Below are 120,901 nucleotides of genomic sequence, written 5' to 3'. Positions count from 1 at the left end.
AGTTGAAACGAAACGTTTTACAGCACAAACGGAGCACAAACGAACGAGACTATTTTAGATGAATTCGAAGCATGTGGGGGGCTGAGTGACGTCATCGACCTAACCTTCAATGATTAATATTTAAAAATCCAAAGCAGCTCAAATTAAAACTTTTTACAGCACAAACGGAGCACAAACGAACGAGACTATTTTGGATGAATTTGGAGCATGCGGGGGCTGATGACGTCATCGCCTATAATTCAAAGTCTGTTATTTTAAAACCTGACGCAGCACAAACGAAAATTTTACCGGCACAATCCAGCACAAACGAACGAGACTATTTTGGGTGAATTTTGATCATGTGGGGGGGCTGAGTGACCTCAGAATGACCTAAAAATATTATTTTAATATCTAAAAAACCGAAGCAGCACAAACGAAACTTTTTACAGCACAAACCAGCACAAACGGAGCACAAACGATTGAGCATATTTTGACGACGTTTTGCGTTGGGTGGGGGGCCAACTTCACGCAGGTTTGTTACCGTTGGTTGGTGTGGTATTAGTCCCGCCCCTCCTCCACTGTGATTGGATGGCTGGGTAAAAATTGACAGTGATGAGCGTTGCGTTTTATCCAAACATTTTTCAACTCTCGCGACCGGAAAAAAAATGCCAGGCATTTAGCACTTCAGTGTAAAGAAAAAAAATAAAACGCTCAGCGCCTCCGTTACACTCATGGGGTCTAAAAAACGTGGCGCTCCCATTGAAAACATACGCCTGGCACGTGGAAAAATGCTTTGGTGGACACACAGCTTAAAGAAAATGCTGTACTTTCAAAGTCAAAGAACCAATTTTTTTATTTACCCTTGAATTGTAAACAGTTAGAGACTGTTCAAACTGCATGCAGCTATGATGCTGTACTGAAAATTACACCAATCAGAGAATCAAAAAACTCTTTAGCTCCACCTACTCCCACATCCACTGTGGATGTGCATAATTTATGCATATTTTACAATAAACCTAAAATATGTTTTTCATACATATAATCAACGTTTGTTAGTAAATGATTGGTTTTAAATTTTAATACCCCCAGAGATTTAAAGGGTGACCAATAGTAATGATTTATAAAAAAAAGAAAAAAGAAAAAAAAAGATGACAAATGGAGAAACGAGGTTTCCGACAATGGAGTAATGATTGATTGGTATTGATGGTCATACTGTGAAAGTGTGAATCACTAATATCAATTAACAAAGTATTGTGCTTCTCTAGTCTTAAGTCATTAAAAAAAATCTTTTATATGTAATAGAGTGATGGTTATCTGTTCTTCACCTCCTATAGGCATGAACCAACGCAATGGCACTGATGTAGATGCAGGAAACGTAATGAATGTGTTTCGAAAGCTTGGATACTCTGTGAAAGTTTATAATGACCAAACAGTAATGCAGATTAAGCAGGTTTTAACAGCAGGTATGGTGTATTCATTTTACACATTCGTTACCTTTAATGAATTCTTATATCCTGTTCTCTATATCCTGTCTGTTTTCTTGTTATTGCGATCAGGGCATTAAGTAATTATTTAAAAAGTGTGTTAATGTTCTAACTGAGAAATTACCAAATTAGTTTGAATCAGCTGCCAATACCCAAATGTAATGTTAATTGATCATAATACTTTTTATACAGTTTGAAATTTTGTAACCAATTGTAACATGACTGTTTGTTGTTCTCTCAGTCGCCCGTGACGACCACAGTCGCTGTGCATCATTTGTATGTGTGATGCTCAGTCATGGAGACGAGGGGGTGTTTTATGGCACTGATGGCTCTCTGGAGCTAAAGTCCTTAACTAGCCTGTTCAGAGGAGACCGCTGCCCATCGCTAGTGGGAAAGCCTAAACTTTTCTTCATACAGGTACCTCCTCAATCTCTGCTGTCATCTTATGTGTGTGTGTGTGTGTTTGTGTGTGTGTTGATGTTCATAATGAGCTGGCTCAAAGTGCTAGTTTTCCCTTGCTGTTTTTCTCTAGGCTTGTAGAGGTACAGAGCTGGATCCCGGTGTGCAGACTGATTCCAGTAGCAGCTCAGATGGTCCAGTGAGGATCCCTGTGGAGGCAGACTTCCTCTATGCGTACTCTACAGTACCAGGTGCAGACACACAAAGCACACAAATGTTTTCTCTGAGTATCAGATTAAATATTCACAAACATAATGAATTTACACTACCGAATCAGCATATTGAAAAGGACTAAAAATAGATGTGTGCGAAAATGTATTTTGTTGCACATTTTTTTTACAAAACATTTTTTAAACAATGACGCCGTCTCTGTGGTGAACCAATGTTGTCTGTTGAAAAAAAAAAAAAAAAATCATGTGATCCATACAAATGTGCCTTCTAGACAGTACTAGACTAGACAGTACTAGAGTTATTGGGATGGGGAATTTTGTCTCATTTTGGAATGGGGCGTGTCCGTCCGATAAATAAATGTTGACAAAAAATATATATATTTATATAATGTAAATAATCTGGAAAAGCGGTTATAAAAATCGAGTGTCTGTAGACCTCTCAGGACTGCAATAAACACAGCTCATTATTCCATTAACTCCCACCCCCTCCCTTCTCGGCTCCTTCCAAAGCCACGCCCCCAAAACACACGAATGCGCAATGCTGACTGCTCTGCTGGAGGAAGTGTTTACATAAAGACAACAACATATGCAACATATGCAAAATGCATATGCAAAATGCACCACAATGACATAGGTAGAGCATATAACAACAATCCAAACGTGAAAAAAATGGAGCAGGTAGATTCCACGGTGAAAATAGGAACAAATTTTAGGCAGAGGGTAAAGCTAGGTATAAAAATAGAGCCCCTAAACTAAAACCAAAAACCTAAAGTTAGATTTGGTGAAATTAAACAAAACAGCTTTCAACTGCAGATATGCCTATTGATTATTTATCGTCTCAACCCTGGCTCACTAACAGTAACGTTATACCAGTCGACACCAAAGTTACACTGTCATAGCTAAGCCAGTGGAACGTCAGTTATGCTATGTAACGTTAGATAGCTATATTAGGTAGCTACGTGTGCTAGTGATGCATGCTTCATGAAAAAATAAATGCCATCAAAATGAAAACAACAAGATTACCTGTCCAGCAGAAATAAAGCCATCTTGGAGTCACTTTTTAGCCCCTTGAGATCCCTCAATTTTTTTTCGCCACCGCTGGAAAGCCACACTGATATTGACTCGTATGATTTCTTGATTTATCCAAAGACTTTTTGTTCATAGCCTTTTCAAATACTGTCTTCCTTTTTTTTTTAAACTTGTTTGACTTCGCTGCATCTATATGCTTGTACTGAGAATTTGGGCTGCTCCTGTATAGAGGTGGTATCCATGGTAGCAAGGGAGAGTGACAGTCGCCCCAGCCAATCATGTCTTTCATCCCAAATGGAATAATGAGCTGTGTTTATTACAGTCCTGAGAGGATTACAGACACTCGATGTTTATAATTTCTTTTCCAGAGTACTTACATTTTAATTATGCATTGATTTATAGACATTTTAAACAAAGTTTTTGGGCAATTCTACCCTGTCTTTAAATAAAATGTTTACTGTTAAATAAAAAAAAATAACACTGAGAAAGTAATAACACATATCACCAATGATTTTTGCCTTTCTAAAAGGAAAATGGCCATCTCAAATAACCCAATCATAGTCAGTAGGCTAATGTTGCACATTCCATTTGAGCTGAAACTGAAGAGTGAATGAACGGTTGGTAAACTGCTGTGTTTTGCTAGCTGGTTATTAAACTCAACCAAAAGCTTCTTATTTGAGATTAATCAGATATAGGCATCATATAAGTAATCGTACAATTTGCATGTGCACAAAAGGACGCCAATGCGTGCATGAACTTGATCGTACTGGTCTGATGTTGTGGACTCGTCTTCAGCACGCTGAAAAACTAAATCACAAAGAATGTACAACATTCTATCACAATCATGTTTTCATTATAATGTCAGGCTATGTATATGATCGATTGGTGCTGCATACTAATTTCGCCAGTCTGGAAGGCGTGCTGTCTAACAAATCAGACCTGGGGGTGGGGAGATCATCATTTTGTTCGTAATAAAGCATTCAGTTTGTTCATAATGAAGCAGCAGTCTGTAGTGTACATGAGTCTTGTTGTCACAGACAGGAGATTCACAGAGTTTGTCTCGTCACGCTTGAATGGTTTAAAAGCATTTGCATGAATAAGGGGTGTGATTATATAATGTAACGCTAGCTAAAAGATGGCGGGAGAAAAACGAATTCTCCATTAATTCCATTAAATATTTTGAACATGTTAAACTGATAACATTAATTCCTAATGTATTTTTTTCTCTGTCAGGTTACTACTCTTGGAGAAACACCATGACCGGTTCGTGGTTCATTCAGTCTCTCTGTGAAATGTTAGCAAAGTATGGCAAAGAACTTGAGCTCATGCAGATCATGACCAGGGTCAACAATAAAGTAGCGTACGACTTTGAGTCGACCTCCAACATGCCTGACTTTGACGCTAGGAAACAAATCCCCTGCATTGTCTCAATGCTCACTAAAGAGATGTACTTCAACCCTTAAAGGTACAAGCGAACTTTAAAGCATATGATATAGATTTAGGGGTTGAGTTTAAAAGTGTAAGACCATTTTTACATACAGTAGGGATAGGGAAACTCTTTTTCAAATCTACTTATTTACCAGAAGCATTAGCTGAACATGCATAGCTTGGGATTTCTCTCCCAGGACTGTTATTGTTGATGTTTTCCCTAACAAGTCTAATTGGAATTTAAAGTTTTGTACGTAAAATTAGGTGCTCAGGTCTTTTACATCTTTTGAGTAAATACCATTTAATTGTTACCTGCCACTGGTTTTCTTATAAAATAAAATAAAATAATGAATTTAAAAAAGGTGGCAGATTTATAGAAATCAGGGATTTTGACAAACTGTAATGTGTAATTGCACTAGTTTGACTAAAAGGGAATCATAGGTGGGCATTAAATCAGTTAAAAGCAATGGATGGTGAGATTCCTCTAATTTGAAGGGAAACCAGTGTGCCTGTTTTATTGTGAAAAGCAAACAACAATCAGAAGTATTTCTGATGCCTCTCACTGAGCCATGTTAACAGATTTTGATAACTTCTAAAATGTAATATGTAGTTTTCCATGGAGACACAATAAATGCATTATTTACAGATATACTTTGTTACATGAAGCTGTGGAAGGTAGAAGTGACATCCAGTCCACTACCACAGAAAAATGTGTACAAGTCTGTGGGGCAACACTCTTTTTGTTGTAATGGTCAGCATCAGTGACCTGAGAAAAACACTGTCATGAAGACTTTTTTTCCGTTGAGGTTATGCATGCATTGTGTATGTGATGAATTTCTAATTATGCATACATGAAAAAAACACGTTTCATGTTTATTGTACAATCATTAATATATGATGTTTCTTTATGTAATTAAACAGCTCTGTGGTGGACTGGGTGATTGGTCAAGATTTAATTGAGATTCTGAGAGTTTGTGTTATCGACATTTCAAAATTATTCAGTATTGAACAGGCATTTTTTTGAAATTGGAAAATCTGAAAAAAAGACTGATGGTTGGAAATTATAGAGACAAATTGCATCTATAATGAGTGTTTGTTGGCTCTTATTATAATCTCAAATATTTAGATAGGTTGTGAAAACATGTTTTTCTGCTCCCAGTGTCTGAAAGCCAGTAAAACCAGTTTCCTGAATTATAAGAAAGGTGTTTGCTTTTAGAAAGTTTGTTCAGGTATATCAATCGTCTTAAGGTCACAGGTAACAGCAAGTGACAACGTAATTGTAAACTAAAGAAAGGTGTTTCTCATCCATTCATTAAATCATATGCCTCATTGTCTTTTCAGTTTCATTCATGAAAATAATTAGCCATTTGCCTTGGACTCTTAGTAGCAGGCAATAGAGTAGACCTTTATCTACACTTCATATTGTAATCATGGAATCTTTTTTCCCCATATTACTATTATTTTTTTTATATATAAAATAACACCAATGAAAGAAATATTGGGAAAATTATTTAACCACAAAAATTATATATTTTTTTTTTTCAAAAGCAGTGTTAATATTTCATGTTCATATATATATATATATATATATATATATATATATATATATATATATATAAAATCGAACTCAATATGAATTGCTCTTCTCACTCTCATGCAAGTTCATTCCCACTATCTGTAAAAGAGAAATGTAGTTATGCTTAGTAATTATATTACTACAAACACCTGCAAATACAAAAAAAAAAATGGGACACTACAAGTTGTGAGTAAAAAAGGAGTCTTTTACAAATCTCATAAACTTATAATTCATTCACACTAGAATATAGATAACATAGCAAATGTTGGAAGTGTGACATTTTGAAATGTCATGCCAAATATTGGCTCATTTTGGATTTTTTCATGAGAGCTACGGCAGTATGGCAGAGGCGATTGCGTGTAGAATTGGTCAACATCCGGGTATCTCTCCACTGGAGCGTGTTAACGCAAATGTGTAAGTTTTTGAGGGGGTTAAACCGTGACATCTACACGTTTTCCAAAGCGGACCAACGTGATTATTTCACGTCTTGTCGTGATACTGGGTTGGGCACTGAAGTTACAGGAGTTTCTTCCCGTTGCTATTAAGCAACGGAAGTAGGTCGAGTATTTAAAAGGTTATGGTTAACGTGGTTTAACGTCAATATAATACGTTGTTTTAGCGTAGGCCTACCTTTTGCTTAAACGAGGAGCTGGGGGACGCTAGAAAAATAGACATTTGGCTGCTTCATTAAAAACGTGACATTTCTAAACATCTAAAGACGTTTTCTTCAGCATGGATCAAGGCAAATGAATCATTTTCACCTTGAAAATAATACGTGTTTTTTGCATTTTAAATAATAGAACATTTCTCAGTGATCGTAAATAAAAAAAACAAATAAATTTTTCTCGGTTTAATGAAAACCAATAGGTCGTTACCCAGACAGCAAACTGACATTGAATCAACGTGAAATGGACGCCTCTCATGACATCGAAACAGCGCTAGACCCTACCGGAGATATTGAGATATTTATGGCATAAATGCTACGTGGGATCTCAATATCTCAGCTCTGGAAGGGTCTAGAGCCTCAATTTTTGCACTCAGGTCTAAGTCTCATGGCCCTCTATCAGAATCCAGAGTTTCAAGAAGATCAGAGAAACTCAAAATTTCGACCCCAAAAAAACCCGACAGTGTTACCCCTTTCGTTTTTTTTTTTTGTGCAAAAAAATAAGTTTCTCCAATCTTCTTGAAACTCTGGATTCTGATAGAGGACCATGGGATTTAGACCTGAGTCCAAAAATGGAGGCTCTAGTAGACCCTTCCAGAGCTGAGATATCGAAACTCAAAAATTCAACCCGAAAAAAAAAAAAAAACGACAGTGGTACCCCTTTCGTGGTTTTTTTTCGGGCGAAAAATTTAATTTCTCCAATCTTCCCAAAACTCTGGATTCTGATAGAGGGCCATGAGACTTAGACCTGAGTGCAAAAATGGAGGCTCTAGCCCCTTCCAGAGCTGAGATATCGAAACTCAAAAATTCGGCCCGAAAAAAAAACGACAGTGGTACCCCTTACGGTTTTTTTTTTTTGGGCGAAAAATTAAGTTTCTCCAATCTTCCCAAAACTCTGGATTCTGATAGAGGGCCATGAGACTTAGACCTGAGTGCAAAAATGGAGGCTCTAGCCCCTTCCAGAGCTGAGATATCGAAACTCAAAAATTCGGCCCGAAAAAAAAAACCACAGGGGTACCCCTTACGTTTTTTTTTTTTGGGCGAAAAATTGAGTTTCTCCAATCTTCCCAAAACTCTGGATTCTGATAGAGGGCCATGAGACTTAGACCTGAGTGCAAAAATGGGGGCTCTAGCCCCTTCCAGAGCTGAGATATCGAAACTCAAAAATTCGGCCCGAAAAAAAAAAACCACAGTGGAACCCCTTACGTTTTTTTTTTTTTGGGCGAAAAATTAAGTTTCTCCAATCTTCCCAAAACTCTGGATTCTGATAGAGGGCCATGAGACTTAGACCTGAGTGCAAAAATGGGGGCTCTAGCCCCTTCCAGAGCTGAGATATCGAAACTCAAAAATTCGTCCCGAAAAAAAAACGACAGTGGTACCCCTTACGTTTTTTTTTTTTGGGCGAAAAATTAAGATTCTCCGATCTTCCCAAAACTCTGGATTCTGATAGAGGCCCATGAGACTTAGACCTGAGAGCAAAAATGGAGGCTCTAGCCTCTTCCAGAGCTGAGATATCGAAACTCAAAAACTCGGCCCGAAAAAAAAACGACAGTGGTACCCCTTACGTTTTTTTTTGGGCAAAAAATTAAGTTTCTCCAATCTTCCCAAAACTCTGGATTCTGATAGAGGGCCATGAGACTTAGACCTGAGTGCAAAAATGGGGGCTCTAGCCCCTTCCAGAGCTGAGATATCGAAACTCAAAAATTCGGCCCGAAAAAAAAAACCACAGGGGTACCCCTTACGTTTTTTTTTTTTGGGCGAAAAATTGAGTTTCTCCAATCTTCCCAAAACTCTGGATTCTGATAGAGGGCCATGAGACTTAGACCTGAGTGCAAAAATGGGGGCTCTAGCCCCTTCCAGAGCTGAGATATCGAAACTCAAAAATTCGGCCCGAAAAAAAAAAACCACAGTGGAACCCCTTACGTTTTTTTTTTTTGGGCAAAAAATTAAGTTTCTCCAATCTTCCCAAAACTCTGGATTCTGATAGAGGGCCATGAGACTTAGACCTGAGTGCAAAAATGGGGGCTCTAGCCCCTTCCAGAGCTGAGATATCGAAACTCAAAAATTCGTCCCGAAAAAAAAACGACAGTGGTACCCCTTACGTTTTTTTTTTTTGGGCGAAAAATTAAGATTCTCCGATCTTCCCAAAACTCTGGATTCTGATAGAGGCCCATGAGACTTAGACCTGAGAGCAAAAATGGAGGCTCTAGCCTCTTCCAGAGCTGAGATATCGAAACTCAAAAATTCGGCCCGAAAAAAAAACGACAGTGGTACCCCTTACGTTTTTTTTTTTTGGGCGAAAAATTAAGTTTCTCCAATCTTCCCAAAACTCTGGATTCTGATAGAGGGCCATGAGACTTAGACCTGAGTGCAAAAATGGAGGCTCTAGCCCCTTCCAGAGCTGAGATATCGAAACTCAAAAATTCGGCCCGAAAAAAAAACGACAGTGGTACCCCTTACGTTTTTTTTTTTGGGCGAAAAAATAAGTTTCTCCAATCTTCCCAAAACTCTGGATTCTGATAGAGGGCCATGAGACTTAGACCTGAGTGCAAAAATGGAGGCTCTAGCCCCTTCCAGAGCTGAGATATCAAAACTCAAAAATTCGGCCCGAAAAAAAAACGACAGTGGTACCCCTTACGTTTTTTTTTTTCGGCGAAAAATTAAGTTTCTCCAATCTTCCCAAAACTCTTGATTCTGATAGAGGGCCATGAGACTTAGACCTGAGTGTCAAAATGGAGGCTCTAGCCCCTTCCAGAGCTGAGATATCGAAACTCAAAAATTCGGCCCGAAAAAAAAACGACAGTGGTACCCCTTACGTTTTTTTTTTTTGGGTGAAAAATTAAGTTTCTCCAATCTTCCCAAAACTCTGGATTCTGATAGAGGGCCATGAGACTTAGACCTGAGTGCAAAAAATGGAGGCTCTAGCCCCTTCCAGAGCTGAGATATCGAAACTCAAAAATTCGGCCCGAAAAAAAAAAAACGAAAGTGGTACCCCTTACGTTTTTTTTTTTTTTTTTTGGGCGAAAAATTACGTTTCTCCAATCTTCCCAAAACTCTGGATTCTGATAGAGGGCCATGAGACTTAGACCTGAGTGCAAAAATGGAGGCTCTAGCCCCTTCCAGAGCTGAGATATCGAAACTCAAAAATTCGGCCCGAAAAAAAAATGACAGTGGTACCCCTTACGTTTTTTTTTTTTGGGCGATAAATTAAGTTTCTCCAATCTTCCCAAAACTCTGGATTCTGATAGAGGGCCATGAGACTTAGACCTGAGTGCAAAAATGGAGGCTCTAGCCCCTTCCAGAGCTGAGATATCGAAACTCAAAAATTCGGCCCGAAAAAAAAAACGACAGTGGTACCCCTTGCGTTTTTTTTTTTTGGGCGAAAAATTAAGTTTCTCCAATCTTCCCAAAACTCTGGATTCTGATAGAGGGCCATGAGACTTAGACCTGAGTGCAAAAATGGAGGCTCTAGCCCCTTCCAGAGCTGAGATATCGAAACTCAAAAATTCGGCCCGAAAAAAAAACGACAGTGGTACCCCTTACGTTTTTTTTTTTGGGCGAAAAATTAACTTTTTCCAATCTTCCCAAAACTCTGGATTCTGATAGAGGGCCATGAGACTTAGACCTGAGTGCAAAAATGGAGGCTCTAGCCCCTTCCAGAGCTGAGATATCGAAACTCAAAAATTCGGCCCGAAAAAAAAAACGACAGTGGTACGTACCCCTTACGTTTTTTTTTTTTTGGGCGAAAAATTAAGTTTCTCCAATCTTCCCAAAACTCTGGATTCTGATAGAGGGCCATGAGACTTAGACCTGAGTGCAAAAATGGAGGCTCTAGCCCCTTCCAGAGCTGAGATATCGAAACTCAAAAATTCGGCCCGAAAAAAAAAAACCACAGGGGTACCCCTTACGTTTTTTTTTTTTTGGCGAAAAATTGAGTTTCTCCAAACTTCCCAAAACTCTGGATTCTGATAGAGGGCCATGAGACTTAGACCTGAGAGCAAAAATGGGGGCTCTAGCCCCTTCCAGAGCTGAGATATCGAAACTCAAAAATTCGGCCCGAAAAAAAAAACCACAGTGGAACCCCTTACGTTTTTTTTTTTTTGGGCGAAAAATTAAGTTTCTCCAATCTTCCCAAAACTCTGGATTCTGATAGAGGGCCATGAGACTTAGACCTGAGTGCAAAAATGGGGGCTCTAGCCCCTTCCAGAGCTGAGATATCGAAACTCAAAAATTCGTCCCGAAAAAAAAACGACAGTGGTACCCCTTACGTTTTTTTTTTTTGGGCGAAAAATTAAGATTCTCCGATCTTCCCAAAACTCTGGATTCTGATAGAGGCCCATGAGACTTAGACCTGAGAGCAAAAATGGAGGCTCTAGCCTCTTCCAGAGCTGAGATATCGAAACTCAAAAATTCGGCCTGAAAAAAAAAACGACAGTGGTACCCCTTACGTTTTTTTTTTGGGGCAAAAAATTAAGTTTCTCCAATCTTCCCAAAACTCTGGATTCTGATAGAGGGCCATGAGACTTAGACCTGAGTGCAAAAATGGAGGCTCTAGCCCCTTCCAGAGCTGAGATATCGAAACTCAAAAATTCGGCCCGAAAAAAAACCGACAGTGGTACCCCTTACGTTTTTTTTTTTGGGCGAAAAATTAAGTTTCTCCAATCTTCCCAAAACTCTGGATTCTAATAGAGGGCCATGAGACTTAGACCTGAGTGCAAAAATGGAGGCTCTAGCCCCTTCCAGAGCTGAGATATCGAAACTCAAAAATTCGGCCCGAAAAAAAAAATGACAGTGGTACCCCTTACGTTTTTTTTTTTTTTTGGGCGAAAAATTAAGTTTCTCCAATCTTCCCAAAACTCTGGATTCTGATAGAGGGCCATGAGACTTAGACCTGAGTGCAAAAATGGAGGCTCTAGCCCCTTCCAGAGCTGAGATATCGAAACTCAAAAATTCGTCCCGAAAAAAAAATGACAGTGGTACCCCTTACGTTTTTTTTTTTTGGGCGATAAATTAAGTTTCTCCAATCTTCCCAAAACTCTGGATTCTGATAGAGGGCCATGAGACTTAGACCTGAGAGCAAAAATGGAGGCTCTAGCCCCTTCCAGAGCTGAGATATCGAAACTCAAAAATTCGGCCCGAAAAAAAAACGACAGTGGTACCCCTTGCGTTTTTTTTTTTTGGGCGAAAAATTAAGTTTCTCCAATCTTCCCAAAACTCTGGATTCTGATAGAGGGCCATGAGACTTAGACCTGAGTGCAAAAATGGAGGCTCTAGCCCCTTCCAGAGCTGAGATATCGAAACTCAAAAATTCGGCCCGAAAAAAAAACGACAGTGGTACCCCTTACGGTTTTTTTTTTGGGCGAAAAATTAACTTTTTCCAATCTTCCCAAAACTCTGGATTCTGATAGAGGGCCATGAGACTTAGACCTGAGTGCAAAAATGGAGGCTCTAGCCCCTTCCAGAGCTGAGATATCGAAACTCAAAAATTCGGCCCGAAAAAAAAACCCACAGTGGAACCCCTTACGTTTTTTTTTTTTTGGGCGAAAAATTAAGTTTCTCCAATCTTCCCAAAACTCTGGATTCTGATAGAGGGCCATGAGACTTAGACCTGAGTGCAAAAATGGGGGCTCTAGCCCCTTCCAGAGCTGAGATATCGAAACTCAAAAATTCGTCCCGAAAAAAAAACGACAGTGGTACCCCTTACGTTTTTTTTTTTTGGGCGAAAAATTGAGTTTCTCCAATCTTCCCAAAACTCTGGATTCTGATAGAGGGCCATGAGACTTAGACCTGAGTGCAAAAATGGAGGCTCTAGCCCCTTCCAGAGCTGAGATATCGAAACTCAAAAATTCGTCCCGAAAAAAAAATGACAGTGGTACCCCTTACGTTTTTTTTTTTTGGGCGATAAATTAAGTTTCTCCAATCTTCCCAAAACTCTGGATTCTGATAGAGGGCCATGAGACTTAGACCTGAGTGCAAAAATGGAGGCTCTAGCCCCTTCCAGAGCTGAGATATCGAAACTCAAAAATTCGGCCCGAAAAAAAAACGACAGTGGTACCCCTTGCGTTTTTTTTTTTTTGGGCGAAAAATTAAGTTTCTCCAATCTTCCCAAAACTCTGGATTCTGATAGAGGGCCATGAGACTTAGACCTGAGTGCAAAAATGGAGGCTCTAGCCCCTTCCAGAGCTGAGATATCGAAACTCAAAAATTCGGCCCGAAAAAAAAACGACAGTGGTACCCCTTACGGTTTTTTTTTTGGGCGAAAAATTAACTTTTTCCAATCTTCCCAAAACTCTGGATTCTGATAGAGGGCCATGAGACTTAGACCTGAGTGCAAAAATGGAGGCTCTAGCCCCTTCCAGAGCTGAGATATCGAAACTCAAAAATTCGGCCCGAAAAAAAAACGACAGTGGTACCCCTTACGTTTTTTTTTTTTGGGCGAAAAATTAAGTTTCTCCAATCTTCCCAAAACTCTGGATTCTGATAGAGGGCCATGAGACTTAGACCTGAGTGCAAAAATGGAGGCTCTAGCCCCTTCCAGAGCTGAGCTATCGAAACTCAAAAATTCGGCCCGAAAAAAAAACGACAGTGGTACCCCTTACGGTTTTTTTTTTGGGCGAAAAATTAACTTTTTCCAATCTTCCCAAAACTCTGGATTCTGATAGAGGGCCAAGAGACTTAGACCTGAGTGCAAAAATGGAGGCTCTAGCCCCTTCCAGAGCTGAGATATCGAAACTCAAAAATTCGGCCCGAAAAAAAAACGACAGTGGTACCCCTTACGTTTTGTTTTTTTTTGGGCGAAAAATTAAGTTTCTCTAATCTTCCCAAAACTCTGGATTCTGATAGAGGGCCATGAGACTTAGACCTGAGTGCAAAAATGGAGGCTCTAGCCCCTTCCAGAGCTGAGATATCGAAACTCAAAAATTCGGCCCGAAAAAAAAAAACCACAGGGGTACCCCTTACGTTTTTTTTTTTTGGGCGAAAAATTGAGTTTCTCCAAACTTCCCAAAACTCTGGATTCTGATAGAGGGCCATGAGACTTAGACCTGAGTGCAAAAATGGGGGCTCTAGCCCCTTCCAGAGCTGAGATATCGAAACTCAAAAATTCGGCCCGAAAAAGAAACGACAGTGGTACCCCTTACGTTTTTTTTTTTTGGGGCGAAAAATTAAGTTTCTCCAATCTTCCCAAAACTCTGGATTCTGATAGAGGGCCATGAGACTTAGACCTGAGTGCAAAAATGGGGGCTCTAGCCCCTTCCAGAGCTGAGATATCGAAACTCAAAAATTCGGCCCGAAAAAAAAAACCACAGTGGAACCCCTTGCGTTTTTTTTTTTTTGGGCGAAAAATTAAGTTTCTCCAATCTTCCCAAAACTCTGGATTCTGATAGAGGCCCATGAGACTTAGACCTGAGAGCAAAAATGGAGGCTCTAGCCCCTTCCAGAGCTGAGATATCGAAACTCAAAAATTCGGCCCGAAAAAAAAACGACAGTGGTACCCCTTACGTTTTTTTTTTTGGGCAAAAAATTAAGTTTCTCCAATCTTCCCAAAACTCTGGATTCTGATAGAGGGCCATGAGACTTAGACCTGAGTGCAAAAATGGAGGCTCTAGCCCCTTCCAGAGCTGAGATATCGAAACTCAAAAATTCGGCCCGAAAAAAAAAACGACAGTGGTACCCCTTACGTTTTTTTTTTTGGGCGAAAAATTAAGTTTCTCCAATCTTCCCAAAACTCTGGATTCTGATAGAGGGCCATGAGACTTAGACCTGAGTGCAAAAATGGAGGCTCTAGCCCCTTCCAGAGCTGAGATATCAAAACTCAAAAATTCGGCCCGAAAAAAAACGACAGTGGTACCCCTTACGTTTTTTTTTTTCGGCGAAAAATTAAGTTTCTCCAATCTTCCCAAAACTCTGGATTCTGATAGAGGGCCATGAGACTTAGACCTGAGTGCAAAAATGGAGGCTCTAGCCCCTTCCAGAGCTGAGATATCAAAACTCAAAAATTCGTCCCGAAAAAAAAAAACGACAGTGGTACCCCTTACGTTTTTTTTTGGGGGCGAAAAATTAAGTTTCTCCAATCTTCCCAAAACTCTGGATTCTGATAGAGGGCCATGAGACTTAGACCTGAGTGCAAAAATGGAGGCTCTAGCCCCTTCCAGAGCTGAGATATCGAAACTCAAAAATTCGGCCCGAAAAAAAAAAAAACACAGTGGTACCCCTTACGTTTTTTTTTTTGGGCGAAAAATTAAGTTTCTCCAATCTTCCCAAAACTCTGGATTCTGATAGAGGGCCATGAGACTTAGACCTGAGTGCAAAAATGGAGGCTCTAGCCCCTTCCAGAGCTGAGATATCGAAACTCAAAAATTCGCCCCGAAAAAAAAACCGACAGTGGTACCCCTTACGTTTTTTTTTTCGGGCGAAAAATTAAGTTTCTCCAATCTTCCCAAAACTCTGGATTCTGATAGAGGGCCATGAGACTTAGACCTGAGTGCAAAAATGGAGGCTCTAGCCACTTCCAGAGCTGAGATATCAAAACTCAAAAATTCGGCCCGAAAAAAAACGACAGTGGTACCCCTTACGTTTTTTTTTTTTTGGGCGAAAAGTTACGTTTCTCCAATCTTCCCAAAACTCTGGATTCTGATAGAGGGCCATGAGACTTAGACCTGAGTGCAAAAATGGAGGCTCAAGCCCCTTCCAGAGCTGAGATATCGAAACTCAAAAATTCGGCCCGAAAAAAAAACGACAGTGGTACCCCTTACGTTTTTTTTTTTTTTTTTTGGCGAAAAGTTAAGTTTCTCCAATCTTCCCAAAACTCTGGATTCTGATAGAGGGCCATGAGACTTAGACCTGAGTGCAAAAATTGAGGCTCTAGCCCCTTCCAGAGCTGAGATATCGAAACTCAAAAATTCGGCCCGAAAAAAAAACGACAGTGGTACCCCTTACGCTTTTTTTTTTTGGGCGAAAAATTAAGTTTCTCCAATCTTCCCAAAACTCTGGATTCTGATAGAGGGCAGAACGTAAGGGGTACCACTGTCGTTTTTTTGTTCGGGCCGAATTTTTGAGTTTCGATATCTCAGCTCTGGAAGTGGCTAGAGCCTCCATTTTTGTACTCAGGTCTAAGTCTCATGGCCCTCTATCAGAATCCAGAGTTTTGGGAAGATTGGAGAAACTTAATTTTTCGCCCAAATAAAAAAAACGTAAGGGGTACCACTGTGGGGTTTTTTTTTCGGGCCGAATTTTTGAGTTTCGATATCTCAGCTCTGGAAGGGGCTAGAGCCTCCATTTTTGCACTCAGGTCTAAGTCTCATGGCCCTCTATCAGAATCCAGAGTTTTGGGAAGATTGGAGAAACTTAATTTTTCGCCAAAAAAAAAAAAAACGTAAGGGGTACCACTGTCGTTTTTTTTTTCGGGCCGAATTTTTGAGTTTCGATATCTCAGCTCTGGAAGGGGCTAGAACCTCCATTTTTGCACTCAGGTCTAAGTCTCATGGCCCTCTATCAGAATCCAGAGTTTTGGGAAGATTGGAGAAACTAAATTTTTCGCCAAAAAAAAAAAACCGTAAGGGGTACCACTGTCGTTTTTTTTTTCGGGCCGAATTTTTGAGTTTCGATATCTCAGCTCTGGAAGTGGCTAGAGCCTCCATTTTTGCACTCAGGTCTAAGTCTCATGACCCTCTATCAGAATCCAGAGTTTTTGGAAGATTGGAGAAACAAAATTTTTCGCCCAAAAAAAAAACGTAAGGGGTACCACTGTCGTTTTTTTTTCGGGCCGAATTTTTGAGTTTCGATATCTCAGCTCTGGAAGGGGCTAGAGCCTCCATTTTTACACTCAGGTCTAAGTCTCATGGCCCTCTATCAGAATCCAGAGTTTTGGGAAGATTGGAGAAACTTAATTTTTCGCCCAAAAAAAAAAACGTAAGGGGTACCACTGTCGTTTTTTTTTCGGGCCGAATTTTTGAGTTTCGATATCTCAGCTCTGGAAGGGGCTAGAGCCTCCATTTTTGCACTCAGGTCTAAGTCTCATGGCCCTCTATCAGAATCCAGAGTTTTGGGAAGATTGGAGAAACTTAATTTTTCGCCCAAAAAAAAAAAAGAACGTAAGGGGTACCACTGTCGTTTTTTTTTTCGGGCCGAATTTTTGAGTTTCGATATCTCAGCTCTGGAAGGGGCTAGAGCCTCCATTTTTGCACTCAGGTCTAAGTCTCATGGCCCTCTATCAGAATCCAGAGTTTTGGGAAGATTGGAGAAACTTAATTTTTCGCCAAAAAAAAAAAACGTAGGGGGTACCACTGTCGTTTTTTTTTTCGGGCCGAATTTTTGAGTTTCGATATCTCAGCTCTGGAAGGGGCTAGAGCCTCCATTTTTGCACTCAGGTCTAAGTCTCATGGCCCTCTATCAGAATCCAGAGTTTTGGGAAGATTGGAGAAACTTAATTTTTCACCCAAAAAAAAAAAGAACGTAAGGGGTACCACTGTCGTTTTTTTTTCGGGCCGAATTTTTGAGTTTCGATATCTCAGCTCTGGAAGGGGCTAGGGCCTCCATTTTTGCACTCAGGTCTAAGTCTCATGGCCCTCTATCAGAATCCAGAGTTTTGGGAAGATTGGAGAAACTTAATTTTTCGCCAAAAAAAAAAAAACGTAAGGGGTACCACTGTCGTTTTTTTTTCGGGCCGAATTTTTGAGTTTCGATATCTCAGCTCTGGAAGGGGCTAGAGCCTCCATTTTTGCACTCAGGTCTAAGTCTCATGGCCCTCTATCAGAATCCAGAGTTTTGGGAAGATTGGAGAAACTTAATTTTTCACCCAAAAAAAAAAAACGTAAGGGGTACCACTGTCGTTTTTTTTTTCGGGCCGAATTTTTGAGTTTCGATATCTCAGCTCTGGAAGGGGCTAGAGCCTCCATTTTTGCACTCAGGTCTAAGTCTCATGGCCCTCTATTAGAATCCAGAGTTTTGGGAAGATTGGAGAAACTTAATTTTTCGCCCAAAAAAAAAAACGTAAGGGGTACCACTGTCGTTTTTTTTTCGGGCCGAATTTTTGAGTTTCGATATCTCAGCTCTGGAAGGGGCTAGAGCCTCCATTTTTGCACTCAGGTCTAAGTCTCATGGCCCTCTATCAGAATCCAGAGTTTTGGGAAGATTGGAGAAACTTAATTTTTCGCCCAAAAAAAAAAAAACGTAAGGGGTACCACTGTCGTTTTTTTTTCAGGGCGAATTTTTGAGTTTTGATATCTCAGCTCTGGAAGGGGCTAGAGCCTCAATTTTTGCACTCAGGTCTAAGTCTCATGGCCCTCTATCAGAATCCAGAGTTTTGGGAAGATTGGAGAAACTTAATTTTTCGCCCAAAAAAAAAAAACCGTAAGGGGTAAAACTCTGGATTCTGATAGAGGGCCATGAGACTTAGACCTGAGTGCAAAAATGGAGGCTCTAGCCCCTTCCAGAGCTGAGATATCGAAACTCAAAAATTCGGCCCGAAAAAAAAAACGACAGTGGTACCCCTTACGTTTTTTTTTTTTTGGGCGAAAAATTAAGTTTCTCCAATCTTCCCAAAACTCTGGATTCTGATAGAGGGCAATGAGACTTAGACCTGAGTGCAAAAATGGAGGCTCTAGCCCCTTCCAGAGCTGAGATATCGAAACTCAAAAATTCGTCCCGAAAAAAAAAACGACAGTGGTACCCCTTACGTTTTTTTTTTTGGGCGAAAAATTACGTTTCTCCAATCTTCCCAAAACTCTGGATTCTGATAGAAGGCCATGAGACTTAGACCTGAGTGCAAAAATGGAGGCTCTAGCCCCTTCCAGAGCTGAGATATCGAAACTCAAAAATTCGGCCCGAAACAAAAACGACAGTGGTACCCCTTACGTTTTTTTTTTTTTGGCGAAAAATTAAGTTTCTCCAATCTTCCCAAAACTCTGGATTCTGATAGAGGGCCATGAGACTTAGACCTGAGTGCAAAAATGGAGGCTCTAGCCCCTTCCAGAGCTTAGATATCACAACTCAAAAATTCGGCCCGAAAAAAAAACGACAGTGGTACCCCTTACGTTTTTTTTTTGGGCGAAAAATTACGTTTCTCCAATCTTCCCAAAACTCTGGATTCTGATAGAGGGCCATGCGACTTAGACCTGAGTGCAAAAATGGAGGCTCTAGCCCCTTCCAGAGCTGAGATATCGAAACTCAAAAATTCGGCCCGAAAAAAAAACGACAGTGGTACCCCTTACGTTTTTTTTTTTTGGGCGAAAAATTAAGTTTCTCCAATCTTCCCAAAACTCTGGATTCTGATAGAGGGCCATGAGACTTAGACCTGAGTGCAAAAATGGAGGCTCTAGCCCCTTCCAGAGCTGAGATATCGAGACTCAAAAATTCGGCCCGAAAAAAAAACGACAGTGGTACCCCTTACGTTTTTTTTTTGGGCGAAAAATTAAGTTTCTCCAATCTTCCCAAAACTCTGGATTCTGATAGAGGGCCATGAGACTTAGACCTGAGTGCAAAAATGGAGGCTCTAGCCCCTTCCAGAGCTGAGATATCGAAACTCAAAAATTCGGCCCGAAAAAAAAAACGACAGTGGTACCCCTTACGTTTTTTTTTTTTGGGCGAAAAATTACGTTTCTCCAATCTTCCCAAAACTCTGGATTCTGATAGAGGGCCATGAGACTTAGACCTGAGTGCAAAAATGGAGGCTCTAGCCCCTTCCAGAGCTGAGATATCGAAACTCAAAAATTCGGCCCGAAAAAAAAAACCACAGTGGTACCCCTTACGTTTTTTTTTTTTTGGGCGAAAAATTAAGTTTCTCCAATCTTCCCAAAACTCTGGATTCTGATAGAGGGCCATGAGACTTAGACCTGAGTGCAAAAATGGAGGCTCTAGCCCCTTCCAGAGCTGAGATATCGAAACTCAAAAATTCGGCCCGAAAAAAAAACGACAGTGGTACCCCTTACGTTTTTTTTTTGGGGCGAAAAATTAAGTTTCTCCAATCTTCCCAAAACTCTGGATTCTGATAGAGGGCCATGAGACTTAGACATGAGTGCAAAAATGGAGGCTCTAGCCCCTTCCAGAGCTGAGGTATCGAAACTCAAAAATTCGTCCCGAAAAAAAAAACGACAGCTTACGTTTTTTTTTTTGGGCGAAAAATTACGTTTCTCCAATCTTCTCAAAACTCTGGATTCTGATAGAAGGCCATGAGACTTAGACCTGAGTGCAAAAATGGAGGCTCTAGCCCCTTCCAGAGCTGAGATATCGAAACTCAAAAATTCGGCCCGAAAAAAAAACGACAGTGGTACCCCTTACGTTTTTTTTTTTTTGGGCGAAAAATTAAGTTTCTCCAATCTTCCCAAAACTCTGGATTCTGATAGAGGGCAGAACGTAAGGGGTACCACTGTCGTTTTTTTTTTCGGGCCGAATTTTTGAGTTTCAATATCTCAGCTCTGGAAGGGGCTAGAGCCTCCATTTTTGCACTCAGGTCTAAGTCTCATGGCCCTCTATCAGAATCCAGAGTTTTGGGAAGATTGGAGAAACATAATTTTTCGCCCAAAAAAAAAACGTAAGGGGTACCACTGTCATTTTTTTTTTCGGGACGAATTTTTGAGTTTCGATATCTCAGCTCTTGAAGGGGCTAGAGCCTCCATTTTTGCACTCAGGTCTAAGTCTCATGGCCCTCTATCAGAATCCAGAGTTTTGGGAAGATTGGAGAAACTTAATTTTTCGCCCAAAAAAAAAAAAACGTAAGGGGTACCACTGTGGTTTTTTTTTTCGGGCCGAATTTTTGAGTTTCGATATCTCAGCTCTGGAAGGGGCTAGAGCCTCCATTTTTGCACTCAGGTCTAAGTCTCATGACCCTCTATCAGAATCCAGAGTTTTGGGAAGATTGGAGAAACAAAATTTTTCGCCCAAAAAAAAAAACGTAAGGGGTACCACTGTCGTTTTTTTTTCGGGCCGAATTTTTGAGTTTCGATATCTCAGCTCTGGAAGGGGCTAGAGCCTCCATTTTTGCACTCAGGTCTAAGTCTCATGGCCCTCTATCAGAATCCAGAGTTTTGGGAAGATTGGAGAAACTTAATTTTTCGCCCAAAAAAAAAAAAACGTAAGGGGTACCACTGTCGTTTTTTTTTTTCGGGCCGAATTTTTGAGTTTCGATATCTCAGCTCTGTAAGGGGCTAGAGCCTCCATTTTTGCACTCAGGTCTAAGTCTCATGGCCCTCTATCAGAATCCAGAGTTTTGGGAAGATTGGAGAAATGTAATTTTTCGCCCAAAAAAAAAAACGTAAGGGGTACCACTGTCGTTTTTTTTTCGGGCCGAATTTTTGAGTTTCGATATCTCAGCTCTGGAAGGGGCTAGAGCCTCCATTTTTGCACTCAGGTCTAAGTCTCATGGCCCTCTATCAGAATCCAGAGTTTTGGGAAGATTGAAAAAACTTAATTTTTCGCCCAAAAAAAAAAACGTAAGGGGTACCACTGTCGTTTTTTTTTCGGGCCGAATTTTTTGAGTTTCGATATCTCAGCTCTGGAAGGGGCTAGAGCCTCCATTTTTGCACTCAGGTCTAAGTCTCATGGCCCTCTATCAGAATCCAGAGTTTTGGGAAGATTGGAGAAACTTAATTTTTCGCCCAAAAAAAAAAAACGTAAGGGGTACCACTGTCGTTTTTTTTTTTCGGGCCGAATTTTTGAGTTTCGATATCTCAGCTCTGGAAGTTGCTAGAGCCTCCATTTTTGCACTCAGGTCTAAGTCTCATGACCCTCTATCAGAATCCAGAGTTTTGGGAAGATTGGAGAAACAAAATTTTTCGCCCAAAAAAAAAAACGTAAGGGGTACCACTGTCGTTTTTTTTTCGGGCCGAATTTTTGAGTTTCGATATCTCAGCTCTGGAAGGGGCTAGAGCCTCCATTTTTGCACTCAGGTCTAAGTCTCATGGCCCTCTATCAGAATCCAGAGTTTTGGGAAGATTTGAGAAACTTAATTTTTCGCCCAAAAAAAAAAAAACGTAAGGGGTACCACTGTCGTTTTTTTTTTCGGGCCGAATTTTTGAGTTTCGATATCTCAGCTCTGGAAGGGGCTAGAGCCTCCATTTTTGCACTCAGGTCTAAGTCTCATGGCCCTCTATCAGAATCCAGAGTTTTGGGAAGATTGGAGAAACGTAATTTTTCACCCAAAAAAAAAAAAACGTAAGGGGTACCACTGTCGTTTTTTTTTTCGGGCCGAATTTTTGAGTTTCGATATCTCAGCTCTGGAAGGGGCTAGAGCCTCCATTTTTGCACTCAGGTCTAAGTCTCATGGCCCTCTATTAGAATCCAGAGTTTTGGGAAGATTGGAGAAACTTAATTTTTCGCCCAAAAAAAAAACGTAAGGGGTACCACTGTCGTTTTTTTTTCAGGGCGAATTTTTGAGTTTTGATATCTCAGCTCTGGAAGGGGCTAGAGCCTCAATTTTTGCACTCAGGTCTAAGTCTCATGGCCCTCTATCAGAATCCAGAGTTTTGGGAAGATTGGAGAAACTTAATTTTTCGCCCAAAAAAAAAAACCGTAAGGGGTAAAACTCTGGATTCTGATAGAGGGCCATGAGACTTAGACCTGAGTGCAAAAATGGAGGCTCTAGCCCCTTCCAGAGCTGAGATATCGAAACTCAAAAATTCGGCCCGAAAAAAAAAACGACAGTGGTACCCCTTACGTTTTTTTTTTTTTGGGCGAAAAATTAAGTTTCTCCAATCTTCCCAAAACTCTGGATTCTGATAGAGGGCCATGAGACTTAGACCTGAGTGCAAAAATGGAGGCTCTAGCCCCTTCCAGAGCTGAGATATCGAAACTCAAAAATTCGTCCCGAAAAAAAAAACGACAGTGGTACCCCTTACGTTTTTTTTTTTGGGCGAAAAATTACGTTTCTCCAATCTTCCCAAAACTCTGGATTCTGATAGAAGGCCATGAGACTTAGACCTGAGTGCAAAAATGGAGGCTCTAGCCCCTTCCAGAGCTGAGATATCGAAACTCAAAAATTCGGCCCGAAACAAAAACGACAGTGGTACCCCTTACGTTTTTTTTTTTTTGGCGAAAAATTAAGTTTCTCCAATCTTCCCAAAACTCTGGATTCTGATAGAGGGCCATGAGACTTAGACCTGAGTGCAAAAATGGAGGCTCTAGCCCCTTCCAGAGCTGAGATATCGAAACTCAAAAATTCGGCCCGAAAAAAAAAACCACAGTGGTACCCCTTACGTTTTTTTTTTTTGGGCGAAAAATTAAGTTTCTCCAATCTTCCCAAAACTCTGGATTCTGATAGAGGGCCATGAGACTTAGACCTGAGTGCAAAAATGGAGGCTCTAGCCCCTTCCAGAGCTGAGATATCGAAACTCAAAAATTCGGCCCGAAAAAAAAACCCACAGTGGTACCCCTTACGTTTTTTTTTTTTTGGGCGAAAAATTAAGTTTCTCCAATCTTCCCAAAACTCTGGATTCTGATAGAGGGCCATGAGACTTAGACCTGAGTGCAAAAATGGAGGCTCTAGCCCCTTCCAGAGCTGAGATATCGAAACTCAAAAATTCGGCCCGAAAAAAAAACGACAGTGGTACCCCTTACGTTTTTTTTTTTGGGCGAAAAATTAAGTTTCTCCAATCTTCCCAAAACTCTGGATTCTGATAGAGGGCCATGAGACTTAGACCTGAGTGCAAAAATGGAGGCTCTAGCCCCTTCCAGAGCTGAGGTATCGAAACTCAAAAATTCGTCCCGAAAAAAAAAACGACAGCTTACGTTTTTTTTTTTGGGCGAAAAATTACGTTTCTCCAATCTTCTCAAAACTCTGGATTCTGATAGAAGGCCATGAGACTTAGACCTGAGTGCAAAAATGGAGGCTCTAGCCCCTTCCAGAGCTGAGATATCGAAACTCAAAAATTCGGCCCGAAAAAAAAACGACAGTGGTACCCCTTACGTTTTTTTTTTTTTGGGCGAAAAATTAAGTTTCTCCAATCTTCCCAAAACTCTGGATTCTGATAGAGGGCAGAACGTAAGGGGTACCACTGACGTTTTTTTTTTTCGGGCCGAATTTTTGAGTTTCAATATCTCAGCTCTGGAAGGGGCTAGAGCCTCCATTTTTGCACTCAGGTCTAAGTCTCATGGCCCTCTATCAGAATCCAGAGTTTTGGGAAGATTGGAGAAACATAATTTTTCGCCCAAAAAAAAAACGTAAGGGGTACCACTGTCATTTTTTTTTTCGGGACGAATTTTTGAGTTTCGATATCTCAGCTCTTGAAGGGGCTAGAGCCTCCATTTTTGCACTCAGGTCTAAGTCTCATGGCCCTCTATCAGAATCCAGAGTTTTGGGAAGATTGGAGAAACTTAATTTTTCGCCCAAAAAAAAAAAAACGTAAGGGGTACCACTGTGGTTTTTTTTTTTCGGGCCGAATTTTTGAGTTTCGATATCTCAGCTCTGGAAGGGGCTAGAGCCTCCATTTTTGCACTCAGGTCTAAGTCTCATGACCCTCTATCAGAATCCAGAGTTTTGGGAAGATTGGAGAAACAAAATTTTTCGCCCAAAAAAAAAAACGTAAGGGGTACCACTGTCGTTTTTTTTTCGGGCCGAATTTTTGAGTTTCGATATCTCAGCTCTGGAAGGGGCTAGAGCCTCCATTTTTGCACTCAGGTCTAAGTCTCATGGCCCTCTATCAGAATCCAGAGTTTTGGGAAGATTGGAGAAACTTAATTTTTCGCCCAAAAAAAAAAAAACGTAAGGGGTACCACTGTGGTTTTTTTTTTTCGGGCCGAATTTTTGAGTTTCGATATCTCAGCTCTGGAAGGGGCTAGAGCCTCCATTTTTGCACTCAGGTCTAAGTCTCATGGCCCTCTATCAGAATCCAGAGTTTTGGGAAGATTGGAGAAACATAATTTTTCGCCCAAAAAAAAAACGTAAGGGGTACCACTGTCATTTTTTTTTTCGGGACGAATTTTTGAGTTTCGATATCTCAGCTCTTGAAGGGGCTAGAGCCTCCATTTTTGCACTCAGGTCTAAGTCTCATGGCCCTCTATCAGAATCCAGAGTTTTGGGAAGATTGGAGAAACTTAATTTTTCGCCCAAAAAAAAAAAAACGTAAGGGGTACCACTGTGGTTTTTTTTTTTCGGGCCGAATTTTTGAGTTTCGATATCTCAGCTCTGGAAGGGGCTAGAGCCTCCATTTTTGCACTCAGGTCTAAGTCTCATGACCCTCTATCAGAATCCAGAGTTTTGGGAAGATTGGAGAAACAAAATTTTTCGCCCAAAAAAAAAAACGTAAGGGGTACCACTGTCGTTTTTTTTTCGGGCCGAATTTTTGAGTTTCGATATCTCAGCTCTGGAAGGGGCTAGAGCCTCCATTTTTGCACTCAGGTCTAAGTCTCATGGCCCTCTATCAGAATCCAGAGTTTTGGGAAGATTGGAGAAACTTAATTTTTCGCCCAAAAAAAAAAAAACGTAAGGGGTACCACTGTGGTTTTTTTTTTTCGGGCCGAATTTTTGAGTTTCGATATCTCAGCTCTGGAAGGGGCTAGAGCCTCCATTTTTGCACTCAGGTCTAAGTCTCATGACCCTCTATCAGAATCCAGAGTTTTGGGAAGATTGGAGAAACAAAATTTTTCGCCCAAAAAAAAAAACGTAAGGGGTACCACTGTCGTTTTTTTTTCGGGCCGAATTTTTGAGTTTCGATATCTCAGCTCTGGAAGGGGCTAGAGCCTCCATTTTTGCACTCAGGTCTAAGTCTCATGGCCCTCTATCAGAATCCAGAGTTTTGGGAAGATTGGAGAAACTTAATTTTTCGCCCAAAAAAAAAAAACGTAAGGGGTACCACTGTCGTTTTTTTTTTTCGGGCCGAATTTTTGAGTTTCGATATCTCAGCTCTGTAAGGGGCTAGAGCCTCCATTTTTGCACTCAGGTCTAAGTCTCATGGCCCTCTATCAGAATCCAGAGTTTTGGGAAGATTGGAGAAACGTAATTTTTCGCCCAAAAAAAAAAACGTAAGGGGTACCACTGTCGTTTTTTTTTCGGGCCGAATTTTTGAGTTTCGATTTCTCAGCTCTGGAAGGGGCTAGAGCCTCCATTTTTGCACTCAGGTCTAAGTCTCATGGCCCTCTATCAGAATCCAGAGTTTTGGGAAGATTGAAGAAACTTAATTTTTCGCCCAAAAAAAAAAACGTAAGGGGTACCACTGTCGTTTTTTTTTCGGGCCGAATTTTTGAGTTTCGATATCTCAGCTCTGGAAGGGGCTAGAGCCTCCATTTTTGCACTCAGGTCTAAGTCTCATGGCCCTCTATCAGAATCCAGAGTTTTGGGAAGATTGGAGAAACTTAATTTTTCGCCCAAAAAAAAAAAACGTAAGGGGTACCACTGTCGTTTTTTTTTCGGGCCGAATTTTTGAGTCTCGATATCTCAGCTCTGGAAGGGGCTAGAGCCTCCATTTTTGCACTCAGGTCTAAGTCTCATGGCCCTCTATCAGAATCCAGAGTTTTGGGAAGATTGGAGAAACTTAATTTTTCGCCCCAAAAAAAAAAAAACGTAAGGGGTACCACTGTCGTTTTTTTTTCAGGGCGAATTTTTGAGTTTTGATATCTCAGCTCTGGAAGGGGCTAGAGCCTCGATTTTTGCACTCAGGTCTAAGTCTCATGGCCCTCTATCAGAATCCAGAGTTTTGGGAAGATTGGAGAAACTTAATTTTTCGCCCAAAAAAAAAAACCGTAAGGGGTAAAACTCTGGATTCTGATAGAGGGCCATGAGACTTAGACCTGAGTGCAAAAATGGAGGCTCTAGCCCCTTCCAGAGCTGAGATATCGAAACTCAAAAATTCGGCCCGAAAAAAAAAACGACAGTGGTACCCCTTACGTTTTTTTTTTTTTGGGCGAAAAATTACGTTTCTCCAATCTTCCCAAAACTCTGGATTCTGATAGAGGGCCATGAGACTTAGACCTGAGTGCAAAAATGGAGGCTCTAGCCCCTTCCAGAGCTGAGATATCGAAACTCAAAAATTCGGCCCGAAACAAAAACGACAGTGGTACCCCTTACGTTTTTTTTTTTGGGCGAAAAATTAAGTTTCTCCAATCTTCCCAAAACTCTGGATTCTGATAGAGGGCCATGAGACTTAGACCTGAGTGCAAAAATGGAGGCTCTAGCCCCTTCCAGAGCTGAGATATCGAGACTCAAAAATTCGGCCCGAAAAAAAAACGACAGTGGTACCCCTTACGTTTTTTTTTTTGGGCGAAAAATTAAGTTTCTCCAATCTTCCCAAAACTCTGGATTCTGATAGAGGGCCATGAGACTTAGACCTGAGTGCAAAAATGGAGGCTCTAGCCCCTTCCAGAGGTGAGATATCAAAACTCAAAAATTCGGCCCGAAAAAAAAAACGACAGTGGTACCCCTTACGTTTTTTTTTTTTGGGCGAAAAATTACGTTTCTCCAATCTTCCCAAAACTCTGGATTCTGATAGAGGGCCATGAGACTTAGACCTGAGTGCAAAAATGGAGGCTCTAGCCCCTTCCAGAGCTGAGATATCGAAACTCAAAAATTCGGCCCGAAAAAAAAACCCACAGTGGTACCCCTTACGTTTTTTTTTTTTTTTGGGCGAAAAATTAAGTTTCTCCAATCTTCCCAAAACTCTGGATTCTGATAGAGGGCCATGAGACTTAGACCTGAGTGCAAAAATGGAGGCTCTAGCCCCTTCCAGAGCTGAGATATCGAAACTCAAAAATTCGGCCCGAAAAAAAAACGACAGTGGTACCCCTTACGTTTTTTTTTTTGGGCAAAAAATTAAGTTTCTCCAATCTTCCCAAAACTCTGGATTCTGATAGAGGGCCATGAGACTTAGACCTGAGTGCAAAAATGGAGGCTCTAGCCCCTTCCAGAGCTGAGGTATCGAAACTCAAAAATTCGTCCCGAAAAAAAAAACGACAGTGGTACCCCTTACGTTTTTTTTTTGGGCGAAAAATTACGTTTCTCCAATCTTCTCAAAACTCTGGATTCTGATAGAAGGCCATGAGACTTAGACCTGAGTGCAAAAATGGAGGCTCTAGCCCCTTCCAGAGCTGAGATATCGAAACTCAAAAATTCGGCCCGAAAAAAAAACGACAGTGGTACCCCTTACGTTTTTTTTTTTGGGCGAAAAATTAAGTTTCTCCAATCTTCCCAAAACTCTGGATTCTGATAGAGGGCCATGAGACTTAGACCTGAGTGCAAAAATGGAGGCTCTAGCCCCTTCCAGAGCTGAGATATCGAAACTCAAAAATTCGGCCCGAAAAAAAAACGACAGTGGTACCCCTTACGTTTTTTTTTTTTGGGCGAAAAATTAAGTTTCTCCAATCTTCCCAAAACTCTGGATTCTGATAGAGGGCCATGAGACTTAGACCTGAGTGCAAAAATGGAGGCTCTAGCCCCTTCCAGAGCTGAGATATCGAAACTCAAAAATTCGGCCCGAAAAAAAAAACGACAGTGGTACCCCTTACGTTTTTTTTTTTTTGGGCGAAAAATTAAGTTTCTCCAATCTTCCCAAAACTCTGGATTCTGATAGAGGGCAGAACGTAAGGGGTACCACTGTCGTTTTTTTTTTCGGGCCGAATTTTTGAGTTTCAATATCTCAGCTCTGGAAGGGGCTAGAGCCTCCATTTTTGCACTCAGGTCTAAGTCTCATGGCCCTCTATCAGAATCCAGAGTTTTGGGAAGATTGGAGAAACATAATTTTTCGCCCAAAAAAAAAACGTAAGGGGTACCACTGTCATTTTTTTTTTCGGGACGAATTTTTGAGTTTCGATATCTCAGCTCTGGAAGGGGCTAGAGCCTCCATTTTTGCACTCAGGTCTAAGTCTCATGGCCCTCTATCAGAATCCAGTGTTTTGGGAAGATTGGAGAAACTTAATTTTTCGCCCAAAAAAAAAAAACGTAAGGGGTACCACTGTGGTTTTTTTTTTTCGGGCCGAATTTTTGAGTTTCGATATCTCAGCTCTGGAAGGGGCTAGAGCCTCCATTTTTGCACTCAGGTCTAAGTCTCATGGCCCTCTATCAGAATCCAGAGTTTTGGGAAGATTGGAGAAACTTAATTTTTCGCCAAAAAAAAAAAAACGTAAGGGGTACCACTGTCGTTTTTTTTTTCGGGCCGAATTTTTGAGTTTCGATATCTCAGCTCTGGAAGTGGCTAGAGCCTCCATTTTTGCACTCAGGTCTAAGTCTCATGACCCTCTATCAGAATCCAGAGTTTTGGGAAGATTGGAGAAACAAAATTTTTCGCCCAAAAAAAAAACGTAAGGGGTACCACTGTCGTTTTTTTTTCGGGCCGAATTTTTGAGTTTCGATATCTCAGCTCTGGAAGGGGCTAGAGCCTCCATTTTTGCACTCAGGTCTAAGTCTCATGGCCCTCTATCAGAATCCAGAGTTTTGGGAAGATTGGAGAAACTTAATTTTTCGCCCAAAAAAAAAAAACGTAAGGGGTACCACTGTCGTTTTTTTTTCGTGCCGAATTTTTGAGTTTCGATATCTCAGCTCTGGAAGGGGCTAGAGCCTCCATTTTTGCACTCAGGTCTAAGTCTCATGGCCCTCTATCAGAATCCAGAGTTTTGGGAAGATTGGAGAAACGTAATTTTTCGCCCAAAAAAACAAAACGTAAGGGGTACCACTGTCGTTTTTTTTTCGGGCCGAATTTTTGAGTTTCGATATCTCAGCTCTGGAAGGGGCTAGAGCCTCCATTTTTGCACTCAGGTCTAAGTTTCATGGCCCTCTATCAGAATCCAGAGTTTTGGGAAGATTGGAGAAACTTAATTTTTCGCCCAAAAAAAAAACGTAAGGGGTACCACTGTCGTTTTTTTTTCGGGCCGAATTTTTGAGTTTCGATATCTCAGCTCTGGAAGGGGCTAGAGCCTCCATTTTTGCACTCAGGTCTAAGTCTCATGGCCCTCTATCAGAATCCAGAGTTTTGGGAAGATTGGAGAAACTTAATTTTTCGCCCAAAAAAAAAAAACGTAAGGGGTACCACTGTCGTTTTTTTTTCGGGCCGAATTTTTGAGTTTCGATATCTCAGCTCTGGAAGGGGCTAGAGCCTCCATTTTTGCACTCAGGTCTAAGTCTCATGGCCCTCTATCAGAATCCAGAGTTTTGGGAAGATTGGAGAAACTTAATTTTTCGCCCAAAAAAAAAAAACGTAAGGGGTACCACTGTCGTTTTTTTTTCGGGCCGAATTTTTGAGTCTCGATATCTCAGCTCTGGAAGGGGCTAGAGCCTCCATTTTTGCACTCAGGTCTAAGTCTCATGGCCCTCTATCAGAATCCAGAGTTTTGGGAAGATTGGAGAAACTTAATTTTTCGCCCAAAAAAAAACAAAACGTAAGGGGTACCACTGTCGTTTTTTTTTCAGGGCGAATTTTTGAGTTTTGATATCTCAGCTCTGGAAGGGGCTAGAGCCTCGATTTTTGCACTCAGGTCTAAGTCTCATGGCCCTCTATCAGACTCCAGAGTTTTGGGAAGATTGGAGAAACTTAATTTTTCGCCCAAAAAAAAAACCGTAAGGGGTAAAACTCTGGATTCTGATAGAGGGCCATGAGACTTAGACCTGAGTGCAAAAATGGAGGCTCTAGCCCCTTCCAGAGCTGAGATATCGAAACTCAAAAATTCGGCCCGAAAAAAAAAACGACAGTGGTACCCCTTACGTTTTTTTTTTTTGGGCGAAAAATTAAGTTTCTCCAATCTTCCCAAAACTCTGGATTCTGATAGAGGGCCATGAGACTTAGACCTGAGTGCAAAAATGGAGGCTCTAGCCCCTTCCAGAGCTGAGATATCGAAACTCAAAAATTCGGCCCGAAAAAAAAAACGACAGTGGTACCCCTTACGTTTTTTTTTTTGGGGCGAAAAATTAAGTTTCTCCGATCTTCCCAAAACTCTGGATTCTGATAGAGGGCCATGAGACTTAGACCTGAGTGCAAAAATGGAGGCTCTAGCCCCTTCCAGAGCTGAGATATCGAAACTCAAAAATTCGGCCCGAAAAAAAAACGACAGTGGTACCCCTTACGTTTTTTTTTGGGGGCGAAAAATTAAGTTTCTCCGATCTTCCCAAAACTCTGGATTCTGATAGAGGGCCATGAGACTTAGACCTGAGTGCAAAAATGGAGGCTCTAGCCCCTTCCAGAGCTGAGATATCGAAACTCAAAAATTTGGCCCGAAAAAAAAAAAACACAGTGGTACCCCTTACTTTTTTTTTTTTTTTTTTTTTGGGCGAAAAATTAAGTTTCTCCAATCTTCCCAAAACTCTGGATTCTGATAGAGGGCCATGAGACTTAGACCTGAGTGCAAAAATGGAGGCTCTAGCCCCTTCCAGAGCTGAGATATCGAAACTCAAAAATTCGGCCCGAAAAAAAAATATGACAGTGGTACCCCTTACGTTTTTTTTTTTTTTGGGCGAAAAATTAAGTTTCTCCAATCTTCCCAAAACTCTGGATTCTGATAGAGGGCCATGAGACTTAGACCTGAGTGCAAAAATTGAGGCTCTAGCCCCTTCCAGAGCTGAGATATCGAGACTCAAAAATTCGGCCCGAAAAAAAAACGACAGTGGTATCCCTTACGTTTTTTTTTTGGGCGAAAAATTAAGTTTCTCCAATCTTCCCAAAACTCTGGATTCTGATAGAGGGCCATGAGACTTAGACCTGAGTGCAAAAATGGAGGCTCTAGCCCCTTCCAGAGCTGAGATATCGAAACTCAAAAATTCGGCCCGAAAAAAAAAACGACAGTGGTACCCCTTACGTTTTTTTTTTTTGGGCGAAAAATTACGTTTCTCCAATCTTCCCAAAACTCTGGATTCTGATAGAGGGCCATGAGACTTAGACCTGAGTGCAAAAATGGAGGCTCTAGCCCCTTCCAGAGCTGAGGTATCGAAACTCAAAAATTCGTCCCGAAAAAAAAAACGACAGTGGTACCCCTTACGTTTTTTTTTTTGGGCGAAAAATTACGTTTCTCCAATCTTCTCAAAACTCTGGATTCTGATAGAAGGCCACGAGACTTAGACCTGAGTGCAAAAATGGAGGCTCTAGCCCCTTCCAGAGCTGAGATATCGAAACTCAAAAATTCGGCCCGAAAAAAAAACGACAGTGGTACCCCTTACGTTTTTTTTTTTGGGCGAAAAATTAAGTTTCTCCAATCTTCCCAAAACTCTGGATTCTGATAGAGGGCCATGAGACTTAGACCTGAGTGCAAAAATGAAGTCTCTAGCCCCTTCCAGAGCTGAGATATCGAAACTCAAAAATTCGGCCCGAAAAAAAAACGACAGTGGTACCCCTTACGTTTTTTTTTTTGGGCGAAAAATTAAGTTTCTCCAATCTTCCCAAAACTCTGGATTCTGATAGAGGGCCATGAGACTTAGACCTGAGTGCAAAAATGGAGGCTCTAGCCCCTTCCAGAGCTGAGATATCGAAACTCAAAAATTCGGCCCGAAAAAAAAACGACAGTGGTACCCCTTACGTTTTTTTTTTTTTTGGGCGAAAAATTAAGTTTCTCCAATCTTCCCAAAACTCTGGATTCTGATAGAGGGCAGAACGTAAGGGGTACCACTGTCGTTTTTTTTTTCGGGCCGAATTTTTGAGTTTCAATATCTCAGCTCTGGAAGGGGCTAGAGCCTCCATTTTTGCACTCAGGTCTAAGTCTCATGGCCCTCTATCAGAATCCAGAGTTTTGGGAAGATTGGAGAAACATAATTTTTCGCCCAAAAAAAAAACGTAAGGGGTACCACTGTCATTTTTTTTTTCGGGACAAATTTTTGAGTTTCGATATCTCAGCTCTGGAAGGGGCTAGAGCCTCCATTTTTGCACTCAGGTCTAAGTCTCATGGCCCTCTATCAGAATCCAGTGTTTTGGGAAGATTGGAGAAACTTAATTTTTCGCCCAAAAAAAAAAAACCGTAAGGGGTACCACTGTGGTTTTTTTTTCGGGCCGAATTTTTGAGTTTCGATATCTCAGCTCTGGAAGGGGCTAGAGCCTCCATTTTTGCACTCAGGTCTAAGTCTCATGGCCCTCTATCAGAATCCAGAGTTTTGGGAAGATTGGAGAAACTTAATTTTGCGCCAAAAAAAAAAAACGTAAGGGGTACCACTGTCGTTTTTTTTTTCGGCCCGAATTTTTGAGTTTCGATATCTCAGCTCTGGAAGTGGCTAGAGCCTCCATTTTTGCACTCAGGTCTAAGTCTCATGACCCTCTATCAGAATCCAGAGTTTTGGGAAGATTGGAGAAACAAAATTTTTCGCCCAAAAAAAAAACGTAAGGGGTACCACTGTCGTTTTTTTTTCGGGCCGAATTTTGTAGTTTCGATATCTCAGCTCTGGAAGGGGCTAGAGCCTCCATTTTTGCACTCAGGTCTAAGTCTCATGGCCCTCTATCAGAATCCAGAGTTTTGGGAAGATTGGAGAAACTTAATTTTTCGCCCAAAAAAAAAAACGTAAGGGGTACCACTGTCGTTTTTTTTTCGGGCCGAATTTTTGAGTTTCGATATCTCAGCTCTGGAAGGGGCTAGAGCCTCCATTTTTGCACTCAGGTCTAAGTCTCATGGCCCTCTATCAGAATCCAGAGTTTTGGGAAGATTGGAGAAACGTAATTTTTCGCCCAAAAAAAAAAAACGTAAGGGGTACCACTGTCGTTTTTTTTTCGGGCCGAATTTTTGAGTTTCGATATCTCAGCTCTGGAAGGGGCTAGAGCCTCCATTTTTGCACTCAGGTCTAAGTCTCATGGCCCTCTATCAGAATCCAGAGTTTTGGGAAGATTGGAGAAACTTAATTTTTCGCCCAAAAAAAAAAACCGTAAGGGGTAAAACTCTGGATTCTGATAGAGGGCCATGAGACTTAGACCTGAGTGCAAAAATGGAGGCTCTAGCCCCTTCCAGAGCTGAGATATCGAAACTCAAAAATTCGGCCCGAAAAAAAAAACGACAGTGGTACCCCTTACGTTTTTTTTTTTTGGGCGAAAAATTAAGTTTCTCCAATCTTCCCAAAACTCTGGATTCTGATAGAGGGCCATGAGACTTAGACCTGAGTGCAAAAATGGAGGCTCTAGCCCCTTCCAGAGCTGAGATATCGAAACTCAAAAATTCGGCCCGAAAAAAAAACGACAGTGGTACCCCTTACGTTTTTTTTTTTGGGGCGAAAAATTAAGTTTCTCCGATCTTCCCAAAACTCTGGATTCTGATAGAGGGCCATGAGACTTAGACCTGAGTGCAAAAATGGAGGCTCTAGCCCCTTCCAGAGCTGAGATATCGAAACTCAAAAATTCGTCCCGAAAAAAAAACGACAGTGGTACCCCTTACGTTTTTTTTTTTTGGGCGAAAAATTAAGTTTCTCCAATCTTCCCAAAACTCTTGATTCTGATAGAGGGCCATGAGACTTAGACCTGAGTGCAAAAATGGAGGCTCTAGCCCCTTCCAGAGCTGAGATATCGAAACTCAAAAATTTGGCCCGAAAAAAAAAAACACAGTGGTACCCCTTACTTTTTTTTTTTTTTGGGCGAAAAATTAAGTTTCTCCAATCTTCCCAAAACTCTGGATTCTGATAGAGGGCCATGAGACTTAGACCTGAGTGCAAAAATGGAGGCTCTAGCCCCTTCCAGAGCTGAGATATCGAAACTCAAAAATTCGTCCCGAAAAAAAAACGACAGTGGTACCCCTTACGTTTTTTTTTTTTGGGCGAAAAATTAAGTTTCTCCAATCTTCCCAAAACTCTGGATTCTGATAGAGGGCCATGAGACTTAGACCTGAGTGCAAAAATGGAGGCTCTAGCCCCTTCCAGAGCTGAGATATCGAAACTCAAAAATTCGGCCCGAAAAAAAAAACGACAGTGGTACCCCTTACGTTTTTTTTTTTTTTGGGCGAAAAATTAAGTTTCTCCAATTTTCCCAAAACTCTGGATTCTGATAGAGGGCCATGAGACTTAGACCTGAGTGCAAAAATGGAGGCTCTAGCCCCTTCCAGAGCTGAGATATCGAAACTCAAAAATTCGGCCCGAAAAAAAAACGACAGTGGTACCCCTTACGTTTTTTTTTTTTTGGGCGAAAAATTAAGTTTCTCCAATCTTCCCAAAACTCTTGATTCTGATAGAGGGCCATGAGACTTAGACCTGAGTGCAAAAATGGAGGCTCTAGCCCCTTCCAGAGCTGAGATATCGAAACTCAAAAATTTGGCCCGAAAAAAAAAAAACACAGTGGTACCCCTTACGTTTTTTTTTTTGGGCGAAAAATTAAGTTTCTCCAATCTTCCCAAAACTCTGGATTCTGATAGAGGGCCATGAGACTTAGACCTGAGTGCAAAAATGGAGGCTCTAGCCCCTTCCAGAGCTGAGATATCGAAACTCAAAAATTTGGCCCGAAAAAAAAAAAACACAGTGGTACCCCTTACTTTTTTTTTTTTTTTGGGGCGAAAAATTAAGTTTCTCCAATCTTCCCAAAACTCTGGATTCTGATAGAGGGCCATGAGACTTAGACCTGAGTGCAAAAATGGAGGCTCTAGCCCCTTCCAGAGCTGAGATATCGAAACTCAAAAATTCGTCCCGAAAAAAAAACGACAGTGGTACCCCTTACGTTTTTTTTTTTTGGGCGAAAAATTAAGTTTCTCCAATCTTCCCAAAACTCTTGATTCTGATAGAGGGCCATGAGACTTAGACCTGAGTGCAAAAATGGAGGCTCTAGCCCCTTCCAGAGCTGAGATATCGAAACTCAAAAATTTGGCCCGAAAAAAAAAAACACAGTGGTACCCCTTACGTTTTTTTTTTTGGGCGAAAAATTAAGTTTCTCCAATCTTCCCAAAACTCTGGATTCTGATAGAGGGCCATGAGACTTAGACCTGAGTGCAAAAATGGAGGCTCTAGCCCCTTCCAGAGCTGAGATATCGAAACTCAAAAATTTGGCCCGAAAAAAAAACGACAGTGGTACCCCTTACGTTTTTTTTTTTGGGGCGAAAAATTAAGTTTCTCCGATCTTCCCAAAACTCTGGATTCTGATAGAGGGCCATGAGACTTAGACCTGAGTGCAAAAATGGAGGCTCTAGCCCCTTCCAGAGCTGAGATATCGAAACTCAAAAATTCGTCCCGAAAAAAAAACGACAGTGGTACCCCTTACGTTTTTTTTTTTGGGGCGAAAAATTAAGTTTCTCCGATCTTCCCAAAACTCTGGATTCTGATAGAGGGCCATGAGACTTAGACCTGAGTGCAAAAATGGAGGCTCTAGCCCCTTCCAGAGCTGAGATATCGAAACTCAAAAATTCGTCCCGAAAAAAAAACGACAGTGGTACCCCTTACGTTTTTTTTTTTTGGGCGAAAAATTAAGTTTCTCCAATCTTCCCAAAACTCTTGATTCTGATAGAGGGCCATGAGACTTAGACCTGAGTGCAAAAATGGAGGCTCTAGCCCCTTCCAGAGCTGAGATATCGAAACTCAAAAATTTGGCCCGAAAAAAAAAAACACAGTGGTACCCCTTACTTTTTTTTTTTTTTTGGGCGAAAAATTAAGTTTCTCCAATCTTCCCAAAACTCTGGATTCTGATAGAGGGCCATGAGACTTAGACCTGAGTGCAAAAATGGAGGCTCTAGCCCCTTCCAGAGCTGAGATATCGAAACTCAAAAATTCGTCCCGAAAAAAAAACGACAGTGGTACCCCTTACGTTTTTTTTTTTTGGGCGAAAAATTAAGTTTCTCCAATCTTCCCAAAACTCTGGATTCTGATAGAGGGCCATGAGACTTAGACCTGAGTGCAAAAATGGAGGCTCTAGCCCCTTCCAGAGCTGAGATATCGAAACTCAAAAATTCGTCCCGAAAAAAAAACGACAGTGGTACCCCTTACGTTTTTTTTTTGGGGCGAAAAATTAAGTTTCTCCGATCTTCCCAAAACTCTGGATTCTGATAGAGGGCCATGAGACTTAGACCTGAGTGCAAAAATGGAGGCTCTAGCCCCTTCCAGAGCTGAGATATCGAAACTCAAAAATTCGTCCCGAAAAAAAAACGACAGTGGTACCCCTTACGTTTTTTTTTTTTGGGCGAAAAATTAAGTTTCTCCAATCTTCCCAAAACTCTTGATTCTGATAGAGGGCCATGAGACTTAGACCTGAGTGCAAAAATGGAGGCTCTAGCCCCTTCCAGAGCTGAGATATCGAAACTCAAAAATTTGGCCCGAAAAAAAAAAAACACAGTGGTACCCCTTACTTTTTTTTTTTTTTGGGCGAAAAATTAAGTTTCTCCAATCTTCCCAAAACTCTGGATTCTGATAGAGGGCCATGAGACTTAGACCTGAGTGCAAAAATGGAGGCTCTAGCCCCTTCCAGAGCTGAGATATCGAAACTCAAAAATTCGTCCCGAAAAAAAAACGACAGTGGTACCCCTTACGTTTTTTTTTTTTGGGCGAAAAATTAAGTTTCTCCAATCTTCCCAAAACTCTGGATTCTGATAGAGGGCCATGAGACTTAGACCTGAGTGCAAAAATGGAGGCTCTAGCCCCTTCCAGAGCTGAGATATCGAAACTCAAAAATTCGGCCCGAAAAAAAAAACGACAGTGGTACCCCTTACGTTTTTTTTTTTTTTGGGCGAAAAATTAAGTTTCTCCAATTTTCCCAAAACTCTGGATTCTGATAGAGGGCCATGAGACTTAGACCTGAGTGCAAAAATGGAGGCTCTAGCCCCTTCCAGAGCTGAGATATCGAAACTCAAAAATTCGGCCCGAAAAAAAAACGACAGTGGTACCCCTTACGTTTTTTTTTTTTTGGGCGAAAAATTAAGTTTCTCCAATCTTCCCAAAACTCTTGATTCTGATAGAGGGCCATGAGACTTAGACCTGAGTGCAAAAATGGAGGCTCTAGCCCCTTCCAGAGCTGAGATATCGAAACTCAAAAATTTGGCCCGAAAAAAAAAAAACACAGTGGTACCCCTTACGTTTTTTTTTTTGGGCGAAAAATTAAGTTTCTCCAATCTTCCCAAAACTCTGGATTCTGATAGAGGGCAATGAGACTTAGACCTGAGTGCAAAAATGGAGGCTCTAGCCCCTTCCAGAGCTGAGATATCGAAACTCAAAAATTTGGCCCGAAAAAAAAAAAACACAGTGGTACCCCTTACTTTTTTTTTTTTTTTGGGCGAAAAATTAAGTTTCTCCAATCTTCCCAAAACTCTGGATTCTGATAGAGGGCCATGAGACTTAGACCTGAGTGCAAAAATGGAGGCTCTAGCCCCTTCCAGAGCTGAGATATCGAAACTCAAAAATTCGTCCCGAAAAAAAAACGACAGTGGTACCCCTTACGTTTTTTTTTTTTGGGCGAAAAATTAAGTTTCTCCAATCTTCCCAAAACTCTTGATTCTGATAGAGGGCCATGAGACTTAGACCTGAGTGCAAAAATGGAGGCTCTAGCCCCTTCCAGAGCTGAGATATCGAAACTCAAAAATTTGGCCCGAAAAAAAAAAAAACACAGTGGTACCCCTTACGTTTTTTTTTTTGGGCGAAAAATTAAGTTTCTCCAATCTTCCCAAAACTCTGGATTCTGATAGAGGGCCATGAGACTTAGACCTGAGTGCAAAAATGGAGGCTCTAGCCCCTTCCAGAGCTGAGATATCGAAACTCAAAAATTTGGCCCGAAAAAAAAAAACACAGTGGTACCCCTTACTTTTTTTTTTTTTTTTGGGCGAAAAATTAAGTTTCTCCAATCTTCCCAAAACTCCGGATTCTGATAGAGGGCCATGAGACTTAGACCTGAGTGCAAAAATGGAGGCTCTAGCCCCTTCCAGAGCTGAGATATCGAAACTCAAAAATTCGTCCCGAAAAAAAAACGACAGTGGTACCCCTTACGTTTTTTTTTTTTGGGCGAAAAATTAAGTTTCTCCAATCTTCCCAAAACTCTGGATTCTGATAGAGGGCCATGAGACTTAGACCTGAGTGCAAAAATGGAGGCTCTAGCCCCTTCCAGAGCTGAGATATCGAAACTCAAAAATTCGGCCCGAAAAAAAAACGACAGTGGTACCCCTTACGTTTTTTTTTTTTGGGCGAAAAATTAAGTTTCTCCAATCTTCCCAAAACTCTTGATTCTGATAGAGGGCCATGAGACTTAGACCTGAGTGCAAAAATGGAGGCTCTAGCCCCTTCCAGAGCTGAGATATCGAAACTCAAAAATTTGGCCCGAAAAAAAAAAAAACACAGTGGTACCCCTTACGTTTTTTTTTTTGGGCGAAAAATTAAGTTTCTCCAATCTTCCCAAAACTCTGGATTCTGATAGAGGGCCATGAGACTTAGACCTGAGTGCAAAAATGGAGGCTCTAGCCCCTTCCAGAGCTGAGATATCGAAACTCAAAAATTCGGCCCAAAAAAAAAACACAGTGGTACCCCTTACGTTTTTTTTTTTTTGGGCGAAAAATTAAGTTTCTCCAATCTTCCCAAAACTCTGGATTCTGATAGAGGGCCATGAGACTTAGACCTGAGTGCAAAAATGGAGGCTCTAGCCCCTTCCAGAGCTGAGATATCGAAACTCAAAAATTTGGCCCGAAAAAAAAACAACACAGTGGTACCCCTTACGTTTTGTTTTTTTTTTGGGCGAAAAATTAAGTTTCTCCAATCTTCCCAAAACTCTGGATTCTGATAGAGGGCCATGAGACTTAGACCTGAGTGCAAAAATGGAGGCTCTAGCCCCTTCCAGAGCTGAGATATCGAAACTCAAAAATTTGGCCCGAAAAAAAAAAAACACAGTGGTACCCCTTACGTTTTTTTTTTTGGGCGAAAAATTAAGTTTCTCCAATCTTCCCAAAACTCTGGATTCTGATAGAGGGCCATGAGACTTAGACCTGAGTGCAAAAATGGAGGCTCTAGCCCCTTCCAGAGCTGAGATATCGAAACTCAAAAATTCGGCCCGAAAAAAAAACGACAGTGGTACCCCTTACGTTTTTTTTTTTTGGGCGAAAAATTAAGTTTCTCCAATTTTCCCAAAACTCTGGATTCTGATAGAGGGCCATGAGACTTAGACCTGAGTGCAAAAATGGAGGCTCTAGCCCCTTCCAGAGCTAAGATATCGAAACTCAAAAATTCGGCCCGAAAAAAAAACAACAGTGGTACCCCTTACGTTTTTTTTTTTTTGGGCGAAAAATTAAGTTTCTCCAATCTTCCCAAAACTCTGGATTCTGATAGAGGGCCATGAGACTTAGACCTGAGTGCAAAAATGGAGGCTCTAGCCCCTTCCAGAGCTGAGATATCGAAACTCAAAAATTCGGCCCGAAAAAAAAAACGACAGTGGTACCCCTTACGTTTTTTTTTTTTGGGCGAAAAATTAAGTTTCTCCAATCTTCCCAAAACTCTGGATTCTGATAGAGGGCCATGAGACTTAGACCTGAGTGCAAAAATGGAGGCTCTAGCCCCTTCCAGAGCTGAGATATCGAAACTCAAAAATTCGGCCCGAAAAAAAAACGACAGTGGTACCCCTTACGTTTTTTTTTTTGGGGCGAAAAATTAAGTTTCTCCGATCTTCCCAAAACTCTGGATTCTGATAGAGGGCCATGAGACTTAGACCTGAGTGCAAAAATGGAGGCTCTAGCCCCTTCCAGAGCTGAGATATCGAAACTCAAAAATTCGGCCCGAAAAAAAAACGACAGTGGTACCCCTTACGTTTTTTTTTTTGGGCGAAAAATTAAGTTTCTCCAATCTTCCCAAAACTCTTGATTCTGATAGAGGGCCATGAGACTTAGACCTGAGTGCAAAAATGGAGGCTCTAGCCCCTTCCAGAGCTGAGATATCGAAACTCAAAAATTTGGCCCGAAAAAAAAAAAACACAGTGGTACCCCTTACGTTTTTTTTTTTTTTTGGGCGAAAAATTAAGTTTCTCCAATCTTCCCAAAACTCTGGATTCTGATAGAGGGCCATGAGACTTAGACCTGAGTGCAAAAATGGAGGCTCTAGCCCCTTCCAGAGCTGAGATATCGAAACTCAAAAATTCGTCCCGAAAAAAAAAACGACAGTGGTACCCCTTACGTTTTTTTTTTTTTTGGGCGAAAAATTAAGTTTCTCCAATCTTCCCAAAACTCTGGATTCTGATAGAGGGCCATGAGACTTAGACCTGAGTGCAAAAATGGAGGCTCTAGCCCCTTCCAGAGCTGAGATATCGAAACTCAAAAATTCGGCCCGAAAAAAAAACGACAGTGGTACCCCTTACGTTTTTTTTTTTTGGGCGAAAAATTAAGTTTCTCCAATTTTCCCAAAACTCTGGATTCTGATAGAGGGCCATGAGACTTAGACCTGAGTGCAAAAATGGAGGCTCTAGCCCCTTCCAGAGCTAAGATATCGAAACTCAAAAATTCGGCCCGAAAAAAAAACAACAGTGGTACCCCTTACGTTTTTTTTTTTTTTTGGGCGAAAAATTAAGTTTCTCCAATCTTCCCAAAACTCTGGATTCTGATAGAGGGCCATGAGACTTAGACCTGAGTGCAAAAATGGAGGCTCTAGCCCCTTCCAGAGCTGAGATATCGAAACTCAGAAATTCGGCCCGAAAAAAAAAAACGACAGTGGTACCCCTTACGTTTTTTTTTTTTGGGCGAAAAATTAAGTTTCTCCAATCTTCCCAAAACTCTGGATTCTGATAGAGGGCCATGAGACTTAGACCTGAGTGCAAAAATGGAGGCTCTAGCCCCTTCCAGAGCTGAGATATCGAAACTCAAAAATTCGGCCCGAAAAAAAAAACGACAGTGGTACCCCTTACGTTTTTTTTTTTTTTGGGCGAAAAATTAAGTTTCTCCAATCTTCCCAAAACTCTGGATTCTGATAGAGGGCCATGAGACTTAGACCTGAGTGCAAAAATGGAGGCTCTAGCCCCTTCCAGAGCTGAGATATCGAAACTCAAAAATTCGGCCCGAAAAAAAAACGACAGTGGTACCCCTTACGTTTATTTTTTTGGGCGAAAAATTAAGTTTCTCCAATCTCCCAAAACTCTGGATTCTGATAGAGGGCCATGAGACTTAGACCTGAGTGCAAAAATGGAGGCTCTAGCCCCTTCCAGAGCTGAGATATCGAAACTCAAAAATTCGGCCCGAAAAAAAAACGACAGTGGTACCCCTTACGTTTATTTTTTTTGGGCGAAAAATTAAGTTTCTCCAATCTCCCAAAACTCTGGATTCTGATAGAGGGCCATGAGACTTAGACCTGAGTGCAAAAATGGAGGCTCTAGCCCCTTCCAGAGCTGAGATATCGAAACTCAAAAATTCGGCCCGAAAAAAAAACAACAGTGGTACCCCTTACGTTTTTTTTTTTTTGGGCGAAAAATTAAGTTTCTCCAATCTTCCCAAAACTCTGGATTCTGATAGAGGGCCATGAGACTTAGACCTGAGTGCAAAAATGGAGGCTCTAGCCCCTTCCAGAGCTGAGATATCGAAACTCAAAAATTCGGCCCGAAAAAAAAAACGACAGTGGTACCCCTTACGTTTTTTTTTTTTGGGCGAAAAATTAAGTTTCTCCAATCTTCCCAAAACTCTGGATTCTGATAGAGGGCCATGAGACTTAGACCTGAGTGCAAAAATGGAGGCTCTAGCCCCTTCCAGAGCTGAGATATCGAAACTCAAAAATTCGGCCCGAAAAAAAAACGACAGTGGTACCCCTTACGTTTTTTTTTTTTGGGGCGAAAAATTAAGTTTCTCCGATCTTCCCAAAACTCTGGATTCTGATAGAGGGCCATGAGACTTAGACCTGAGTGCAAAAATGGAGGCTCTAGCCCCTTCCAGAGCTGAGATATCGAAACTCAAAAATTCGGCCCGAAAAAAAAACGACAGTGGTACCCCTTACGTTTTTTTTTTTTGGGCGAAAAATTAAGTTTCTCCAATCTTCCCAAAACTCTTGATTCTGATAGAGGGCCATGAGACTTAGACCTGAGTGCAAAAATGGAGGCTCTAGCCCCTTCCAGAGCTGAGATATCGAAACTCAAAAATTTGGCCCGAAAAAAAAAAAAAACACAGTGGTACCCCTTACGTTTTTTTTTTTTTTGGGCGAAAAATTAAGTTTCTCCAATCTTCCCAAAACTCTGGATTCTGATAGAGGGCCATGAGACTTAGACCTGAGTGCAAAAATGGAGGCTCTAGCCCCTTCCAGAGCTGAGATATCGAAACTCAAAAATTCGTCCCGAAAAAAAAAACGACAGTGGTACCCCTTACGTTTTTTTTTTTTTTGGGCGAAAAATTAAGTTTCTCCAATCTTCCCAAAACTCTGGATTCTGATAGAGGGCCATGAGACTTAGACCTGAGTGCAAAAATGGAGGCTCTAGCCCCTTCCAGAGCTGAGATATCGAAACTCAAAAATTCGGCCCGAAAAAAAAACGACAGTGGTACCCCTTACGTTTTTTTTTTTGGGCGAAAAATTAAGTTTCTCCAATTTTCCCAAAACTCTGGATTCTGATTGAGGGCCATGAGACTTAGACCTGAGTGCAAAAATGGAGGCTCTAGCCCCTTCCAGAGCTAAGATATCGAAACTCAAAAATTCGGCCCGAAAAAAAAACAACAGTGGTACCCCTTACGTTTTTTTTTTTTTTTTGGGCGAAAAATTAAGTTTCTCCAATCTTCCCAAAACTCTGGATTCTGATAGAGGGCCATGAGACTTAGACCTGAGTGCAAAAATGGAGGCTCTAGCCCCTTCCAGAGCTGAGATATCGAAACTCAGAAATTCGGCCCGAAAAAAAAAAACGACAGTGGTACCCCTTACGTTTTTTTTTTTTGGGCGAAAAATTAAGTTTCTCCAATCTTCCCAAAACTCTGGATTCTGATAGAGGGCCATGAGACTTAGACCTGAGTGCAAAAATGGAGGCTCTAGCCCCTTCCAGAGCTGAGATATCGAAACTCAAAAATTCGGCCCGAAAAAAAAACGACAGTGGTACCCCTTACGTTTTTTTTTTTTTGGGCGAAAAATTAAGTTTCTCCAATCTTCCCAAAACTCTGGATTCTGATAGAGGGCCATGAGACTTAGACCTGAGTGCAAAAATGGAGGCTCTAGCCCCTTCCAGAGCTGAGATATCGAAACTCAAAAATTCGGCCCGAAAAAAAAACGACAGTGGTACCCCTTACGTTTATTTTTTTGGGCGAAAAATTAAGTTTCTCCAATCTCCCAAAACTCTGGATTCTGATAGAGGGCCATGAGACTTAGACCTGAGTGCAAAAATGGAGGCTCTAGCCCCTTCCAGAGCTGAGATATCGAAACTCAAAAATTCGGCCCGAAAAAAAAACGACAGTGGTACCCCTTACGTTTATTTTTTTTGGGCGAAAAATTAAGTTTCTCCAATCTCCCAAAACTCTGGATTCTGATAGAGGGCCATGAGACTTAGACCTGAGTGCAAAAATGGAGGCTCTAGCCCCTTCCAGAGCTGAGATATCGAAACTCAAAAATTCGGCCCGAAAAAAAAAACCACAGTGGTACCCCTTACGTTTTTTTTTTTTGGGCGAAAAATTAAGTTTCTCCAATCTTCCCAAAACTCTGGATTCTGATAGAGGGCCATGAGACTTAGACCTGAGTGCAAAAATGGAGGCTCTAGCCCCTTCCAGAGCTGAGATATCGAAACTCAAAAATTCGGCCCGAAAAAAAAAACGACAGTGGTACCCCTTACGTTTTTTTTTTTTGGGCGAAAAATTAAGTTTCTCCAATCTTCCCAAAACTCTGGATTCTGATAGAGGGCCATGAGACTTAGACCTGAGTGCAAAAATGGAGGCTCTAGCCCCTTCCAGAGCTGAGATATCGAAACTCAAAAATTCGGCCCGAAAAAAAAACGACAGTGGTACCCCTTACGTTTTTTTTTTTTGGGCGAAAAATTAAGTTTCTCCAATCTTCCCAAAACTCTGGATTCTGATAGAGGGCCATGAGACTTAGACCTGAGTGCAAAAATGGAGGCTCTATCCCCTTCCAGAGCTGAGATATCGAAACTCAAAAATTCGGCCCGAAAAAAAAACGACAGTGGTACCCCTTACGTTTATTTTTTTTGGGCGAAAAATTAAGTTTCTCCAATCTCCCAAAACTCTGGATTCTGATAGAGGGCCATGAGACTTAGACCTGAGTGCAAAAATGGAGGCTCTAGCCCCTTCCAGAGCTGAGATATCGAAACTCAAAAATTCGGCCCGAAAAAAAAACGACAGTGGTACCCCTTACGTTTATTTTTTTTGGGCGAAAAATTAAGTTTCTCCAATCTCCCAAAACTCTGGATTCTGATAGAGGGCCATGAGACTTAGACCTGAGTGCAAAAATGGAGGCTCTAGCCCCTTCCAGAGCTGAGATATCGAAACTCAAAAATTCGGCCCGAAAAAAAAAACCACAGTGGTACCCCTTACGTTTTTTTTTTTTTGGGCGAAAAATTAAGTTTCTCCAATCTTCCCAAAACTCTGGATTCTGATAGAGGGCCATGAGACTGAGACCTGAGTGCAAAAATGGAGGCTCTAGCCCCTTCCAGAGCTGAGATATCGAAACTCAAAAATTCGGCCCGAAAAAAAATAACGACAGTGGTACCCCTTACGTTTTTTTTTTTGGGCGAAAAATTAAGTTTCTCCAATCTTCCCAAAACTCTGGATTCTGATAGAGGGCCATGAGACTTAGACCTGAGTGCAAAAATGGAGGCTCTAGCCCCTTCCAGAGCTGAGATATCGAAACTCAAAAATTCGGCCCGAAAAAAAAACGACAGTGGTACCCCTTACGTTTATTTTTTTTGGGCGAAAAATTAAGTTTCTCCAATCTCCCAAAACTCTGGATTCTGATAGAGGGCCATGAGACTTAGACCTGAGTGCAAAAATGGAGGCTCTAGCCCCTTCCAGAGCTGAGATATCGAAACTCAAAAATTCGGCCCGAAAAAAAACGACAGTGGTACCCCTTACGGTTTTTTTTTTTTGGGCGAAAAATTAAGTTTCTCCAATCTTCCCAAAACTCTGGATTCTGATAGAGGGCCATGAGACTTAGACCTGAGTGCAAAAATGGAGGCTCTAGCCCCTTCCAGAGCTGAGATATCGAAACTCAAAAATTTGGCCCGAAAAAAAAAAAAACACAGTGATACCCCTTACGTTTTTTTTTTTTTGGGCGAAAAATTAAGTTTCTCCAATCTTCCCAAAACTCTGGATTCTGATAGAGAGCCATGAGACTTAGACCTGAGTGCAAAAATGGAGGCTCTAGCCCCTTCCAGAGCTGAGATATCGAAACTCAAAAATTCGGCCCGAAAAAAAAACGACAGTGGTACCCCTTACGTTTTTTTTTTTTTTTGCGAAAAATTACGTTTCTCCAATCTTCCCAAAACTCTGGATTCTGATAGAGGGCCATGAGACTTAGACCTGAGTGCAAAAATGGAGGCTCTAGCCCCTTCCAGAGCTGAGATATCGAAAAACTCAAAAATTCGGCCCGAAAAAAAAACGACAGTGGTACCCCTTACGTTTTTTTTTTTTTTGGCTGAAAAATTAAGTTTCTCCAATCTTCCCAAAACTCTGGATTCTGATAGAGGGCCATGAGACTTAGACCTGAGTGCAAAAATGGAGGCTCTAGCCCCGTCCAGAGCTGAGATATCGAAACTCAAAAATTCGTCCAGAAATAAAAAAACGACAGTGGTACCCCTTACGTTTTTTTTTTTTTGGGCGAAAAATTAATTTTCTCCAATCTTCCCAAAACTCTGGATTCTGATAGAGGGCCATGAGACTTAGACCTGAGTGCAAAAATGGAGGCTCTAGCCCCGTCCAGAGCTGAGATATCAAAACTCAAAAATTCGGCCCGAAAAAAAAAACGACAGTGGTACCCCTTACATTTTTTTTTTTTGGGCGAAAAATTAAGTTTCTCCAATCTTCCCAAAACTCTGGATTCTGATAGAGGGCCATGAGACTTAGACCTGAGTGCAAAAATGGAGGCTCTAGCCCCTTCCAGAGCTGAGATATCGAAACTCCAAAATTCGGCCCGAAAAAAAAAACGACAGTGGTACCCCTTACGTTTTTTTTTTTTTCGGCGAAAAATTAAGTTTCTCCAATCTTCCCAAAACTCTGGATTCTGATAGAGGGCCATTAAACTTAGACCTGAGTGCAAAAATGGAGGCTCTAGCCCCTTCCAGAGCTGAGATATCGAAACTCAAAAATACGGCCCAAAAAAAAAACGACAGTGGTACCCCTTACGTTTTTTTTTTTTCGGTGAAAAATTAAGTTTCTCCAATCTTCCCAAAACTCTGGATTCTGATAGAGGGCCATGAGACTTAGACCTGAGTGAAAAAATGGAGGCTCTAGCCCCTTCCAGAGCTGAGATATCGAAACTCAAAAATACGGCCCGAAAAAAAAACGACAGTGGTACCCCTTACGTTTTTTTTTTTTTTGGATGAAAAATTAAGTTTCTCCAATCTTCCCAAAACTCTGGATTCTGATAGAGGGCCATGAGACTTAGACCTGAGTGCAAAAATGGAGACTCTAGCCCCTTCCAGAGCTGAGATATCGAAACTCAAAAATTCGGCCCGAAAAAAAAACGACAGTGGTACCCCTTACGTTTTTTTTTTTTGGGCGAAAAATTAAGTTTCTCCAATCTTCCCAAAACTCTGGATTCTGATAGAGGGCCATGAGACTTAGACCTGAGTGCAAAAATGGAGGCTCTAGACCCTTCCAGAGCTGAGATATCGGAACTCAAATTCGGCCCGAAAAAAAACCCACAGTGGTACCCCTTACGTTTTTTTTTTTTTTTTTTGGGCGAAAAATTAAGTTTTTCCAATCTTCCCAAAACTCTGGATTCTGATAGAGGGCCATGGGACTTAGACCTGAGTGCAAAAATGGAGGCTCTAGCCCTGTCCAGAGCTGAGATATTCGAACTCAAAAATTCGGCCCGAAAAAAAAACGACAGTGGTACCCCTTTTTTTTTTTTTTTTTGGGGCGAAAAATTAAGTTTCTCCAATCTTCCCAAAACTCTGGATTCTGATAGAGGGCCATCCGACTTAAACCTGAGTTCAAAAATGGAGGCTCTAGACCCTTGCAGAGCTGAGATATCGAAACTCAAATATTCGACCCGAAAAAAAAAACGAGCTGAGATATTTATATTGGCAGAAATGCTACGTGGGATCTCAATATCTCAGCTCTGGAAGGGTCTAGAGCCTCCATTTTTGCACTCATGTCTAAGTCTCATGGCCCTCTATCAGAATCCAGAGTTTCAAGAAGATCAGAGAAACTCAAAATTTCGACCCCCCCCCCCCCCCCCCCAAAAAAAAACGACAGTGTTACCACTTTCGTTTTGTTTTTGTGCAAAAAAATAAGTTTCTCCAATCTTCTTGAAACTCTGGATTCTGATAGAGCCTCCATTTTTGCACTCAGGTCTAAGTCCCATGGTCCTCTATGGCAACCAAACGACACTGGTGAGACAAACGTGCAACGGACAGACGGTCAGATTACGCTTTGGCAGGGGAAAAACTGATCAGAAAATGTAATGAAAATGTAACAGAAGTTGTAGAAATGTAGTGGAGTAGAAAGTATAATAATTGCTGCAAAATGTAACGAAGTAAAAGTAAAAAGTATGCGCTATTTATTCTACTTAAGTAAAGTAAAGATACGTGAAAAATGTACTTAAGTAAAGTAACAAAGTATTCGTACTTCGTTACATTCCACCACTGCAGCTGGAGGACCAATTTGTTACTTATTAGGTCAGTTGGTAACATTATTGGGTATAAAAAGAGCCTCTCAGAGTGGCAGTGACTCTCAGAAGTCAAAATAATGAATAGGAACTAATTAAAAAAAACAAACCCTATTAAGTCAATGTCATCAAATTTATTTCTGTCTCACACCCACATGCTACAAATAAACTTTAGCACAATTTATATGAACCAGAATACATTAAAAGATGTACAAACATAAATAGATAACCTATATACAAGCTTAATCTCCTTGAGAGGCACATTTGAGATGGAGCGAGATTTCAAAGGGCTGTTAGTGGAATCTGAGCATCAACCATAACCGGTTTGTGATGTCATTTTACTGTCTATTTCAGTGAAAATCATTTATTCAGATATGGAAATATGAGTCTGTGTCAAACACATGGTATATCATAAAATCATTGCGACACAATAAGGATCCTACATTTAAATAAGCACTGTGAATGAAATATCCGTTTACATAAGTTTATTGGAAATCACTATATTTTAAATAGGTTTTGTTGAAAATATCTGCACATGTAAATTTTGGCACACGAGTATCAGTTATATGATCTCGCGTTTGTGTTCTGAATAATTAGACTCAAGGCATTCACTGGCCTAAGGCATTGGGGTGGTTCACTTCCAGTTTTCTTGAATTGTCATCACAGATGAACAGCAGAGCTCATGAAATGTCTGGTATGTGCTTCGCGGTTGGGGCCGTACCTCACCTCTTTTGAGAGACAACGCTGGCACCTCCAAGTGGTAGAAATGACTAAAGTACTTCAATTAGGCTTCAGTGAGTCCAAGAGTATCAACATCTGCAGTGGTCCTGATGCAATAAGATGACAGAACTGGAGCACCTCCTTTATAATCATCAACACATTGCAAATATGCGTGTTTCGGGGTGTTCTAGTTCAGTCACTCTGTGTTCACATTTTTATTTTGGCATAGAGCTGGTCAGTCTGCTCCCTGAAGTGTCTTCGCAGCTCGGTTCTCTTTGCTTTCAGAGTTGGTGTGAGGAGTCCGTTCTGAACAGAGAACATCTCCATGTGCAGGGCAATGTCTCTCACCTAACACATAGATTAGATAAAAAAAAAAAAATACACAGTCATTCTTGTACAGGGGTTGGTTGTACTCTCAACCAACTAGTATAAAATTGCTTACATTTCACAGTAATGCAAGTATAACATGAGTCACTTAAATAATGTTATTATTATTAATAGTTATGAATAACTCAATTAATAATTCTATAAAGATATAATAGTATATTAGTATATAGTACTAATATATAGCCAAATATTAATAATTTATTAATACTTCTACTACTAATAAAACAATATGTATCTAAAATATATAATATATACACAATAATACATATTATTAATAATAATTAATGTCTATGTGATTTTAAGATTATTACCTCATTTTATTCTCTGCCAGAAAATAAAATGAAGTTGATTTAAAAATCAGGTCAACACTAGATTTGCATAATGTAATAATGTTTGTTAATGTTATATATATATATATATATATACGAGTTTTATGCAGTATAAAAGCAACAAAATCAATGTAATAAAAATGTAATTTTTCATCAGATCAGTTATTCACAATAAAACAAAAAATATTACACTTAAAAAATGATAAATTGTGTAAAAATGTGATAAGTGGCACAGTGGCAGAGTTATCTGGAATGTTTGTTAGATTCACCTGTTCAAAAGACTTTAATCCGGCTTCTTTTCCTAGCCGAAGGATGTCCTCTAGGATGGCATTTTTCAGCTCCTGTTTAAACACAATATCAGGTGTCAGTTCTTCAGGGTTGGCAGAGACCGTTCAAATATTAAAGCCCATTCAAAATTCAGCTAATTCATTACGATGACATAAAATAGTGTGATGAAACATAGAGTTAATGCAAATTTGTCATTATTTTTTGAGAATGCAAGACACACACAAACACATGCATCTTTTCATAATTCTAGTTTTGACTTCTGAAGTTTTTTCCGACCCAAATCCTAAATTTCACTCGCACTGCATATAAATGCATGGTGCCGGAGCGCTATCAGGCCTGATTGCTGGTGAAAACATCTCCCATCGTCCCACTCTCCTTCATAGTGTCATCAAGCTTCGTCTTCCTTATTGCTTTGAAAATGCGACCTCTGGCGGCGAAAACTTACATATTGTGCCTTTAATTTTTTTTCTATGTACGTGGTTTACCTTGCATTTGCACATTTCAGTGTAGGAGCCCTCGATGCCTCTTTTCTTTGCCCATCCCGACAGAAAGTCTGGATCAGGAACCACAATACCCACTAAACATGCCTGCAAAGAATACCAGAATGGGTTTACTCTCATTGATACTCTGATTCACTGCTGTGTGTGTTTCTCACCTGTAGACTGTCTCCATGTACAAAGACCTGGGCCACAGGGTCACTACGCATGTATATGTTCTCAATCTTCTCTGGAGCGATGTATTCACCTTGAGCCAGCTTAAAGATGTGTTTCTTCCTGTCTATAATCTTCAGAGTTCCATTCTAAAACAATAAATACTCAGCTTCACTAATTAAGTAAGGAAGAAATAATGATGGACCATAAAATTAATGCATGTCAGTCACATAGTGGAGGCTTCTTTTGGCTTAAAACTTCAAAATATTAAAATCTTTGCAACAATACGTGAAGATTGTGCATAAGTGTTATGCTTTAATTATCTACAATTATTATTAATGCAACCTGGTGAAGTTGCAAGTGGAAGTTTCAGTGAACACACACACACATGCAGAACTGTGCAAATATCTGGTTCACATTAACTCCTCTCAAGAACTACTTAATGCAATAAGGCAGTGTTCAGAGCAATCTTTCCCATCAGTCATTTGCATTCATGACTCATTAATATACACTACTGGTAAAAAGTTAGGGGTGAGTGAGATTTTTCTTTTTTTTTTTTACATTTCTTTTGAAGAGTTTCCACAAAAACAAATAAATAAATATTAAGCAGCACAACTGTTTTCAAGATCATAAGAAATGTTTTTTGAGCATCAAATCAGCATATTTGAATTTTTTCTGAAGGATCATGTGACTAAAAATTCAGCTTCATCACAAGAATAAATTACATTTTGAAATAAACACTTAAATTCCTGTAAATAGAAAGTTTTTTAAAATTGTAATAATATTTTCACAGCATTACTGTTTCTCAGCACAACCCGGGTGATCTTAAGAAACTAAATTCTTACAAATCCCAAACTTTCGAAAGTAGTGTAAATGCAGATGACATCATTTTTATTAACAAAGTGGTCTTAGGGTAAAATACTAAATATTGGGTAACAATTTATTTCAACGGTCTGCTTTAGACATTGTACTAACTTTAAGTAATTTTGCAACTACAAGTCAAGAAAATAAAGATTTAGCAGATATTAAGCGGACAGTCTACCAATACTGTAGTAGTAGTTGCAAAGTTACTTCTAGGTAGTAAAATGTGTAAAGTGGACTATTGGAATAATGTGTAATATATATAATGTAATATAATATTTGGTGGAATAATGGCGAGTCAGGAACTGGGTTGATGACGTCAGTTCCATTTAAAAGTAATTAGATTCACTGAAAGAAGGGTACAATTCACAGAAATCAGGATGTTGATTCAATTAGAACTGAACTGGGAGACTAAAAAAAGATCCGTCAACTGAGAGTAAATAAGGAGCAGAAGTGCTGAGAGAGAATGTAGAATTTACCGGTAGCCATTTGCCGACGTCTCCAGTGTGCAGCCAGCCATCTTTATCTATGGCTTCTAAAGTTCGCTCTGGGTCCTTCAGGTAACCTTGAAACACATTTGGTCCTTTCACACACACCTGTGTAGGACACACACACACAGTCAGTAAATGGAAGTGCACTGTGCCATTCAAATTTATAAATAAAAAAAGTAGGTTTAAATGATCATTTTCGCTTTGCTTTTGTCATAACTAAAGTAACAAATATTGGGAGTTAGCCATTCCATCTGTTAATAATTCATTCATAAATGAGGGAGGAGTCTAAGGGGCTGTTACACAACACCATTTAACTAAAAACATACAACTTATTTTGCGTTTTGGCCATTGGTTTACACGACAACAGTGTTTTGGGTGCCTGACACCGCAAACTTTTAAAAATGGGTTTCAAAGTGCAAGTTTTTTGAAAACGGTATCCGTGTAAACAACAAAACACAAATCTCTGAAGACGATGACGTCATGCACATGCGTATTACGTGTTTTAGTCTAGTGTACTGTATCTCATCTCCATCTAATGGCTTGGGCAGCAGAAGACATCATTTAATCGTTTTCGATGGTACACGTGAATGGGGATTGTTTTGACAATGGTGTCGTCTGTACACGGAAAACTCCATTTTAAGCATATTGTTGTCATGTAAACGTACCCTAAATGATTTAACTTATTAATAATTTCATTATTAACATTATGTCACAAAAGCTATCAACAAAGCTTCATTTGAAACCACTTTATATTAAGTGTATTTAACTATATAATAAGATTTAAATTAATATTTTATACAATGCACTTATTGTGTACATATGTACATTAAGGACACCTAATATAAAGTGTGACCACTTAACTTGTATAAAACAAGAACATTCCTTTAAAATTCAACATTTTAACTGGTGACCTACCTCTCCCTCTCCATTGGCTGCAAAATAATTCATTTCAGCCAAATCAATTAACTTAACGAAATTACAGGGCAGTGGCGCTCCCACATGACCTGAGTGCAAGAGACAAAGAGAGTTTGTGTTACAGCACAGACTGTTTATTCATTAATGTTATATGTGTTAGTGCGAGATTTTTCAGTGTTACCTGCTGTCCAGTCTCCAGGAAGTGACATTGTGCAGCCTGCGGTACATTCTGTCTGCCCATAACCCTCATAAAACTACAACATAATCAACACACAAAAACAGTGACTTGTGGGATGTGGGAACATGAAGCATGAAAACATAAGTCTTTGTGTTTGTGTGTGTGTGTACCTGACAGCCCAGCGCTGCTCGCAGGAAGGTGAGGACGGTGGGAGAGACGGGAGCAGCTCCTGTGATCATTAGCCTCACGCGCCCACCCAGACTGGCCTGTAGGTGGAGTTACAGGAGTCAGTTTGGTTGTGTTTACCCACTAGCAGAAAATAGCTCTGTTTTTGGAGGGCTAAATACATAGTGTTGTGTTCATACTTAGTTTAGTTACAAAAGAGATTTTAGAGTAGTCATTATCACTAATCAAATTATAATCACTTTTCATAATCTAAGTGAGAGTTTTGGGCAAGTTCAGTTGATTTCTGCTGTATTATATTGTGATATGTATCATGACTGATAATATATTTATAGTAGAATACATTGTGGATGCGACATAAGCATGTGAATAATTAATATTATATAAATATATTTATAACAAGGCTGCATGCTGGTGTACTGTAGCCTGGGTTTCCCCATTCTGCCTTGCTGCAGCGCGATTTTTTTCGCGCTGCTAGGCAGTCTGGATACCATGAACCAAATTTTCCCCTGAAAAAGGGAACCAATCACAGAACGGGGAGGGACCACAGGCGCATTTGATAGACATTCGTAGCACCCAATAATACGGCTCTGGGCATTCGTAAACCACGCCTCAAATACGAGAAATTGAACATGTGGTTTCCAGACCATGATACGTGGTCTGGCGTTACCCAGGCTAAGTGTACTGTGTTTTAAAACACATTCTAAAATTTGTATTTGAATGTCGGAGTGAATCAAGGATCACTCGGAGCAAGGTTTCTTTCACCAGCACCAGAGTGGAGCTGAAGCAGAGTTTCTATGAAAGCCTGAAAAAGGATCGATTAACTGATTAACCAATCAATCCATCAATCAATAATAAGCCAATTGTGACATCAACTATCATAACTGAGACTTTAAATCTCCCACTTATGAATTGGTTTCTCTCAATTTCATATATATATTTATTGTTTATTATTTCATTCAGCAATGAAATCAATTTATGAAATAAATTAGAGTAAGATTAAAGGCTTTTACATTGTTACAAAAAAAATCAAATAAATGAATAAAATAATTTATCAGTTTTCATTAAAATATTACATCTTATAATATTTATATTTATAAATATTTTATGTTTTTAATTTTAAGTTTTTAGTTTTTAGCATCCACACCAACCGACGATAACATTCTGTTCCTTAAAAGTGCATTCTGCAGCTTTAAAGCTGGGTGGGTTCTGATTGGCTGTCAATGCTTTTATGTTGTTATCAGCTGGGAAAAAAAAATGTTCTGAAAATCATTCCAACAGCATAATTTCTCCTTGCCGCTTTTGTTTAAGCATTTTGTCTGGACTACCCTATTCTCATATAATTAGAAACTTTAGTTAGCATTTTAGTTATCGTCCTTGGAATGAATGGCCTTTAGATGACATGATTTCTCTTATTTTATTAATTTTTTTTTGCTTTATAAATGTTGGACAGTTGGATGCTGAGTGTTTTTGAATTTGTGGGTTACCAGGCAACAGAGACTTTATAGGTCCTCTATGGTTTCATCTGATTGTTCTGTCCCTGGGCACTAACACTCTTTCTCCTTTTCATCTGGTCACCTGCACTTTGCTGAAGATCAGTTTATCCCACATGCTGTCCGTCCTCACAACTCCACTTCTTAGCTCCGCCTCTTTTCTGCTGGTGGCAAAATCCAGCAGCCATCTCTTGAGAGGAGTGTTCGCCTGTCCGAAGATCTTAACGCAAACAAAGATGAATGTATAATGAGCAAAGATTTTTAGGTATATTTGAAAAAATCTTCAACGCTATCAGTTTGTGTGGATAACTAAACAGAAGTACCTTATCAAACATGCGGTTGAGTAGTCTGGGCACTACAGGAAATACAGTGGGCTTAAGAGTCTTCAAATCATCCATCAGCAGACGGATATCACCCTGAAAATATCCAATCTTGCCTCCATGGACCAAAACCACACTCTATACACACACAACAAACACAATTATTCAACAAGAATATAATGTAGATTAAGTTTTATATACAGTATATATATATTTATATATATACAAACAGTAGTGGCCAAAAGCAATGTCCAGGGGAGAAATTTGTTTTTAATGACACTACAAGTTTTATCATTTTATTATTAAATTATTAAGAAAATATTTAATATTTTATATATATATTTTTATATATATTTTAAGTATGAAGGAATAGCAAAACACTAAACTTAAGGTATTTACCTGACAAATTATTTTGGCTACAGGTTTTATTTTACCAAGCAAAAAAATGCATACAGTTGTGCTCAGAATTAATGGGACCCCTGGTGAATATGACAAAAAACTGCCTTTTTTTTACAGCCAGCCTTTTTTTTTTTTTTTTTTACAGTTTTGATCAAATTTACCAGGGGTACCACTAATTCTGAGCACGAGTGTATAAAATCAAAAAGCTCACGGGAAAAAAAGCATACATTGACTACAACATACCGGTAATCAGTTATCATTTTTTTTGTTGGTTCTCTCTTGCTTTTGCATGTGTTCTATTTATTTTTTTATTTATTTTTGTAATGACAACTTAGCCAGAAATTATGGTTATACTATTTGGGATGTTTCATTGATTCTCATTAATAAAATAATTTACTCCAAGCAGAACACAACACATTTTTAATAATACTGTATTTGGATAAAGGGTGAAGATGTCAATTTTCCAAGGCCAGAAATTACTTTGGGCAACCACAATATGTAAAATATGTGAATATGGTACAGTAAATAAATCATAGTATCATATATTTAACAAAAACATCCCTAACTTATTAATTTAATGTATTAAAACATGTGTTTAATGACTGTGTACATACATACCTCAACCACTCTCTCAAACATGTGTGCTAGTGGTAGGTAAGAAATGTGAATGTCGGTCTGGTTAAGCATGCAATGAACCTGCAAAACACACACACACACACACACACTCACACATATGCAATGTGCAATCCAGCATACCTCAACTCTTTCAAACATATGCGCTAGTGGTAAAAAGGAGATGATTACATCTTGAGGACCAAGTTTCAGCAACCCCTAACCACACACACATACACATACACATACAAACACATCAAAAATGTACAGATCACGTGGGAGGTAGAAACAGGAAAAAGACAATTAAATGAGGAAATGAGGCCCAAGAAAAGGTGAACATAACAGAGACAGAAAGAAAACATTTCACTTTACAGTTAACTGAAAACAAAATAAAGGAAACAGGCTCCTAAAAATATCATAGATCTGACCTAACATTTAAATCTCATTTGTTGCCATTTTTGATATTTTTTCTCAAAGAAAGACTTCAGTACAATCAATGTTAAAGGATAAAGAAGCAAAAAAAAAAAAAAAACTATCTTACCTGTGTAACTTTAATGAAAGCAGAACAATTGGAAACAACATTTCCATGTGTAAGCATAACTCCCTTTGGATTTCCTGTCGGCAAAGAAATCGGTTACATTTATTCTCCAGGTTGGAATCCTAAAAAAATGCCAAAATATGACTTTGAAGCAACAACGTGTAAACGAAAAACAAAAGAAGTGTGCTTTGTTCATCAATGAATACTCAGTGATTAAAGCCACATTTGTGCAAGTTATAATTAAATAATTAATTCTGTTTGTGATTAATAACAATTAAATAGTTGAATACATAAATATCTACTTCAGACATGAAATTCTAGAGGGCCTGGGCTGATAGGTCTATTATATGTAATCTACAAGCAATCAAATAATTACCACATGCTGATCCTGCAGCCAATGAGATTGCTTGCTCAACATAGTCTGGTTCAGAGGTTGCTATCAGAGTTCCTCTGAAACCCTCCACCTCCATCTGTCTAAATCTGCTATGGGATTTATGCATGTCGACGGTATTGGGATATCTTACATGCTCACAGCAGTGTGTCTGTGTATCTATTAGCAGTATCAAGTCCATACTTGCTCCGCAACAGCAGAAGTGTAGCAGTCCAAATACATTAACGTTGCCTTATTCAATAACGTGCTGAAACTACACAGAGTTGTTGTGATTGAAATATATAAATTCATACCTGTAGTTCCACTTGTGAAGCAAATCAGTGCCAGGTCCTCTGGTTTAGGAGGCTTGAAATAAAAATTAAATACTAAGCATTCATTTAATTATGAAGTAATAATAATAAAGCAATCAAATAAAACTATTCATAATATTGCGAGTCTGTAAATCAATACAATGCTCAGTTTTACTCACAATAGGAGTCTTGTGGTTGAATTTGCCAATAGCCTGCCAAAAGAAAGACTTCATTTAGAGCAGTACTAATACAAGATTAATGGGATCACAGTTTAGCAAGTGTATGCGTCCCCCAAACCTCCAGCTCCTTGAGGCTCAAAACTTCAATGCCGTTCTGTTGTGCTTGTGCAGTCAGCTCACTGTCAAAGGCCTCCATGATCACTATGGTTGTGACGCTGTGCTTCCGGCCAGACACACAGTCCAAGATCAGACGAGCCTTTTCCGCGAGATCACAGATCACAGTGGAGATGGAGGCTACAACAAAAGCTCTGTTACCCACAACAAATTTCCACAATATATCGCAATGTCAACACTATTTCCATCTTCATTCAAATCTTCAAGTGAAATATATAACCATATATAAGACTGAATAGAAAAATGCTGTGCGCTGCTCACCTTTGTCAATGATGTAGCTGATGGCCTCTGTGCCCAGTGTGTCATACAGTGGCACTGCCACCAGTGAATATGTGTAACATGCCAGCTCTGAAATCGTCCACTAATGTACAAGAAATTTAATCAGTTGTGAAATACAGATACTTATGCACAAATAATATCATCTTAAACAATAAATATAGAATAAAACAGGATTGGGAAGGGCTCCCAAACCTCCTGTACAATAAGAAAAGCAATTAATTGGGGCTACCAATCAATGCAAATACATGACATTTTAATTAAATTATATATATATATATATATATATATATATATATATATATATATTAATATTGCTGAGAAAGCACCCAAGTACAATGTAAAAACATGTATGAACATAATAAGTGCACTGTATCAAATGATTAATTTAAATGTTGGTACAAAGTTGATAAAGTGTAAGACGAGTAAGAGTAAAGTGAGGCCAAAATGTTAGTGGCAAACAATGAATAAAGCAATGAATAGACAAAAAGTGGCTTTAGAAGTATTCATTTTGTTTAGTTTACTTTCATATATGTGATTATTGGCCTACAGCCCACATCAATCCATTTTACAATCAAACTGTCTGAGGCAAATATAGCTCTAGTAGGATGGGAATACCTCTGGCCTGTTCTGTGCAAAGATGCCGATGTATTTGTCTCCCGATTGACTGTGACCTCTGTGGAGTAATGCTGAACCTGTAAACTCTGCCCTGTCTGCTACCTACAAACACCATACGAAAATACATAACTTATTCAATTGCATAGTGACATCTGATCAACTATTAACAAGAGAGGAATCCATGAACATTTACGAAATAAAATGCTAAACCAGTTCTGATTTCAGCAGACTACAAAAATCTTACCTCTTTATACGACAGCCATTTATATTGCTTACTTGCTTTTCGTGATCCTAAACAAGGACCATTATCTATAAAAAATAAATAAATAAATTACAAAAATGTAAAGATCTCAAACATGATGACAAAACTTTAGATTTAGAGCTGCACGATTCTGGATATTTTTGATTGTCAATAGACAACTAAACAACACAATAAAAAAAATATTTAATCTGAATTAATAAGTAAAAAAATAGTTTTAATGAATGACTCGCTCATAAAGATTTGTTTCATTACTGAACAAATCTTTTGCATGAATGATTCAATGACAATTACATTTTTTTACAGTCACTTGTCGCCACCTACTGGTGTAACAATGTTATTGATAAATCTTTATTTGAAGTGTCTAGTTACTTCAAAATGTGTCATTTAATCTATTTTGATTGCTAGAGTAGGCGTCAGTGTTTATATCCAATAAATTTTATTCCAGTACTTCCAGAAAAAAATAATGATACTGTGTGTTTGAAAATACTGTTTGTAAAGCTGTTTCATATCTATATATTATAATAACTGCTCTCTCTGTGTCAGCAGCAGTACAAACACAGATTTAATTGTTTGCTGTTCGTCAAAGGTTTAATAAACATAGCCAAATCATTGACATTTGGAATAATGTATGTTATATATCGCAATCTTTCAACGATTAATCGTGCAGCTCTAGGTGAACTATTCATTTAAATGACCACTTGACTTACTTGACACTCTTAGTCCTCGTAAGAAAAACTCATACATTGTCCGAGCGTCTTTATAGTAGTATGTCATGCATGTGTCACTGTCCAATAGGATAGACCGACGAGCATATTCACTACCCTGAAAAAACAAAACAAATGAACTATGATGTAGTTCTGTCCCAGAAAATCAAATCACAAATCCTTACAAATCCACCCCCGCTTTGCTTCCACACCAGACAGACACTCTGGAACAGCATGAATAGAAACAAACGGAGTACAATGAACAGTGAATCATCCCAGCGCATTTGAAATTTGAGGACCAGAACGAAATGCTAATTTCATTTATGCATAAACCATTTTTACAGTAGCATTAACTTGTCAAAATAAACAAGAAAATAAGACTCGTAATAATGTAAACGTCACTGAATCTTTCGCTACTTTAGGGTTTGATAAACCTAAATAAGACCAGGCCATTAACAGCAGAAGGAAGACTTCACGCTAAAAGAATTTACAGATGGTCGTTGCGCAAGTTGCGTAGTGGATCTGACTGGCTTTACAGTATATCTGTTGCCAACAAGTTTCAGTTACCATAGCAAACATACAATAAATGGTGAGAATACAAGAACCTCTATGTTTTCTTCTTCAGCCAGAAACAGAGATCAAGGACAAACATCTATAATTCCACTCGTCTGGGTGAAAGAGGCTGTAATTATTTGTATCTAAGGCAACGTTACAGTCTGTGCATGTGTACATACACACAAAACTGCTCAGCATAGGAGGACAGAATGTGAACTGGGCGGAAAAAGCAGGGATGTGAGGAAAATACCATTCCAAAACCAGCTGTAGGTTTTAATGTTTTCAACACACACACACACACACACACTACCATTCAAAAGTTTGGGGCTAGTAGTTTATTTTTTTGAGCATATGTCTCTTATGCTCACAGAGGCTGCATTTGCTCACAAATACAGTAAAATTGGTTAAAAAAAACACAGTACATATTCTGTGCACTAATATATATTTAAATGTACAGTGCCTTATGTATAAGAACACAGATGGGCAACTTAAAGGGATACTCCACTTTTTTTTGGAAATAGGCTCATTTTAAAACTCCCCCAGAGTTAAACAGTTGGGTTTTACCGTTTTTGAATCCATTCAGCCGATTTTCTGATATTTAGTAGAATATCAGTAACCAGACAGTTTCTGGTCTCATTGACTTCCATAGTAAGAAAAAAATATACTATGGAAGTCAATGAGACCAGAAACTGTCTGGTTACTGATCTTGTTCTAAATATCAGAAAATCGGCTGAATGGATTCGAAAACGGTGAAACTCAACTGTTTAACTCTGGGGGAGTTGTAAAATGAGCCTATTTCCAAAAAAAAGTGGAGTATCCCTTTAAGACAGCTCATAAATGCAGAGTTTTGTGACATGCAGCGGGTGACATCTTCATGTGCTGGGTTAACCAGAGGAAGCCACAGTCTGTACTGCTGAAGCGCTTTTCAAAGGAAGCAAATAATCAGTAAAATCTTGCACCTCGATCTGAGAGACACTTTCAACCTTTCAAAATAGATTTGACTCTAGAAATGCTCCAAGGTCTGGGATGCATTGTAGAGTCCTGAAAACGTGTTTATGTTAATGCATTGCAAGTTTCACAAGCTATGATTGTGTGGAGAACTTCTAATAACCTCTAAGCAACTGTTGGAGATGAGAATCTACTAGTTTTTTTTCTCAAACTGATGGGAAGTTTTTTTACTCCAATGAAGAATTACCAGATTACCAAAGTTTTATGGAATCAAATTTTTGAAGTACAACATATTTAATAGCTTTGTTTGAGGTGGTTATTAACATTGAAAGAAGAAATCCTCAAGTGCAACTGATGGTATAATCAATAGTCAATAATCTCAAAATTAAAGATTTACCTCATTGTTGCATGCCAGGGTTTTAGAGCAGGTATCATCCAAACTGTGGGTGGTCATTTTGCACCTAGCTCTACCTGTCTATGTTGTCCAGCATTCACATGGATGATGCGACAGCTGCCGGCTAAAACCCACATCTTCGCTATTAGTAGTGAAACCCTGAATTGATTCTCACACAAACGCTCTTATGCATTCAATGTAATCTTTACTGTGCTACTTTATTTGTATCTGATTTAGAATGAGCAGAATTCTGTTAGATTTATAACGACCCAAATACAAAATAACTGAGAAAAATAAGCTGTTAAGCAATAGTCTTGTGGGAAGTGCTGTGTAATACAGTATGCCATAGCTGTGCACAAGGCAAGCCGCTTTCTAGTCTCAGCTTGAGGTTCTGGTTTATTTCTTCATTAATGACATCATCAGCCTTGACTTTTATAACATAAATGTTGGCTTAAAAAAAATCTGAAGTCGTTCAACCCCTACCCCTAGGTATAAAGCTACATTTGTGGAAGCATTTTCACACTTACCGGTACCTCCACGGACTGCATGGCGAGGTCACAAGGTGGTTTAAGGGCTTTGGGACGAGTGGCCAGCCAGTATGTGGTGATGGCAGCAAATGCGCCCATGCCCATGAGGGTGTTAGTGGGTAAACTGCGCACATACTGCCTCACGTCGTCCAGCTCAGGCATCCGCAGGTGTCGGATCAGATCCTGGGCCTGCATTGCTCTGCCAATTCAGCTAACTCAAGTCTGAAAGGAAAAGCACAGAGGGAGGACTATCAATTATTTACTTTAATTATCAATTATATTTACTTTAATTTGTTATTATGACTTATTTGTCTAATTTTAATTTAATAAATTATGAATCGGTTTCACATACTACATTTAAGGTTGTGAAGCTGTTTTCATTTTCTTAAACTAGTACAGATTTTTAAAATCAGCCAGAAAGTCAATATCACAGTGCATCCACATACACACACACACTGTTTTATCCCAGTTCATAATAATCAGTGAACACTCAGCTGAGAAAGAGACATCTTTTATTTTATCTCTGTATGTCTCTGGTTTGTTTCATGACACCTCAATATGAGCAGAAATTAGGGTGTTATTAAAAATATATACATTTCAAATTAATATTTCAGCTTGTTCAGCCTTTTTATTCTCCAGTAGTGTTTCTCTGTACAGACCCTTCTCATGGAAGCGGATATATATCTTTCTCAAGGTAAAAACTTTGTCTCGGTTCTACTCTACTAAAAGCCCAGTGCCCCTGACCTTGAACTTACCCCGGAGTATGTGAAGTACACTCACATTTACATAGCTATCTCAATTAGGACATTTCATGAGTATTGGTGTTATTTATTAATTGATTTTACAATTGAGGATGCCCCATTGTATAGGGACAGTCCTATATCCGAAGTATCACAGCAAAGGTAAAAACACACACACACAGCTTGACATAAAGACACCCTAGGCCTAGTCTAGACCTTATGTAGCCCCGCCCCTTTTCAGCGTTGCGCTCGTTCCGGTCTGTATTTCCACAGCGATCTTGCATGAATGAACTGCTCATAAAAAATTCCCGTTCGACATTTGTTAAGACATCTGCTTTACAATGCTTATGATAAACATTACAATGCTCATGATAACTTTTGTTAACTCTACAATAAGTAAATCCACTTCACCAGCTAATTACTCCTCGACAGCGATGCCATAGAAATATACAGAACAGAACCGGAAGTTCAAAGACAATATTCTAAAGATGACGGCGCCCACGTTTCTCTGGTGCATAAGGTCTATAATGGAATCAAAACTGAACAACAACCAAAAAATACTTACTGTGCAGAGGTTTTTTCGTGCGACTGAGTAAAAGCTGTATTGCGTTGTTTTATTTTTTAAGGGACGCTTTCAGCCTGTCTCTGTTGTTGCAGTTAAACTGACCTAAGCAGTGCTGAAGGAAACTATAGCTATGAATAGCAGAATGACCCTCACGGACAGCAATACCACCACGTGGGTCGCTCTCTTTTTCTCTCACGCTCTCTATCAATCTTTCACTATAAACTGTCACTGAATTTCCCCTCGTTTTCTCCTTTTCTTTTTCTCAAGCGTCCTCCCACTCGTCAATGCAGCACAAATGTTTTTTTTTAATCTGTTTGCTCAAGTATTTATGCCCCGTAGTCTGTTTTAGTAGATGCAGTCGTGCTTGTGTTGTGCGTGAACGATTCTTTTAAAATGCTTCAAAACACATGGAGATACTGGCATCCCACACATGAAAGCGTACTGTTGCTGTTCTTATCTCTGAAACATAAGCACACAAATCCAATCCAAAAGACTTGAGAGCTGACATCGCCACGTACGTGTGTGAAATTCTTGCTGAAAAGCACAATAGCTGATATGCAGCAGATGTTTGGCAACTCAAACACTCTGTACTCAAACACAATACAGTAATTCACAAAGATAAAGAGAAAAAAATAAGGACGAAATTCCACATGTGCCAGAAAATAATCGCTCTCACAGAACCTGTCGCTCAAAAATCAGAAAATTGCCAATAAAACTGTCCAACATCAGTGTTAACATACCATTTTTTTGCATTGGGACATTATTTTAATGACACTTAAGATCTAAAATCACATTAGCATAAAACAAATAACATTACTTTAATCATTTAATTTTTTAATTATCTAGAAATAAACAATATCAGCTCCTTTTTCAGATGATATTAGTGTTTGTAAGAATTTGTAACGGTTGAAATTGTCTGAAACAGTTGACATTTAACTAATGCAGCATTCACTTTTAAAAAAAACTTTTGAAAGCATTAATTTAAAACTATTAATTTAGGTTTTAGTGTTTTATTGTTATATATATATATATATATTTTTTTTTTTTTTTGTTTGTTTCTTGGCCATAATATTGGAAATTATCAGCTTTTCAATAGTGCCCAGAATTTGTGTAAGTGTCGTTGAAGATTTAAATGTTGCTGTTGTTAGTGTAAACATGAAGAGTGGTTATTCATAAAAGATGTACTATATACTATGCATTTATGCCACCAACATGAGACTTGTAAGAGGGGGAAGCAGCTGTGTATCTGGCTCACAGATGGGAAAATCACATGACAGGTCTGGCAGAGCTTGTTCTCGAACTGAAAGCTAACCTTTCTCCATACTTGGGCAGCAAGAAGCACAAACCAATGACAGAGCTACACTTACAAGAGTGAGACACATAGACACACAGAAAGTCCTTCAACAGAACCCAGAGGAACTTTTTGTTGCTCAATGATTGTTTTTTCAAAGCACAACTTAATGATATTTCATTTAAACTTCCTCTAAGATGTTTCTTCAAAAATTGTTTAGGATAAATGTAAATAGATGCAAAATGAGAGCTTAATTTTCTCAGGAAACTCAACCAAAGATTCTGCAAACTTGTTCTCCATATAATCCTGATGCTGAATAAGAGAAAGAACTGAGATATTAGAGTTTTCATACACACACACACATAAAGCTTTATTTATCATGTTGGAGGCTGGGAAAGTTCTGTTGTCACACAATTGAAGCCAATGGAAAAAGACAGCGAGAGGCAGAACAAACAGATGTTCTGACAAATGCTACCCGGGATGCCAAAAACATGACACATAACATGGACACAAACCTAATCAAACCGTTAAAGGGGTTATGACATGAGAAATTAAATTTGCCTTGATCTTTTTACATAAGAGGTATTTTTTATGGCACATAATGGCACAAGAGGTATTTGTACTATTAAAACATTCAACATCCTACTCATAAACAAAGCAATTATTTAAAGGTGCCCTATGTAAAAATTGAGGTTAAAATATCCCAAAAATGAGCTACACACATCAAAAGAATGCGAAGAAATAAGGTTGATGATGTCATTAAAAAAATGAGAAGTTATAGTGCTGCCGAGATATTAACCTGAATTAGCATGCTAAATTACTAGCCCCGGCCCGGCAGGTGTCGTAATACCAGTTTCGGCCATGGGAGGCGGTATGCGGGCAGGCAACATTACCACCAGCCAAACTGCTGTACACGAGTAAGTCGCGCGGCTTGTGTGTACTTGAACCAGCTTGAACCTGATGTCAGTCGTGTGGAAAATACAGCCCACTACTACATTTCAGTTTAGGGAAGAGTTAAAAAAATGATTGGTCGATATTATGCATGAGGAATATATTTTGGCAAGTTGTAAAATACTGTATCTTTCAACAGTGTTCGTGTTCTTTTACCATTAGCTAGTAGAGATGATCGGTTCACGTGCGTTAGGGATCTGTCGTGTAAAGCGCCAAAACTGTATTTATTGTTTGAATTGCGTAATAAAATTAACAGAATCTGAGAGCTGAGATCGGTCTCCGTGTCCTTTTCTGTGCATGACAAAATTGATGTGTGGCATGAGAGTGTGTGAAAAGTGGGAGTTGGCAGCTCTGAAAGACGCTAGCTTGGTCCACATCAGGGAAATTATGTCTGTCAAATTAATTAAAACTAATGATAAAAATGTAATATGAACAAAACGAATACCATAAAACTAGAAATAATAGCCTTGGCTTTAATTTTCCCATATTGTCGAAATGCACTGACTTGTCTATGAGACGGCCTTTATAATTTAGTATTGAGATGTTGTTCATTTAGTCACTAAACTGTAAAAATCTCCAAATGCTGCACATGAAACTGCGGTCTTCCAACCTTTTACTATCACAAGGGAGACAGAGCAACACAGCGCTCGCCCGTGTTGTTTGAAGACATGAGAGTGCGCGCGGCTGCGGAGGTATTTCTGGAGGTATACTGCCTCCATCTGGTATGGAATATGGTGTACGATTTGATTTTAAATGCCAGAGGGCACCTTTAAGCAAGCTCCAAAAACATTTCTTTAGAAATGTTGGCCCTATTATTGATAGGATAGCATCTTGCAGTTGATGGAGGTTTGTGGGATGCACATCCAGGGCACGAAGCTCCCGTTCCACCACATCCCAAAGATGCTCTATTGGGTTGAGATCTGGTGACTGTGGGACTGTGGGGGCCATTTTAGTACAGTGAACACAATATTGTCATGTTCAAGAAACTAATTTGAAATGATTTGAGCTTTGTGACATGGTGCATTATCCTGCTGGAAGTAGACATCAGAGGATAGGTACATGGTGGCTATAAAGGGATGGACATGGTCAGAATCAATGCTCAGGCAGGCCATGGCATTTAAATGGTACAATTGGTACAAGGTACAAGGGGCCTAAAGTGTGCCAAGAAAACATCGCCCACAACATTACACCACCAGCCTGCACAGCGGTAACAAGGCATGATGGATCCATGTTCTCATTCTGTTTAAACGCCAAATTCTAACTCTACCATCTGAATGTCTCAACAGAAATCGAGACCATCAAACCAGGCAACATTTTTCAAGTCTTTAACTGTCCGATTTTGGTGAGCTCTTCCAAATTGTAGCCTCTTTTTCCTATTTACCAGGTGGGGTCTTCTGCTGTTGTAGCCCGGCGTCCGCCTCAAGGTTGTGCGTGTTGTGGCTTCATAAATGCTTTGCTGCATACCTCAGTTATAACGAGTGGTTATTTCAGTCAAAGTTGCTCTTCTATCAGCTTGAATCAGTCGTCGGCCCATTCTTCTCTGACCTCTAGCATCAACAAGGCATTTTCGCATTTTCGGCATCTTTGTAAACCCTAGAAATGGTGCTATTCTATTCTATCTATCTATAACTAACTGTTAAGCCATCAGTGGCCTATTCAGATTCAGAGATTATTTTTGGACCAAGCACTGTGGTAAAAAAAAAAGTATTCTTGTCAAATATATTGCCTATTTTCCACAGTCTGTCAGGGTATCACAGCAGCTGGTGAAATATTTTCAAGGCAGTGGTTCTCAAATTATTATTACTCATGACTCATGCCCCCCAAAACCTTTAAAAAAAATCAGGCTGATTGAGCAAATAAAGACATGATACATTTTAGTTTCTTTCAACATAGGCTACCTTCTGATGTTCATTCATGTTTATTTCTAATAGCTAATACTGCTCTGTGCTCTGTGTATTTAGTAGAGCTGTTATTCATTAGTTATGTGAAACCATGAAACAGCATTCACGTTAGCTTCCAAAATTTATTTTAAAATAACACTTGACAATAGGGTGTGTTTTCAACTATACACCATGTGTGTTTTGCAGTCACACTTAGGCTTTTACTCTATACCTAACCTAACCACTTAATACGATATGTTAGTGCATTGTAATACAATTTAAAGTGCATTTCATTAACATTAACATAACATATCACATAACCCGGCCAAACACATGCCTTACCCCAAAACCTAACTCTTACCCTTATAATCCCAACCATTACCCTCCAGAACCTATAACCTCAAACCCATTAGCAGTAAATGTGGAAATTTTCCAGAACAACGTGCAATCAATTCAGTCTTGTAGGTGTTTGTTGTTAGTACATACATAGTAGTTAAGGTAACTTAATTTAAAGCCAAGTGAGAACTATTTTTCTACTTATTATGCCTGTTTAAGTACATAGCATTTGAATTTAGAACTCTATAGAACTCTAGATTATGGCCTGAAATGGGCTTGCCTGGTCATGTTTGAACTCTTTCCAGCTGAACCACACCTAAAGCATTCAATAACAAGTTTAAAAGTAACAGCATACGCCACATTCTATTGATGGCCAGAGGGCAATTTGGGGTTTTGTGAGAGGAAAGACTGACTGTACAAGAGAAACGGATATCAATTTCGGAAGATCTGAAATTTGAGACAGGCTCTTTTATTTGTTAGTCTGTTTAGTTGAAAAATAGAGATGAGAAAACATTTGTATTGGTAACTAACCACAGCAACAGGTGTTCTTTTGGGGTAGGGCTAAATCTTTCAGATTTTTCATGCAAATCCATCAAATTAAGTAAAGTTTAAAAAATTACAAATATAATTATTCAGGTTAAGGTAAAAAATAATAATAATAAAATAAACAGGTCTGATATACATCTAATATCTAATCAGGTCTAATATATATACCAGTAAGTGCATGTTTCATACCGCATCATCGAAATGAGGCCAAATAATCTGTTCTTGTCAGCAGACCTGTTGCACCAATTCTTTAGTTGGATGTTTTTTTTTTTTAATCTTTAATGGACAAAGTCAACACTCTTTTTGCATCAAATAAATGTTATGTTTATGTTTAAGGTTTGCTACTGAAATAAGGTAACGTGTTGAGTTAATTTGTAATGGAATTATGGCTATTTCAGGATGCCTTTATTTGTGATGGTTGGTGACCTGGATAAGCAAATGGGAGGTTAAACGACAAGGAGTGATGCCACAACATGTCATGGACAAGGGATGCATTGTCTCTTTATCCGATTCTTTTCTGAATTAGCTAATTAACTAACAATAGAGCGCGCGAGACTCCGACAAGCGTCCGCCTCCGCCCCTCTATTTGTCTTCACAAATATCCTTCGCTCAACTTCGGCTTTCTGTGCCAGAGGAGTAAGAATGAAATTCGTGTTGGGAATGGGATAATACATAAATAACAACACATATATATTAGAAGAGCGTTTTCATAGGTTCTGGTCTTTCTTCTGCTCAATAACTGGCAAAGGACATCGCTCGTACGTTGTTGCGATATGAATGATTCGTTCTTTTGAATCGGATCTTTTCAACGAATCGCTATTCCGGCTCACAAAATCATTCTGAACGGACAAAATCGGTCAGAGCGGTTTTCGAGTCAACACAAATCCGATAACTGCACGGACATGATCGATATGTTATGGCTGATTAGTGAACTGATGATGCGTTTAGTGGGAAAGGATGATTAATGGGATATTGGCCTACTTTAATAAATAACAAAAATTACACACGACACAGGCGAAACATTTGCAGCATTTAAAATTATTTAAGTAATATTCGTTTAAATTAATAGTTCAAAAACAGAAGAAAAAAAACATTGTGTTTAGCCTATTGCTAATTTGGGATGCAGAAAGGAAATTTACGTGCCGTGAAAAACGATCGTGTTTTGAAGTGGATGATTCAAAGAATCGTTCAAAAGAACCGATACGCGTAAACGAGTCGGACTTTTCCGTCACAACTCATGCTTTAAAAAAGAACTCTCTCTCTCGCTGCAGAAAAACACATCGCCAAACGCGTAATCAGAGCATTTAAAATTAGTGTGAAACTGAGCATGCATGATGAGGCTGAGCAGATGCACTAAACCAAACCAACAATATGCATTTGGACATTTTCTTCGTGATACATTTAATATCCATGTTTCGGACGTTTTATTCTATAACATCGACAGGAATAGGAATATTATAGTCTAGCCAAGATTAAAGAAGAACTGCACAAACCTTGAATGGTGTGAATGTAGCGTCCCCTCCACGCCGCTGCTGTTATTTAGAGGCGTGCATAGCTGGCTCTCCTCCGCGCTGTTTTCAGATAGGAAACTCGACCAATCAGAACACTCGTCACATATCTTTACGCGTATGAATTGATATGACGAGTGCAATTGGCCGTTTTTAAGGAACATTTACAAACGCACTGTTGTGATCAACTGCGATGTTCACTAATGACTAATGACACATTGAAGCTCTCTCTGGGGTTTATTTTTAATTCTCTATGAATTGGGTATATAATTATTATTTTTTAACTATTTGGCTATTTTAATGATATTGTGTGTACACCACATCAGTAAATATGTAAATATAGTACATCTTTGTTTGACCACCAATAATCGTCAAACTAACAATTATTTTTTTATTATTGTAAAACTCTAAAATGTGCTGATAACAAGAAAATAGTCAGTGTAAATAGTAGGCCTATTTATTTTTAAGATAGGCTACATTTATGAAGGTGGAAAAAAAACAAGAAAAACTGTTTCTTCAGTTTAAATCATCAAGTGGTAAGTTCTATATTGTATTTTCAGACATTTTTTTATTATATTTTTTTTTTTTGTTTGTTTTAAGGATGTTCTATTGTGATGCCTGAACAATGCTGAATATGTCTCGTGTGAAGTGATGCAGAGGAGACTCACGGTGGCGCGCGAAGCTAAAGGATTGTGTGCGTCTCAGGCCCGGGGTCACCACGGGTCACCGCCTCTCGCATGACAACACATCGTCGGGAGGATCAACATTTTTTCCCATCAACGTAGGAATTTCAAATCTCGCAGATGTGCTACAGGATAAATGTTTATAGTGTGTGTAGTATGCCTTATACTTGCAGATGAATTGAATATACAAAAATAGCTGCTAGCAAACTAAAAAGAGCTTTTAAACTAATAAATGTGGTCTTAACCAAACAGTCATACGAATAACAATTAACATGTATACAACAATAATACACGTTACTAATATAATTTATTTAAAATGTATTTTCATTTTGAAGACATTTGAAGTTAAGTTTAGTTAAGCATCTCTCCACACGATGGCGCCTTCAACCTATTTATTAACATATGCAAAAGGCATCTTGGAAGATTATTATTTTATTTTATTTATTTATTTATTTATTTATTTATTTATTTTTATGAAATTCGTTTTTAAATCAATTTCTGGAAAGGTCATATATAAACAAATAACCAATACAATAAATGATAAACATCCAATACAATAAATTATTACATTATTTAAATAAATAAAAATATTACAAAAAGTGATGCTTTGACTATTTGAAGTTTCAAAATTTGAAGTTTTCTTTTTCCCAGAAAAAGAAAAGTGTAAAGCCAGTAGCACAGGGCAGGCTTTATTTAATCACTCTTAAAAAGATTTGCCCTAGCAACCCTTCACACAAGCAAAAGCATCCCCTCCTGTCCGAAAAAGCCCAGATTGGTTAGTGTGTCTGTGAAAAAGTCTTAGTTTGGTTGGGAAATAAGGCGAACTGTACTGCTGTAATCAGGGTGACATGCATGACTGCGCTCCTCTAATTCTCTTTCACATGGACAGATCCTTACAGACAGAGTTCAGCTTTCAGGTATAGCCTCTCTTTAAGACCGAGATCCCCATACAGAAGCGTGTTTGGACAGCTTTAAACTCTTATGCCACAGCAATGAAACATTGATACGACAATTAGGAGAGTTTATGACTTTTATCGATACAAACTCATTTAAAAAGTCTTTTTTTAACTTAAGAATTTTAGTTCGTTTGTAGCACTGTAGTTTTTTTTTTTTTTAAATTAGCATGATTATGACTTTATAGCATTGAATAGCATAAGTAAAAAAAAAAAATCCTGCCATTGAAACGACTTTCAACTGGCTGTTTTGCAGCTTATAAATATGACTGTCATAAATATAATTATTATTAAAACGTTAACTGTATAACCTACGCACTTATTTTGTAGTTTTTTCACTTAATATTGATTGATAAAACATATCACATTATCATTAAACATAAACATTTTATGATAATATGTATAATATTTTTGATTTTGCATAACCTATACATAACAATACGTATTTTACGCAATTTGTAAGAAAAAAACACAAGGTAGGCATAAATAAAAGTAGGCATTAGAGATAATATCATTATTGTTATAGTCTTCTTATCGAAAAGAAAAAACACCAGCGCTAAATATGGGATGAACTTGTTGCGTACAAAGATGCTTCTGTTCACGTTTCCCAGCTTTGTGCATTCTATTTTTTTCTTTTGTAGAGCTTTTCCTTCACAAAACAAACATGTATGCAGCATATCAGTTTATTCTTAAGATATTAAAATACTTTAATCTTTTTGTACTGGATTGTTTGGTGTAATGTAGGGCGATTAAATTACATTGTGATAGGAGAAAATTCCGCTGACGTATTGCTCTTCTTCAATGCACAATGCACGTTTACAAAAACAGATTAAAAATGGTCACATTACAGAACTTCAGAATCCGAAAGTAAGTTAAAACGTTTTGTTGTATCGGCTCCACAGAGTTTGCATAAAATGTTGTGGTAAATTTAACAATAAAAAGTAATGGGATTTTATGCTTTAGTCTGTTTCACTTGTGCTTTTCTTTTGCGCACTATAGTATTAAAACGTCTCCATTGCTTTGGCTTTCCAAAGAGCTTGAATTCTATAAAAGGAAAAAAAAAGGAAAAAATCCTCACATCTTTGATTTTTTTCCCTCCACGATTCAACACGATATTGCACTTTAAAGCGTAGCCAACCTTCAGGATTAAAACGTTCCCAGTGAAAAAAAGCAGAAGATCCAGGCGTTTTGGCGCATGAAGTCTGAGTCTGGGAGTCTGGGCGAACACAATAAACCTGTTGTTAACCTTGCTGTGAAAATATGTTTGATGAAAACAGCCAATTGTTGTATGAAATGTATTCAAGTATAAAATAATGCCCTTTGTTGGGCACAAACTTGAGCAATGTGGGGGTACAAAAGTCCCCTGTGGCATGAATTGCGCTTTGGCGTCGCCACTTGGCGCGTTACCCAGACCCCTCTATACGCGATTGTTTCTTTCTTTCTAATGACATTTACCGGATCAAAACATGCTGTTAATTCGATCAGAAAGCTTCACCCTTCGCAACAATACCAGAATAATTTCTTCCAAAGTTTGTTAAGTTGACCGAAATTAGGCAAATGAATAGGGGTCTCCAGGCGCAGGTGACGGAGAATAATGCGCGTCAGGACCAGCTGCATTCTTCTTTATTTCTCCTTTTCTTTTCTTTCACTGCATTATTAAAATTTAGGCCAATGAAACTATTCATTCCGCTCAATAGACATTTTCTTATAGGATAATAGGATACAAATTGAGCCCCTCTGAAGGGAATCCAGCGGTGGGTAACCCTCGTGTGCCAAAGACTGCTGGAGTCTCTAACATGGTCGGAGGGGCCGCTCGTGTGCCAGGCCGGGTCCCCACACCTGCCGAGGCCCCTAACAAAACTAGAGAATGTAAACAAAAACCCGGCCGTAGCCCATGAAAGATGGACGTGTCACCAAGTCGTGTGAGAAACGCGGCGAACAAACGGGGGGACTCTGTCTCCAAAAGGTCTCCCCTGAACTCGGCGGAACAGCCTATTATGTGCTTACTTAATTACTATAATAACAGTAGACAGGCTTTAAACCTGAGACGGGCCTGGGATGGAAGTTAAGATCGCTTGCTGGGACCCATAAACAGGCGATCGTGTGAGAAACGCGACGTGGAACAGAAAGAGACGCCTTGCTCCATGGGCTTTGTTTTCATTGCGCGCTCTGCGCTCGCGAGCGAGCCACATCCAGCAAGGCCTGTTACTATGCAAATAATATTCTACAACCCATCACGTGTCTTTAGATAGGCCACGTGGATTAACAAAATAGGTCTGCCCCCCGCTAGCCCACAGCTTCAGGTTTTACTATTTCTTTAACTGATCCTAAGTGCACACATTAACCAAAAGCTCGCCTTTAATCCTATGGAATAATTTAGGGCCATGAATGCGCGAGCGCTTTATAAGCGTCTGCCTCCACTCAGCTCATCTCAGTCTAAAGTGTCGCGAAAGAGGAGCGCGTACATAGTCTAGCTACAATATTTTCACATTTTTGTCCTAGTTTTAACCAAACGATGGCGTCAAAGATGAAGGATCGCAAGGTATGTGGACACTTTGGTGGTGAACACATGTTGCATGCATGCAGACGATGGTCTCTTTCAATGTTTTTACTGTTGTTGTTTTTTAATGGTTGAGGTTTTTTTTTTTTTTTTTTTTTTTTTTTCAGATTGGCATAATACTAATATTTCCTAAATGGTCATTTCAGCTTCTAGTTGCGCTCAGTTTTAAGGAAAGGCTAAACCATTACGGAATGGACCTATGTATTGCCGCAGAGCTTGAATGCTTGATTTTCCTGGTCTTATATTTCGTGTAAGCCAGTGGTTCATTCTAAAGAAATTAATTTTATATAATTTCACTTGGTTGCGATGCAAAAGCGCTTTATGCCCTGCCTCGGATAGAAGTTTTGCGCGCGTGCACGGAAGCAAGCGCGGCACTGCTCTCCACTTACAACTTATTGCTAATCAAGTAAAACTTACTGCAGTATATTTTATCGACCGAATAGATTATTTCTGCAGAGTTTCATTAACGTACCAACAACCTATCCGTTGATTATTTTGTATATTTATCAAGTTTTATACACCTTATAATATAGGCTAACCATGCTTTTTTGTTTTTGGTGATGAGAATTTTGTTCCCTTAATTTATTTTTTATCTTATTATGTTCCCTTCCAACAGAAAACTCCTGTTTCTCACAAGGTCATTGAAAAAAGAAGAAGAGACCGAATCAACAGATGTCTAAACGAGTTGGGAAAGACAGTTCCTATGGCCTTGGCTAAACAGGTGGGCAGCTGAAACTTTTAATGAGTTTAAGTCTTGTAGGTGCTCATGACTGCCTTGATTCTATGCATGTATGTATATATGTTATGACTAACAAAACCTGTGTATTAAAACAGAACTCTGGGAAACTCGAGAAAGCAGAAATCCTGGAAATGACGGTGCAGTATCTGCGCGCGCTCCACTCCGCAGACTTCCCGCGCGGGAGAGAAAAGGGTAAGGAACACGAATAAATCATAAAATAACAAATTAAAGTAAAAATATGAACAAATTAAATACAATTCCGCGTTAACAGAGCGAGAGAATAAATAAATAAAATTTCAAAACATCAAATCAAGCTCTGTCTCCCATGATGAATTGCTGTCTAATAAGGTTCTTTGTTTTCTCAGGAGAACTGCTGACAGAGTTTGCAAATTACTTTCATTACGGCTATCACGAGTGCATGAAGAATCTCGTTCACTACCTTACCACCGTGGAGCGAATGGAGACCAAAGACACCAAGTACGCACGGATTCTCGCATTCCTGCAGTCCAAAGTCGTAACCGAGCCTGTGTTTGGCACGTTAGGCACCATCTCACCAGACCCTACGGACCTTCTGTGCCAGCTGGAGTACCAAAGTTCAAGTCCAACCGAATCAGTGTTTCAGCAGAGCCCACCCGGACACTTTTCCTGGCACAGCTCCACGCGGAGCCCCACGCTCGCGTACCCAACGATGTCTCAGCACAGTGGATACTTATCACCAGTTCAGGGACTCGATCATCATTACATGAACTTCATCGGGCACTCACACCACAATGCCTTCAGCTTACACAATGCACAACACGCCGCTCTGTAAATACGTCTGCATATGTCCTTAATTTATATATGTGTACATGTTTTATTTTAATATGTAGTTATATCATGAAATAAATGATGTTTGAATAAGATTATGTCTTTTGGCGCAATGCTGGAAGTTATTTTTCATTGAGGAATAGGCCTATGTGTGCTCATTGTGGGGAAAAAATATCAGTAGGCTAATTATGAAATTCAGCTGTATATCTAGATAACATTGACAGAACTGATTATTAACCAAACCAATTAACCAAACTATATATAGCCTATTTTGAGCAAAATTTGAGCCAAAACTATAACTGGTGCGAACAATGAAGAGGATACATTGGTGATTTTTATGATTTTAATAAAGGTATCTTAACCTGTCTAATTGCATATTTGTATTCAAAAACAGTAATTTTTAAACTATTTATTATAATGTTTTAAGAAAACAAGCTCATTTTCATTAAAAGGTGTCTCTTTTAAAGAGAAAAGTGCTATGCATTATTTTATCTTTTTATCTTTTTTTGGTGTAACCATATATATTTAGGTTTATTAAGTAATATTAAATAACACTTTTATTTGAATAAAATCTAATTAATGAAGCACCGTTTTTACGTTTCCAGTTTTTTTCAGTCTAAAAGAGGAAGGATATTCTAATTAATATGTAATAAACAGCTACAATAACATTGGTCAGATATTTAAGATCGAATACTTAAAAAATAACTTTGCACTATGGCAAACATTATTAGCATAAACATTAAAACAATGTTAAAGATGTTTGTCTAATGTAATTAAACATATTTCTTATAGCATGACATTTTATTCTTTTATTATTTAAATCTGGGAAATAGTTCAATGCACAAAATATTGTTCTTTGTTCTCAACTTCAGTTTTGACATGCACAAATTCTTATGAAGATACCATGGCTAAATTTGTCTTTGTAACTAGACTGTATTGTCTCTAGACAGAGTCTCTAAGATTAACACTTAGCGTAATGGTCTGCTGGTCTGAGACCCCTTGATTGACAATAAGCCTCTCTTTTGGGGAATCCCACCCCCCGTCCCCTCACTCCCCATCTTATATCCCAGTGTCTCGTCCACCTATATTTAAATAGGATGCAAATAACAAATCAAAGTGATAAATACTAAATACTCTAGTGAGGGGGTCTGGATGTAAGATCTTTTAACACATAACGGCAACAGTTGCAGTAATACTTTTATGAACTCTGGTTTTAATTTAAGTCGCAATTATCTAACCGTGGATTCATTAACACCTGGGTTTTTACTGCTTTTTGAGACTTTCTACTTGAATCTCCATTAGGCCTAATGCTTTTTTTGGTCCTGTGAAAGCTTTTGGGATTGAGGCATGGCTCACACCATCCAATCTTTCTTTAGAAGACCATTTGTCCATTACAGGATTTCTATGTCTTTATTTAAAGGGTGGACACCTGTGCGACCCACAACACCAATCTCACCTCCTTAGTTTACTTATATTGAATTGGTTTTTGGCAAAGTCGTAAGATTTGTAACACAGAGGTTCACTTACTTTCTGCACTGTGAATGATTGCTCGATGACCAATAAATGTTTGTGTTATTAGTTAAATGGATAGCTCACCCCAAAATTAAAATTACCTCATTACAAATGTATTCTTCTGCTGAACATAAAAGAAGATATGGGTAGAAGAAGATATATCCCTTTGATTTCCAAAGTATGGGAAAAAAAAATACTATGGAAGTCTTTAGAGTCCCATCAACACTTTGGTAGTATACCCATATTCGTCAGAAGAATATCTTCATTTTTGTTCAGCAGAAGAAAATAAATCCATGCCGTTTTGGAAAAACACAGACAACACCAGCCAATGAACTAAAGAAACCGAGGGCATTATATCCACAAAATAATGAACTAAAATACGTGAATTGTCATGACAACCAAGGAACAAGCAGGAACATAAAACAAAGGAAACAGCATTACAACAAATAGAGACATTCTAAAAGTCCTTGAATTTTTTTTTTTTGTCTGGAAATATTTTGTTTTTCTTTTTTCTGATGAATAGAAAGTTCAAAAGAACATTTATTTGAAAACAGATGTCTTTTGTAACATTATAAATGTGTCTTTTGGTCAATTTAATGCATCGCTACTGTATAAAATATGAATAAAAAAATCTGTATTTTTTTGAGACACTGCAGACATGTGTCCCTGCAGTTTTACTTTTTTTTCCTGACATAATATTTAAGGGAGTGACATCATCATGGTTGCACTTATTTTAGCCTCTTCAAAAGCACAAGAATATTGAATGTAAATACTGCAATGGGGGCAGCTACATGTGCTAAGGCCATATTATGCAGTGCTGTGCTATGTGATTATTATATGTGCTATGTGAATCAATCTAGACAATATGTGTCATTTCAATGTGACTTAAGCAAATTAGACAGACAGTTGTTCACTGTGGTCGGGATTAGCTTAGGGGAGAGATGGCCACCATGGTGGAAAATAAAAGAACTCTTATTGCATATCATTTTACCAGTTTCCACTGATTGTTTCTGAGATGTTGGCACTTATGTCCCTCCCTCTTTAACTGTAGAGGGTTTACTCTCTTTGGACTCTACAATCGCAGAAGTGAATCACACCCCCGTCTCACAGACTTTTGACACCCACCAGAAACCAATATCACTCAGGTATGCTCAACAGGGATACCTAAAGGCACATACTGTCCTACAGTATGGGTACACAACAGGTGTGATTTTGGCTCAGATAGGTGACTTAAATCTGGGACCCCTCCTCAAATCATGAATTCTTCCCAATGAGTCTTAAGTCTTTCTTTAAAGGAGCAATGTGTGACTTTTAGCGACATCTAGTGGTTCGGTTGCGAGTTTGCACCAGGTTTGCACTAAGGGCTCAGCCCACTGCTCACCCCTCCCTTTCGAAGAAGCTACGGTTGCTAAAACGGGACAAACATCTCGTCGGCTGAGACAGCAGAGAATAGCCAGAGTAAGCCAAGAGTGTGTAACATTGTCACTGTTTCTGTACCACAGTCCATTATAAACCACATCATGAATACTGTCTGTTTACAAAGCCATAGTCAGGTGAGGATCAAGGGTTTTAATATATAATTTAATAAAATATTAATCAGCTGATTGTCTCACAAACGTAACCAGCAGCACATTTCTCCCCACATACTGTAGCAAACCCATAATACAGCGAGGGAGCAGCTATATATTTTTTCTAACAGGGTAGTAATAGTTTAGCTGGCTAATATGAGCTGTTGCTGTGGCTGAGCTCGGACGCGTCCGCATGAGTCCAAAGGTCGGAAGTGCGCGCGCTGTTACAATCATGTCATCTCCGCATCCCATAGATACTATTTACTACACACAATAGGCTTTTTTTCTCTGGTTTTTTAAAATTCTTCGCGATCGACTTTAGTGATAAAAGACTTTAGTAAAAGTCTCTATCGACGGGTTAGTGATTCCTGTAACGTACTGTTTTACGGTCAATGACATGAATAGCCTACTAATCATCAGCTGTCTCACGAACGTAACAGCACATCTATCCCCAACATAACAAACCCATAACACAGCGAGGGAGAACTAAGTTACATGAAACAATCCCAACTACATATTTTACACCACTCACAAGGGAAAAGTCACTACTCACGGAGTGTAAGGCTAGCTTCCAGCTTTCCGCTACTTCTCTTTCAAGGTAGTGATGAAACGCGTTCTGTAGCGCTGTTTGTTCGCGTTCGGCTACGGTAGGAATATGACGTCACAACATGGCGACCTTCATAGAAGGGGATTCCCTCGGTTATGGAGCTATTAATGTCTCATTCTAAGGTAATAAAAACATTACGGCTAATTAAGTAAGTTCTTTATACACCACTGAAAACATAGTTATGGATGTCATATTGCATTTCTGTTAATAGATACTCAACTTTGTTACACATTGCACCTTTAAGTAAGTTGTATGACTCCAAGAAAGCACCAAGAAAAGAGTAAGGAAGAGAGAGGGATTCTGGAGAAGGCGGGAGAGGTTGTGATACTTTTGCGGGGGTTGCTTCATTGTGATTGGACTGAAAGGAAGACAATCTTGGGTTCCTTGGGCTTCATCCTTGAGTGGACATGAAGAAAAATAATCAGCACCATGAAATCAAAGCTCCTAAAAGGAGAGCCAGAATTTAGGCATCAGACTGCAGGGCACAACCACAGACTAAAATACATTTATATTATATTATATTATATTATATTATATTATATTATATTATATTATATTATATTATATTATATTATATTATATTATATTATATTATATTATATTATATTATATTATATTATATTATATTATATTATATTATACTGTGTTGTATTATATTATACTGTATTATATTATATTATATTATATTATATTATATTATATTATATTATATTATATTATATTATATTATATTATATTATATTATATTATATTATATATACAAGCAGGTATAGTCTATATATAAATAGTATCTTATGTTCACCCAAGGTCATTATTTGATAAAAAATACAGTAATATTGTCTAATATTATTATTATTATTATTATTTTAAATTGAATGTATTCCTGTATTGGTAAAGCTGAATTTTCAGCATCATTACTCCAGTCAGTGTCACATGATCCTTCAGAAATCATTCTAATATGCTGATTTGAAACATTTCTTCTTATTATTAAAACAGTTGTGCTGCATGCTTAATATTTTGGTGGAATATAGGCTAAAAAAATATCATGGATGAACTCACCAAGACCCACAAACACCTAGCACTTTTGGGATGAAAAGCTCAGTTGTCTGTCATACACCTGTCAGAGCGAGTAATTGATGGATGAACAGACAGAGAGATGGATGGATGAACGGATGATTGAATAACACAAAGCTGTTTGCCAAAAACATTGATGCAGAAAAGAGGAGAGACGAGGGAGAGAAGACAAAGAGGACATGCAGATGGGAAAAACGATAATGCCATGAAAGAGGAAAGCGATGAAAGAGCACTGAGTGACCAACAAGCCAATATTGGTTTAAATCCGCAGAGGGAACACTGTGTTAAGCGGAGGGAGAAAAGCTGGTAAAATTAGAGTCCTTTAGCTTCATCACACAATATGAATCAAACCAAATGAAGCAGAGCTAAAATGGCTCAGGGTTTTATTCTATTGTCATGTAAAATATCTTAATATGCCAAGAAAAGGAGCCCAAAAAATCATTCTCATCTAAAGTTTTATTTATACGCAAGCAATTGTGTTAAGATAACTTTGGGTCTTGTCTAAACGAAAAATCTGATGCTACAGGGTATAACACATTAATGTGCACTCAATATGATTGACACTCTCACAACTGATATGAGTATATGAAATCAGCCCAGAAGGCCTACACAGACCAAATTGACCAAAATATGCTTGTCAAGAATGATACATCAGCCACTATATCAATACAACTATATAATATTTTTTTATGTTATCTGTTACATCCCTGTGGTTGTGCGTGGATGATTCTTTCTCTCTCTCACACACACATTCTAAGGCTCGCTCCACCACTGGTCTGCTGTTGGCTGGGAGAGCTGCCAATATCTATGGCGTGACGTCACCTCCTCAACGTGTATCACAACCTCACTGTTAACTTATCTGGTCATAAGAGTTCGTAACATTATCGTTATCAGCCTGATTTTTTGGCCAATATATTAAAGCCAATAAATAATGGACTATTTCCTTCAGCTGAGACATTTCAGATGACCACAGATATGTACAACATTTGTTAAATGTGACTGTTTACCATGCTTTTGAATTGCTTGAAATATGATTGGAGTATTCTCTCTGTATCTTCTTTCATAGAAGAGCTAGCCTGATATCAGGTGCTCCTGCCCCTCTTAGATTATGGGACCCAAGTCAGGTCTGGTTCCTGTCCCTTCTGTTGTTGTTTTTTTTTTTTTTTTTTTTTTTTATTAATAGCGTGTGTCTTCTGTGAACCTCAGGTTGCTTCCCTAGGCTCCAGTTGAGATGGAGTCAGTTGCTAATATAATAGTGCTGCATGTTACATTGCGTCCCCAATGCGTATTAGCCACAATACGAAGTGACCATTCTTGAAAGGGAATGTACTCGGGAACGATATTGTGTAGCCTGCCGCACTATTGCAATCGGTCAGAGTCTGTCACTTCAGTCGGTTTAACCTGATTTTATGGCAGAAAGCTGAGCTTTCATAGCCATAAGCCGCACTCATTCTGTCGGGCTCTGATTTGCTCAGGCACAGAATCACCTGATTGGTTCGCGTGTCTGAGCCGCTTGACTATAGGGTGTACAGTTGCTGCAGCACCGCCAATGGGTGAGCTTGCTCTGCTGTGGTCACTGTGTAGCTGCACTGCATTTTAAATATAGGCTTCAATATTTCTCGAGGAAAGGAGTTTCCCCACTGCGTATTAGCTATGCAATACTCGTTCCCTACTCTCAGGGAACGGAGGTTACATTAGTAACCGAGTACGTTATCGGCTTTCAAATACAATGAATTATCGGTATCAGCTGAAATGTTCATATCAGGGCATCCTTATTGACAATTTTAAAATGAAACAATGCATCTCAAATGATCTCCCTCAGCAATCTGAAATATCGTATAACTGTGAGCTATCACTGTTTATTCAGAAATAAGCAGGTATAAGGAGGTCAAGGGCATGATAACTAACACCTGTCTCTAATTCCAGTGATTGCCGAAGAAACGGGATATAAGCACCCTGCAGACCTCGAACAGGGAGAGAGAGACTACACGTTTGGATTGTGATTTTGAGTTTGTGTTTGGATGCGAGGCTGAACGCCTGAGTTGATTTGCACTGACCGTTCCAATCACACCGGTGTGATCGTACACTCCAGGGACCAGCCGAGACTGATCACACCTGTGTGATTGTACGTTTAATAACGTTAGAGGTCCCCTTCAAGAGAATTGGTATGGAACTCATTGGGCCATTACAACATTCAGCATGCGTCATTTTGCGTTAGTTTTAGTGGATTATGCAACACGATATTCGGAAGCAGTGCCGTTAGGCAACATTTCTGAAAAGAATGTGGCAGGCGCGGTTTTCGCATTATCTCCTGACAGGGAATCCCCGAAGAGATTCTAACTGATCTGGGCACCGTTTGTCTCATACACTAAGCAAGAACTTTTATAAGAACTTTTGGGGATTAAATCGATTCACACCAGCGTTCATCACCCACAGACATAGGCTTGGTGGAACAATATAAATGCACTTTGAAATGTATGGTTCGCAAATTCATAAAAAAAAAATGCCAAAACTTGGGATACATGGCTCGAGGCCCTGTTGTTTGCGGTGCAGGAGGTTCCACAAGCCTCCACTGGGTTTTCCCCATTCAAGCTTCACTATAGTCGTCAGCCCCATGGGGTGCTTGATGTCATTAGAGAGGCTTGGGTGGAGCGGCCTTCAAATAGCCATAGTGAAATTCAGTATTTCGTGGACCTCAGAGCAAAACTCCACACATTGTTGCAGCTCTCTATGGAGAATTTGCTCCAGGCGCAGGGCAGACAAAGTCAGGTGTACAACAGGGTCATTCAAGAGATGCAGTTTTCACCAGAAGATAACTTGCTTGTCTTACTTACAACATCTAGCCCTAAGTTACTGGCGAACTTCAAAGATTCAAATTTAGCATCTGAATCTTTTTAAAATGCTGGAGGTGTCCTTAGCAAGCTTAGATGAGGACATTGATAATGGTTAGACATATTCCAGGCAACAGAGAATGGTTTCTTGCCAACTAAAATGATCGGGTAGGTCCAGCGGAGCTTATCTTCCAAATAGATTTCAATGTGTCTTCATCCAGGAGTGCTAGGCTAACTCAGTAGCCTGCCTGACTTTGTCATAATCATATTCTAGTCAGAATGTGAGTCTGATACTGTTCCATATAAGGCTTTAATAATGAGGCGTGTCTTAACCGTACCAGAGAAAAAAAACCCCTCTGCACTCAATTGTACACCAACAACCAAGCAGGGAAACAGTAAGTGACGTATGTTGAGCTACGCATAGTTGTCAACAGGACTCAACTGTATGCACGCTGGAAGAAGTAGTAAAATCATGAGTGTTGCTTCTCTTACTTGGTCCTCTATGAGTGCAACCAAAGGAGAAACCACAACGACCACAGGGTTTTCATTGCGTCCCATTTTCTTAGCGGCCATCAGAGCCAGCTGATAAATTAAACTTTTGCCGAATCCGTAGGAAGGACGGCAAACACATCTTTCCGATCGACAAATGCCTTAATTGCAATTCTCTGTTCATCTTTTAAAATGAATGCGCTGTCAACAGACACGATTGCAGATTCTATACATTCTCCAGCTACAGTCATCTTTGAGGGAAACCAGTTTAACCCAAGCGCTCTGATTTGTGATGATTACGCAACTGCAAATCGTCTGTCCATCATCACTTAAAGCCCGCCCTGGCAATTTGATTGGCCCGACGATTTCTGAACCGATCATAATTACTCCTCAATGGATTGATTGTAAATATCCAACGCACATGGCACCCTTTAACGTAAAATGAGACGCAGATATATTTGGGCAGAAGGCGCCCCCTAGTGGTCTAACCCTTACCCTACACCATACCTAAACTTAACCATAACCGAAGCGTCTCATTAGACGTTAAAGGGTGCCATGTGCGTTGGATATTTACGCTTTTGCAAAAGCGTTGTATATGGCGCTTTGGGATGAGAATGCGTTGGAACTTCCTGACCAAAAAATGGTATCCAGGCTACAAACTCAGAGAACCGGGCAGAGAAATCCAACAAAGGAAGACACTCAGGGGCAAGGACAAAAAACGCAGCTGCTTTGTCCATTTCTCCGTTTTTATTAAATGGCTCAGGGTTCATACTGTGTATAGAATCCAAAGATTAAAAAAATTACGCATTATGCAGGTTAAATGATACAAAGGATACAAAGTCTTTAAAGGTGCCATCTAACATCATAAATCAAATCCTACTCCATATTCCATAACAGATGGGGGCAGTATACCTCCAAAAAATGACTTGTGCTCCTACCATCGCGCATGTTATTCAAATCATTTGACATGATAGTAAAAGGTTGGAAGACCGCAGTTTCACGTGGAACATTTGGAGATTTTTAGAGATCAGAGACTCAATGAACTAAACACTAGAGTGAACTAAACTAAACACTATGAATCTCAACACTAAATGATGAAGACCGCCTCATAGATCTCAAAAACAAGCTGGTGCATTTCGACGGTATGGGAAAATAAAAGCTTGGGCAATTATTTGAAGTTTATGGTATTCGTTTTGTTCATATTACACTTTTATTGTTAGTGAATTAATTTGACAGACAGCATTCGCTGATGTTGATCAAGCTAGCGCCGTGAATTCACCGTGAGACACACGCAACTGACACTTAGCAAGCAGGTTAGTTAAGCTCTCAGATTCTGTCAATTATATTACGCAATTCAAAGAATAAATACCGTTTTGGCGCTTGTACATGTTACACTACAGATCCCTAGCGCACGTGAACCGATCGTCTCTACTAGCTGGAAAAAGAACACGAACACTGGTGAAAGATACAGTATGCTACAACTTACCAAAATGTATTCCTCATGCATAATGTCGACCAATCATTTTTTGAACTCTTCCCTGAACTGAAATGTAGTAATTGGCTGTATTTCCACACGACTGACATCAGGTTCAAGTACACACAAGCCGGCGCGAGCGCGACTCACTCGTCTATTGCAGTTTGGCTGGTGCTAACGTTGCCCGTCCGCATACCGCCTCCCATGGCCGGAACTGGTATTACGATACCTGCCGGGCCGGGGCTAGTAATTTAGCATGCTAATTCAGGTTAATATCTCGGCAGCACTATAACTTGTCAGTTTTTTAATGACATCTTTGCACTTATTTCTTCTCATTCTTTTGATGCGTGTAGCTCATTTTTCGTATATTGTTACCTCAATTATTACATATGGCACCTTTAATAAGCAAAGAGAAAATTCACTTTACACATGAAACCTTGATGTTGATAACCATGAACTGAGAGCACTAAGGGCTTAAATATACATTATATTATTATAGACTGATCCTTATAGTTTATCAACTAGAGGAATGTCTGCACGTCGTCCACTGACCACGATTCAGCCATTTCTTTTTTGGAAGTTTTTTTTCTTTCCTTTTTTCGAGTCAAGCAAGTAGTTTTCAAACAGGTGTTTTAAACATGTTTACAGCATGATTGTAACTTTGATTATGCCTACATGAAGCAATAGGGTTAATATGATTAGTTAAAATATGAACTTCCATCTCTCTTTGTAGTGTGGTGAAAGCTCCTAAAGCCAATGTAGCCATCATTTTTTATAAACCTCTGACCTATTGACCCCTTTGGCTGAGGTGGTGTTTGGTCTGCTGATTGTGACTGGATGTCCTGTGTTTGTCCATTAGGAGCGGGCGGTAATCCAGGCGTCCAGAGGGGTGGGTGTGAAGGGTAGAGAACACACTTTTCAGCTCTTCCTGGCTCTGGCACACTCCCCACAGCTGTAGTACAGCACCCAGATCAGCTGCAGACAGAAGCCCAGTGCTGGAGCCATCCAGCCGGGCACAGGCCTTTCTAAGAGCCTTGGTCTTACGTTGGAGCTGCAACAACAAAACAGAAGCAAAATGTGAATATTCCTACATGCATTCACACATATCATCACCTATAAATAACAATTCATCACCTTTTTCCTGATCCTGTGACTTAATGTTTCAAGAGTAACAGATTCTTTAGTTTCTCTGGGAGTCTGCAGAGCAGCTGCCATATTGGACCCATGCTTCCAGACATGGCCCTGGTATAGAAAAGGCCTAAGGAATTCTATGTAGGATACACTGACAGAAGAAAACACATTTATGACAAATTCCTTGAGGACATGAAATTCTCAGTCAATGAATGTGAAATCTCTATAAAATATATTTTAAAGGCATTCGAAATATTTAGGTTTGATAGGCTTGATCCAAAACCATTTAGATGTATTATTGTAGAATGGATATTTTTTTTATAATGGATATATTTGCTTATTATACCCATTTTTGATTTTGTAACACTTTACTTGAAGCCTTTTATGAATAGATCATTATGTATATCATTTGTTATAATATTCTTAACATTGTCTATATTCTGACCATATCTTTTCATGCAAGGCTTAATAAATGCATTAAAAATACTTTATAAAATATAAAAGCTTCAAGTAATGTGTTACCGTATATGGTACCGCAGAGTTTATCCTCCATAATGTTTGTTTGTGTTCAAGTGTATCTACCTGTCATCATGGTTGATGTCAAACTTCCTGGCCAGTAAATCGCACTCATACTGGCTGAGATGAACACAGAGATTCATAAGAATCTCTTTAAATTCATCACTGCTAACAAAGCCTGTTCCAGAAAAATCCATTTCGGAGAACTCAGTCCAGAGCTCAGAAACAGACAACTCCACCTGTTGAGAGCAAGAGAGAAAAAGGTTCAGAAAATGGTCTAAATAGCATAATCATATATATCTCAGCTCTTTTAGGTAAAGAACATTACACCACTGCAGAGGTTTTTTTGACAGCAAGCCCCCACCTTGGCCCGTAGAGCATCCACTAGTATATCTGAGACGCAGTGGAGTCTTTTAGAGAGGCGCATGAAGTCATTGTCTCCACGTTTGGGGGGATTGTGCTTGGCATTGGGGTAACAGCAGGATTTGGGCGATGGGCCAAAATGACGTATAAACTGTTGAAAGTCCACAGTTCCATCCTGCTGTGTTAACAAAGAGGACCACAACCTCCGGACTTCTCCACGAGTTACCTCAGGACGGAGCGCTAACCTGAGCATGGTGAGAGGAAGAATGACAAACAAGGGGAGAGGAATCAATGATGGGAAGGGGGAAAGGGAGAGATGATAATCTGAATCTAAAGAATACACCTCGCTGTCTTAGAAGAATACAAACACTGTACCCTTTAAACCCCCCACACCCTAAAGACCCCCTCATCCCTTTTATTTGAACAGCATTTAAGCTAAAACTTGGCAACAAAAAGCACAGAAGGAACAGTTTCTCTCACACAGATATACAAACACAGTGTCACGCTTAAAGAAAGGACAGTACTGTGAGAAGACGCACTATGAGGGGATCTGACAGCAAATAAACACTTGTCTATATCATACAACCCTGATCTTTGTCTGTTATGTTAAACCTGTATATTTAAAGAAAAACGTAGGCTACATTTGGGTTTTAAGTACGTACTTTTATTTAAAATAAATACAATTATTCTTTGTGTTAAATAGTTATTCTACTTTGAAGGATGTATGTTTATTATAAACTACACAGTACATGTAGTTTAATACACCCAATTCAAAAGTGAGGATAAGATTTGTATAATGTTTTGGAACGAGTTTTAGGCTGCATCTATTTGACCAAAAATATAGTAAATTTCAATACTGTGGAAATAATATTATTATTTTTTTTTTATTATTATTATTTGAATATATTTTAAAATGTCGTTTTATTCCTGTGAAGGCAAAACTGAATTTTCAGCAGCAAATATTTTCTTTCTTTGTCCTGTTTGTCTGATGTCATTATTAATGCCTACCTTTCATAATCGGAGTATGTACCTATAGTTTTTAAGGATGTTTTATGTATTGATTAACATATCCTTATTATAAAGCTTTTTCATTCACTGACATATATAGAAAAATATAGTTACAATTATATTGTGTTATTGAATGTGTTTGAAAGTTTGGTCACTTTATTTTAAGGTGATGTAGTTACACATTATTAATGTAGCCTCCTATAGTAATAAATGATGTAAATGATGTATAATTGTAAGTAACTAACCATAATCGTAACTCTATAGTACGTACATGTAGTTAATTTAATATATTATTATAATAATATTATTCAGTACTTATTTGAGAAATGTAACTACATCACCTTAAAATAAAGTGTAACCGAAAGTTTTGTACTAAACATGAAAGGTGTGGCGAATTCCAGTCATTTCAATTGGAATCTACGAGATCAGAAATTTTACTGTGAGAGAAAATGAAGAGTTCAGATGCAAAAGCCTCTAAGTGCCATTTGAAATTTTCTTCTAGAATGATAATTTTTATCAAGCTTGTATATTTAAGTTCAGTGATTGCACTTAAATGGCAATGATAATTACCTATTAATTGTTATTTAAGTGAAATTACTGAACTTAAATATACAAGTTTGATAAAAATCATCATTAAAGAAGAAAATTTCAAATGGCATTTAGAGGTTTTTGCATCTGAACTCTTCAAATATTTCAAAACTGGTTCAAGTGGGTCACATGAATTTGCCACGCTGAACAACTAAAAGATGATTGGTTTGAAAGTGACTTCTGTGTGTGAGCTGTGCCTCATACAGACAATGGAACTTTTTTGCCAGAGAAATTTCTAAATTTCTCTATTGTGACCACACCTTAAATAAGCAAAACCCAAGAAGCTGCAATTATCCATGTCCTCCCCAACAGTTTGCATTATTAAAGTCTGACTTAAAGGTGGTAGAACTGCATTTGGTAGATATTCTGAAACCACTTTAACATTTAAAAAAAAAAAATGAACCAAATAATGATTCTTAAGTTATTGTTTCATATACTTTGATCTAGAGGATTAACATTTTCTAGTGCCTCAATAGGTTTCGTCAGTTCAGTTTGGGCCTTGTTGTATTGAATATGTGCGCACAGAATTCATGTGAACATACACGTATGCGTTTGTCTCTGCCTTGTAGGAATCAATCAAAGAAGCAACAGTTTCTCACCAGACACACACGCACACAAACACAATGTTCACTGTGGGAGCCAGAGAAGTTGGCACTGATATGTCAGCCAAACCCTCTGTGAACTCGGCTGCTGTAAAGCCTGTTAGTGTCACTAATCTCTGAGCTGGCGAGGAGAGTTCAGTTCACCTTGGACTGGTTGGCACCGTCTCTCTCTGTGTCTGTGCACCAGTGCCACGCCACAGATTATGCAAATCCACTCGCGATGCCCCCCATTCAGACCACGACTCCTTTTAGGGCTGCCGCCATATTCCAGCCAAAAAATGAATAGAGAGATAAAAGAGGGTGATGTAGAAAAAGAATAAAAAAGGGTGGGAGAGAAATCACAAAAGGGTCAAAGGAAGAGCTGGAAAAACAGCACAGGGAGGGGAGGGAGGAGAGTAAATAAACAGATAAATAATTTATAGAAATGGAGGTTCTCACATGGGGTAAACAGTTCAGAAGAGTTCAGGGCGCTTAACTCGGTTCACCACAACAACGCATCCAGCAAAAGAGAGTAATACCTAAGAGAGGCAAACCACTGGAAATGACAAGTTAAAGGAAAAGAGACAAGGGTGGAGGGATGATATAAAAATAGATGAATCACAGATTCACTAAAAGATTAATTACATGATGCAAAAACGCAATTCATTCAACTGACTATAAGTAACTTTGTCAACTTATTCTACTAATCCGAACGTAACATTCTACTTATACTCTAATGAGAGTTAGCCTAGTTGACAGTTGCAAATTAACAAGAATTATTTAACATAATTAGTTGTAAAGTTACTTGTAGTTAAATGTCTAAAGTGGAATAAATATCTAAATAAAGTGTAAATCAGTTGTTACCTTGAAAAATATGTAAAAAGTTTTATTTTTAATGAATAACCCACAAAATATAAATGATAGTATTTTATTAAAAAATCAAGACAAACATATATATATATATATATATATATATATATATATATATATATATATATATATATATATATATATATATATATACACTGAAGAAAATATGCTGTCTGGCTGTGTTTTGAGTGGTTGCCAAGGCATAGGAGTTACTTTTTAATTTATTTAACCTTTATTTAACCAGAAAGTCTGAGGGAGAACTGGCCAAGATGGCACACCAGTTACACTCACATTTGGCAGTTACATTTTTTGAGTTATATGGCATTTTAACATGGCCTTAAATTCATTTAATGGAACTAGATCATCTAAAATCACAAATTTTGCAAATTATTCCAGGACAATGGTGCAAGGTTAGAGAAGGCTTTTTTCCCCAACTCAGTAAAAACCCTAAGAGAGCCATCTGGTGGAACGGAGATGAAAACAGCTGGAATTATTTTTTTAAGGAGATTACATAAATATGCCGTTTTATGAGTGGTTGTTAGCAATATGTTCTGGGTGGTTGAAAAGTTGTAGTTGGGGTGTTACTTACTAGCCCTCTAGTGCGTTTATGAAATCTAAAAAAAAAGCCATATTACTGTGGTATTTTGATCTCTAGATATGACTGGGGTCCCTTTTTCAAGTCTATGGGTTTGTTGGTTTTATTGTCCACTAAGCAAAAAAAAAAAAAAAGTATAATTCATGTATCAGAAATTGTATTAAAAATATTAAAAAACTGTAATTTGTATTTTAAAAACCTATGTTTCTAATAAGTAACTAGATAAGAACATTTGAGGTGTGAGTGTGTGCAGTTTTCGTTGTCGCACAAAATGTCAAAGTATCGTATATGCTTACCACAGGCTTTATTATACTCAAAATGAAAATTCCCATCATAAGACTCCATAGCAAAATCTCGAGAGAAAGCAGTGGCAAGTTAGTCTTCCGGGTTTTGACGTCATCCTTGCACCACTTTATATTAATAATGGTTGCAAGCACCCCTAATTAGAGGAACAACAGAGATACACAGTACAGCAATGAAGCTGAAAGTGAAGGAGGCATGGGAACAGCTAAACAAGCGTGCAGTAGGCCATAGAAAAACCCACAGCTTCAGATCTTCAACGTGCCAGCAGCTCACTCAGGCTCCGTACACCAAATATATTGTTATTCATGGGAAAAAAAAGAGCAGGTTGTTAACTTGCACAATTAAGGCATCATTTGCCAAGAGAAAAGACTGCTTTCCGTTGGCATTGTCTTAGAAGACAAAAGAGTGCAAGAGGCTCTGTAAGAACCAGAGCTGGGAGACTCGGGTGGACCGCATAGTTCTTGTGAGACACACAAGGGATGCTTGTGTCACGACCGCTGACTCTGGGAGAAACCCAGGACTGAACACGCAGAGAAAGACTCGGTGATTCGGCATGGTGTTAAAGACAATGAGGAGGAATGCATTCCACATTCCAGCATATAGCCTGTGTGTGTGAAAGAGAGAGAGAGAGAGTGTGTGTGTGTGTGTGTGTGTGTGTGTGTGTGTGTGTGTGTGTGTGTGTGTGTGTGTGTGTGTGTGTGTGTGTGTGTTGGAGATAACTATATAAACGTTCCCCAGATAATCTTCTGATGTACTGACTAACAAACTGAGATGCTAATAGACATAATAAAGACGTCAGAAACAGATCAATCAATAATTTGATATTCAGTCATTCACTGTCACATGAGCTGTTACTATTAAACTATGCTCAAGTGTTAAATATTAAGGTTTATATTGTAACCAATTGCATCACAATAAAATCTTTAGAACATGGAAGAAAAAAATGTAAGAGAATGCTTTTCTATGTCACCTTTTAAATAACTGGTACATGTCCTCCTGAGTGAGACGTCTGGTGTTTTTCTCATCCAGCTCTTCAAACTCTCGCAGTACATCTCTGTAATGATTTGCCACCATACTCTTCACCAGACTAAACAGCTGAAACACAATACATGTTCATTAATATCATCAAGAGTTCATTGAAAGGGTTTTTCTTGATGTAAGAACTTTCCTTAGTAAAGCAAAAAGCCATTCAAAACTGTGTTGCAATACGTAAATAGTATTACAGAATCTAAGTCACTAAAATTAAAAATAAAAACAAAATAAAATAGGTTAGGTTTATAATGATTTTTACTATTTTACGGACATAAGAATGGACAGAATACTGCTTCACAGTTATTTTTCCCTGCATTATAAATATCTGAGAGATAATTCAGATTTTCTAATATTTTCTAATACTTGTATTAGCCTAAGCAAAAAAAAAAAAAAAAAAAAAAACTTAAAATACTATTCTTTTGAGCTTTCCATTTCATCAAAGAATCCTGAAAAGATTGTTTCATGGTTTTAAAATATTAAAAAGAACAAATATTTTCATCAGTGAAAATAATACTAAATGTTTCTTGGGAATCAAATCAGCATATTAGAATGATTTCTGAAGGATCATGTGACACTGAAGACTGGAGAAAAGGCTGTTTTGCTTGAGCTTTAACTCAGCTTTGCAAATGTCGTTATAAATAGCATTGTAAAGTAGATTAAAAAAGAAAACTGTTATTCTAGTGTCATTGCTATGTTACATGTACTTGCATTTACATGTATTAATTTAGCTTTTATCCAAAGCGACTTGCAATTGCTATATATGTCAGAGGTCGCAAACCTCTGGAGCAACTATAGGGGTTAAGAGTCTTGCTCAGGGACACATTGGTGTCTCGTGGATTCGAACCCGGGTCTCTCACACCAAAGGCATGTCTTATTCACTGCACCATCACCAACACTTACCATAGTAATAACAGTAAATTATATAATTACATCCAACTAACCCTCAACCCAATCATAATCCTACCCTAACCCTACAATGTAAAAAAAAAATATTGTTGGTTTAACTTAAAAAATGAAGTAACCTGATTGCCTTAAAACTTTATGTTCATTGAAATTGAAAAATTGAGTTAATACAATGAAGGAGATTGATTTAATAATCAGAAACTCAAAATATTATGTTATCTGAACCACATAAATTATCTAAGTTGATTTGACAGAAGAAAAAAGGTTATGATAACAAATCATGATTTTTTTTAGTGCATAGTAAGTAGTAATGTAGTTAATTAATATTACTATTAAATATATAATTACACTTTAACAATGACACCTTAAAATATAGTGTAACCCAGTTAAATTACATTGCCATAAACTCCACAATACTGTTTTTTTTTTAATAAACGCAGCCTTAGTGTGCATGAGGGACATCTTTTTTAAAATAAATTAAGACATTTTATCAACCGCTAAAATCTGAATGGCAGAATATGTTGAAAGGCAGCTTTGTACGTCTTGAATTTACAATTGATTTGTTATGAAACCACATGAGGTCATACCTCAAGGTCACTCCGATCCTCTTCTGAACTCTTCTCCTCGCCTGTATCATGGTCTAAGGCAGGCTGGGCGGCTCCCTGGAAGAGGCTGGGAACTCCTTTCCTGAGGTAAGAAGAAAAAGGGTAAGTCTTTGAGACCGTGGCTTTGGTTTTTTGATTATTTGCGATTACCTCATACTATGTAGGAGAAGCCCAGAGAAACCCTTAGAATGAGCGATCCGCTTTGTGCCGTTCTCGCTTGAGTGGCAAACAGGGAGAGCAACAAGACCTGACACCGAGATGGCATTGCAATGCTGACCGCTTTGAGAGCAACTGGAGTGGTCAAACCATACAGACACCTGACGGTCTTGAAGTGTTAGCTAAGCTATGAAGAAGCACATGAGAAAAGTCGGACGTACAAAGCCCAGCCTAAGCTAATGTGTTCCCTGTGCGCTTGGATGAGTTCATGGGGGCCGGGCTCGGCTGAGCGGATAGCCGTGGCTCTTTTGTGCTCCAGAGAGGACAACCACTCCCCAGGCTTTAGGGCAGCGGTCTGGGCCATCTCAGGGCCACAGTCCGAACGAGGTGGGCGGACCGCTGGCTTGAGAGGTCACGGGCTATAGAGCAGAGTTAGAAGCACTATGTAAGGGAAGAAATTGAGAGGGACCGAGAGAGATGGTGAGATTTAAAAGACAGAGGTGCTTCAAATAATGTTGATAGCAGTTCAAAGAGAAAAAACGGCAGTGACACTGACAGCAAGAGGCATTATGTTTGTGTTTGTGCATTGTGTCGATGACAACGTGAGCGTGCCTATGGGATTTTCTCAAGACAAACTGCTCTTTTCAACAGTTAAGCTGACCTGAATGAGCCAGGAATAGCAATAGGGCATGACTGTATGGTAAAATAAGTGTTTACTAAAATCTCTGTGAGAAAAAGTTCCTGAAAATGCTACTTAACAAAGGGTGAGTCTCAATTTGCCAAACTGCTTGTCGCACAGCAGGACAAATATAGAACTAAATATTAGTGGAACTGTTCGATGCTGAGGGAAGAGACCTTGTGACCCAGCCACGGACATCTCAGCAGGACTCCCATGTCCAACAGCCCTGCCACAAAACCAACACAGCATGAACGTGACATCCGTGTTAAGCCAAATAAACACACCTTAGCTTATCATAAACAGACACTCAAACGAAAAGAGCAAGGAGTCAAATATCCACTGAGGCAGGTCACACGATTTGCAGAAAATTGTAACATTTTCGATTTGAAATAAATAAACAAAACAAAAAAATTGATTCTATGTTAGCTACCCCTATAAATAAACTAGTTGTGTGGTGTGATGATTCATATAAATTGAAGAAAATTCTTAAAATTAACTGAAAATAAAATAGTAATATAGTTAAAAAAAATAAAAAGTAAGAAAATATAAGCAGTTCGTTATTTTACTTATATCTACCTTGCTATAAAGAGTAAATAAATTAGCAGTTTGCATTTGTTTTCCGAATGCTAATAGTGGTAATGTAGTCGCATGTGTGTCTCTTGCATGCCCATAAGGGGGCACATGACTCTTCAATTGACTTAAGAGAAATTCAAAACCTTTTAGTAAACTGGCCCATCTTTTCTGATTGATAAAAATCTATCTATCTATCTATCTATCTATCTATCTATCTATCTATCTATCTATCTATCTATCTATCTATCTATCTGTCTGTCTGTCTGTCTGTCTGTCTGTCTGTCTGTCTGTCTGTCTGTCTGTCTGTCTGTCTGTCTGTCTGTCTGTCTGTCTGTCTGTCTGTCTGTCTGTCTGTCTGTCTGTCTGTCTGTCTGTCTGTCTGTCTGTCTGTCTGTCTGTCTGTCTGTCTGTCTGTCTGTCTGTCTGTCTGCCTGTCTGTCTATCTATCTATCTATCTATCATCTAAGAATTGATTTATTTGATTTTTTTTTATATTACAATATTTAAAAGAAAGTTTCTACACTATATTAGAAGTATAGGATAGGACTGAAAAAAGTCTTAATTGTCATGGCTAATGTTTATGATCTGATTGTTAAAAGTTTGCTAGTGTCTCGGTTCCACTGTGTTTAGTGGTCTAGGACTTTTATTTTTATATTCTTTAGTCTGGCTGTGCCTAGGTTTATTTTCCTGTGGTTAAATTATTGCAAAGACACTTGAAGTCCAGCCTGCAAATTTGGCCAAAAAGAAAAAGTGTAATGCATTCTATCCCTGCGCTATTTAAAAAAAAAAAAAAAAAATTACTGTAATGGATGTCAATGGAAGAGAGGCTTCATACACTGAACAAACTTGGGAAAACAACTTATTTATTGAATCGGCAGCCTGTCAGCCAATCCAGCTTATCAACATGCTTGCTCTTAAACATTCGTTTTGGATTGGTCTATTTTCAGTTTACACAAAAGAAAATTCTGTTTTGCAGTCACGGACGATTGTCTGACAGCTATGATTCAGTTTTCTCATTCATTTATATGGTATAATGCTATAATTATTGACTGTCGCACAAATCGGAATGAAATTCAATGAAGTCAAGGCTGTAAAGTGATTGGTTATCAAGGCACACATTAACCAAGTTAGAAGAGCCACAGACCCTCATATCACCCAATAAGAAGACCATCTCTGGTTCCTGTTAGCCTTTATTTCCTATTTCCATAGCTGAATTGTTTGGTTCCAAGACAACTCATTACCTGTTCCTTATTAGCCTCTTGTTTGCATGTGTATGCAAGTGTTAAGTGTATGCATGTGTTTGCATGAGTTTACAAGTGGAAAGACTGAAAGCTTCTCCAGACCAGACCATCTACAGGACAAGCTGGATTCCACCATACCTTTTTGACATTTTACATTGTTATTCTTTTTTTTTTGATATTTGGCATGTTTGTGTGCTGCGCATCACTGTGTGTGTAATAAGCAGAGTGTCTGTGTGTTGTGGACCCACCTATAGGCTCATATTATTAATGCACCCTTTAAATAACAAAGAATACTGCACCATTGACTTTAGACCAGGTTTTTGTTGGTCAATAGCACAGTCTATTTCAGTTGCCTCAAAAAAGCAATGCACGCCTCGTTTTCAGACCAGCATGGGCGAACAGATCAGCGCAAAAGCATTTGCATTTAAACAATGTGGCGCAGGACGTGAAAATGATAACTGTGTTAGGCTAAAACTAGCAAAAAACACTTACACCGTACATGGTGCCACAATGCACAGATATAGGGCCCTGAGTTTCATTTGGCTTCATAAATTGCCCTCCTCCCCCATCCACACAGCTCTGCAAGTTCAAGTATGACAATGTAATGAGGGCTTTTGGATTAAAACTTACGGGCTAGATACTATTTCGATAAACATGCATGTATTTTAGATTGCCACCCAAGCTCAGATCTGATTCAGAATCAATGGCAGATCCCCTCTCTGCCTAAGACAACTGATCTTCAGAGGATAGACAGCATGTTGTTTTAACAGACGAGGGGTCGGTTGAACTCCTTGTGGACCCACTGTTTTCCACAAGAGGAGATAGAGGGATTTGAAATTTAAAGAAGAGGGAACTTGAAGGAGGAAGGAGTCCCATCACTCGCAGAGACGAGACGCCCACAGAGATAACTGGTGAATGAATGGGCTGCTTATTTCGCTTTTATATCATCTCGTCTGAGGATGGATGGACTGAGTGAGGGAGTGAAAGAGAGGAATAAGTAGATGCACATTTATCACGTTTGGACTGTATTGTTCTGTTTAATCTGGGCCACCATCTGAGAGCAGGCGACGTGTGTGTGGAGAGAGGAATGTGTGAAAGAGACTACAAGAGCCACATGAGTGAGCTGCAGGGGCTCAGACTGAAAATGTATGTGTGTGTGTGTGTGTGTGTTTATGCATGTATTATTAAAAATCTTTAATGGGACAATTTATCCCAAAATAAAAAATGATGTCATTATTTACTCACTCTCATGTCATTCCAAACCATTTCAAACCTTTGTATCTACAATAAAAAATAATATATTTTGAAGAATGTTGTTTTGAACCCCACTGACTTTCATTTATTTTGTGTTCCGCTTTGGATATGAATGATACATCAAATCAGAAGGCTTTTCGAAAAGAGGTATTACTTTTCCAAGCAATTCTTCTTGTTATTTGACTTCCAATAAATGCACTAGTTCAAAAGATGGGTAAAAATGTGTATGTTTTAAAAACATTTGATATGTTTTTGATAGAATTCTTGTGTGTTACAGTAAGATACAAATATAGTAAAAACAGGAATGTTGTGAAATATAATTACAATAGGTTCAATCATTCTAATATGCTGATTTGGTGCTCAAGAAACTTATTGTCTTATTATTAATCTTGAAAACCATTGTGTTACCCTATAATTTGGTAGATACAATGATACATAAATATACAAAGTTGATTTTGATTAATATAAAGTGTAAAAGGATAGATAGATAGATAGATAGATAGATAGATAGATAGATAGATAGATAGATAGATAGATAGATAGATAGATAGATAGATAGATAGATAGATAGATAGATAGATAGATAGATAGATAGATAGACAGACAGACAGACAGACAGACAGACAGATAGATAGATAGATAGATAGATAGATAGATAGATAGATAGATAGATAGATAGATAGATAGATAGATAGATAGATAGATAGATAGATAGATAGATAGATAGATAGATAGATAGATAGATAGATAGATAGATAGATAGATAGATGCTCAGTTTGTCTGTCGATATCGACTTCTATAATTTGTTTTGTTTTCAATGCCTCTTTCATAAAAGGATTCACATTGTATAGCCACAATGTGTGTGTGTTAGTGTGTGTGTTTGTGGCCAGTTTCCCCTACAGCTGCAGCTTCAGCGGATTACCCATCATCCACACGGCAACATTACACAAGTCGTTCTTTGAACAAAAGTCATGGCTGCTATTAATGAGATGGTAATCCCGGGCACCGCTACCTCCCAGATCTGCTTCCACTGACAGGGGAAGAATGTCCAAACGGCCTGCTCACAACACCCAGCACAACACTGAGGCCATTGTCACCAGCGCTGGTCTGAGCCCTGGACCCAGCTCAAGGAGTTATCCCCTTCCATCCTGATCCTGTCCCCACACCCCCGTCTCAACCCCTTCACACCCCATGAATAAAAATTAAAGCCCTAAATGGGTGGAGGGAGGAAAGGAAAAGGAGAGAGGGACCGACGAGAGAGAAAGAGGAAAAACAAAATGTTTTGCTGGAGATTAGGGTGGGATATCTGGGATTTTGACGTATGAGGTTCCCACACGAAGATCTGACATCTACACATCCTATGACTGCTTGGTTTCTTGGTCTCACCATAGGGACCACACAAACTGTGAGGGGCCCAACAACCCTTAGGGCACTTTACCACCATAGAGAGATGTAGACACATCAAGCTTTTTCAAATTGATTCTGATGAAACTCTCTTAACATAACAAATTACCAGATACAAAATATATATATACACACTGTAATCGTTAATACTAGAGCCATCGAAAAGTAAATAACTTATGATAGATCAGATTTTCATACTTCGAGCAGATTAAACAACCATCACTGAAGCAGAGCCTTCAAATTTGCAGAGGGTATTATTACATGAAATTCATTTTCATGGATAGGACTATACCTTGATATTATATTATTAGAGGATATTAAAGGGGTCATTAACTGAGAAATCACATTTTCGATATGATGTTATATATTACACAGCGGTCATTATAGTATCAGAACTGAAAACTTTCTTGTAAGTCCAAAACCAGTTTTTAATGTAACCAAGCCCAGCGAATGACTCGTAGTGGAATGTGTCTATCTAGAAGAAAATCAACGCCTACTTCATCATCACAACTTTGGCCCCTCCCACTAGCGTGTTAGTTTGATAGCGTATAACGAGAAGTGCGATACAGGATCACTGGACTAAAAATAGCATTACCTTCCAAAGGATCCTAATGCTAGGAATTGTTCAACAATGTGAATGTCTCAGTTGAGCATTATCTATTTGTTTTCGGGACATTTCAGTCGCAATTCCGGCGCAATTTCATGTGCAAAGATGTTAGTCAATCACAGCAGTGTGTGTTTACACTGAAATCTCACAGCAAACATGCCCATTCAAACAGAGCGTTCAAATCAGAGGAATAAATCAGGGTATAAGAAAAATGCCTTTTATTTCTATTATGACATTTTTTTAATGTAAAAATCATTTTAACATTATAAGTTAACATAACATTATAAGTGCACCCCTGGAAACATTATCAAACAATAAAACAATGCAGTTCATGACCCCTTTAGGAGACATAAAGAGTGCATTTCCATTTCATTTGTTTGTTGTAGCAACACTAGTTGAATTTGTTTCTTGTCCAAGCTTTATCGAAGATAACGTCAGTAGACTATGGAGTGCCGCAAGGATCGGTGTTAGGCCCTCTGCTATTCTCAATATATATGCTGCCACTTGGTAATATTATAAAAAAACATGGAATTAATTTCCACTGCCCGTTCTCATCCTTTAACGTCATATAGAACGCTATATGCAAAAACGGCGCTATACTACGCACATGGCTCCCTTTATCGTTAATATAACACGCGAACCCAAGACGTTATAAATCCTTTAGCGTGAATATGACACGTACACCCTACCCCACACCTAAACTTAGCCCTCACAGCACGTGTTATATTAACGATAACGGGTGCCATGTGCGTAGTATAGCGCCGTTTTGTCACATAGCGTTCTATATGACGTTAAAGGATGAGAATGCGTTGGTTATGCTGATGACACTCAATTATATATTTCATCACGACCAGATGAAAACACTAACTAAATTGACAGAGTGTCTCAAAGAAATAAAATGCTGGATGACATGTAATTTCCTGCTATTAGATTCAGATCAAATGGAGGTATTACTTATTGGTCCAAAAATCTACCCACAAAACCTTTTACAAAACAACTTTATTTTAGGAGGATATCCTGTTACTTTATCCACTACAGTAAAAGACCTGGGTGTTATACTAGACGGCAACTTGTCATTCAAAAACATCATATTTCATATGTTACAAGAACAGCCTTTTTCCACCTTAGAAACATTGCAAAGCTACATAACATGCAATCTGTTTCTGATGCTGAAAAATTAGTTCATGCATTCATGACCTCGAGACTAGATTACTGTAATGCTTTATTAGCTGGTTGTCCTGCATCCTCAATAAACAAGCTACAGTTAGTACAAAATGCAGCTGCTAGAGTTCTTACTAGGTCAAGAAAATATGATCGTATAACACCGATTTTATCATCTCTACACTGGTTACCTATTCTGCCCTACAAAGCCAAAAGGCAGTAACTGCATTTTTGGTCAAAAATGAGTTAATGTCATTTTTGGGATATTAAAGACCTCCTTTATCATGTGGATAAATATCTATACTCAATTTGACTGTTTTTTCGAAAAAATAGAGGGTTGTGTTCACAGTAACTCCCAAAACCATACAAGCAACCATGGCAGAAAGCAGTAACTGCAGTTACCCTTCTTTGGCTTTGATCTTCGACGCAAAAGTCCAGTTCCGCCTATGTTATGCCATTCATAAAAGAGATGTTACGGTGCCACCTTGCAGTTACGATGATCTGCCTTTGTTTTACTGTCCATAAAAATTTGCCGCGCTTCAGTTACTGTCCATGTATTGTCACTAAATCACTTACTTCTATAACACACAAATATCCAAATAAAAAACGAGCTGTCAAATGCGTTAAGTGGTCGTTTTATCAAGTGTTGAACTACTGTAAGAATGGCAAATTGCTCTCGAGGGAGAATGATGGTGGAGTTGGCGTTGAAAAGAAGACATGAAGACCAAGGTAATAAATTATCTTATAAAATAATGCATTAGATGAAGTATGAAAGTGCCATATACTTAACGTTAATTTTGAATTGCTAGGACAAGCAACTGACGAAGAAGCTAACTAGTCTACTTATTAGCCAGCACACCAACACCAACCAAAACATCAATAGATACCTAGACAGCATGACATCTAATACTTAAATAATTAAAAATCACTCAGCAATCCATTCTGTGCCGACAATCCAGAGATGCAGACATTGCAGGAATGTAGCCTATTCAATGTTGACATTAGCCCCAGCCTAGCTATCATGCTACACATTACTTCACAGTGGCAGTAGACTGCTAACACATACTGCACGGTGGCAATAAACAATCATTTCCTACCTTTTCTTGTAACTCCATAAAATCCATTGCAATACACGTCATCTACGATGTTTCCACAATCCTCAAAGGTTTTGAACATATAGTCCGTGTCCCTTGCTGGTATTCAGACCAAGCTATCCACAAGTTATCTAGGCTAGTTTCAAAGTGTCTTCTGTAATTAAGCGTCATTTAGCGTTAGTGAAACAGCATAAAGTGTATTTGTTGCAAAATATTATCCACGTACACATAAAACTTTTTGTTTGGTCGATTCTCTTCCCATTAGACTTTAATGAAGGTGATCAGTTAATTATCTTCTAAATGGTGGTAAGCAAATTGATTATATGTCAGTTACTGCCTTTTGCCTTTGCACGACTCCTTATTTTTTAGTAAATAATACAAAGGCAGAGTACAGTATCTGACAAATAAGGGTCAAAAGTCAACTTTGAGCACAAGATTTTTTATATACACACATTTCTTGATCTGGGCAACAAGTCGCCAGATTTTCATTGCTCTACCTATAATACATTTGTGTGGACAAAACAAAAAACTTTAAAGTCATTTTTCTCAGTTTGACACTCTGGTCAGTTACTGCCTTTTGCCTTTGTAGGGCAGTATTAAGTTCTGTATCAATTACAAAGTACTACTACTGACCTATAAATCTCCAAATAGTGTATTTAATGGACCTTCTATCGCCCTACAATCCATCGCGTTCTTTAAGATCACTAAATTCGAGACTTCTGGTCATTCCTATGATATGACCAGAACTCCACTTAAGGAGGGAGGGTGTTCTCTCATTTAGCTCCTAAACTCAGGAAAAGCCTTCCTGATATGGTTCGAGGCTCAGACTCGCTGTCCCAGTTTAAAACTAGATTAAAGACGCATCTCTTTAGCCAAGCATTCACATAATGCTTACCTTTTATTCCTCTGTTGAATCAGATCAACTGCATTAATATTATGAACAGCAGCTATGCTAATTATTTCCCGACTCAACGCCGGCATCCGGTGATATGTTATGCCCTAAATGAATACATGATTAACTAAATGCATTTTTTTTCCATGTACATTTCTGAAATGCACTTTCTGTAAAGATGCTTTGAAACAATATTTATTGTGAAATACAAATAAATTTGAATTGAATTGAATTAACAAAGATACATCTAAACATATTCCATAAATTCTGCTTATTTCCAACATGACATCATGACTTTTGCGTAAACATACACGCCACTTTCAAGTGAAGTGGCGTGCTATCTATACACATTTTCAGCTATCCGCGTGTATGCGTGTACTTTGCTCCTGCTCTTCCCAATATCTTGCTGATATAAGCTTTAACTTAAGAGGTGACTGATTTTGTATAGCAAAATCTGATGGAAATAATATGGATATAGTTTATTTGTTACCATCTACTCACATGTACCTTTATTTTGTATTGTTGCTATTAAATGTCCAATATAAGGTTCAATAATGTGATTACACTCAGAAGAAAGCTAGAGCGGGATGTGAGCGATGTTAATCTGGTGAGGTCTGAATGATGACAGCTAAAGCTCTGTTTGACTAACATGTCAAAGTTTCACCCAAACAGAGGAAATGCCACACAGGAACTACTGACACTGGGATCAGGCCGCTTTAGAATGAACAATTTAGCATTTCTCATGGGACAGAGGGAAAGCGAAAGGGAAAGAGCGACAGTTTGTAGCTGTCATTGGCGGGGCATGGTCGGCCTTTCTCACTGTTCTCTGCGAGTATAGAAGTTCTAAAGTTTTCTTTCTCTCTATTCAGGAGGTGCCTTGGACCATGGGCTTTTTCCCCACTGTTAGTATTACAAAATCCCTATTCAGTATAACCCTTGTCACCTGTCAACTAAGCCAGGCTGGTTTTCTAGGTCTTTATCCCCTACACACACTGAGAGAGAAAATAAAATGAGCAGCTAAGCTTAAACCCTGCCCCCATTTGATGCGTGCACGCACACACACACGCACACACTAAAACTGCATGTCTCAGAGCTGCTACTCTAGCAGATTAAAATTCATTACCCTGTTCTATTTAAGAAACGTTTACATTGCGTTGGTTATTGTTGGTCATTCATTAGGTGGTTAGGGGAGTTCACATGGGTCCCCCAGGGTGGTCAGAACCTAATCGTCATATCCAACCATTTTACAGCATCTTCGCATAAACACAGAATGTGAGGGCCATTTCAAGAAACATGTATCATATATTGTTATTCTCATATTCCTCTGTTTATTTGTTCCCCAACAATGTATGTGTTGCATTTATTTCATCACTGGTTCACCACTGTGCTCTCAGCTGCATTCGTATTTGGTAACACTTTATTTTGATAGTCTATTTTAGACATTCTACTTACTATAAATAACTTTGCAACTACATGTCAACTACCAGTCATTTGATTTTTTATCAAACGGTCTGCTTAATATCTGCTAACAATTTATTTTGATGGTCCTTCAGCAGAAATTCCACTGACTATAAGTAACTTTGCAGTCATGACCCAAACCCAGTAATACTGAGTTAGTTGAGTTATGTAGTTGAAAATTAATGAGTTAGTTGACATGTAGTTGCAAAGTTACTTGTTAGTGGAATATCAAGATATATAATATTGAATATTGAATGACAATCGAAATAAAGCTTAACCAGTGTTTGAGTTCAAAGAATTCTGACTTTAAATCAAAGATTATCTTACAATATCGTTCAAGTAAATTTGTTTTCACAATTGTTTGTTAGCTATAAAACACGCAAAATTCTTTATGCCATCACAACTTTAATGGCATACAATGCCGTTCTGATGCATATCTGACTCACATGCCAAATTCTGATGATTGTTTTTGCAGATTAGCTTTAATCAGTTGGCCAATGTTATGAATACATGTAAAAATATAAATATATGAAGTTGTTTTAGACCTGTGTGGCTAGCGTAGGCATCAGGACAAGCACAAAGACAGATATACAAAAGCAAAGGATGGACCCACCCTGAAGCATGACGTCACTAGAGACCAAATCTCTCCCCACTTTCTGAATACAAAACATGCAAACTGTTGTAGCCACAAAAAACAACAACACAAATAACTACTACACAATATCAAATACTTTTCATTTAAAATATAGCTTGTATTGTCTTATTTAAAATGTCATTACATTTTTAAACTTAATGAAAACTGCTAAATAAAAACTTACAGAGCATATTTGCAAAGTGATTTGGAAAAGTTGTGTTACTCATTGCTGAGATCAAAAACGACAATAAGCAACGAACATGACATTTCATCATATGCATTTCTTAGATTTTCAGCATTTGGATAAAGTCTTTAAAATACAATCAATTGAAATGGTTTTACTATTTAAAATTAAAATAACCTTCTAGTTGGAGACTTGAAATATTCTAAATGAATTACGAACAAACACACAGACACATTGTCTGTGCAATTTTTAATTATATATTTTATCACCAATTTTTTAAAAACTTTTTTTTAACCTCTACAGATTAGATGTTTCTAAATCTATTAATGATCCTTGAATCCAATGCTGATCAAAATCCCAAAACATTATAGACCACTTTTTTTTTTTTTAGCTTAAAAGCTTACTAATTCCCTCTTACTACATTTGTAATATGCAGTCCTGCAACATGATGCCAACATTAAAAAAAAAAAATAGTGTGCAGTTAAACTTTATATAGCAAATTTTTAAAGGCTCTGTACCTGGTGTCAAAGGCTGCCATGAAAATCGGGTATAGCACATTTCCGTGGCGGTCAAGAGGGAGCCTGTCCAACAGCTGCTCAAACTGAGGGTCGGAAATCTCCAGGCCAAACCTGCGGAGAAGGTCAGGGGAAGGTCAGCACCAGATCACTGATGTCACCACAGGCAGAGAGTCCACTCATCAGGACCGGCCAGTCCAGCAGGTCTTAAGCATACGCCACTCATTGACCCGCTCGCACACTGCAGAGTCAAGAGGTCATAAGGTCAACTGCCCTCTTCCCCCGGGCATAGCACAGAGCTGGACACACACTGGCCAGTCAATCAAAGGATTAGACTTCACATACACGTATACACACCCTCAAATATGCACTCGCACAAACTACAACCTTCACTCGCTCCAGAAAACACAGATAAAGACAAATGAACTTATCAAAGATTATGAATAAAAATGTGAGATTGTCCTTCAGATCTGACGGACATGCTCCACACTGACTACAATACTACATACTCAAATAAAGAGGATTATGGTGAGGTAAATGTGTTTTACACGACAGAGAGAAAAGACAGGGGTGTTTCAAACTTCAATGATATGAGTAAATTAGGTTCTCACTTAGTTTAGACGCTAATAAGGAAGGGTCTTTTTTGAGGGGGCAGCAGTCTCAGTAATGGCTTACTTAGTCCCGTAGGCAAGATAAGACCGAAAATACACACCGAAAAAAAAATACTTTTAACAACTAGTCACACATGCCAGTCTAGTACAGTGGTTTCCAACTAGGGGGCCGGAGCCCAATAGGGAGCATCACCACACTTTAATTAAAGCCATCATGTGCCCCCTTTGAAGACAAACTTTAAAATAGCAAAAAAAAAAAAAAAAGTAAATGTAAGCTTACATTGTATTTCACAACTTAATTTAACTGTATTTTTTATTTATAAACCATGATTTTTACAGTATCGGAAAAACTAAATGATGGAATTTTAATTTCTACCTGGAAATGTCATGAAAATTAAAAAAAAAAAACATTTTATAATGAGTAGAATTTTTTTTTTTATGTCAATCTCAAATATTTTATTGGGTAGACATTGCTGAGAAATTGCAATTTGTGAGTAAAACAAAAGAAAAGAAAAAGAAAAAAGAAAAAAACACTAAAGAACATTGTTACTGAGAGTTATGCAATTTAATACTTTATAATTATTTTATTTCATTATTTGTATATATTGTCACTCCTAGTTTCTGTCAAAAATGTGTTTTTGAAAATGAGTACCTTTGTCATAACAACAGAAGTACCAGAATAGTCCATGGAGTCAAAAAGGTTGAGAACGACTGGTCTAGTGTTCTTCTAATCCAATGATAAATGCCTGTTGTGTCATTTTGATGTGTTTCGTATCACCAAATCTACTAATGATGACAGTATTTTTAAAGTAAAAATGCTGAAAGTGAGACTCGATCAGGCCATGTCGATCAGATTCCTGCCACAACATTTTAGACAAACAGTTTTTCCCTACAATAATCATAATCATGCAGCTTAATTAGATTTATTTTAGAAGCTGCATTCAAACTACGCTAATCTGAGGTGTTACATGAGAGACATTCAAGAGAAAATAATTTCATGAAAGATAATAAAGATGAAAAATGTACCTGCTCTCCATTACAGCTCTAAATTCTTCTTTACTTATGGTCCCCTTATTGAGCTTGTCAATGTTCCTATACAAATACATACACACACACACACACACACAAAGAAACACATATTTTGAAAAATAAAAAACTTACATTATTTTTTCAACAAGTATAATAGCGCATTAGCTGTAGGTAAGTAAGAGAATGGTCTTTTGAAACTCAAGAGAGATGCTTCAAGTTAGAGGATTTGGAGAAGGAGTTCTAAAGGAAACTCATTTGAGCAGAAGTGTTTCTATGATGAGGTTCTTGGTGACAATGGAAAGGTATAATTAAAAAGACCAAAAAAAAAACGTGTCAACCTTTGACCCAAAAGGAAGTAAAACACTGTGTGTTAAAAGAGAGAGAGAAAAGATACGTGTTCTCAATTTGAGTGTTAATGGGGTCTTGTTCACAAGGAGAAAAGAGGAAAAAGAGTAGAAGGAAGAGAGAGAGAGAGAGAGAACGAGATTGTACTCACTGAAAGGTCTGGAGGAGGGAGAGGTATTCTGACTGAAACAGGCGAGTTAATTTGGCCTCTATGGCACTTAAGGAGGAAGCACATCGGATGCTCTCATCAGAATGAAACCTACAGAAAAACAAAAAAAAATCAAAACAGGTTTTTTTTTAGATTATATAAAAAAAAACATTTAAGGTTCAAATATCCATTGCAAATGACCCTGGAAGTATTTGATTAAAATTATATATATATATATATATATATATATTATATGTATACTTTATATATATTATTTTAATCATATTTTGTTCACAAACTGCATTAGATCTAATAAAAAAAATCATAGATTGTAAAATGTGGCTTAAGTGTTTAAATACTTTTTGGGGCCACGGTATATTGTTTCCATGGTGAAAGGTTCTATACATTGTAACTGTTTGCCTGGCCCATTTTATTCATCCGCCAATCCTTTAAGCTGTGGACCACCCTAATCAAACCAAACACAGTCAGTCTAGGCCTAATGTTCAGCTGCTGTTTACTGAACCCTGTGTGCTGGGTGACCCAGGGCAGGGAGGAACTATGGGCCGTAAGCTTGTTAGATATAGAAAGAGTTTGACTACAAGGCTTAAAGATCACTTTCTCTGGATGCTTCTGTGTAATTTGGGCTCTGTGTAAGCAGAGAAAAGACTCTGTTTCTGTTTCCACACTGCTCTGTTACTGGTGACAGAACGGTATTATCTAAACTTATCAGAATCAATATTGTATGTGGTCATGTTCAGATAAAATTCCCCCAGATGCACAAATTAAAATTCATTACTCCAGTCCTCAGTGTCACATGATCCTTTAGAAATACTTTTAATATGCTGATTTGGAGCTCAAGTAACATTTCTTATTATTATCAATGTTGAAAACAGTTGAACTTCTTAATATAGCCTATCTGCGTAATATTTTTGCGGAAACCATGATACATGTTTTCCAGGATTATTTGATACAAATTCAAGTTCAAAAGAACAGACCATAATTTATGAGTATATATATATATATATATATATATATATATATATATATATATATACTGTATATATATACTGTATATATACAGTATATGTGTGTGTGTGTGTGTGTGTGTATAAATATATATATGTGTGTGTAATATACATATATATATATATATATATACACACACACTCACCTAAAGGATTATTAGGAACACCTGTTCAATTTCTCATTAATGCAATTATCTAATCAACCAATCACATGGCAGTTGCTTCAATGCATTTAGGGGTGTGGTCCTGGTCAAGACAATCTCCTAAACTCCAAACTGAATGTCAGAATGGGAAAGAAATGTGATTTAAGCAATTTTGAGCGCAGTATGGTTGTTGGTGCCAGACGTGCCAGTCTGAGTATTTCACAATCTGCTCAGTTATTAGGATTTTCATGCACAACCATTTCTAGGGTTTGCAAAGAATGGAGTGAAAAGGAAAAAAACATCCAGTATGCGGCAGTCCTGTGGGCGAAAATACCTTGTTGATGCTAGAGGTCAGAGGAGAATGGGCCGACTGATTCAAGATGATAGAAGATCAACTTTCACTGAAATAACCACTCGTTACAACCGAGGTATTCAGCAAAGCATTTGTGAAGCCACAACACGCACAACCTTGAGGCGGATGGGCTACAATAGCAGAAGACCCAACAGGGTACCACTCATCTCCACTACAAATAGGAAAAAGAGGCTACAATTTGCAAAATTGGACAGTTGCAGAATATTACAGAATATACTCTAAGAAATTTAAAAAAAAATCTGTTCTCATTCATGTTCTTAAGAATAAAACACAAGGGTGTCAATATTTGTGAAAATATAGGTCATGAGACTCCTATAAATGTGGGTCAGGATGTTTGTTTTTATGCTTTTAAAATTTTAGTATGCAAAAATGTGTGGCTCTTCGCCACAAATAATAAAAAAGAGCAGAATTGCAGATGTTTTAAGTGAAATCAAAGCTCCATATGAATGAATACTATTAGGATATTGCTATGTTGTTGCTATGTAATCTGACCGGTGTTTTGGGTTAGAGATGATCTTGTGAGTGATGCCATCTGAACTTCTGTCCTGGAAGGAGCGCAGGAAGTTCAAGTACTGCACGCAGCCTTTTTTAAGCTTCAGACCACACCGAGACAGAAACAGGCCCAGGTGCTTCATCTTCAGATGCAGGCCAAACTTCCCCAACACCTGCAGAAAGTCTGCACCCCTCACCTGGAAACAGAACAGAGACAAGATTGACATTAATCAATATGATAACCCAGCCTGTTTATGAAGCCAAATGCTGTTTACTACCTTCCCGCTGTTCTCAGGATCCAGTTGATCAAACTCTGTTTTCATCTTCTGAGCTCCTTCTCTGAATCTGTCCTTTAGCCACGTCTCAATAGCGATAGATGTCTGACGCTCCTCTTCTGCCTTGGAGAGTGTCCTAGCAGGAGCTGCAGTGAAGAGAAAGGCATGACAGGAAAATGACAGGTCAGGATTAACTTCATATTCTGATTAGTTCAAATTAAAAGTAAAAACTAAACATTAGTACTAATGAAAGAGGACCACAGCACCCTCTATAGGTCGACTGTTGCTCAAGTACACAACTAAAGCGAACTGAAACGGCTAGTTTGTCCGAAGTCTGTCCCTCTGCTTCTGGGAAAATATATACTATTGATCTATAATCATTTCAATGAATCATTTTAGTACAATAATAAATTTAACTTCGGTTTACTTTCACTTATGACTGTGATTGGCCTACTTTTTCGGTACATTTGTTCACTGACAATTTTGTAAATTAACAGATAAAGATACTTTATAAAGCAGAAAGCTCGTGAAACATTAGGCTACTTGAAACTGTACAAATTCCATATTTTTAGCTAACAGGCAAACCTTTTGTGTCCTCAGCTTTAGCGTTAATGGAAGTGTGGTAGTTTTTCTCATTGTTTGGTTCAATCCTTCTGCTCAATCCCAATCTCTGCAGAAAAACAGTCTGTTTGGCTGCTCCAAGTCCATCCACATCTAGCCTGTTAAAAAAAGTATTTTATTTATTTATTTATTTATTATAAAAACAAAATTCTATTAAAAAAATCTAGTTATTTAAATAAATGCACAAATTAATAAATTCAAACCTTTTCCATAATTTTTCAAAATCTGGATCTTTCAGGTGAAGTTTGAGCTTGTTGAGAATATTTCTGAACTCTGGGGCAGAAATCCAGTTTTCAGTAAGACTGTCTGACTTGCACAACACCTCTACACACTCCAGAAACCTACAGTGGGAGAAATGGGGTCACAATCAGGGAAAATAGCAACTGAGAAGCTAATTTTTCATGTTTATGCACTATTGTTTGACAGTCTGGGATTAGTAATTAGGAATTTTTTTAAATCTTATGTTTTTGAAAGAAGTCTTTTATGCTCACCATCTGCATTTATTTGTCCAAAAATAAAATAAAATCACTACTATATTGAAAAATATTTATTGTAAAGCAAAGCTGTGATAGCAAAGCTTAATTTTCAGAAATCATGCTTATTTTGTGCTCAGGAAACAATGATACATTTTTTTTGCAGGATTCTTTGTTGAATAGAAAGTTCAAATAACTGGATTTTTTATTTGAAATATAAATCTTTTGTAAATACATATAAATGTCACTGATCAATTGAATGCATCCTTGCTTACGAGTATTATTTTATAAAATAAATAAATAAATAAATAAAACAAAAACACCTAAAATGATAGACCTAAAAAAAATGTAATGATGTATGCTGACAGTGCTATCAGATGATTAACATTTTGAAAATCTCTTATTTACTTTTTTTTACAGAGATTGTTTAAAAATTCATTTTTTTTCTCCTCTTTGTCCCTCTCACACTCTCTCATGCACACACACGCTGTCAATCATACATTTGAGGAGGAAGAGAGCAAGAGATTAAACACTTCTCTTTATTATGTCCCTTCATCTCTTCCACTTATCCTTTCTTTCTATTTTCAACCTTTTTTGACCCATAAATCTGCCTTTTGGGCACTTTTTAAGAGTGCCACATTTTTCTTCTTTCCCTGTTGCTCTTTCATCTTTATCCCTCTCTTGTCTTTTTATTCAGTCTTTTTTTTCTCTCCCTCATCCTATCTTTACCATCTTTCACTTGTAGTCTCATAATCAATGTGTCTGTAAGAAAGAGAGGGAAAATGTGTGAGATTAGTCACAGAGATTTCTTTTTTTTTTTGCTCACGGCTGGAGTGTGTCTTGGTCTGACCAGGTCTTACGCAATCAGCACAACACACACACATACACACCAACCTTTGCAATCTTGCACACTCCCTCTAAAACATTGTATTGCATTGGTTAGACACAGTTAGATACAATAGTAGCAGTAATACAGGGAGGGAGATATCATCCTCTTGCCTTCTCTGAGCTGCTCTCTCACTCCCCGCTGGTAAACTTTAAACTTGACCAGTTCACATTCTTTCTGAATTGTCATGTATTTCTAGAGTATTGATTGAGTGATTACTTCTGTTTTTTGTTGTTGTTTTTGTTTTTTACAGTTTAAATTCAATAATCATTATACAGTGACCCCAAAATGTATTCGTAGACTTAAGCTATGTCTGAAACTAACATTAGATACAAAATATTAAAAAAATATTAAACCAAATGGAATTTATTAATGATGTTTCTCAACCAGGGGGCCGGGACTGACTGCCCATCTAACAGGGAACATTCTCAAAATGTTTGGCTTCATAAAACACATTATTTATACATCGTTTTTATAGAAGAGTTTTTTTTTTTATTCTGTCCTCAGTGCGGCCATAGCACGATGACGTACTGCATTAAATCAAATATGTATAGTTGACTCATGATTTTTATTTCTCAAACCTGTTCAGTGCAAACTCCGCCCAGTATTCGATTCTAAAGATTCCATTACTCATGTCAGTCAAAGTGCTTATCGCCTACATAACCCCCTAAACCTGTACAACATTAGGGTTAGACCACTAGGAGGCGCATCTCATATTGACGCTGGAGGATGCCATGTGCGTCGGATGTTGCTCATCACAAGGCATCACCTAACTGACGCTTTTGACCATGCGTCAATATCCGACGCACATCGCACCCTTTAGCGTGCCATGTGCGCTAGGATGAGCGTAAACTGACGCTAAAGGTTGCCATGTGCGTCAGATTTAGACGCATGGGCAAAAGTGTCAGTTAGATGACGCCCTAGGATGAGAATGTGTTGCAGCTTCAGAAAATTTCAAAGAACATTACAAAATTCCCCTTAACGTTTACGAAACGATCAAATGTAAAAAAAAAAAAAAAAAAAAAAAAGTACATTTCAAAGAATAACAACTTTACTTTTTTGAGCCACAGTTAGCCAAGCAGAGTAACCACAGATGTAGTTCATAACTGGACGTGTTTGACAACAATAAAGTAGCCTAATATAGATATAAAAGCAATATCGCATTTTTGCTGTTGTTCTGAATACCAGCAGAAGTAAACACAACACAAAGCATTCAGACTAACATCACAAAACAAACGAGAAACCGTATGACCATGTTTCTATACAACCGTTCAATAAACAAGAAGTTAACTTAAGACACACAATTTTAGATGTGTTCTTTCCTATTTTACCATATTTTTTGCACCATGCACTACTATACAGTATATTAAAAAACATGTTTGTGAAATGTTTAGCACGAAAAGTATGCTTATAGCCTACTACTTTGCTTTAATATTAACGCTACTTTTGTTGATTACATTATCTGAAGTGTTCATTGATATTGCTTTTTAATTTATGACAACATAATGACAACAAAGAAAATATTTAATATGACAGTTAACAGGACCGTTAAAATACTCAGAGATCTCACCTGCTGCGTGCAGGTCCTCTCAAGAGGGCCAGTGTCTGGGGAATTGTAAGAGGACCTGCAGCGTTACTTTTACTGAAGTCTGGGTCTTTTAAGGCACCATAAAACTCCTCAAAACTGATAAGCACTCGGTCAGAGAGGTGCAGACTAAACAGAAAGAGCAAGACAGGGTATTTTTGTAGATGGTCAATGATGTTGGACAATATTTTATAGCATTACAAAAACATAATGTTTGCTTTGAGAGTTGTAAGAGAGTCATTACCAGAATAGAAGGCCTTTCAACTGTTTAGCTGTGACAGGCCGTCTCAGGAACTTTGTAAGGATTTCAAGTAAAACAGGTCTAGAAAAGAACAAATCATTAGAAAATGGAAACATTTTCTAATGATTTTTTTTTAGTTTAACATGTGTGTGCCTGTGTTTTTACCTGTTGACCAGAGGTTTGCCATCAGGGTGGTTGTTCTTGAACAGGATTTTGAGTGTCAGAGCTCCAGTAGTTTGAATGCGCTCTTTTAGCTCATCTTTCAGCTGTAAATGAAAGGATGAAATCAGTTTATTGGTTAAGTGTAATTTATATATATATATATATATATATATATTGTATTTATAAAAACTTTGACGAAGACAAAGAACAAAGTACACAGAGACACTAATCAGGGACTATATGACAACTAATGAATGACTAACTATGGCAAAACAGTAACAATTATACTAAGGGTGTGTGTCTACATGACAAAAATGGGTAACACTTTAGAATACGGTTCCTTCGTTAATGAATAACTACACAAGAACTAATGAGTAACACAATATTAACAATCTAGTAACTATTAACTAACAAGAAAATCTGATTAATGAACTAGTAAGTAATAGCGCACAGACAAAAGTGGTAGTTCACTATTAAGTAATCAATAACTACTATTTTTTTAATACTTCCCAGAGAACTACTGAAAAAGTTTATTAACAATCTAGTAACTACTATTAACTAAAATAAATTCTTATTAACGAATTAGTAAGTAATAGCTCACAGATGAAAGTGTTACTAGATACTTCTGTGGGAATTACTAATTATTTGGATTCGTATTATAAAGTGAAGATCATTGGAACTAACTAGTAATTACTCAAGTGTTACTAAAGACATTTTCTAAAAGTATACTAAAGTTCACCAAAAATCTCAGACGGTTGCATAAATCATGACTAGATCATGTAGTAACACTTGAGTAATTACTAGTTAGTTCCAATGATCTTCACTTTATAATACGGATCCAAATAATTAGTAATTCCCACAGAAGTATCTAGTAACACTTTCATATGTGAGCTATTACTTACTAATTCGTTAATAAGAGTTTCTTTTAGTTAATAGTAGTTACTAGATTGTTAATAAACTTTTTCAGTAGTTCTCTGGGAAGTATTTAAAAAATAGTAGTTATTGATTACTTAATAGTGAACTACCACTTTCGTCTATGCGCTATTACTTACTAGTTCGTTAATCAGAGTTTCTTGTTAGTTAATAATAGTTACTAGATTGTTAATATTGTGTTACTCATTAGTTCTTGTGTAGTTATTCATTAACGAAGGAACCGTATTCTAAAGTGTTACCCAAAAATGTACTAAAAACAGAAAAGTGTATCCTTGAGTTTTTCACACACAGATGACAATGTTATCAAAACTATCTCAGTTCACATGGATCCATGAACATGATTAAAAACACTGTATTATGCACGCCAGGCCAGTAGTTGGCAATGCCACTTTGTAAAGAAAAACTATGTACCTATAGAGTGAACACAAGCAGGACGTTTTCACAAATTCACGTTTTGGTTGTTTACACAGGGATAATAACTGTAAAATTTTCAAAACTCGCACCCATTTTCAAAAGTTTTCAAGTTTCAGGCCCCCAAAAATCCATTGTCGTGTAAATTAATGGCCAAAACGCATAAAAGGTATCCATTTTGTGTTGTGTATACAGCATCTAAGACAGACTAAACAGAACATGACCATGACAGAATGATTCTAACTAGCCAGTTCTTTTAGAGAATAAAAGACAAACAGACCAGCGTTTTTTAAATGTTTTGTCAAAACTTTTATACAAATTTTAATATAGACCTACAACACTTTAGTACTCTCTTTTTTTCCTCTCTTTTGGAGATCATTAATATTTCTGCAAAAAACAGATCACAGACACTCTTCTAATCTCTGTGAAATATCTCAGAGATATTATACGTAACATTAATGTAAGCCTATACGGATAGCATGCAGATTCATTTGAAACCTGAACTAACTGAAAGACTTTTATAAGTAGGCCTACTGATTGTATTAAATATAATGAGTGACAGCATTTCAAGATTCTTTTGTGACAAGATGGGATAGAGGGGTTGAGTGTTCATCCACACACCCACTCTGACTCTTGTGACGGGTGTGTGTGCGTGTGTACCCCCACTGTGTGACTAAGGCAGCTCTCGTGACCAGGCGGAGTCGAGGGGGCCTGTGTGCTGGGTTCAGTCGGTCAGACAGACAGGACCCCAGGGATAAGACTGGCAGGGTTAATCACACACAACACCCCCTCCAGAAGACAGACACCTGCAGATTTGCAGGACTTTCTCTCTCTCACACGCCCATTTGCACATATCTCCCCCCCCCCCCCTTCTCCTTCTCTTTATCGCTCTTTGCTAATATCTCTCCTGAGTAAACTCGGCTACACATTGGTGTTAACCACTGAGCTGCTGCAGCTGAGATTTTATCAGTTCTTGTGTTTTATTCGAGCAGTAGCTTTCTTTCTCAATGGGATAATGCCAGGCTTTGATGTCAGGAGTAACACAGGCCAGCAACACTGTCATTGAGAGGAAAGCACATGAGGATACTTGAGAATATGCCTGTATTAATCTCTGTAGAATCACATTGTGCATGAGACCAGCACAGTGGCTCCAAAAAATGTAAATTAATAATAATAATAATAATTATTATTATTATTATTATTATTGCATTAAATAAAATATAATCAAGTTGCAGGTTTCTCAGCTCTAATTTTAAAAATTCAAAATAAGCTATTTTATTTTATTTTATTTATTTATTTATTTTTTTTTGCCATAATTTTGAACTGTCCACAGATGAAGTGGATGTAAGTCAGATAGCCCAACCCGATCTCACGACCAAGTCGTACGAATTCGACGAATGATTAAAAAGCGGCTAATTCGTAACAATTCATACGACCTCTTTTACGAATTGGCCAATTCGTATGAATTCGTACGAATGACCTACCCCTTACCCCGCCCCTAAACCTAACCATCACGTGGGTTTAGACAAATCGTACGTATTAGTACGAGTGAGGTCGTACGAATTAGTACGAATTAGCCACTTTTTAATCATGCGTCGAATTCGTACGAATTGGTCGTGAGATAGTGTTGCATAGCTCTATAACATCACACATGTTTCCTAATATAGTCAGCAAAGGTGGGGTTCATCACATTAATAACAGACATTTTCAAATGTTTAGAATAATGAATTATTTACATTATTAGATGAATATTTAATGCTTTTGAAAGAAGTCATTATGCTCACCAATACTGCATTTATTTGATCAAACATACAGTAAAACATTAATATTGTTGAATATACAATTTAAAATAACTGTTTTCTATTTGAATATATTTTAATTTATTCCTGTGATGGCAAAGCTGGATTTTCAGCAGCCATTACTTTAGTCTTCAGTGTCACATGATCCTTCAGAATTCATTCTAATAAGCTGAATTGGTGTTCAATTATTATCAATGCTAAAAATATCAATAATGATCCTTATTATTATCATCATCATCATTGTTATCATCATTAATTATTTTCATGGAAACAGTGATGTTTTTTGGTAACATTTTGTGACATTCTTTGATGAGCAGACATTTCAAATTATTTCAAATTATTAATATTTCACAATATTAAATATTTAACTGCATTTTTTAACAAATGAATGCAGCCTTGGTAAGCATAAGATACTTTTTTTTTTTTTTTTTTTTTTTTAATAAAAAATAAAAATATTTTGACCGGTAGTGTATTTGTCTTTATTGACAGTATTAATAAACAGTACATTTGTTTTAAACTGTATCATGTAAAAGCTAACCAAATGAAGAGTTCAGATGCAAAAGCCTCTAAATGCCATTTGAAATTTTCTTCTTTAATGATGATTTTTATCAAACTTGTATATTTAAGTTCAGTGATTTCACTTAAATGGCAATGAAGATTACCTATTAATTGTTATTTAAGTGAAATTACTGAACTTAAAAATACAAGTTTGATAAAAATCATCATTAAAGAAGAAAATTTCAAATGGCATTTAGAGGCTTTTGCATCTGAACTCTTCAAATATTTAAATTAAATTATATATTTTTTTTCTGATATTTTATTATCAAATTTAATAATATTCATGTTAAGTGTTTAAATAAGCTACTTCATAAATACTGTGCTACTGTATGACATAGAAAGCCGCTGTGTCTTTTAAACCAATAATCATAAACATATCATTACATAGTATGTCACACTTTATATTAGGTGTCTTTTAGCTACTATGTACTTACATTTAAATGTGTGTAATACCTGATCAATTTGATCTGTCATCCATGGACCAGTGCTGGAGTTTGTTATATGAGAAAGCATACTAATGGATCGGTTCTCTGATGCCGCCCTGTGACCTATACCAAACACACAAACCAGACAAACATGCAAACATGCACACAAATAATAATACACGTTACTTGAATGGAGAAACAAGGCAAATAGAAAAACGTTTCCAAACTTGGTTTTCATGAAGATGAGCATAAATAAATTATGTAAAGTAAAAAATATTTTAATATAAAATGTTCTTGACCCAAACATGTTCCAGCAGGATACAGTTGCTCTAAATGCACAACAAGTCTCTGGAACTAAGAAGAGAGACTCAAGTTTCACTGACCACTAGTCATTACTCTGATGAGACAGCGCCCTCCTGTGGTCGACTACGTGACAGCCTGAATAATTATGCAATGTGCTAATTATGGCTCTTAAGAAGCAAGAACGGGCAAACTTTTTTTTTTAGTCAGATTTTCATGGATAAAAGTTCAGTTAAAGGTTTTCGAACGGGAATTCTTTTACAACATAAAGCCAGCAGTGTTTCATTTACATTTTGCATTTTGATCAAAAACACTCTTAACTGCAGTGGGCTAGCTGATTAACTTCATCTCTGACTGAAAATATTATTTATTTATTTATTTATTTTCATAAATGGAAAGATCAGTGTAGCCTGCGTTAAATTAATTTCCTATGGATTAAAAGTATTTTTGTTAGGCTATTTGTTGTGTTGAAATCTCCCCCCTCAAAAATAAATACAGCTAATTAGGCTATGCAAACTGTCTCGTGTGCTTTATGTGTTGGGCGGCTCACTGTTTTTTTTTTTTTTTTTTTTTTTTTTTAACAAACATTTGATGTTTCAGTCAGCAATGTATTTGTCTTAAAGCGCTGTTTCAGGTGCTGAAATGCTAATTACAGTCTAAATACAGTCTCAATCCTGCCAAATACAATCGGACCTCCATAAATTCACAAAGCATTGGCCTACCATTAGGTCTACATTATCACCAGTTGTAGGCAGTGTGCAGCCCCTTCATATCAAACTTCATAAATGTCAGGGTAGTGTAGTGACTCACGGAAGGCAGGTAATCTGGCTTTATCCTGGTCATGGATGAACTCGTCTCCTTCGGGTATTTGCTCTGGAACATCTAATCCTCTTCTTTTTCCTTTCTCCATCAGAGAACTTCTATCACTTCTGCTGCTCTCACTGCGAAAAGCGGAATCCATGCTCTCCGCGCCCGGAGACTGAGGTCTGGTTCCTCTTTGAGGCATCCAGTATCTCTGTTCTCTGCCGCAGTCTGTGGAAAAACCCCGGAGTGAGATGAGATCTGGATCTCCGAGTCTTGATGAAGGGTGTTGAATGGCCGGGAGCCGCACAGAAGCCACCGTGGACATCCTGACTGCAAAGTTTACTTTTTAATACAACTCTGCGGGAAGCCCTTTTCCAAAGTGCGTTACGCACTAAGAAGAAAATGGATTCAATTAGATAAATTACGCATCGAACTCAGTCGCTTTATAATGGCTTAAATGTCAAAAGTTCCGCGTAGTACACTGTTGAAGAACTTTTATGAGAGGAGATACTGTCTGCCTACTGTTTTATTACAAAAGAAAAGCCAAGTTGTCCTTAGCAACAGCAAGCGCTCGCGCGTTAGGGTTGCTGGTTGCGCGAGCAAATTTTAAAAGCGCGAGATGTTCATGTACTGGAGATCAATCGAGAATACAATGCCAACCCCTACACAGGCCTACCAGTTTGCAAACATCCTCAGTAACATGAATAAACACTTGGCAATCTCTGTTTGTCTTGTTTATTAATTTCTAGGCATAATATTGCAGCTTCCAGGGAGAGTGAATCAAATAATTGTGTTCCTGTGACTGAGGAAATTTGAGCTGATGTGCCATCACAGTCCTGGCACCCAGTCAAACTCTCATTGTGTTGTAAAGAGGAGTCTCCCACACTGTTTTTAGTAACATTCAAATCCCACTCAAGAATAATACGGCTGTTTTGTAGCCCGGCAACAGCCCTAACTAACAGACTGAGAGGTGAACAAATGGGGTAGTGGTTTCCAATATAAAACTGCTATTAGAATGCGCTGGGGTCTAACTCTCTCTCTCTCTCTCTCTCTCTCTCTCTCTCTCTCTCTCTCTCTCTCTCTTTACATAGGCTACATACATACATACATACATACATACATACATATATATATATATAATAGGCCTAATTAAACTGTAATAATTACTCAAGTTTCCACAAAATTACTTAGAACGAACGTATGTAATTAAGTGTAACTTAACACATATACAACCATCGACACAATAAGTAAGCATTTCAACATTTAACCTATGCATAAACTATACAAATAAATAATAAAATAAGCTTATTTGTCATTATACAATAAATCAGTGTAGCATTATAAATAGGTGCAGAAAACATCATGCGCATATTTTAGCGTCTGTCACGTGACACAGGTGCGAGTGCAGAATGAGCAAAGGTCGTCTACTTCTTCAAATAGTTTCTTGATAAATTTAAAATTTTGGAGGCAATAAAATGCAAAACTCGATCATTGTTGCCAATAAGTTTGCGTGAAATGCAATGACTAACGTTTAGCTAACATTATGGCATTGACGTGGAGATAGGCTGCCTATAGCTTTTATGTGTTCCATTGCGAACCAAAAACTTTACTCTTTTCTTTTTTGGCCTTAATGTAATAGTGCATTTTAGGACTACTTACCTTAGAATCCTAACCGAAATCAAACTATAGGTACTTTAAGGTACAATCAAAATAATAAAAAACATTCAAAGGATATAGAACTAAATCTTTACGAATATCAGTTTAATGGAAGTATAAATTTAGATTATATAATTTAGAAAG

At 38.3% G+C, this 120,901-nt stretch overlaps 4 protein-coding genes across 7 annotated transcripts in view; 2 read left to right on the top strand and 2 right to left on the bottom strand.

Annotated features, from left to right (window-relative positions):
* The window catches only part of casp3a (caspase 3, apoptosis-related cysteine peptidase a), a 10,687-nt gene extending 5,968 nt beyond the window's left edge, over positions 1-4,719 (top strand). Inside the window, exons 4-7 of the mRNA XM_039685419.2 lie at positions 1,314-1,442; positions 1,705-1,880; positions 1,996-2,113; positions 4,355-4,719. Of these exons, the coding sequence (XP_039541353.2) occupies positions 1,314-1,442; positions 1,705-1,880; positions 1,996-2,113; positions 4,355-4,584 (653 nt within the window). The 3' untranslated portion in view covers positions 4,585-4,719. The remainder of the gene's footprint in view (positions 1-1,313; positions 1,443-1,704; positions 1,881-1,995; positions 2,114-4,354) is intronic.
* A 43,714-nt stretch (positions 4,720-48,433) lies between these two features.
* Positions 48,434-69,941, bottom strand: acsl1a (acyl-CoA synthetase long chain family member 1a). Of its 3 annotated transcripts, XM_089132402.1 has the most exons (22): positions 69,804-69,941; positions 62,002-62,223; positions 59,581-59,695; positions 58,856-58,920; positions 58,612-58,713; positions 57,979-58,078; positions 57,662-57,837; positions 57,544-57,576; positions 57,368-57,419; positions 56,687-56,760; positions 56,338-56,364; positions 56,152-56,229; positions 55,138-55,272; positions 54,900-55,034; positions 53,309-53,404; positions 53,142-53,214; positions 52,961-53,049; positions 52,034-52,150; positions 50,699-50,842; positions 50,529-50,630; positions 50,025-50,096; positions 48,434-49,387 (listed from the first exon to the last, which is right to left on the bottom strand). In XM_089132402.1, exons 2-22 carry the CDS (start codon positions 62,194-62,196, stop codon positions 49,247-49,249), a joined length of 2,121 nt encoding a protein of 706 aa, XP_088988528.1. In that variant the 5' UTR covers positions 62,197-62,223; positions 69,804-69,941; the 3' UTR covers positions 48,434-49,246. The 3 variants fall into 3 exon arrangements, with proteins under 3 accessions (XP_088988528.1, XP_039547382.2, XP_039547366.2); XM_039691448.2 differs by lacking the exon at positions 56,152-56,229 and having other exon boundaries at positions 56,290-56,364; XM_039691432.2 differs by lacking the exon at positions 56,338-56,364.
* A 486-nt stretch (positions 69,942-70,427) lies between these two features.
* Positions 70,428-75,653, top strand: helt (helt bHLH transcription factor). Of its 2 annotated transcripts, none has more exons than XM_089132401.1 (4): positions 70,428-70,599; positions 74,631-74,735; positions 74,849-74,945; positions 75,119-75,653. In XM_089132401.1, the coding sequence occupies exons 2-4, from the start codon at positions 74,718-74,720 to the stop codon at positions 75,562-75,564; spliced, it is 561 nt and encodes a 186-aa protein (XP_088988527.1). In that variant the 5' UTR covers positions 70,428-70,599; positions 74,631-74,717; the 3' UTR covers positions 75,565-75,653. The 2 variants fall into 2 exon arrangements, with proteins under 2 accessions (XP_088988527.1, XP_039547533.1); XM_039691599.2 differs by lacking the exon at positions 70,428-70,599 and adding an exon at positions 71,161-73,996.
* A 10,077-nt stretch (positions 75,654-85,730) lies between these two features.
* Positions 85,731-119,661, bottom strand: LOC120493040 (EF-hand calcium-binding domain-containing protein 6). The gene is made up of 18 exons (XM_039691422.2): positions 119,108-119,661; positions 118,026-118,120; positions 113,875-113,975; positions 113,713-113,790; positions 113,454-113,597; positions 110,728-110,865; positions 110,489-110,622; positions 109,907-110,049; positions 109,629-109,825; positions 107,599-107,706; positions 107,100-107,165; positions 105,466-105,576; positions 93,593-93,692; positions 92,041-92,165; positions 87,127-87,370; positions 86,829-87,001; positions 86,250-86,397; positions 85,731-86,166 (listed from the first exon to the last, which is right to left on the bottom strand). The coding sequence occupies exons 1-18, from the start codon at positions 119,424-119,426 to the stop codon at positions 85,903-85,905; spliced, it is 2,688 nt and encodes an 895-aa protein (XP_039547356.2). The 5' UTR covers positions 119,427-119,661; the 3' UTR covers positions 85,731-85,902.
* Positions 119,662-120,901: the final 1,240 nt, after the last annotated feature.

The sequence above is a fragment of the Pimephales promelas genome, chromosome 6, assembly GCF_988280905.1.
Source record: "Pimephales promelas chromosome 6, fPimPro1.hap1.1, whole genome shotgun sequence".
Taxonomy (NCBI): Eukaryota; Metazoa; Chordata; class Actinopteri; order Cypriniformes; family Leuciscidae; genus Pimephales; species Pimephales promelas.
Note: the sequence above shows the minus strand (reverse complement) of the source record. Positions and strands in the feature narration are given on the sequence as shown.

Excerpts from the sequence above, each read along its gene's own strand:
- helt (XM_039691599.2), top strand. The coding sequence starts at position 73,970 with ATGGCGTCAAAGATGAAGGATCGCAAG. Across the intron at positions 73,997-74,630 it reads CAAAGATGAAGGATCGCAAG|AAAACTCCTGTTTCTCACAA; the intron begins GTATGTGGACAC and ends CCCTTCCAACAG. Across the intron at positions 74,946-75,118 it reads CCCGCGCGGGAGAGAAAAGG|GAGAACTGCTGACAGAGTTT; the intron begins GTAAGGAACACG and ends TTGTTTTCTCAG.
- acsl1a (XM_089132402.1), bottom strand. The coding sequence starts at position 62,196 with ATGCAGGCCCAGGATCTGATCCGACACCTGCGGATGCCTGAGCTGGAC. Across the intron at positions 59,696-62,001 it reads TGCAGTCCGTGGAGGTACCG|GGTAGTGAATATGCTCGTCG; the intron begins GTAAGTGTGAAA and ends TTGTTTTTTCAG. Across the intron at positions 50,631-50,698 it reads TACATGGAGACAGTCTACAG|GCATGTTTAGTGGGTATTGT; the intron begins GTGAGAAACACA and ends TATTCTTTGCAG.
- LOC120493040 (XM_039691422.2), bottom strand. The coding sequence starts at position 119,426 with ATGTCCACGGTGGCTTCTGTGCGGCTCCCGGCCATTCAACACCCTTCA. Across the intron at positions 118,121-119,107 it reads AGCCAGATTACCTGCCTTCC|GTCACAGGGCGGCATCAGAG; the intron begins GTGAGTCACTAC and ends TGTTTGGTATAG. Across the intron at positions 113,791-113,874 it reads GGCAAACCTCTGGTCAACAG|ACCTGTTTTACTTGAAATCC; the intron begins GTAAAAACACAG and ends GTTCTTTTCTAG.